Genomic DNA, 139,084 nt, shown 5'->3' with positions numbered 1-139,084 from the left:
AGACATTGAGCAGCTTCCATTTATGGATCTTCCCTTAATTTCCCTCAATGATGGATTGAGTCGCTAAAGAAACCCTTTTCTAGAGTTGCTTTTCGTCAGTGTTTTATCACTACAAAAAGCAAACCAGGAGCAGTATAAAAAAATAAAGGCTTTCCTTGTAAAAGGGTACATTCCTAAAATTCAGGGCGCCATTCTACAGGCAGTGCCATCCTTTAAGTCGGCAAAACTAGGATGTCCTCTGAGCTCAAGTATTATCCTCATAAGCCGAAAACCAGCTGCTCTCCTGTAGTCAGGGTTGCTGTGTTTGGAGATATATGGCCGTTTCTCCAAATGAAGGTGGGAAATTTTATAGAAAAGTTAACGTGTCCTGTTTTGTTGGATTGACAGATTCAAGAAAAATCAATGGTGCAAACATGGCTAACATTCTAAGGACTTCCTGTGGATGTATCATACTTACATTAAGTGTACACCACACAGCTTCACAGCCATCCCAGTCTCGCTTCAACAGAGGCAGGAAGTGATATGCTTAAATACTGGTAGAAAGCACTCTAAACAACCCCCTGCCATCCCCCAGCAATAAAAAGTGTTTTCTATAAGCCTGAACTGTGTCAGAAATAAAATTGTGGTGACTGTAAGTAAAGTAGTGTGTAGCCACTGTAGATTTCCAGAGTGACTCTAGTCTTACTTATGAAGTTGTGAACCAGCTCATACACATTTTAGAAAACACCCATTAAACCCTTGTTTTCTAGTTTAATAAAAATATGAAGGATCAGTCACTTTATGTCCATACAAGTTTTATCTCTTTGAACAATGTACTACTATATCCACCCAGCTAAATGAGTTTTTGGATTTACTCAAAGAATCTGTCATGTGGTACTACCCACTCTGAGAAACTCTATCTTGCCAAATTCTATTTAAAACTGAACTGAAAGGGGAGCTGGAGAAATGGCTCAGTGCAGACCCAAGTTTCAGTTTTCACATTGTGCCTCACTGTCTAGGGCACCTAACACAGATATACATTCACTATCATTAGCTCAGTTTAGAAACTTCCATGTTAAAACAAAGTTTTAACTTATTATAGCAATTTCTAGCCTTACGAAACTCCTAAAGATTTTTAAATAAAAAGTTTTAAATGTGTGTGTGTGTGTGTGCGCGCGCGCGTGCACTCACGTGCATTCACAGAGCAAGTATAGAAGAGATACAGGATATCTGTTTAATGATATTATTTAATACTAATATCATTATTAAAGTGAAAATACTGACTTGCAGATTGTTCTACAGCACTTCTCTCTGATCCATGCTCATGTGTGTGTGCCATGTGTAGGTAAGTAACCATAGAAGCTACCATGGGGCTGGAGTTACAGGAAGTTGTGAGCCACCTAGTGTAGGTGTAGGGAAGCAAACTTGGGTCCTCTGTGAGAACTGCAGTAAATGCTCTTAACCACCTAGCCATCTCTCCAGACTTTTAAAAGGACAATTCTGATTAGCCAATTCAGACCGACTATCTCAAAACTTGAATGTATTATTTTTTCAAAAGTGTAATTTTAAAAAGTATTTTATAACCAAAGTTTACACCTAATATTCATATACAATTTAGCATTCACATCCTAAATTATGCAAGCCCTACTTAAAAAGAATATACCACTCAAATAAATACTGTGTTACATGTAAAGGAAACAATAAATTTCCCACAAAAACCTGACCGTTGGAAATACAATCATAACGCAGGTGTATCTACTAATAATCAGGAATACTTTGTCGGTTTTAAAATTTAGATTTAATGATAAAAAGCGTGCAGATTATTAAGCAAAAATGGCAAATTCCTTTTGGTTTTCATTTGTATGTCTAAAAATGTATGTATCATAGCCAGCAGAATTTTTCAGTAGAATTTTATTTTGAAAATAATACTTTACTTGAAGATTGATCTAAAACACTTTAGGTATGAAAATTTTATACAACTTATCTATTACAAATTAATCAGAATTCTTCAATTAGATACACTGTGTTAGCTCACCTACATAAAAAATATTGCACATTTTGTCTCCAGATGTTACTGATGACTAAATTGTATAGAACTCCAAACTACTTATTCTGTGAAATGGCAACTTTATAAATATTGTAACTAAATGCACTGTAAACAGCCATTTTGGTAAACATGCATTTATTCACAGATTTATTTCCTTTAGATAAATGCGTAACTGCTCAAAATTAAGATGCTATGTCGAGGTACAAGAATGCACAAACAAATCTACTTCTGTCTTCATTTCGAGGAAACACTGATCTTGGCAAAAGCCTGGCATTATTTTAAAAGAACTATTGCTGGTAAGAACGCATAATACTTTGTCGTCTGTGTTCTGCATCTGCACTTCTCTTTTTCAGTTAAAATTTGTAAAGCATTGTTTCCAGAGATTCAACTATCACTGCTTAAGTGTATCATCTTAAAATTCAAACCCTGAAGCGGCCAAACATTTGGCAAAGTGCCTACTACTCATTAAGCTGTGACTCATTGTAGACCAATTTACTGGTCATGGTTTTTGGAAACAGAAAATCAGACCATTTTAATGTTATGTAATTGACACAATCCTACATAACACAGTACTCCTCCAGTAAGCTGAGGTCATGTGATAGTTTTAAAATATAAACTATACTGAATCCTACGTCCTATTTCTTAATGGGTAACCCCAGGTGTTATGCATGTAAAACAGAACTGACTATATAGTTCCAGACTATTAGTGTCAAATAGTCAAACAACTCTACTGCTGTAATGGCCTGACTGTTTCCAGCAATTTCATTTTACAGGAGTGATCAAATTTTTATACAGAGAATATATATTATTTGAGCACCCCCCACCCCCAAAAAAGTTTAGAAAGCTGATCAGATGACTTCAAAGAAAAGTAAGTTCGTTTTCTGGCCTTTCCCTTAAAACTGGAATTTGACAAAAGTCCATGGGCACAATTTACAAACTTAGACAAGCTATTGTTAAAACCATTTTCTTTGGGGAAGATGGGAGTAACTTTTAAAACCTGTTATACAAAACTTCAGCTGCCTTTTTATAAAAGTACGTTCCTCAGATTAAAATCATAAAATTAAGGTGCAAGAGTTTAACAAAAATGAACTAAAGAGCTTTATTGACATCACAGTACATTCAAGAATAAATTTGAGAACATTACAGCTGAAAGAGAATGGCATATTTATAGTCTTATTAAGTACTATTTCTTGAAAAAAATGTAATACAAAGAAATCCTATCAAGTAACTTGGAGCAGCATTTGAAAAAAGACACCTATTTACACAATTAAAAAAAAAAAATCTGGTTTCACCTACACAGCCACAATGTGCCTCTATAATGAGACAAGCCCTTAAACTCATGGAATTTTTAAAAACAGCATCATGGCAGTCTTGCCACGTCATTCCTCAGCGCTTACGACGGGGAGGGGTTGTTGATCTGAAAAAGAAAAAAGGGAAAAGACAAAATTTAAAAATAAAAATGTATTTATACTTAAAATCTGCAATATAAATAAAAACTTTTATACAGGATTTCTAACATTATTTTAAAATGTTTAACAAATACCAAACTGAGTTTATAAAAGAGAGAGAGAGAAAGGACACTTTCAACTTTGAATAACAAAAAACTTAAAAACAAATCAGACAGAATACTTTAAAAAGTATACTACCTTGATCGGGACTTAGACTTGTGTTTGCGGCTTGCCTTCTTACCAGACCTTTGAGATTTCTCCATGGAGCGCGACCGACTATGTTTAGGCTTCTTAGCCTTCTTTTCTTTGCTACTTCCGGGGGATTCAGAACTGCTCCTTCCACTAGAATCAGAACCTGAATGCTTTTTACTGTCTTTGGTAGCATTTTTCTTACTATCCTGTCTAGAGTCGTGTCTTATGACTTTAACAGATATAGAACCACTCCTGCAGAAAGTTCTCTCACTTTCTCGCTTCCTTTTTAACCGATCATCCTGACTACTGAATTTAAAATCTTTTTCTTCCCTTTTCTGTTTCTCTTTTCTTTTATCCTGTTCACGGTCTCTTTCCTTATCTTTCTTTCTCCTGTCTTTATCTATACTTCGACTCCTCTCCTTTTTCCTGTCTTGTTCTTTAGCCTCACCTTTATGCTTATGACTGTTCCCACTAAGATTTCCACGTGGATCCTCAATTTTACGCCTATCTCGACTCCTACTGCGACTGGAACGATTGGTTCGTCTATCCCTTGAGCGACTTCTGCTTCTACGTCTGTCTCGGGAAGGGCTCCGGTTTCTTCTTCTTTCTCTTTCAATACTACTTCTATTAGATCTCCTCCTATCTCTCAGCTTCACCCTAGTCCTGCTGCTATCTATTTTAATTCTGTGAGAGTAGCTCCTGCTCCTGCTCCGTCTAGCTTTCACTGTGGGAGACCTGCTCCTACTGTGTCTCTTTTTCCTTTTAGGAGAGGAGGAACGAGAGGACGTGCAGCTGCTGCCTGAGCTGGAGCTGTATGAAGAGCTGGAGACGGAGCTGCTACTGCTGCTAGTCCTGCTGTTGCTACTGGAGCTGCCGCTACTGCTGCTGCCTGACCTACTCCTCCGCTCCTTCTCTTTCCCTTTATGCTCTCTTTTGGGCTCTAGAGCTGACGGAGCTTCGTTTGGAGTTCTTTTCTTTTCATTAACCGCATCACCGTCTGCTTCACTTGCTTCTAGATGTGATAAACTACTTTGCTCTCTGTGAATAAATTCATTCATCTCTTTTGTAACCCTTTCTGTTTGTTGCTTTTCTTCTGAAACAGAAAAAAGACACAGAAAAAAATAAGAAATGAAAAATTTCCATATTATCATATTATGACAACAGTTTCATCTTTACTAGAATTAGGGTGCAAACCTTGTAAGCAATTAAAAACTTTCTAATGGCTATATTAAAAAGGTAAAAATATCCAAGTAGTTAATTCCCACATTTCATTTACCTAATATATCAAAAGTATTAATATTTCAAACACTGCATCAAAAAGAACTGAAACTTTTTTCACAGCAAGTCTTCAAAGTCTAGCACTGTCTACCTATATCAACATGTCAGCTGAGTACATTTCAAGTAGTCCGCGACAAAATATAGTTAGCTAGTACCATTCTAGACAGGTCAATAAAGTATCCAAACGCAGGAGTCCATATGACAGAAGAAAAGACTTCCCTCTTGTCCAGTACTAGTAAATAAGAGATAAGCAGTGGCCAAGAATGGTGGCTTTAATCCCAGTACTTGGGAGGCAATGGCATGAGAGTTCAGACATGTCTGTATAGTAAGCTCCAGGACAGCAAGGTATCTATCTATCTATCTATCTATCTATCTATCTATCTATCTATCTATCTATCTATCTATCATCTGTCTATCTATCTACACACATACAGCTAGAGAACAAAACCAAATAAACAAAACCCAACACCAAACAAAAACCCCAACAATAACTAACAAAACAAGAGACTAGCAGTGATTCTTAGAAAATTTTTAACAATGCTCAGTCATTTCCTAAGAGCTGTCCAAGTATGTTTTCAAAAATTAAAACCTAACACTCTTTCATTATTCCTTGTATCATCAGAAATACTCAACAAAAACTGTACTTATGCAAGTGTCTTTAATAAAGTGTTTCTATTTCTAATCTTCTATTTTCCCTAAATAGGGTTTTTTCAATAATTGTAAATATATTCCATCATTAAAAAACTCCATTCCCATTTTTTTTTTTCAAAAGTATATTTTCATTGCAACAATTTTAACATGAAATAAATGTATATAAATCCCCTGGTTTATTTATGATCATGGGGACAAGGTAAAAATATAGGAATACAATGTGATTTCAGCTAGAACACATACTTACAATGCAGCCTCCAGTTCTATGCTACACTATTTCTACTTTGGTTTCAAATTAAAACTGTGGTGATACAATATTTTGAAATAATCTCTTACTCTAATGTCTGCTGGGCCTCATAGCCAGAGTTAGTAACACACCTTGAAGTCACTTAAGACAGAAGACTACTATCTTGCTGTGCACTCAGATTATTTGTTTGCCCTGCTTTTAAAAGGAAAATGTAACAATCAGTTTTCCCTGCCTTGGATTTCTCATGGAACCAACTTTAAGCTAATGCAAAGCTGTAATCTTAATTGCTCCTCATCTATCCCCCTGACCTAGACATGGGTGTGTATCATTTGCTGAAAAGCAGGAACTACAAAAGTTAAAAGCAACTTTCTAAAACTGGCCATACAGTTTGGAAGCAACCATTTATGAACACTGGTTGATGTTTGTTATCTGGGTCAGTTGAGATCAGTTACAGCCAGTGACTTAATCCCTTGTCAAACTAAAAGAATTCTGTATAGTTTTCCATTCCTTTTCCCCATAGCATGCTTTCTGTGCTGTTCAATAGACACAGAGCAAAAGCTATTTGTTACGGACAGACAGATACATAAGGATAGATACAGGCAGAGGACACAGTGAACAGTAGAGAATTCAAATGTGAACTTGCTCTTTCTTGCTCATAGTTAAATGACTCTAAGAGAAAGTCTTTTCTACACTCATGTATTACTGGTGACCTGAAGTAAAAAACTAGTAAACAGGTATAATAACACAAAAGCACATATGAAACTAGACAAAAGCCACAGAAATCTAAGATTACCTTCCATCTGTTTATCTTGTAATAGCTGCTGTTCTTTCTCTTTTCTCCAAAAGGCTTCTTGTTTTTGCCGGATTCGGTGTCGTAACTCTTCGTCATCAGTATCAGATGACTCAGAACCTCTGTCACTCCTCTCATCTTCACTGTCTCCTGATCCATAGCCACCCAGTCCACCTGTGTGCACAAAACTCAATCTGTCACATGCAAACATTACAGGAGCCACTAAAACTTCTTAAGATCAGAGAAGAAACTTTATTTTGTTTTTCATTGCCTTTTCCTGAAAAAAATATGCTTATTCAGGGTGGGGAGAGATATAACTTCAAAGTTTAAGTTTTCAGAATCCTCAGACAATGGTGGTATCAAGATTTTATTCCTTGTTCACATATTTCTCACCATCAAGGAATTATAATAATGGCTTTTATTATCTATACTAACCAACAAAAGCATTTAACATGGCAAAAATGAAGTCTTCCTACAGTTAAGCCAATCCAACTACTGTAATAAATTGAGGATGATTTTGAAAATATTTCTCAAGTTAATTATTTTACTGTTCAAAGTTTCCTTGAGTTCAGGAAGGATGTTAGGCAAATTTTCTCCAGTAACTTAAAATAATTCTCACTGGTATAAAAATGATGTGAATTACTCCCCACCCAGAAGTGATCTCAAAAGTATAATACCAAAATTACATGGACATTTTATTTTACCCATTTCTCTTGTTCCTAACACAAATTAACATGAAGATGAGGAAAAGGCAAATTCAAGCTTTAGTCTTAATAGCATGCAAATAGCAAACTATGAACACAACATTACTGTTGTAAGATAAACCCATTTCCTCTCAGTTGAAACTTGATTTGCTCCAACACAATTCATACAAACCATCAAATTAATTACTGTCTAGGTAAATTCCTATGTATGTCTGTCATAATTTTAAAGAGAGTTTAGAAACTACCTAAACTAGGGTAAACCATTACTTATTAAGTACAAACTATGTGTATATAATATATAACATATTATTACACATTATATATCACATACACACTGGAACAATTAATGAGGAAATCCTCCATTCAACTCACCCAAGTGAACTCCATTAACTATCCCATTTATAATCATTCCACTTTGAATGTTTACTCAAAGAAACTAGGTAAGCCTGGCTTCCAAGTTTCATAAACTAAGTAGGAACAGTGCATTTCCCAACAGAACAGTAGAAAGACAAGTCAAGGGTCTCCCTCTAGCCCTCTCACACGCACACTGAGACACTTACCGAGGCCGGTGAGGGAGGCCAGTGCACTGGACTGTGCCAGCTGTTTTGCAGGAGCTTTGTATCACATCAACAACAGGAACAACATGTTAACACAAATAGCCACGATTTCATAGTCATGAGAGTCTATGGTATTGTTAAATCTACTACTATTGCTGCTTTGTGGGGAGAGAAGAAACATTAAAAACATAACATTCATTTTAAAACCAGTAGCATGTCTGGCTTTGAAATTACAATTCTGATGTGAGCTGAAATTGGTTTATGATGAGGAAAAAAGTTAGTAAGTATATTTGTATTTCTTTCTCTGAGATATGGCACATAATTTTTTTTATTTCCTGTATATTTTTAAAGTGTTACTAAAATCATATGGGAAGGTGGTTGTCACTGTTTCAAATGAATTATAACTGAGAAAACTGAAAACTCTGAAGGTTTGTTGTAATTCATAATTCATTTAAAATGTACAGAAGTTACATATCAATACCAAGATATCTACTTTATAAAACACAAACAAAAAAGCCTCTAGTGAAATAAACTGAACATGAGGAATTTTCCACACCATGTTTTAGAGTACCACAGAGGATGAATGCTATCTGGTAGGTCAGAGAAAACAAAGTGCTTCTAAGGTTCCAATATGATATCTACAAGCTGAATCTTTTCCAACGAGTTAACACATGCAAGGAGAAAATATTTAAATATGTTGATAGAAATCCAGAGGACAAAAAAAAAATAGTCCAAAATAACCAATGAATTAAAAATTCCCCTTTAAAAATAAAGCCATGACACCCACAAAATGTACCTTTCGTTGCTTTCCGATGTGCATCTTTAGCTACATAATAAATTTCTTCATCTGTGACATCCAGAAGAATTTCAGTTAGAAGCATTTTTGTCAACAACATCTAAGGAAAAATATTTATATATTTTCCAATTTAATTATAATACATTTGATTATTTTCAAAATAATTAAAATGTAAAGCTCTTTTTAATTAAAATATTTTAAGATCAAACCAGTCAGTCACTAAGGAGTATCTTGAAAAAAGTTCAAAAAAGGTTAAAACTTAAAAAAAAAACAAAAACAAACAAAAAAACTCTTTCAAATCCATAGTATCAAAGAATAAGTGACCTGTGATCTCAGCAGAACAAAAGCTGAGATGTAAAGAAAAAAGAGAAAAAAAGCTATAACCTTATCTGTAGAAACCTTGAATTCTTTTGCCAGAAATAAAAAGTAAAAACTTGTATTGAGAAAATGTCTGGGATGGGAAGACGGCTGAGCGGGCGGCTTAACTACTGTGGAAGCATGAGGCTTGAGTTTGGATCCCCAGCATCCCTAAGGATCCAGGCATGGTGGCCTGCATCTGTAATACCAGCTCGAGAGGAAGAGACAGGCAGGTCTGGGGACTACTTGGCCAAAAAATCTAACCAAATGGCGCTAGGTTCAGTGAGAAACCTTGTCTCAAAAGTAATTAACTACAGAATATCAAGAACATTAGAAATACCTGATGTAAACCTCTGGCCTCCACACAGGCATGCACGGGCACTTGCATACACACATACCACTCCCCCACACACAGACAAAACTTCCATAGTTTTAAGTTGAATGTAGCCTTTTATTTAATAGTATTGGTTAGCATTAAAGTTTCTAAAGTTTCTAGTTTCTTAAGTCATTTTTCAAGGTTAAAATAAAATTCTGTGAGGGGAAAATAACAAAAACAAAACAAACAAAAAACAAAGACAATGGTCTTTTGGTAATTCTGAACTAATATACTCATAAATTATGACAATACCCTAGCATATAATAAAATAGAAACACAAGAGATTTGAGTACGAGATAGACTGTAGCTATGGTTTTAGTATCAAATGTAGACTTTTAGTCCCTTAGACTTTGTGTCCATGATCCTTTTACTTACAGAAATGAGAATAGACTGAATTATGTTCTGGAGACTGTAGGAAAATGACAATCTCACAAGGTGATAATGAACTTCACTGATAAGGCTTTAACAATTCTCACAATAAAAAAAAATTAGTTCTGCTCAGCCCCTGGGTTTTGAATGAGAATGGTCCCCATAGGCTCATATATTGAATGTCTACTCTCCAGTTGGTGAAACTGTCTGCAAAGTATTAGAAGGTATGACCTTGTTGCAGTGTGTCACAGACGGGGTGCTTCTTTAGAGGTTCAAAAACCCCATACTACTCCCAGCTAACTATTTCTGCCTTACGCTTATGAACCCAGATTTAAGGGATCGGCTACTGCTCCAGCACCACATGCCTGCTGTCATGCTTCCCACCATAATAGACTCTAATCCTCTGAAACTCCAAGTCCCCCAAAACTCTTTTTCCTCTAAGCCACCTTGGTCATGATGTCTTATGATAGCAAGAGAAAAATAACCAAGACAATTCCCTATTGCCTCCTAAATCATGTATTCTTTTAATCATTCATAACATTTCCATTAAAAAAAAAAAAAAAAAAGTAGAGGGCTAGAAAGATGGCTCAATGGCTAAGAACACTGACTGTTCTCACAGAGGTCCTGAGTTCAATTCCCAGCAACCACATGGTGGTGCATAACCATCCCTCTTTTGATGTGTCTGAAGATAGCTACAGTGTACTCAGAAATAAAATAAATAAATCTTTAATAACGTGGAAAAAGATGAATAATGTTTTCAAGCCTCACACATGCTAAAACATTTTAATAATTCTTTATTGATATTGTTTGTATGTGTATGTAGGCTCATGTGCAAAGGTAAGAGGACAATTTTTGGAATCAGTCTTCTAAGGACTGAACTCAGATTATCAGGCTTACATGACTGGGTTTTTATCCAGAGCTGTTTACTGGCCCAGTTAAGTATTATTCAGTGATATTACTGTTACAAAGGAATAGATTTGATATTGGACAACCAATGGGGGTGGGAGGGCTTTCATTTCTCCTGTTCCCAACATTTCTTAGTTGTACATAGTTCTTCATTTAAAGTTGAGACCCTTTGAGCTTCCTCATTTCTAGGTTTCAAGTCTATCTGTCCTTGTTCAGGTCTTGTTTAGACAGCCATGTTGGTGAAACTTCATGGATATGGCTTCTCTGACATTTCTATGAGATACAATCTCAGCAAATTTCCTGTCCCTCTGGCTCTTACAATCACTCTGGGCCCCTCCCTCAATGATTCCTGAGCCACAGATGCAGAAATTGTGTTGTCTATCCGTTGTAACTAGGCACCACATAATCTCTTGCTCTCTGTTATTTGATAAGTTTTGGTTTGCATTAATGATCCCTATCTGTTGCAAAGAGGTGTCTTTGATTAGAACTGCACTAATCTGTGGCTATAAGGCTATTTAGAATGTTGTTGGGGTGAACAACCCTGTCTCAAAAAAAGAAAACCAAACAAAACAAAAAACAGGCTATGAATTTGAGAGCAAAGGAAATATGGAAAGGAAGGATTAGAGAGAGGAAAGGGAAGGAGAAAGTGTGTGATTTCCTAAAAGTTTCTAAACAGATTATTATTAAAAGAAAGATAGTTAATAACTACTTCAGACTATGGTTCTGTACTTTGTATACTACAGATTGTTTTAGAGCATGGGAAAGGTCCAGGGGAGTAACATTTGCATTCTTCACACATGCTTTACCTAGCAGATCGCTATCTGAATAAACACTTCCTAACAGCATGCTTACCATTTGATATTCCTTCTCCTCCTCGGTCATCTCTGGCTCACTGTGCTCTTCTTGGGGAGCTGGAGATGGACTTCTAGTGACTTTCCCACTGCTTACAGCCTCTAAGTTCTCAGCATCTTCATCCTCTTCATCACTATCCTATGGCAACAGTATGGGAACACAGAGTTACAATTAAGATATAAAGTTGAGAAAGCTAACATGTAAGAGCAGCTGCTTTCTAAGTTTCAGTTTAGGGGTTTGTTTTTGTTTTGGCTTTTTTTTGTTGTTGGCTATAAAGATATTGAGCATGAGTAAGCATGTGGTAGTCTATTGCTGGTTTATACCTTCAATCTAAAGTTACTTAAGTTCTATTAATTTCTGTTGCTGTTACATATATTTCAGATAACCATTTTCAGTTTTAGACGCATGCCCTGGGAACACTGAGCATACAGAACATTGGCACCACACTCAGCTCTGCATTTATACTATTTTCCTTAGGAATGGAAAGTGTAACCTGAGGAGGAAAACTATGATTACATAAAGGTTTATGAAAAGCAGTTACTTTGTCAATTAATTTTTTTTCCATTATGAATTTTGACCTATTTTGTAAAAACCAAGGAAAGTATCATATGCAGACATGATTCAATAAATACTATTCTTAAACAAATGGCTTGTAAACTTTGAGTACATGAACCAAAGTTTAATTATTACAGTGTTATATAATGAACTAGTTATCAATTTATTTAATATGACAATAAATCACTGGCCAGATCCAAAATCTCAGCTTGCTATACCTAAAACTAAGTTTCCATTTTCTTCTTTTATTACTAAGTTTTCTTAAACCTTCATTTTTATTCTGTGTGTACGGTTGTTTCTGTGTTATCATGTGCTTGCAAAGGCCAGAAGGCACTGGATCTCCTCAGGTTGGCATTACAGATGATTGAGCTGCCACGTGGGTGCTGGGAATCTAACTCATTTCTTGGAAGAGCAGCCAGTGCTCTTAACCACTAAGTCATCATTCCAACCTTCCTAAAGTACTTGTGAGTACACAGTAGACAGATAAGAAATTAAGTTTACTTCAAACTGAGAAATTGTCTTTGTATGATTTTAGTGCCTAGAAACCCTAGACCCTTTTTTAGTCCAAGAAGTATCATATGGTCACTCCTAGCTACTATACTATACCAAGTAAAAAAGCAGATGACTAAATATTCCCATGGACAGAATACTAGAACCAGAGGACAGATATATGCAATACAAGCCCAATATATTTAGGAAGACAGAAGAAAAACAATGTCTAAACAAAACATCACAGAACAAAAAAATTCCTAAACCGCACATGCCACAAACTGTGAGATAAATATTTAAAAAATAAAAAACCCAAACTTTTAATGCTCATGTCAAGAATGAAAACTACTGAAGCCTCAGTAAAATGTGTACATTAAGTGTCTATGGAAGGGCGGACTCGTTTCTCTATGTTATAGCACTTGTGTTGTATATGGTTCACTGCAGAGAGCTGGCTGCACAGTAATGAAAAACAGAATTGTACGTTGTCCTAAAAACTAACCAGAGTTACATGAAGCTTTCTTACAGAATGGGCTTTTTTAAACTCACTGCCGCCCCTCCCCTATTTTTCTTTCACTTCCCCTCAATAACATACACAAAAACGGAAACCCCACTAGGCACAGGCAAGTACATACGTCTTTATCCTTGGGAATCTAAGGGATGGTGAGTCAACACTAGCCTGAGGAAGTATTCTAGGCACCCTGGGGCATTAACTTTATCCCATCTCAGTGGGACATACACAGAACCATGATCCCAAGCCCCAAAAGACTCACTCCAAGACCTCTCAAAAATACGAGGACTTTTCTGTATAGGCTCAGGCTACTTTTCACACAGACAAAATGATTAGTTTCATGTCAGGCTCTACTTACAAATTTACTTCTTTGGGGTAAACGAGGACCATCTCCTCCTTCAGCATCTTCAGTGGCCTTCTTTTCTTTTTTTGACAACTGTGAACGTTGCTGCTCCATTCTTTCTTTCTCTAATTTCTTCTGCTTTTCACGTTCCATCTTCTCAAGGCCCTCACGAATCCAAGCTGGAAGAGTCCTGCGTTTTACTGCATCTGTTTCACAAAAGGGAAAAACATAGTCCCATGTCAATTTAAGTAAAAAATCAGAATAAGCAAATAAAAGTTTTTGAGTTCCTATAGATGCCATGACTAAAAGTCAACTCCTTTATTGCTGTGCTTTGAAAGCCATTCCCATGAAGAGCAGAAGTGAGCACTTTCTAATGTTACAATTAGTCAGGGCACAAAAATGCATTAAAGTGTCATCTCATTTAATGGATACAAGAGCCCTAGGATCACTACTACTCCTCCTATTCCACTTATTTTTGTAGGTGAGGAAACTGATGCTCAAAGAGATAAACCCATGTGCATGCTCAGGGTTAAAAAGCTAGTGAACCATGATATAAACCAACTCAGGCCCAAATTCTCATCCTAAGCTGCTTCCTAAAATACAAAAAAAACCCCAAAAAAACAAACAAACAAACAAACAAAAAAAACAGTCAAACAAAGGCATAGTCCGTTTTGATTCTAAGAATTCATTCAGCTAAACTTAAAAAGCAGTAAGTTAGGATCTTCCTAAGATGTTAAAAGGCATATTTTCCTGTTCTACTAAATGGTAGGTGATTTGAAACTTTGCAGAGATAATATAGAATAAATATATAACTTGTCATTCCTAGCTTTTAATATTTTAAAGTTAAATGTTTTGAATTTTTTGGGATTTATTTTATTTTATCTTATTTTTTGGTAAAGTACACATGGGATGCAAATAATTCAAGGAAACCAATTTGGCAGCAGTCTGTCTCACAGCTAAGGCTGGGAAGAGCCCCTAAGGCAAAGAACACTGAAGATGCAGGAATCTACATCTTATCACAAATTACTGTTTAAGGCAAGTAATCTGAAAAACTATTGAAAAACTTTTACATTTTAGATCAGTATGCCTTTTTTTGTTTAAGAATTATGACTATAAAATGATAGGGTTTTAAAATACCATTATTTCTACCAAACCAAAGAGAAGCTTTAACAACTTAGGAAACCAAAATGATGTTTTCACAGTGATAAAGTCAGTATGCTAATGTGGTTTGTGGAACAGACATAAATAGCTACCAATTTGTGGAGGCTCCTGCTTCACTGGAAGTGCAATAGGTGAACGCTGCCGGTCCCGGAATGATGGTGGCCGCTCTCTTCGATTCTGTGTAGGTGCTGGAGGTCCTGGAGGTCCTGGTTGCCAATAAGGAGGATGAAATCCACCTTGTGGTGGACCAAAAGCAGCCCCATGCTGAAAGAGTATTGCATTTTAATTTTCTTCAATTTATTAATATACCTTCTGGGACACACATGTGTTATGAACTGGGACAGTAGAAATCCATGTGTGTAGCAAAACCAAGAATTCCATAGTTCTAACAACCAACAGTGTTTCTGTAGCCCCAAGAACCCAGGCTTGCTTTTCTTAGGAAAGTTTAAGATTTTCTTATTTATTTATTATTTTATTTATTTATTTATTATCTTATTTATTATTATTTTCTTATGTATTTATTATACAAATAAGAACAAGATACTACAACCTAGCTGATATATTATTTGAGAACTATGGGAAGGCACATACGCATAGTTATATATGTATATGAACCTTTTCATTCTAAATTCACTCGTAATTTGCAATACCACCGAGATATCAACAGTCTCTTCTTTCTCTTTCTAAGAACAGCTCTCATTGTGGAGGCCAGGCTATGAACTTGTTATGTGCCCAGGACTGACAAACTCAAGAGCCTCATGGCTGCTGGGGAAACAGGACTCATCACCACAAGAAGCCAATTTTTATTTAACTAAAAACTACAGAACAATTTATTGTTGTTGTCAGTTTCAACTTCCCATTTCTAGTGAATCCAGGTTGTTGCTAAAGCAGGGCAGGATTTATTTATTTACAAGTCAACACTGACACAGAATTAACTATTTTCTTTTGAAAATCTGCACTTTCAGAGGCCTTTTTTAGGAGAAAGCTGCCAAGAGGTTCTCTGCCTTGTTCACACAGGTTTCACCAGGCCAAGCAAAGGTAAGGAGAGGACTCCTTGTCACTACATCCCTTCATAACAGAAAAACTGTCACATGTGAATCCCAAGTGTTAGAATACAAGAATCTAACCATGTATTAATGATAGGACTATCATCTCAAGTGAACATATCAAATTCAGCTTGTGATTAAAGTTTAAACCTGCAGTTTATGATAGCTTATTACATAAAGCAGCAACTGCAGTCAGTGACATCTAGTATAATTTAAGGGTAGACCCTAGCAAAGCAGGGTCTTAAAGAAAATAAAGCCCATACGATAACATTACGCTCCATAGAGTTCTATGTAATGAATGTTCCTAGCAATGAATGTCACAAAGGAAGTCATAAACAATTCCATTACTATGGTGTATAAAAATGGAAGAAAAAAAAAACACTTAGAAATCAGTAATAACTTTACATAAAAGGGATAACAGTTAAGACAATCTATAGTCGTGCTTTGTCTCACTTATTCTCTATTACTGACATATAATGTATTCAACTATTGTATATTTTCTATACTTTAACATTTAGATATATCACGTTGACCTAAAAACAAGGCATCATATAACTATCTGCACTTATACATTTTCCAATTTATCCAATTTTTTCCTAATGTTCACTGGTACCAATTTCCTAATCAATTAAAAATCTAATGATTTTACTAAACGCTGGTAAATTTTCTGACACTGTATGTGCTTATCTGTACAACCCTGAAAATGACACACATCTTAGGAATTCTTGACAACACATTTCCAAGGAATGGGTTACGTGCACATCTATGATAGTAAGGTAACAAAATATCTTTCACCTGATAGTCAAACTGGTTCACCGGCCCCACTGCAAAATTATCAGGTGGTCCACCAAAGTTGTGATTGTTCTGGTTAAATATATGCCTGTTGTCAGGGGCAAATTCCCCACTGTCCTGACTGTTGCTGTCTTCAGAAGGAGGAACAATGTCCATTGGGCCTGGTGTTGGTGGCATCCATGGTTGATCTGGAGGGGGGTGTGGGGGCTGCTGATGCATTCCCCATTCTATTCAGGATTTAGGCATAAAGACATTCAACAGGGGATTATAACAAAGTCAATACAAATTTTAAGATCTCAAAGCTACAAAAAGTAATGAAACAAAATTTAAAAAGCAATTTATAACATTTTGGCCAAATCTGTTTTCCATTACCTTAAAATAAGAATGAGTTAAAAACTATTCCATATGGAATTCAAATGTTAGCTCTATTCTAACTAACATTTTAAACAAAATGCCTAAAGCTATAATTTTGTTTGGTATGTTGAGACAAGAATCTTGCTATGTAGACCAAGCTAAGCTGGAACTTTCTACAGAGCTAAGACTGGCCTCAACAGAAGCTCCTACTGCCCTAGTTTCCCCAGGGCATGTGAGAACATACTCAGCTCCAAAAAGTGCTTTTAACAAATTTAACAAATTCCAAAACAACTCTTGGATGAACTGTTATTACTGATCAATAGTAACAACATAAAAAGAGGATCTTAAATTTGGTATCATTTTTTTCTGTGAACACATTTATCCTCACAACAGCCCTTTAAGGTAAGGAGAATTCTGGTATCTGCCAATTTCAAAAGGGGAAATTGAGATACACAAAGGTTAACAAGTTCCTTCATGTCACAGAGAAAGCCAACTCGGGGAAGCTAAGGGCAGCAGGAGTGAAAGGAGGACCACTGATGCTGGGTGGGCAAACTTTAACTCAAAACTAAAATACTTCCCAAAGTGGGAAAATCAGCCTTCTAAAAGACAAAAATAAATCATTTCACATTATCAAAGATGAGAACACTTGTTACTTTTAAAAGTAGTATTGAAAATAGACCCTATGTTTTCCATCCTCACCAGTAATAATAGAAATAATAAAAACAGCAAACAGAAGCTATGACTTCTGCAGCAACATATCCAAATGTGCAATCTCTATAAATAGCATAATGGGATTATTAAGAATATTAACACAATCGTGGGAAACTGAGTAAACATTAAAGAATCTAAATCATACCGTGAAGTTTAAAAAAAAGAAAATGAACAGCCAAGTACTTAGAGCAAGTCAGCACTATGTGAAAGGGTGGGGAGGGAAGGTGGAGGAGGGGAAGAGCAGAGCGCATCTGACAGGCTTGTTGTCAGACAGTGGCACAACTTTTCCTTAATTAGAGGCTAGACATGTTTTACTCGGCCAGTGCTGTTCCTGAAAAGGCCAGAGGTTGCAACAGAGAGACAAAGAGTGCTCTCTTTTCCCTAGATGCCAAGTGAGGGTTCCAGAGTGTTCCCAGCCCCTGTCAGCCTAGGAATGAAGAACCAAGAAAAAAATCAAACTGAGTGCCACAACACTAGCAGACTATGTACAAAATAATTTAACCACAAAAAATGTCAAGATCAAATCAAACTGAGACTACCTATTTCTTAAGGAGCATTAATTTCAAGAAGTTACAAAACTAAACAAGTTAAACAATACACTACTAATCCTCATTTTATAATAAGACATTCAAAAATTTGGGAAACATAACAAACCTGGTTGCCACATTCTGTTAAAATTTGAATCCCCTTGAAAATTCCCATGATTATTGGGACCAGACTCCATTGTAGACATATCCTGTCCATTTGGCATCATTCCTGGTGGTTGTTCTACGATGCTTTGCTGTCCTGAGGCTTCTCTTTGTGCAATCCAAGCTTGAGCCAAAGCAGCCCAGTCAATCTGGCCTGAAGTATGTTAGCAGAATTTAGCATTCAGAATGTAGGAGCTAAAAGAATAGCACCTCTAAGTAAAATAAGTATCTCAATTACTCTTATTTGTCTTCTTTTCAGTACAGTACACACATATATGTCTATGTGTTTATGGGCACATGTGCATTTGAAGGCATGACAGTTGCTGTCTCTTCCTCTATCCTGTCTTTACTATTCTTTGAGGAAGCGTTTCTCAATCCCAGGTAAGGCTCGTATCCACAACCAGTTTCCTTAGTGATCAATCTCTTGCTGCCTTCTGAGGCTGGACCATTACACACCCAGCATTTAACATGGGTTCCAGCTCTCCTGCTTGCATATCAAGTGTTTTTACTCCTCGACTATATCCCTGGCTTCTTCTTTTCTTCTTTCTTCTCTCCCTCTTCCCTTTCTTTCTCTTCTCTGTTCTACCTTATCCTCCCCTTTTTAAGTATCCCTCATTAGTTAGATAGGTGTTTAACTACTATACAAAGTTACATCTACAAATATGCTTAGGAAGCATTCCATGTGTAGACCAAACATACATGAGTTTCAGAAAAGGACTCTATAAGAACACTTTCAGCTTGGCACAATAGCACACACCTAAACTCTCAGCACTGCAGAGGCAGAGGTAGGAGAATCTCTGTGAATTCAAGGCCAGCCTGGTCCACAATAGAAGCTCCAGGATAGCCAGAACTACAGAGAGAGAGCCTGTCTCAACAAAGCAAAACAAAACAAAACAAAGCGAACAGCCCACTCTTAACACATTCTAATATTATGTCATAGAAAATTTATGACCTTAGTTTGCTGAGTTTTTGAAAAGACACATGCACCTTTTAAAGCCAGTGTGAAACTAAGCAAACTCAATTGTTTAGTCCTTCAGAATGTTTCCTTCTTCACAGGCTGCCTTTGGGCTTGCAAATGATAAACCAGTGCAACTTTCCATCCCTGTGTCTTCTCACAGCTGTACTTTTACACTCACTGCTGTGGACGAAATGTCTCAACTTCACAATGTCTCCTTTCTACTCTCTTTTAGGATTTTCCTCTCCAAGTCTATACTAAAACTCTAAGACCTTTCATTATTAATAGCAAACAAAGTAATTAATTTATTCAAGTTTTAATAAACATTCTCACACATTTTATTGAAACAGAAAACTGATTAGCCTGGATGGATAGAATTATAACTAGGTCAAATATATTAAACCTCCCAACTGTGATCTAGCAAGCTTAGCACTTTTACTAAGAAAATAAATGAACATGTGACTAATGTTACTTTTGCATGATTACGTTAACTATTTAAGTCTGGAAAGGTATAAACAATCAAATATCCAGAAGTATTACTGTTGCTATCATTGTTGGTTTATAGTAGAATAAAACCATACATTAAAGAGCTATGTAGCTATTTAAAAAGAAATGAGCTAGGTATGGTGGTGCATATATATAACCTAAAACCTAGGAAGTGGAGGTAGGAGCACTGTGGGTTTGAGGCTACCCTGGGCTATATAGAAAACACTTTTGCTAGCCTGGGCTACATTAGAAAAGATTGCCTCTAAACAGAAAAAAAAAAAAAAAAATTTCCCTAAGGAAGGAGCAATGTAAATAATCACAAAAATGAAGCAAAACTAGCCTTATGTAGCTCAGGCTAGCCTAGAACTATATAGACAAGGCTGGTCTCAAACTCAAGAGGTCTGGCTGCCTCTGCCTCCCAAGTGCTGGGATTAAAAACCTGCAACACTAATTAATTCAACACTCTTGAGACAGTCCATAGTAAAAAGAAATCTGAAAATGGCATAGCATAATGGGCCTGAACAGACAGCTCAGTAACAGCTTGGTACGTAAGAATGAGAAGCTACTACACATTTATAACCCAGCACGGTTGAAGCTGAGACAGGTAGGTCCCTACAGCTTTCTGGCCAGCCAGTCTCACTCAGTCAGCGAGCTCCAGGCTCAGTGAGTGGTGGAGAGTGACTGAGGAGGACGTCTGATACTGACCTCTGCCTCCACACACAAATACACACGTTCACCCACTCCTTATGTTGAACATGCACAAACATGTACACTGATATACAAAAATGATATAGCACAAACTGTAATATATACAGCCCAGAATAGAAATATATAATAAATACTTAAGCAAATTTCATGCTTTTTCTTTAGAAAACTTAAGACAGTATCAGTTTTAAAATTCAGTAAGCCAATTTGAATGCTATCAGCTAGATATTATCCATGTCTAAATGTCCACCCTGCATCTGCTTTCAAATGTAGGGTTTCCCTTACTTGGATCTTGCTGGTGCTGAAATGACTGCATCCACTGTTGCTGGTTCAAGGGCCATTGCTGCCAAGGTTGTCCTCCTTGATCCCACATCCTTTAAGTTCCTCTTTACAACAAATTAAAACACAGTTAATACTGGGACTTTTTACATTTTCAAAACTTTTATACGTCAGAGACTGTATGATGCTATATTTTACACAAGGAAAGCTCTGTAATTCTACTCAATGTTGTCAGAGACAACAAGATTTACACTGAAAAGCAAGACTAGAAAGGATTAGGTTAATGCTTGTGTTAGAGTGAAAATACAGTTCTAATTAGCTATGCTAAAATAAGGCATACCTAGAATTATACAATGTGTCTCTACATGTGCCACCACTAACAATAATAAAAATGATTCATTCAGCCTCCAATCAAACCCCTTCTAAAAGAGTAAGAAATAGCTTTAACAGAAGAAAACCTGTTCTTGTAATTATAGTTAATAATAACAATGAGTAATAATAATAAACACATAATACCAAACCTAATACCTTCTAAGAGAACTTTAGAAGGAAAGTTGATAATAAACTAGAAATTCAAACACTGCCAATGTCACCCACATATATATGATTTACAAAAGTATTATATTCCCTGAAGTATGAAACAGTTTCACCACAGATGTCTAAATGAACAACTGCACCTCCAATACTAAAAATTATAGGTGTTAAGAAATGACAACATTAGAAATAGTAATGAGACAAAGCTGAAAAGTGACACAACTTGGAAAACCTTAGCATTTAAATAAAATAAAAAAAACAAAGGCATGGTACTCTGTTAACTGTGAAATCTAAGTTATGGATAATGGGATGGTATATCCTTACACCACTCAATTTTCTGTAAATGAGTCTAAAATGTCATTAAACAAACAAATAAACAAACAAGCAGAGACCCTTCAACAAAAAATGTATTCTGCCTACAAGTTGTGAGGGACAAAGAATGAGGAAATGGCCAACCAATGACTAAACTGCCCTAAACTGAGACCCACCCCACAGACAAGAACCAATTCCTGACACTACTAATGACGCTGTTATGCTTGCAGACAGGAACCTAGCATAACTGCCCTCTGACAGACTCCACCCTGCAGCCAATGGAAAGAGATGCAGAGACTAACACTGAAACATAAAATGTAGCTCAAGGGGTCTTCGGAAGAGTTGGGAGAAGGAATGAGGGACCCAAAGAGGATAGGGACTCCATAGGAAGACTAACAGAGTAACTAACCTGGACTCTTGGGGGCTCCCAGAGACTGAATCACCAAACTAAGAGTGAGCATGGGCTAGACCTAGGCCACCCACATATATGTAGCAGATGAGCAGCTTGGTCTTCATATGGGTCCCCCAACAACTGAAGCAGGGGCTGTTCCCGAACCTGCTGTCTGCCTGCCTATATCCCATGCCCCTAAATGGACTGCCCTGGCTGGATGTACTTAGCAATACTCAGCAGGAGAGGATGTACTTAGTCTTGCAACAAAACTTTAAAAAACAACAACAAAAAAACCCCCAAACTTTGCGAATTTTCTAATTGTAAACAATTTAAATGAAATTTAACTAAAGGTAGTAAGTTGAATAAATTAAATGGACCTCTATTGAGCAGTTAAAATGAGTAAAGTACAGCTTTATACACTTGACATGTATTGATATACAAACTCAGTGGGGAAGAAAAAGTTACAGCACACACACACACACACACACACACACAAAACCATTTCAAGTTTCACAGTCCAGCATGTATATAAACTAAACCCCTTACGTTCAGGGAAGCGGATAATAGTTATCAGGGAATTTTTGGATTCTTTGGATTCTTTAGCAGTGTGTGTACTTTTAGAAATATATGAACTTTTAAAAGATAAAAGGATTCAAGGGAAGCAACAAGTACAATCCATAGTAACTTGTATAGAAGTAAAACTCACACAAAAGTCACCTCAACACAAGACAAACCACCTAATCTCTGTTCATTTTCAAGCACAAGTTAGAGTAAATTTCAAATCCAAAGAAAATAACTCACTGGTCATAAAAACTAAACTTTGATTTTTGTTAAAAGTTTACAAAAAAGAAACAGATAAGCAAAAGGAACAGGATTTAGGCAAAAACTTGATTAGAAAAATAGAATTAATTAAACAAGCCCATAACATGGTTTGCATGTTTCAGGCCAGCACAATAAAAGGGTTTTCCCAATTACTTAACAAGAACAAGACTGATCTGATGGCAAAAGTTTAAACCCTATTCTTTATTTCTTCATGTTCACCATAAAATCTTTATACAGAAGAACTTACCAAGTTCAAAACCTCTAAAACAGACTACTATTTATGACTCCTGACACAGGAATCAAAAGCACCACTTATGGTGCCGGCCAGGGTGGTAGCCAGACTTTCAGTCTACTTTTGAGACCCTATTCCACAACCAAACAAAACATGCATAGTAAGCCCTCAGTATCCATGGATGATTAACCAATCCACAAGGAACCAACATTTTAGGATGCTCAGATCCCTTACGGCATTTCCATTACATACACCAAAATCTGAGTATGCTTACCATAGACCCATTTTACCAAAAATTTCTGATCTGCAATTGGTTGTATCTATAAATATATAACCCACGGACAGACAGGTAAGACTGGATTTATGTTTGTTTTTAAAGACAGGATTTCTCTGTATAGTCCTGGCTGTCTTGGGCCTCACTCTGTAGATCAGACTGGTCTCGAACTCGCAGATCTGTGTACCTCTGCCTCCTGAGGTGCTGAGATTAAAGGCATGTGCCACCACAGCCCAGCCAGAACTTGTTTTTGATTAGTGTAAAGAAAAAACTTAAAGCACCTGCCCCTATTTGGAAGGTATTTTGAAGCTTGTTGTTGAGTTTGGTTCTGTATTTGGACTCTTAATTTGGAAAACATGACAATGTTCAATATCAACAGCTCCATAAACACATTTTTTCCATTCACCTGTTTTGTTCCTTAAGCTAAGCCAAGGCAATCAATCACACTACTGCTGAACTATATCTACAGACCCACAAAGTCTTAATAACAGATTTACACCATGAAAAATGAGTCATAATGTTTGATGAGAAATAATTTGGAAAATGTTAACTATATTATCACACTGTCTGAAAATCTCCATAAGTTAAAAGTAATATGCAGTGGTTCTTGTAGAATGTTTTGAATGCTCATATTTTGTTTGCGTTCAAACAAGAATTTTCTTGAGAACAGAGGAAATATTACTAAGTTCTCCATCACAGTATTTTGTCTACATTAAATGGTTAGGCATTTGACTCATTCATCACTCATATATGTTACCCACTAAAAATGCAACTTTAGCAACAAAAAGTACATTTTAATATTACTATTTTAACACCACAGTTTGATTTCTAGGGCCTAGGGATACACTTAAGTAGTAGAGAACTAGCCCAGCATATGCAAGGCCTATATGTCCCCGGCACCCTCATGTCCCCCAACACAAGGAGAAAAAATTCTGAGAGCCATGAAATGGCTAGGTAAAGGCACTTCCCACCATTCTGCTAACCTGAATGAATTTGATCCCTGGAAGCCACATGGTCATAGATGAGAACCAATTTCTGAAAGTAGTCCCCTGACCTCCACAAACAGGTGATGGCATGTGTGTTCACACATATACTCAAAATAATAAATGTGGCTTTAAAATAAAAAGATTGAACCAACATAATCACCCTTTAGACTTATTTTCAGAGATCATCAACTTTCCAAGTTTGGAGAAGTCTAATTTTGATGATTCATGCAACAAGACTGCTGACAAAATTTTCCTTCACAGGGAAAAGTCAAGTGTGATTTTCTTGAAAAAAACAACTTGAATTTTGAAGAATAGAGAAGCCAATAGCCAAGATTTGCACTTGATCATCAAAATATCAAACTGCTGGAAATAACTAACACCAGAGTTCTGGACTAACCTGTAATCTTCCCAAAGTCCTAAATCCATGTTACCTGTTCTTACTTGGAAACCAGTTCTGTGTGGAAACAGTATTTCAATTTAGGAAGAGGTCATATTTGATTAGAGTAAGATCTAATACATCCCTAGATGAGGACAGACATAGTATCCTTATGGAGAATGTACTATGCAACAGTGCCACAGACTGGACAACTCTACAAGCTAAAGAGCAGAAAGACATGTACCATCAAAAGCCAGAAGCAAGGAGGGCATCTGTCAAACTTTGCTTTCATTCGTTTTGCCTTCAAAACTACCAAGTGTACACTTCAGTTGTTTTAAACCACCTAGTTTGTAGTAATCTGTTAGAGTAACTCCAGATACTAACACTAGGACTATCATATTCAGCCTTTTCTATAAATTATTCTGCATCAGAACTGCAATTGAAAACAAACATAGACCTGCAATCCCAGCATCACATCAAACAACTTATACCTCCTGAAACTCCAGACCCAGGGGACCAGATATCCTCACACTCATGTGCATATATTATATACATTCAAAACAGGCATTCGAGTGCATGCTCACACACACACACACACACACACACACACACACACACACACACACACACACACGCATAGCACAAATAAAAATAAAATAAATCTTTAAAGGAAAACCCTTCAACTGACTTTAAAATGTCTTCTTCAAATGACGACCACTAACATTTAGACTCACTCACAGACTGTGCCAGCAGGGATGAGAACTGAAATGTGATGTCTTCAGTCTCCTCCTACCTGGCAGCTTTGTAATCTTAGCACCAAAGAGGTACAGAAGCAAAGGCAGTCAAGACCTTGAGTTGGTGGCTAGCCTGGGCTCCCTGCCCCCAAACTGAAATAAGACAAAGTTCTATAGTAACCCATTTCTACAATCTCAACAGTAAGAAGCTAGAGCAGGAGAACTGCTGAGTGTTCCAGGCCAGCCTCAGCAACAGAGTAACAAAGAAACAAGACACTGACCAAATTGGTGGCCAACAGTAGACACCTGAAAGACTTAACAATGGTCAAAAGTGGAAGAATCTGGACAACAAAACACAGTACTGACACAGACATAAAATAATAATCTTTCATTTAAAAAAATACAGTAGCTAGATAAATGGCTCAGCAGGTCAGAGCACTGGCTGCTCTAGCAGAGGACCTGCGTTCAGTTCCCAGCACTTACATGTTAACTCAAAACCATGTGTAACCTCAGTTCCAGGGAATCTGACACTTTCTTCAGGCCTCCACAGATATCACAGAAAAACGGTATCTTTTAAAAACTGTTTTAGAAGAGTTTTTGTTAGACTATAGGAGTAAGCCACCAGTTAATAATGTAGCAACATTGTTCCATTAATAATAACAAAAGTGTCAAGCACATATATGCTTCTGAGGAAATAAATAGGAATGATTACACACTATCTGCTTGATTTTTCTACAATTAATTTAGGTTCTAAGGCTTGGTGAGCCAAGGCCATATATATAGTGAGACTCTGTGTCAATCTCTCATCAAAAACAAAGTCCTTAATATAAAGCTTATGTATGTCTTAAATAGTGTGTCTCAAGAATATCCAAGAACTCATTTATTACGTCTACCTTGATGCTTTAAAAAGCCACCACACAAATAAAACCTTTACTGCTCTGGTTTGTTTTTTTAATCCGGATGTTCTAAAAAAAAAAAAAAAATCTAAGACTTTTTGTTTTGTTTTATGTAGGGTCAAGAGGAGAAAAGGTAAATGACGTATTAAAGGCTGCTAATTAAGTCAAGCACAGTCAAAATTTGCTCGGTGCCCCATTTTTTTTTTTTAGATGACAGTATTATCCATAGAAAAACGCAACAATTGAAACATAGGATATTACTTGTTTCCTTTGGGATGCTTAACACATAATATCCATCCCTGGGTAAAAACACAAAAAGTAAGCAACTAAATCATACTTGGATAGGACGCAAAGCGGCTGCGCCTGCGCAGTGCGAGTCGCAGAGGGTAAGTTCCAGGTCCCAGCCCCCGCCTCCTCCGCCCCTAAAGGGTTTCCACTGCGCACGCGCAGTGCTTAACGGCCGGTCAGGAGCCCAACAATTAGTCCCTTGCCTTCTCAAAGAAAACTCTTAGTTCTAAGAATGGGTCGTGAGCTCTCTCCATAACCAAGACAGTTCCTTTTAGGCGAGAGCAGCTCTCTCGTTCACTAGCTCTGGCGGACGCCGGTGCTTTTCGGGAATGAGGTTCTGGCGGTCGCGCCAAGCAGCGTACGCAGCCTAAGTCACACTACCTTCGCCACACAAGCCAAGAGGATTTTAGTACTCCGGCAAGTCCCCCTGTGTGAACTGCTCGTCGCTTACCCGCTCCGATTCCGGAATACCGCTGTCGCCACCGTTCCTGTAATTCTCTCCAACCCTTTCGATGCTTCTACTTCTTCATGGACAAGACAAGATGGCGCCCGGTGGGTCTCACCCGGAAGTGAATAATAATAACATCCGCTTTTCGTCTGAAGTCATATCGACTCTCAGCCAGGCTAACGAGCATGTGATCTTACCGACTGGACGAGTCCGCGCCATTTTTGTTAAGGGCAAACCCAACCCACCTTGAATTATGTAGTTGGACCTTCTTGAATGTGAAGCCTGCATCGTACCCCGCACATTTTTATTTGTACCGCCAGCACCGACACATTTTTTATTTGTACAGCCAGCAGGAAGCCGACCCTAATGTCTTGGTACAATGGACGCTCTGAAGTTCTAAACTTTAGTAAGGAGACCCTCTAAGAGCAAATGTGTTCTAAGGAACACTTCTGCTTTGTGAAAGATGCTGAATCTCTTTGCCACTTTCAGACAACGGAGAGGTCCCTAAGTCAAACCCTGCCAACTTGGAACTTCATTGTGCTAGGCCTATTTCATAGGAGCTGACATCAGGCTGGAGTCTCAGAGTCTGAATTCTAGAAGCAGGGTGTTTGCTAGGTCTTTTTGTTAACCTCATAGCGTCGCGCCCCCTTGTGGGAACATTTTACTCTGTTCAACTTCGCTCCGTTTACACTTAAGAAAAAGTAGCTGGGAAACAGTTTCCACTAGTCCTTCCTTACCTCAGCTACAAGATGGCCTTTCAAACGGAGGTAAAAGGTGTTTAGCGTGAACAATGTTCATATATCTAAAATGTCAGTTTTCCAGACTAGTATTTTAGTTACAAAGGGAAATAAAAATGCTTAGAAATACGATATTTTTACTTTGCGAATTGCCTTTCTAGAAATGTCAGTGTTACTAAAAAGAGTTATGAAGGAGCATTCCAGGAAAGAGTCTGTGTCTGAAAAGATTGTTAGAGCTGCAATGATGTGGACAGGCTGGACTTTTACAACTCCAGAAGCTAATTACCCAGTATGGGCCTAGCTTTACCCACTGAATAGCCAGTCCTTGCCAACCTCTCTATATTAGAGCTAAATCTTGTGACTAATAGATTAAAAACCTTTTGGAACTTTAAAAATGATTTATTTTTATTTTATGTACATTGGTATTTTACCTGGATACATGTTTGTGTAAGGGTGTCAAATCCTTTGGAGCTGAATTACAGATAGTTGTAAGTTGGCATATGGGTGCTTGGAACTGAACTCTGGTGCCAATGCTATTAACCACTGAGCCATTTCTCCATACACACCCCCTCCCGGAACTTTTAAAATTAGCTGACTTCTAGTTTCTACCAACCCAAGAGCTAAGAAAGTTAACACATAGCATCTGCAGCTATGTAAAAAGTGTCCCCATTAGCTGTAACTTCTGTGATGTACACACCAGTGTATTTTCAGCTTGCCTTGATTTATGACTCTTTGTTCTTTAAAACTATAAAATGTCACTAAATTACTTCCATGTTATACAAGGAATTTGGCATAACCGAAACCTGTGTTCCTTGTGCCATGGTCTCTCTTATTCCCTTTACACCCATAGCATGCTCTAAGAATCTTAAGTCCTTGAGTTGGGAACTGTGCACAAGAAACATCAAACAAGTCTAGAAACAAGACTGTAGTAGACTGGATAAAGAAAATATAGGTAGATGTGAAAATAGGGATGCCCTTTGTAAGAAATCCCATAATTCTTAAATGAAGCTTTTGAAAACCAAGTAGCCTGTATTATTAGAATAAAATCCTCCTAGATAAACACCTGATGGCCTCAAGTTTGCCTTCAACATGTAACTTGGGCGCAGGATGGAGAAAACTGCCAGCTGTCTGGCAAGCACTGTAATATGAGTTCATGAGGTTAGTACGAGCAAAAGGAAACCTGTAGTTGATTGTTTCCATCTAGCAACAGTAAGAACTCACCGACATCTACCAGCCCCCGCCACCCTGTGCTGGGATTCAAATCAGATGTCCTCATACCCCACCTCAGTGAGAAGCATTCTAACCAGAAAAACTGTACTTTCCTTGGTGAATCTGCTCCTCATAATCATCTTGTAATTATCTTCTATTTCCCTAGAAAAGCTGAAACCAGTATTTGGTTGACAACTTTTGCCCTCTAAGGTCCTAACATATTACTTAGTGCACAGAAAAGTTTACATTGTCAAGTGATTAAATATTTTGACCAGAGACAACAGTGTAAACTAGTCATTTTGGATATCCAAATGAGAGGGTCTATTAAATGCCTCATTGGGATTACAGGCCTACATCACCACACATTTCTCCCATGTGTAGATTTCACGTTCTATTTTATCAGAATATATGCTGTTGTGTTAAAGATCTGAGCAGCTATCATATATAAGATCTGTACTTTGGCTATCATGTACTGTAATTATCAAATGCCAGCATCTTGTCAGTATTACTTGGCAATCTACTATTAATGATTAACAGAGAACTTTAAATCTAGGTTTTATAAGGCTGGGAAGGTGTCATCACTGGTAAAGCAAGAAGACTTACTTGTGTTTGATCCTCAGAACCCATACCTTAAAAAAAGAAAAAAAAAATCAGGAGCTGTGGTGTTCATTGTGATTCCAGCAGTGGGAGTGGTAAAGATAGCCAGATCCCTAACGCCTATTGGGTTCAGAATTAAAAGGAGACCCTATGTCAAAAACAAAGGTAGAGGGGCACCTGAAGAGTGAATGCTTAAGAATGTCCTCTCCTGGGCTGGAGAGATGGCTCAGGGGTTAAGAGCACTGACTGCTCTTCCAGAGGTCCTGAGTTCAATTCCCAGCAACCACATGGTGGCTCACAACCATCTGTAACGGGATCAGATGCCCTCTTGTGTGTGTCTGAAGATAGCAACGGTGTACTCATATAAATAAAATAAATCATTTAAAAAAAGAAAAAGAATGTCCTCTCCTCTACTTGTGCATATGCTTATGAGACCTGGTGACCAGGCCACATGGTTTCAGCTACTGCAAGTTCAGATAATGCATATGAAGGCTTTACAATGATCACAAAGTAAGTTGCTGAGTCATCTGTTAATAGAACACATAGCTAACCTATCTTGAACAAAAAGCAGTCACTTAAAAAATATGCACTAGATTAGAAGGTGGTTGACAGACAGAGCTACTAATATTAATGTGTAGAAATTTACATTATGGTACAGTACAACATCAGATTTAACTGAAATTCACCATAAACTTCAAAGCAATCATGTCTATGATGAATTCCCATCTAATGGAAAAGTTTGAAAAGCAAAACACTAGACACCAGGTGCTACTGGATGTATCTGACAAGGTCATATAGAGAAGCTTTGTTCTAGTCACTGTTCCCTTGCTGTGCAGAGACCCAGGCAGATTTTACAGAAGAAATCATTTAACTGATTGCAGTTTCAGCAGTTTAGCCCATTATCATCATGATGGTGGCACACAGGCTGACACTGAAGCAGTGGCTGAGAACTACATCACGATCCGTGGCAGGAAGAGAGACTCTGGGCTTGGCACAGGCTTTTGAAACCATAAAGCACATCCCCAGAGACACACTTCCTCCAACAAAGCCACACCTCCAATTTTTTTAATCCTTTCAAATAGTACCACTTTCTGGTGCCTAAGCATTCAAATATAGGAGCCTATGGGACATTATTATTCAAACCACCCTGTGACAATAGTCTGACTTGGTTGGGAGGCTGAGGTCCAAAGATCACTTGAGCCTGGAGGTTAAAGACCAGACTGAGCCATACATTAAAACCTTCTGTGTGTCTGGACAGGAAGAAGGTAGAAATCAGAAAGGATTAAATGGTTTGTGAAAAACAAAACAGGGGAGAATAAAAACAATCTTTTTCTAATCTTCTGATCTTTTCAGGATTGTTTGTTTGCTTGTTTGAGACAGACTATCTCTGTGTAGCCTTGGTTCTTCTTGAACTTGTATTTAGAGCAGGCTGGACTGTGATTCAGAGATTCACCTGCCTCTGCCACCTGAGTGAGTTCTCAAATTTAAGGCATGCACCACCACACCTAGCTGAGGTTGGATTTTTGAACTACACAAAATAAACTTAAAAGCTTTTCAAAAAGATTTCTATTTTACTAAAATGAGTGTTTGTCTGCATGAATTCATACGGATCATGTGTGTGCCTGAAGCAGGCAGAGGCCAGAAGAGTCTGTCAGATCCCCGGAAATGGAGTCCCATTCCATTGTAACACAAGGGAATGATCATTTTAAAAGCAGGGCAGCTTACTAGTATGTCATATTTTGCAACAGCCACTCAAATGTAGCCAAAGGTGTTAATCACAAACAAACTCTCTGGCATCTATACCAGAAAAGTTTAATGAATCTACCCCTCACCTAAAGTAAAAGATCCTGGTACTGTCTACCGCTCTCCCTCCTCCTGCATGAGAATGTTTACTGGTTAGTGTTCCAACACTGTTCATGAAGCACGTGGAAAGTAGAACATAACCATTTGGACTCATTGACCAAACACACTTCTAGAAACCTGGTCTTGGAGACAAAACCACCCAGACTATGATCCTTGAATAGGTGTGTTTTCAAGTGTGAAAGAAACGCTAAGTTAAGTGCCGGTTGACCAGAAGGGTGTGCAGAGACAAACTTCTAGTAAGCTCACTGTTCTCCTTCCTTCTAGTCCACACGATTACATCATTACTAGACAGTGGGCGGGGAAACACACCTGTGGTAAAGAACTATCGCTTCGACATGGGTTTAAGCCAATACAGTCTTTATCCCACCAGAGACTACACTGGGTGTTTAGTATGCCAGTGTAACCCTGAGTCTTTCTCACGGTGAGCTTTTAAGCACAGAAACCATGTTCTGTGCTGACAAATATCAATAGCAAAATAGCCAAAAGCAGGCCTACAGAAGCCAAAAAACACGGTCAGTAACATTTAGAGACTTTCCAAGAATTATGGATTTTAATAGATTAGGCCTTTGTTTTGGGAGATGAGATTGTTTATATGCTGAACTTTATAGCTTGTGTGATACTACTCCACCACAAAGTCAGTTGGGCTAAGGTCATGAGGCCTAGTAAAGTCTGTAGCCCTGTCACAGTTCAGTGGTTAAGGGCACTGGGTGGTCTTCCAGAGGGTTCCAAGTTCAATTCCCAGCACCCACGGGGCAGCTCACAACTAGCTGTAACTCCAGTTCCAGGAGATCCAACACCTTCACACTGACACATATGCAAGCAAAATGCCAAAGTCCATAAAATTAAAATAAATCATTAGAAAACACCTGTTTATTTGCACACATTCTAAGGTTTTTTTTTTTTTTTTTTTTTTTTTTTTTTTGCTTGGGTGTAATCCTTGAAATATATGAAAATGCTTTCAGGAAACCCACAAATTTCAAAAACTGCAAATATTTGGCAAATGACATTTTTCTGGGGACATACAAATGTCATGATTTCACTCTTCTCTCTTCAGCTTTCTCTTTGGTACTATGGGATCTGCTGTGATCCCTATTCACAGCAAGAGAAACGGAAACAAAGACCAGTACACTCACTTAACAGATTTTCTGCTTGAGTGATCTCCTGCATTCACTCCTTTAATTCCCAATGTCAAACAAAGTGCAGCTATTCAACAAACACTTGGTTAAATGATCAAATAAAAATGTTAAGTATTAACTTTCGCTCTCGCGTACTTTCTCCCTCCTGTATTTTTTTCTCTCTCTGAATGCACACACTCTTTCTCATCTACCTCCCTTCTGTCTCATCCCCTTGGCAACTTCCCTGGCCTCATTCTTGGGACCGTGAAACTGCTTTTCAATAAACCTGCTTTTATATACTCTAAAAGTATAAAACTTTCATCATAACCTGTGAAAGTTTCATGACTCCAAAAAAGTTAAAACAAACAGACTTGTACACGACATAGTTCCTAGTGTACAATCCTATCTAAATAACTCAAATCATTCTGGGAAATATCTGACAGGTTTGTTTGTTTTCTGGACTGAGAATGTAGCTCAGTGGGAAAACTACTGGATACAATCTCAGCATTTGGTTGGTGACAATTTAAAAAAAAAAAAAAATTTAAAATAGCGCATTCATGAAACTTGAAGGCTGCTATAACTATATGTTTGTGAATGTCCCATTCACAAACTCCCCATGTGAGAGTTGTGTGAACTGGAGTATTTAGAAAGTGATTAGGTTCGAACATGAAGCCCTCGTAAAGACGACCCTACAGCTCCTTTTCCCTGCGACCAGGTGAACAAACACTGAGAGGGCATTACTAGAATCTCATTTGGACAATGGGTCTGGTTGTCTCTGTCTTGAGCTTCCTGACCTCTAAAAGTATAGAAAATAAACTTTTGTTCTTATAAGCTCCTCAAATTATATTTTGTTTATAGCAAACCAGGGGACTAAAATAGACATGAAGACAATGTTTATTAACAGTCTGTCAATAATGTATAATGCAAAAACTCCAGACCTAATCTGTTAACATAAGAATTCAATATTTATTATGATGTTTGTGTTTACAGCAATGACCAAATAATGCTCAATAAATTACATAGATATTTTTAAAATACTGTAAAATTGGATAAAAGAGAAGGAATGATACCATGAATTTATTATTGACACCTGAAAATAATCATCTTTTAAACACATTTGAATTGATGATTTCTACATGAACCAAACCATTTTAATACAGAAATCATTTCTCCAACAATGCAATGGATGCTATCTGAAAGCTTGATTTTATTGCATATATTTGGTTTAGGTTTATTTGACCAGATGTCATGCAGAAAAATAAGCTGAGTATAAAGTTCATGAAAGTAGGCAGGATGTTATTTTGTACTACAAAAAGCCGATGTGCGGTGACATTGCACAGCTAAATCTTCAGGAAATTTTACTCAACTACTGCATAGAATCACAAATTAATCACACATGCAAGCTAAGAACTATTAGGTATGGTAAAAGAGCTCTGTTGATCTATGACTCTGAGCCGATGCAATAATCATCTCCTTGCAATGACCATCTACATAAACATAAACATCAGACAACAAATCATAAATACAGATGTATATTTGTGTGCGTTACAAATATTCACATAATTGACACATCAACAAAGCTTTCTCGTTTTAAACATGGGGAAGCCAGGGGAGCATTAGGAGTAGAGCTACCCTGTAAACCAGTTTCTAGATAACAGCGTCCCTCTCTTACCTTTGAAACGCGCTGTGCCAAAGCACTAAGTGTTGATCTGTAAACATCCCTGCTTATATGCGCTGCTTCCTGAGGTGCGCTGGAGTCTACTGTTAATACAGTAGCCTCACAATTTAAAATTTCTACAAACACACTTTGGAAAACTTCAAATGAAAACGAAAATTTAAGTGTAGACTTCTGTGATTTTTATCTATTACATAAGCTTGATAAGAAATCCCTAGGTATCAAAATCAAACCATTTTCCTCCATTTTTAGATGGCAAGAAAAGAACAAACACTCAAACTTTAGGTCATTAAAAAAATACATTTCAGAATCTCCTCAGCACTAAGTAATAAATGAACATTTTATTTGCTTGTCACTACTAGAATAATGTATAAAAATCATATAGATTTTTTTTCAAGTTTTTTGAGACAGGTTTCTCTGTGTAGCCTTGGCTGTCCTGGAACTCACTCTGTGGACCAGGCTGCCCTTGAACTCAAATCCACCTGCCTCTGCCTCCCAAGTGTTGAATCTAAAGGCATGCACCACAATTACTTGGCAGGTTTTTCTGTTTTCATGGGTGATAAAATACCGTCATATGCCGGGTATTGGAAACTGCCTAGGTTGTATAACAGTAGCTTTTCTAGGAGAGAGGAAAAAAAAAAGGTTAACTATTTACATTTATTTGGTGGGGCAACTGCTATGACTGAGAGGCCAACTTGAACTCTTCACATGTTAACATTTCTCCATTAGACAAATCAGTTTCAGCCAGCCACATATCAAGAGGTGACGCTGGTGACTTTATGTTAACACGTCAAGATTCAATCCTGGTTAAAGGTCGGTAAAGTTTACAGCCTCTCCGTCACTTGCCCACTGAATCAAACACAGGCACTGATGACCAAGACACCGAACCTGTTCCCTTAGGTTTTGATTCAGTACTGTGTATCAGTGAGTGAGCCACTTCAGTGGTTATATAAAGTCTTGGTAGTCATATTTCTCAGGCTAAGTGTTCACAGTTCAACCCTTTGGATTCTAGAAGAAGAAACTATCCTGTGTTACTACTTATTTAAGGGGAACAGAAGTAGCAGCTCTGTGCCCCATTGGAGTAAAAGCCAGACCCACCTGGATATTTTATTTGTGTTGCTGGGAACGGAGCCAGGACCTTGCACAGGCCAGATAAGTGCTCTGCACTGAACTGCACCCCCAGCTATCCAGCTGAATTGGAAAATAATGCCCATGAAGACAAAACCATGTTTAACATTTATTAATGTATAGAAGTAAAAAAGTATTATATTTGCTGTTAATTATAAGAATATGATTTCTACCACTTATAAATATAATCTGGTAGTTTGCAGTTCAAAGACATCCTTAAACTTTGAAGTACCCTATGTACCTATATGGACCACCAACTTCTATATGCTCTTCAATGTGTTACAATTCTCTGTATTTTTATTTTGGCCTTAACCAGTCCCTTGCAAATTATCTTTAAAAGACTGCAAATGATTAGTTTATGAAATGTTTAAATACCTTCAAATACTCAAAGCAATAAATGAATCAATTCATTACTTGTAAACTCACACTACCAAAATCACAATGGCTCCTTTTTACACTACTGAGTCCCATAAAATATGAAAAAATAATTATGTTACATTAGGCACTAGTTCAGACTGTTCTAGGAACTCTTTTCATAGACTAACGTACACACGCATACCACGGCAAAGCCCTGAGATGATTTTAATTGGGGTGGCGCAAGGATGGGTGATTTTCCTTCACAGTTATAGATGTACATCCGTGCTTACGAGGAAAATGACAGGCACATAGACATGTGAAGAATGGTTCAAAACAGGCCAAGTCGTAAAAGGCTCAAACAAAACGTCAGTGAATTGTAGCACGAGACATAGTGCATCCATTCGGGAAGGTTGTGTTACACATATATACTACATGTATATACTAGGAAATAGTATACTAAAGATCTACCATAACATCATCTCTGACTGTAATGATGACTACCATCAACATTTGATTGATTTACTTTTTTGTGGGGAGTGGCAATCTCCATGGACATGACAATTAACATAAAACATGTTTTTACATTTAAGAATACAAAATTGAAAGCATTAATTATTTTTTTTTGTTTTATTTTTGAAGACAAGGTTTGTCACAGAGATCTGCCTGCCTTAGGCTCCCAGGTGCTGGAATTAACGGCGGGCACCACAGCTGTCTGTCATGTTAGTTAATTTTCCTTACCGGATTCTCCACATGAAAACGTTAAATAACACTGGAAGGATGCAGTACTCCTGAACACTACAAAGGCACAGTGCATATCATGGTTACCATACAGCACTAAAATAAAAACACGTAAACAACAATGGACAGATAATTATAAAATTCTTTCATAAAAAAGGAGATAAGCTTGTGCACTCAGCGCTCTTGACTCTGGAACCACCTGCACGTAAGTGTCGCTGACATGAACCCAGTGGCTTCCCAGCTCACTATCAGCTTCTTTCAAACCTAGCAGAACAAAGAGTACAGTTTTACAGTTAGTGTGCTTATCTCCTCTAAACTGTAAGAGTGACACATTTATTATGAGCTACATTTAATTCTAAGATCCAATATCCCTAATTGTATTCATAATCACTTCCAGTTAATAAAGTTTTAATTTAAATACCTAGTGGAATATTAGCCTTATAATACTTAATTTCCCAGAGAAATATTCATTCTCCCCAAAAAGAAGGGCAGAGAGACTGGAGAGATGGCGAGGCAAGGAAAGGTGCTCACTCCCCAGAACACACACAAAGGTGGAAAGAGAGAACTGAGTATACGGAACTGTTCTGTGCCAGCCAAACACAGGCGCACACGTACATACAGTGCACATGTACGCATGCACGCTCGAGCGCACACACACACACACACACACACACACACAAACACACACACACACACACACACAAACACATACAAACACACACACACACAAACACACACACACACACACACACACACACACTGCTTTTATAAAAACAAAAGCAAAAAAAAAAAAAACAACTAAAAAATCTATCACCCCTCTGAAATAACTTAAAAAAATTACTTGTCCATTTATATTGCCTAAAAGGATATTACTTTGTGATTATTAAGATACTTGAATATTATCTAAGCAGACTTAAGACTAATAAAATGAATCTATCTGGAGCTCCTTTTGTAAAAGTCAGACCCAGTGTTTGACTTTGCAGCTGAGGTGTACTGAGGAGGACAGATGGCGTACCGGGCGCAGTCTTCTTCCCGGTGATGCACTCGGACAGCTTCCTGGAGGGCACTCTCACCTTCACGTACGCAGTGTAGTGGCCTCCTCTCATGGAGCCGCTGTGCTCCACAATGCCGTACAGACCATAAAGAACCTTCTCCCCCACACTTATGTTCTTTCAAATAAAGAAAGAAGGGGACACTTAGTGAAACAGCTCGTGACAGATAGGAAAACACAAGAGAAATTTATTTATTTATATATGTGAGTACACTGTCGCTGTCTTCAGACACACCAGAAGAGGGCATCAGGTCCCATTACAGGTGGTTGTGAGCCACCATGTGGTTGCTGGGATTTGAACTCAGGACCTCCGGAAGAGCAGCCGGTGCTCTAACCACTGAGCCACCTCTCCAGCCCGGAGAAATATATTCTTAAACCTTATTGAGATCTTCTGTGCTTGTGAATAGAAAGTCCTCTGTGGGACGGCATTACAAAAGCACAACGGAGAGGGGACCACCAAACCCAAATGTGCCCAGTCCTCTCTCCTTACAGCTGTCTCACGCAGACAACAATGATGACCAACTACAGCAAAACACAAGAGGGTTCCAAAAGAAGGAAGAGGAACCATACATTAAAATAGCATAAGCATTAGCTATTTACTCGCATATAATCCATTTTAATTACTGTATTGATTTGAAAATGAACTGAATGCTAATTCACTTTAAAATCATATGTGTGAGACTACAGGAAATGTGAACACTAAAGGTATAAAGGAAATATTCAACGGCACTGTGGTTGGGTTAAAATTGGAGAAAGGCCAGGAACGTCCAGCCCGGTGCATGTGCAATGACTTGAGTTCAGTTGCCACCCACACACACCAAGAAAGAAAGGACATGGTGGGTAGAGTCGTACAAGCCGATATCCCAGCACTTGCGTGCCTGAGGTTGAGGGCTCGTGAGTTCAGGACCAGTCTGGGTACCATCTCGTCTCAAAAACACACAGCACAGAAACAGGAAAGGAACACACAGTAATTATTGTATTTTAGACACCTACAACGAAATGATACCTTCTTCAAAATAGTTCCAGAGGACAACATAGACAAGCAGGTGGGTGGGGGAGGGGACAAGACTGGCTGACGATGATGGAAGTTTGCTGCACTGTTCTATTTTTAAGTATGTTGGAAATTCTTCAGAATAGGTACTTTCAAACTAAACACCAAGCTTATAAAACCTCCTTCTTATTTGCTGCATGTTACTCCTAAGAGTAATGAATGTTAGTACTGAATATTAGTAGCTGACAGAGCTGGTATTTCACACCAAATGAATTAGGTTCACCAGAAAGCTGCACCTCTTAGTCAGTGCACTAGATTCAGTTCAGTAACTAACTGACTTATGACACCACAAAACTGACTTCAGGCCAGTAATCCTGTATATGATGCTCATTTCCCTAAATCTACCTTCTTCAATAAAATGTTCATCAGTTTTACCTGCACAAGTCTTGCATGTAAGTACTTACAAGTAATTATGAACCTTATTAGTAAGGCATTAACAATTTAGACCTATTGCATTCAGCTGACAACTACATGACTATCAGTATTTGTGAAATGGCATAAAAAAAAACACAACTCAGTAGTGTGTTTATTTGCAAAAGACACAGACCTTCACAAATGCTAAAACTACAGATCACTATTTGGCTCCTCAGAGGAACAGAAAGGCACAAAGCCAACATATCATCAGTTAATAACTAACTGGCAACTTTGATGGCTGGAATCTAGGCCTAATACCTTACTCATCTTCCAAAGAACAAAAGTCACATCTGATGTGTTAATATGCCACAATTACTCATTCAAGAACAGAAGTTTAAACAGTATGATTTTAAGTATGTCACTTGCAAGTTAATTAAACCTATTAAAATCTCATACCTTACAGGTAGCAGCACAGAACGGTGCTAAGTCAAGGGTAAGTGGAAAGTCCACATGTCTGTTTACTTTACGAAGACTCAAGCCAGCCTTAAAAAGACAAAATAAAGAAAAATTTTAGTACGAATTTAGTTTAAAGTATATGTTAATTAAAACCAAAAGAAGAATTCTAAAAGACATTTTCATAGATCAATTACCTCCTCTGTGGTCTTTACAATAATTAATAAAAAATAAATAAACTTAATGTGCTAATAACTAATTCACTGGCAAATACTGTCATGGAAATGTACTCAACAGAGGGTTAAGGATGGCTGACTCAATGACTTGTTAAAAGTGAACTCGAAAGCAGGCAACCTCATCTACGTCACTGCAGAGAGCGGGCACACAGATCTTACCAGCTATCTCTCATTCCCAAACTTCAGTGGCATTCACTTCTTACGAAAGACTTTGAGGACTTGAAATCTGCCGAATGAACTTTTATGATTTTAAGAAATTTCTACTGATTTTTCTTTTTTTACTTTCCATACCCTTGGGTAATGAAAATTAACTGAGGGCTACGAGATGGTTCAGCAGGGAGCAATGCAAGCCTAAAAACTCAAGCTTGATACCTAAAGTCCATGGTGAAAAGAGAGTGCAAACTCTAAAAAGTTACACACACACACACACACACACACACACACACACACACACACAGTGATAAAAAGAAAGGTTAAAACTTGTAAACAGACCCACTGTTAGTGCAAGCACGCTGATGGAGTGTGAGAAGACACTTAAGTGTGAACTGTGCACACAGACAAATCAGATGCCACCTTTCATGCAGGGCCTTCTTGATATCTCTGCGTACCAGTCACACAATTTCACTGTGTCCCTCACATGTGATTTCTGAGTTTCCTTTAAAAAACCATTTTAGCCACAGTACACCAATTAACTAATATTGTCCACATGATCTGTGTACACGTGTATGTGCTCCTTCATGTGGGTGCTCACGTGTGCAGACGTGTGCATTTACTGGGGATGTTCGTGTATACATGGAGCCTAGGAGACAATGTCTGGTGTCACTGCTTAGGTTCCATTCCGCAGGAACCAGTGCTCTGTTTCCTGAGACGGAGTCTACCCCTGGCCTACAGCTCCACAGTCAGACTCTGCTGGCTGACCAGCGTGTGGCTGCCTCCTTCACATAACATTTAAAGCATAAACCACGACCAGGTTTTTGTTTTGTTTTTAACCTAGAACCAAACTCAAGTGCTTCCACGCCAGGCTCTTTATCAGCTAAGCCATCTCCCCAGGCCCCAGAGGACCATGAAGGTTCACGTGAGAGCTGACATGAGACTACAAGATCACACATGGGAACAACTATCCAACCTACATCCCATTTCTTTGCCTCCTTTTTCATCAGGTGATTTAAGTATCCAGTATGAGCAATGAGATCTCTCAGACTGGTGTGCTCATCCCAGTCACACTGAGAGTGTGTAGAAACTAGTCCACAATAGAAAAGCTTCTACAAAGCCTAGAGGATGAATCCTCCTGTAGAGATAATTCTAAGACAGCATCCAACATGATATATGTAGTCATTTACCATTTATTCTCCCCTAGTCATTAAAATGTAAATCAGATGCCCAATACACTAGATGCTAAATCCTCCATCTGGTTTCATCTGTAAAAGAAATGGCTATGCTGGGTATACCTCTATTACAGTGCAGCGAGTTCTTAGAAGTGAGATTAATTAGGGAACTACATTTCTTAAAAAAATAATGCTTCACTGACAACATCACCTGGTATACATCACCTGACTTCCTAGGTAGTGTTACCAATGCCAACTTCTGCTGTTGGCATATGTACATGTATAGGTCTTCCTTTAGCCTCAAACAGTTCTGTTCTGTAACCGTGCTAAATTGCACAATTACAAAAAAAAATCTCATTTTCATATCGAATTTTCTTGAAAGGATGGGCCTATTTGGTAGGCCTACTTTACACAAATTTGTATTCCCTTTTCTAGAGCACTCCACTATTGTAGCCAACACTTTTCTTACCAGACTTTAAGAGTTGTCTGCATAGTTACAAAATTCAGACATTTGGTTTGTCTATGACAAAGATATCTATTGTGTGTGGTTCTGAAATATAAAGTTACTATAGAAAAGCATAACTTCAGAGTTACTAAGAAATAAAGTTAGGTGTTACTTAGGAACTTGTCTCCATCATTTGCAACCACTGGGAACAAGCCTATGGCTTTGTTGAGGTTACATTAAGCTTCAGAACAAGAAGGGACTGAAGTATTCATAAATAGTTCCCTTAAAGTTCACAACTGTTTTTTTGTTTCCTTGTTTGTTTTGTTATTGTTTTGAGTTGTACATAACAAGGACACAAGTACCAAATACAAAACAAATTAGTTTCTGCATCCGGCATGCCCTTCCATGTTCATAGTTGCTGGAGGTGTGCCTTCACCAGGCATCCAGACGAGGTACCACGTTCCCAAAAAATTGGTTATGAAGAATCATGAACTTTTATGTTTGCTTTGGTTTGGGTTTTTGTTGTTATTTAAGGTCTCACTATATATTTCTGGCTGTACTTGAACTCACAATGCTTTATTAACCACTTTACCAACTAATCTGAGCTATTTTCCTAGCCCTCAATTACTAATTTTATTTTAAAGTACAAAACAAACAAACAAAAAACTCTTTTAAAAGAGATCCATATTTATTTCTTCTTCCGGAGAAATTAAAATGTTATTTTAAAAAAAGAGCAGTCAGGGATGGTGGCACAAGTCTTTAGAAAGGTCTTTAATCCAGCTGCTTAGGAGGCCTGAGCAAGATTATGATGTCAAGACCTTTCCAAGCAACACAGAAAATTTTAGACCAGCTTGGACAACTTCCCAAGACCCTGCCCCAAATCTAAAAAGAAAAAGAAAAACAGGGCAAGAGATGTCAGTGGCAGAGCACCTGCCCAGCAAACAGAAAACCTTAGGTTCAAACCAAAAATCAAACACCAAAAAGAAAAGAAAAAGAAAATTCCATTGAACAAGATACAAGGTTAAAGTCACAAATAGTTACAGAAAGGCCATCTTTTCTTTAACACTAAAAGCATCTGAGTTTCGTCCCATTGAAGTCTTGGATGTCAGGCCTCCCTCCTTCCTTTGCCTAGTCTCTAGTCAGCGCTGCCTGCTCAAACACCGTCAGCCAGGTCATGTGAGCTCGAAAGCTGTGTAGGCTTTGCCTTTTTGCTCCTTGTGATTCTTCCTACTAACATTTAGTTTCCATTGAGACATAGGTGTGACCACACACCACTCAGAGACATCACTTAGGTTCCTAGCACTTAAATTGTTCAGTGTTTGTCAAGCTCTCTCCCTCGCCCACGGCAAGACGTCGCACATCATTTTTCATTTTTTTAATTCCAGGAAACACTTTCTAATGCTTAACAGTTTCTCAAAGACTCTAGAACACATCACGAAACTGATTATAGTGTTGCAAAATGGTCCCTTACCTGGTGGAACCTTTTAAGGTGAAGGATCAGGATCGCTGGAACAGCAGATATGAGCAGTTGCTTCCTGGCATTAGTATAGACTCCCCCTGCTTTCTTTTCTGCATAAAATACAACATGCTCTCTTGGGAAATTTCATTGACTATATTACTTATAAGATAGTAGGCATTTATATAAAAGCGATTTATAAACAACTGCATCATAGTTTTGGGGTGTTTGTAAGGGGATCAAGATTTCTCTGTGTGACCCAGCTGTCCTGAAGGTCACTCTGTAGACCAGGCTGGTCTCAAATTCAGAGATCCACCTGCCTCTGCCTCCATGTTTCATGACTAAAAGTGTGACTCACCACACCTGCTAAACCATGTTTTAAAAAAAGTCAAAGAAACTTTTTAAAATATATGCTTGAGAGGGTGTGTGTGTGTGTGTGTGTGTGTGTGTGGTATATATATGGGGTGTATAGGTGTGTATGGGAGGGGTTAATGCACTTTGTACACATGCATGTAGAGGCCAGAAGTTGACAGTAGGCAGCCAGCTTTCATAATCACTTTTTCACTTGTTTTTTTGTTTGTTTGCTTTGTTTTTTATGATAGGTCCTCACCATGTAGCCCAGGCTGTACTGGAGCTCACTACATAGACCACAAGATGCATCTGCTAGGATTTCAGACATGTCTTGGCTTTTACCTAGGCCTGAGGATCAGAACTTTTATGGCCTCATGTTTGAACACACTTTATATTGGACTTACAAGAAACAGAGGGGACTTGTAGAGACCAGTAATCTCAAATCCTACTAGCAATTCGACCATAAGTTTTCGAGATATTTCAGAAAGGCTTTAAATAGCTAGATCCCTCAAATCTGATTGCACGGGTTTGCAGTTTCAAGACAGAGAAGAGTACTTCTTGCTCTCCGTATACTGCAGTTTCTCCTGGGAATCTACTCGCCCAGCCAGTGTCCTGAATTCAGAGACCCAAGTAAGACAAGGCCTGTGCCAAGAGGCTCAAGGCACCCAGGAACTTGGGGTCACCCATTAAGGAACTATAAACCGCGAGTTAACCTTCAATCTATCAGTAACACAGATGGCGGGCGAGTGAGATGTTTACCTGCAGAACTGGTTTCTTTTTGGCACTTCCGTTTCTTCTCAGTACAGTCCTCGCAGAGCAGCTTATTGTTGCCCATTAACAACTCCATGGATGTGAACTGGTAGAGACAGGACTGGACTGAGCATTCCTTAGAAGTAGTTACATAACTCTGAGAAAGAGTCTGAAAAGCATTTTGGGCACTGTGAAACTTCGTATGATTCCCCTCTGAAAAACACAAATTATTTGGGACATTTAGTGGCTGTTTTTCCCTGTGAAAATCTCTATTTCCAGTTACAGTGCCGCTCAAATGAAGTTCAGCAATCGCTTCTGCCAAATCCTCATCACCACCACGCGTCTCCTTGGTGTGTGGCAATTCACTTGCCAGTGGGAAGTGTGGGTGCTGTTCCACTTGCGCGCGGGAGGCACCACTGGGCCGCAGCGGCGCTGACTGCTTGGAAGCGTCCTCAGGTTCAGAAGCCTCGCTGTCAGCATCCACACTGCTCTCTAGGCTACCATCTCTCTCGCTGCCGTCAGTGGGGCTTTCGTTCAGCGATGCCTCGGTGCTGAGGGTGCCGGCAAACGGGCTGCCTTCCAAGTTTTCATTCTTCGGGGATGGAACAACAGACTTCTCTTCTTCAGATGACCATTTTCTTAAATGTTTTCTGTCATGACTTAGTTGATTCTGTAAGTTGACAATACTTTTCAGAAAAAAGAATCTTGTGATCTTATTGGAAACGTATCTAAAGTCCTACTTAACTGCCCACAATTATTCAATAAATACTTCTCTGATACCCATTTCAAAATCTAAGTAAATGAGAACCAACTTGCTCTGATTTAAAGGTAACTGGGAGTCTAACAACAATGGCTACTCATAAGGATGGAAGCAGGACTTCTGTAGAACAGGACTACCAGGGAGATATAAACCTATCATATACAATAAGATATCCATTTCTATCACTATGTGTTTGGTATAGTAAAGAACACATAATAAATGACTAATAATAAATTATGAACTTCAGGATGACATCCAACAAGCTGAACTGGGCATGGTGGCTCATGCCTTTACTCCCAGCCCTCAAGAGGAAGAGGTGGGATCTCTGAGTTTGAGGCTAACCTGGTACGCATAGTGAGACATAGGACAGCCAGGGCTATGTAAAGGACCTGTCTCAAAAAAACCAAAACAAACAAACAAAGCTCTAACAAGGTCACCTGTGAATTTATGAAACACTATTTTGAACTTCAGGATCTGTTTTAATGAACAGGTGACTAATTAGAATAACCTTTAATCTAGCCAATTTCAGGCCTGCTGATTTTGGCTGCATTTTATAGCTTTAGGGACTAAACCCAAGAGTTTATGCCAGGCAAGAGCTTCACAACTGAGCAATCCTCTCAGCTCTGGCCAGCCTGGAACTTGCTATGTATGTATAAGTTAAGCGGCCTTGAACTCAGAGGCTTGCCTGCCTCTGCTCTTTCATGCCAGGATTAAAGACATGTGCTACCATGCTTAGCCCACACAAATTTAACTCCTTAAAAACATTCATGTTAAGCCTATAACATAAATTAGGACCAAACACCACTAAGATCATCTTGAAAGAATAATCCAAACTGCATAGAGGAAATCTTTATTGTCCTGGAAGTAGTTTAGGATAAAAGGCAGGGGCCATGCTCCCAATACTCGGCTGCTTGGGCTCCGGTCCTGTCACTAACTAGACAGTGTCACTAGAGAAATTAGTCGACTTCTCGGTCTGACTTCCTCATTACCAAGACAGAAGTGCCCGCCACAGTGAGGTGTCCTGATAGCGAAGTGAGACAGAGCACACAGCAGCCCAGTTAGCAGCTTTATTGCCTATTATTTAGTGGTAACCATGGGAATGATCACAGGGGTCTCCCTAAGCACCATCCAGGCACAATACTAAGCAAGGTTTTAGAGAGAGAGAGAGCAGCCAGGAAAACATCTCCAGTTCCTGTTTTCTGACTGAAGCAAGTATAAGAAGCAGATGTCATAATTTAATATGTCAGCACCCACATGGCAGCTCACAACCCTCTATAACCCCAGTTCCAGGTAACGTGATATCCTCTTCTGGCCTCCACAGGTACCAGGTACACAAGTGTGTGGTGCACAGACATGTGTAGAGGCAAAACACCCAAACACATAAAATAAAAGACACAGATGCCAATGGTAATAGATATACACAGATAAGACCACATTCTTGACCTATGCAATAGTGTATACCCTTAATCCCAGGGGTTGGAAGGCAGAGTCAGGTAGACCTCTGTGATCAACAGAGAGTTCCAGGCTAGCCAGGGAGACATAGTGAGGCTTTGCCTCAAACAAGCAAACAATAAACAAAGCGTAAAAAGAACCACATTACTTACTTAACCTACTTAAGTCTCTCTTTCTGCAGCTGTAATCTGTAAAATCTTAGGCATATCTCTTCTCTTGTTTTTTGTTTTGTTTTTTGAGACAGGGTTTCTCTGTTTAGCCCTGGCTGGTCTTGTACCTAGAGTTCTACCTGGTGGGCACATTTCTTAGTTTATATCTTTACTCAATATAATTGGTGTAAAGAACTGAAAATAGTGAATGCAACATGGCCAAGAACCCAAATGTTGGTAAGAGTTCCTGTTGTTACAGGGAAAATACAAGTGCTACAGAAATATAATAGCTGAGCTAATCTGGGTTAGGGACTGGAGGAATCCAGACACTGATCGGAACAGGATATTCCCAGTAGAGGGCACACCCCGGGTCAAAGGCCCATAAGTGAAGAGGGAACAGAAACTCTCAAAGTCCTGCTGGGAAAGACAGTGTGGGGAGAAGGTACACACACTGGAGATCAATATGGTAGATTTTGTGTCTCAGAGCCATCAGGCTGACTAAGTACCACACAGTGTTGGACAATGGAGAGGAGTGGGAATAAGAAAGACCGTGGGCAGGCACAGTACACTCCTCTCTGACACTGTAGTAATGCCTCTTGATCCCATGCAACTCTCCAGGCAAAATTTCAGTTTACTGTGTGCTTTCACTGTTTGTGTTTTAAACTGGTCTCAACAGGCCAATCTTCTGAAGCCTCACCAAGGACAGCCCTCTGCTTACTGCAGTGGGTTTATTTCTCTTCTTAACCTGAGACTTCATCAAGTTCCCTCTGAAACTCTGTACTATTATAATGAGATAACTGTAGGACAATACAGTAAAAAGGTCAACAATTAACTATCAGACCAGTACTTAAGCTTCATATATTCTAAGAAATTCAATGAGTTTCTGCTAAGCACACTAAGTGTTAGGGGGAAGTCCATTTTAAATGTTAAAAACATGGAGCAAATTAAAATGGCTAAAAAGGAAATGTATTTCTTCCTTGAATTTTCTCAAAACTCTCAATGAGAGGCAGCCAAGGTGGTGATATGGAAGAGGAGAAAAATTCTGAGTTCAGTCTGACCTACACAGTGAAAGCCTGCTCAAACAAACAAACAAACAGATAAAAAACACTAAAGGCTGTGGTAAAAGAAACAGATCAGCAGTTTAGAACACTTGTTCACACAGAGGACCTGGGTTCAGTTCTCAGCATCCCCATGGTGGCTCACAACCATCTATCTCCAGGGTATCCGATGCTTTTTTCTGGCCTCCAAGGGCACCAGGCATGCATGTGGTACACAAACATACATGCAGACAAAACAAAATAAAGGTTGCTATGAGAATGGTGAATGAGAATGAGAAGAAAGAGAAGAGTGTGTTCAAACATGAGGCCAAGTTATAGCACTATGGAATCCATGTCTACATATCTAATTAAAGTACTGAAGATCAGCATACTCAAATACTCTCAGTGTCCAACTAGTACTGTGCCGACACAGTTTCTCTCAGATATTTAAGCAACATATTAAAATTCTTGTGGCCAACCCACAAAATTACCCATTATCACTTTCAAGTTAAATAAAAGTAGGTTGGGTTTAGTGGCCCGTGCCTTTAATCCCAGCATTTGGGAGACAGAGAAGAAGGAGGTTCTCAGTGAATTTAAGGCCAGCCTGAACAACATAGCGAGTTCCAGGACAGCCAGGACATTACAGAAAGCTACCTTGTCTTAAGAAAGCAAACCAAACCAAACTAAAACCTACAAGCCAAAAGAAAGTTATTACACTGTCATGTTTTACTAGCCAGTACGTTAGAGAAGCACATCAAAGCCTGAAGGACCCTCACTGCCTCCAGTCCACAGGAGGTTCCCACCAAGGCACATCTAGTCTCCACTGATGGAAAACGCAAACCTTACACCTGTGACCCTAGCACTCGGGAGGTAGAAGCTTGAAGACTGCTGTGAGTTCCTGGCCAGCCCAAGCTACGCAGTGAGTTCAGGCTAGAATTATAATACAACAAGACTCTGACTCAACAACAACATCAAACAAATAAAACCCTAAATAACCAAACATACCCAGATGGACAGATTAAATATTAAGCTAGAGAGAGAGAAAAAAAAAGTCCTTTGTAGTTTTGCCACTTACAACACAGTAGCTTCAATGTCATGAGTCTGTTTGCTGAATTATTATTACTTCATATCAAAGGCATTCTTTTTACAATAAATCACAAATTCAGATTGATTTTTCTATTTTAATAGAATAACAACCAGATATGTCTCTAGAAAAATAATGTATCTATAAAATTCTTCAATAGCTAGCAATATGGAGAAACACTAAAAATTACATGTTCCTACTTAATATATACTACCACTTAAAAGGCAGTAACCCCCCACCTGCTGCCCCGGCACCACGTCCCTCATTTTGTAGTTTCAAAGACAGATCTTGCTACTGTGGTCAGCCTGGACCAGAAGTGCTGTGAGGCTTCCCTTGGGATCCTTCTGCTCCACCCCTCGAGCGCTAGAAATGCAGGCCTGTGCCGCCGTACCTAGCTACAAATTGTCTTGCTGAAAATTAAATAAATAGTCAAAGCTAAACTTTGCCCTCTAGCTTTCATTAGAGTAATGGAGAGAGAACTTCCAAGAGCCATGGAAACTCAAGAGCAAAATGAACTCTGTTTCAATGCAGGAAAGAAACCATTGCCAAAAGGACCACATTTCCTCAGAAAATAGAGGAAATCTGAAGGTACGAGATTTAAAAAGTGTGCTAATCAACAGTGGTCTGTTGACCTTTTTCTTAGGTCAGAAACCCAAACTTTAAAATCCGTTCAATGCTACTAATGAGTTACTGGTCATTTCGAGCACTACGCTGTGCTGTGGTTGTGTTTGTACAGAGTATCTTCATTGCTCATTTCTTTGCTGTGGTGGGGATTGAACGTTTGGAGCAAGTGCTCCACCACAGGCTCTACCCCTGCAGCTTTTAGAGATGTACTTTGAAGGATATGATATATTTGAGATTTCCTTCTGAGTAACCTGGACTGGGTTAGGAGGAAGTGATGTGACACGTATGGTGGAAACATGACCAGCCATGAACTGGGCACTGTGAAGCTGAGAAACAGGAGGGTTGGTGTTCTTAGACTGGTGAACATGCTTGCGATCTTTCACAATAAAAGTCTTAAAGACATACCCGACCTCCCACAATCTGACTTGCCTTATCTTTAGGTGAGGAATGCTTCTTGGCAGCTCTGGGTTGATGGGCATTTTCTACAGTAACGGTGCCCTTGTTATGATCTTGATCTGTTTCCTGTAAACTTCTGCATTTATTCATTTTCCCCAAAAGTACAGGTTTTGAAACCTATGCCACATGTAACATAAAACATTTTCAGCACTTAAATTTTACACAACATAAATTCTTTTCAACACTTGTAATATAAAAAGATAATTCTTTACTTAAAAACATTTTAAAAATTCTATTATTAGTATGGTTTTTGATGACATGGATGTCTGAGTGCCACTTGCATGCAGTGCCCATGGAGGCCAGAAGAGGGTACTGGGTACCCTGAAACTGGAACTGGGGTTACAGACAGTTGTGAACTCACAAGCCATGAGGGGGGCTGTGAATTAAACCAAGGTTCCCTGGAAAAGCAGCCAGTACTCTTAACTGCTGACCCACATCTCCATCCCAGTTAAAAGGGTAATTTTCTTAACAATTTCAAAATACAAAGCCAAAAGATTTAATCCTGGAGAATAGGAAAATATATGTACTTGATGTACTACTACTGCACACATACACAAACCTGATATCAAACATAGCACACAAACCTAATTCTGTGCAAACCATGACTCTGTGACAGATAAGCCCAAAACCCAACATGTTTAAACAATGGAGTGAATGCATGCTCTTTACAGGAGTGCTGTGCTTTCTTCCTCTTACCCTTTCTTCTATGATAGGAAGAGAAATGTCAATGAAGGGGTCCCTCATGGTAGAGATCTGAAAAGGAAAATCAGATCAGGAAGTTCAGTTAGAATGCTAACATAGACACACACCATTGTGAAAGAACAAAATAAATCAAATGTCTCAGGTAACATAAAATCTCAAGTTAAAACACTGTATGAAGTATTAAGAATAAACAGTCTGACACGTGCGTGTTTGATGGATTTCTTAGGATAATCTGTTTTAGAAGATACTGGTATAAGAGAAATGAGTGTCTGTGCCTAGTGTTGTATAAATTTTAGTAATAGTTATATTTTTTTGTTCAATGTCATAAGCAAGAGGAGATACGATAATTCTTATTTTCTAAAACTAGAGATGACAAAAATACTGGACATTTTAAAAAGATTTCCTTATTTTATGTATATGAGTATACTGTAGCTGAAGTGGGCATCAGATCCCATTACAGATGGTTGTGAACCACCGTGTGGCTGCTGGGAATTGAACTCAGGACCTCTGGAAGAGCTACCAGTGTTCTTAACCTCTGAGCCATCTCTCCAGCCCCAGGAAAATTTTAATTCTTTATTAAAAATCTGATAAAAGTTTAACTTATTGTACTTAACCACATTTTCAGAAATGTTTCTTAACAAGCAGTTGAAAAATCTATAAAAGTTCATGGTTGTTTTATGTTGTAAAAGAAGGCATTAAAGCAAGAAGTACTACATTAAGATTAACAGTACTAAATCAGAGATTAAGTCAAGAGCTTATACTCACATGTGCACACCCCTTTTGTACATCATTTTTTGTAACCACAAAGAGGACCAAACACCTGAATCAAATGTGATTGTCTTCTTCTGTTCTCTCATTTTAGGACATGGCACTAGGACTGTTAACTAGTTTCTCAGACTCTCTCTCTTCTCAGTCTAAACTGGAAGCTAATCTGTTCGATCCTAGTCAAAAGACAGGCGTATCTGACAGGCGGCGGGTAGCCTGTACCTGTCTCCTACCACTGTATTTACACTCAGGAGGCTGACACAGGAGAGCTCCATACACACAGCAATATGGAGAGAGGAGAAGCCTCGTAACCTCACAAGGAAGTCAAGAGGAAAAACAGTCACATAGAAGGTGCATAGCCATTTGTCAAGGTTTTTCTCTTAATGACATGTAGAAGAAGAAAGCTCTTTGCCGCCATTATCGCTGGCTACTTAAATCAGAAAAGCAGAAGAGCCAGCTGAGTACAGTGGAAAGACACTCTACTCAGAATACCCGAGTTTCTGTGATCTTTATCCGTAGGACTTCTACAGGAAAGGCAAGTGACTGTTGCCGTGACAGTCTATACTTTCCTCAGCAGCTGGTTTCATGTTTTATCCTCCTGGAGCCTGAGCAAGCAAAGCATATGAATCTTTATAAAGGAAAAGCAGTTCACTTACACGAAACTGGTGACTTCTGAGACAGCACTAATGTCTTTTAAGGTGTGTGTGTGAAGCAAATATTAGGAATCTGAATTGGTGCTTCCTGTTACTGAAATTAAATCTATGAATTCACCTAATTACATTTCTGTATTGTTATCTCCCGATAACCTCTGTGATACCTGGAAAATAAGGCCACACAACAGAAACACTGTGATCGTAGTGAACTCAATGAGTGAATTCTAGGTACGTACATTCGCACATTCTTCACACATGACTGTGCTAGTTAATTCACCAATAAAGATCCGATCTATGAAGTTCATCTTCACACCCTCTTTTCCATAGGCTGTTAAAAGAACACATTTCTTCTAAATTAAAAAATTCACAGAACAATCACTGATTCAGCAATCACATGCTACTATTCAAGTCATTTAGGTAAAATATAGCTTCTGCATTACATCCAACAGTGAATTTCAATGTTACGTTACAGTTTTATAGAGGAATTATGGACATCGAGCTTCATGATCTTTAAGAATTAACATCATGTAGGTCCCCGGGATTGAACTCAGGTTGTTAGGGTTAGCAGCATACACCTTTACTTGCTGAGTCTTCTTGCCAGTCAAATTATTTTTAAGAGGTAAAGTAAATATAGCCAACTCATACCACACCCGAGCCGTGCCTATTAATTTCTTTGACCTCTCTGTATCTAATTTAAAGGTGGACAGAACAGAGAAAATACTGTTTTAGAGCCTAAAGATTCTAGAACCGCAGCTATGAAAGGAGGTGTAAAAGACTGTGTGAAACACACAGTAAGAACTTACCCCGGGCAATTAGTGTAAGCATATACACATGTGATTGGTGATTACTTTAAAAGTTGATATAATTTGATTTATGAAATGGTTACAGATCAAAGGAAACTGTGCTAATGGTTAGCCTTAAAATACCTGGTGTTGGAGAAAATTTGACCAAACAACACACTATATGTGTAGTTAAGTTGATGTACACACAGGCTGGTCTCAAACACACAGAGATATGCCAGCTTCTTCCTCCCAAGTGCTGGAATTAAAGGGATATGCCATGACTGTTCAGCTAACAGAAAGTATATTAACCAAACTGTTTTTCTGGCTTTTAAAATCTATCTTTTGAAAACCTCTACCTTTGTTGAAAACTATTAAAATGCATTATCCAAAGCACTGAATAACAGAGAAGACATACTTTAATACCAATAGACATTTTTTGGAACTATTAAGAAAGACGGACTGTAGTTCCTTAGAAAAAAAATGTACAGGAAAGACACAAATGGAAAGAAAACCAGCGTTGTTGCTCTAAGAATGCACTAGATGGCAGCATTGCAACACAGAGTAACAAGGACACAAGGGAGAAATTAGGCCCCGCCCACTTCCTTGTAACCCTGGCTGTCCTGGAACACACTATGTAGATAAGGCTGGCCTCAAACTCCTGATCCACCTGATCCACCTGCCTTTGCCTTCCAAGTGCTGCAATTAAAGGTGTACACCACCATGCCCAACTGTAACTACAATAGAGTGTTAGAGCATTTATTAATAAATTAGTCATGTACTATAAACAGTAAAATACTACTAAAATAAAAGTTAGAAATAAAGTACAAACGACATCTTAAAGAGTCCTTTACAATGATGACCTCATACTAGCAGTATTTCAAGACAAAATGGACACTAAGAGTGAGAATTGGATGTCACAGGATATTAAACTCAAACAACAATATCTAAACAAGCCTTGCTTAATCACTGGCTCGTCTCATGTTGGCCGACTGTAGCAAAAGGCTGAAGGAGGCAAGACGTGCTGCTATTAACAGTCTCTTAACAGTGGGTCTGCAACGCCTTTGGAGCTTATAGGTATTTATCTACATAAAGCTAGGTAACAGAACTGCCCTCTGAAGTGGGCTTAAGCCTTCTCCAGAGACGGAGAACCAGTGCATGATACTGTAAGCCTGCCAAACAGTGTAGGTCTGGGGAGGAGGGGGGGAGAGGGAGTAGACTCATGTGGGAAACACATTTCTGATGGCGAACTAGACATAACAGCAAACTTCTTTCTATAGTCAGGTGTCCCGCGCCTTAAATAAAACAAGCCCCTCCTTACAATAAACAGTGGTGAGCTCACTTATAGCTGTTCCATGATGCAGAAAATAAAGAGATAGTGTGGGCCCATCCCCACACAAGTCACTTTCACAACTCCTCTAAGGCAGGGAGCACTGCAGAAGGGACAGGAACTAGTTAAGAGCCAGGAGATGGGGGAAGTGCTACCAAATGCTATTCTCTGGGTGTGATACAGCTATTGTAATCATTAATTCATCAACTGTAGCTACTGCGTCAGGCCCACATAGGACCAGCACTAACAGTAAGTCACGGAGCTCACACCTTTGAACTACTCGATTCTCAAAGAGGAGAAATAGCTGTTTGGGGAGTGTGGAGAAGGGGATCAGGCAGAGACGATAAGGAAGTGGGAGGTGACGACGGTCAATATGAAAAGTATATGTGTGAAGTTGTAAAAGTAATTAATTTAATCTAAAACCCTTTAAGAAGAAAACCTTTAGGTATATCAGCAAGCCTACCCATCTAACATGAAAATGCTAGAGTTCAATTCCCAGAAGAGGTCACTACGTCAACAATTCCTGAAGTCTCCCTTAGATGATCCATGTACATGAGTGTCAGTCTAGACATGGGATATTAGTTCAATTAAGGAAAAAACATGCAGCCAGGTGGTGGTGGGTCACTCCCTTAATCCCAGCACTTGGGAGGCAAAGGCAAATGGATCTCTGCATTAGAGGCCAGCCTGATCTACAGAGTTCCAGGACAGCCAAGACTACACAGAGAAACCCTGTCTTGAAAAACACAACAGCGCAAACTCAGTCAAAGGGAAACAAGCACACGTATGCTGTCACACATTCTTTATCACAGTGAATTCCTTCTTATAGACAGACCCCGAGTCAGCGTTTTCAAATTTCCAAGTATGGTTTCACAGGAAAATTGTTGATACCCCTTTCTATAGTGACATGATGTCAGCTATCAAACATCCTCAAACACAAAGCATTAAAGTAGCACCTTCCGGAAGAAACACTTTGAGTCCTGTCTCCTCACCTGGTCTTAGGCACGACTCATCATTTTCCTCCCTGTAAAGCCACTCACTGTTGCTGAGTTAGTCAAGGCCTTCACAGGCCCGGACAGGTACCCAGCAAACATCTCTGGCTTCTAGTCTAGTTTATCTTAACACTGAGCAAGAACCTCCCACCTCCCCGAGCTTTTCCTTTACAGAGAATTCCCCTTTTGGTTTTTAGTTTTAGATGGATGTATTTAATGCATGAGTGTTCTACTTGCATGCACATAAATACCATCTATGTGACCATCAAAAGGTGTTAGGTCCTCTGGACCTGGGATTACAGATGGCTATGAGTCACCTCTGTGGACACTGGGGACTGGATGCAGGTCCTCTGTAAGAACAAGTGCTCTTAAGCTCTGAACATTTCCAGACCCTTAGTTTGGGGTAGTCAGGTTCTCAACTGGGTAGCCTTGTCACTCAAAAGAGGCTGTGCCTCTGTGCCCAGCCCTAGAGATCTCTTGCCTCCCTTTAACAGAGAGGGGTTCTGACCCTTTCAACTGTATCCAAGTACCTGCCCACACTCCCCACACTGCCCAGTAATGAACTAATTAAAGCTGTCCTCCACCCTGAGCACAGCACAGGGCTCTAGTCACAAATCCATTCTTGAGGAACTGTCTGTGAAGCCACACCCACATGACTCTTACTGCAACATTAAAACTGAGATACTCTTGCTGGAATGTTGAAGTCTCTCAAAAGCTGGCATGAACTGAATCCTAGTCACATGTAACAAAATGTTAGTCTTCTCAACATAAGAAATATGCTTTTTTTTTACATGTTTCTAATTCTTGTAACTGAGAGACTCAAGTTAGCAAGGATTCTTAAGACCTTGATTATGAAGCCTGTACAAGGACTAGGGCTCAAAGAAAAATCAAGGTATTTGGCAGTTGACACATTTTTTTTTCAATAAGTAAAACAGATACTACAATCTCATCTTCAACACACAGCACTGCCTGACGATGTAGGACTATTTCCTGTACGATTTGTCTCCTCAGTCACTGACCATAAGACTCAAACACTATACAGTAGTATCTTTACAAGACACACACACACACACACACACACGCCTTAAAACACTACACAACACTGTATTTGTAAAAACCAATGTAATGATTTAATATATTCTAATGTGCATTTACAACCACCCAGACAAGTTCACTCTACAGCTCTGATATCAGCAGCCCATGCATTCCCGACTAGAATGGAGGAGTTGTGGGGATATTGGAGATACAATCACAAAGCCCAGCTTCATCTCTAAGATTGTGGAAAGGGAAGATACATCACTGGGCAGTGCCTCTGCTCCCCAGTACCACCAGGTCAGAGCCTGGGGAGATGCACTCTCCTCTTAAGGTTACTACTTTAGAGACTTGTCCACGTGCTCAATTGCTCCTCTGTAAAGAGCCTGTTTTAGGTCATTAGCATATATTCCTGTTATATAACAACAGGGTCTCGTCATATTTATTCCCATAACACTTTTATATCGCTCACTCCTACTGATCCCTTCCTCCTCTCTACAGGAGAATGGGTTCAGAAAGGTTATGTGTAGACACATGACCATCTAACCAGTGGCTACACCACTGAGGAAAACAGTCTCCTTCCCATAGCAACCACTAATGCATGAATATGCTGGGGGGGGGATGAGCTTTATGATCCCTTCCCTCTTCAGGACAGTTTTGTTTAGCTGAGAGCTCATGAGTTTGAGGCAGGCCATGTGCAGAGGAAGGTATTCTCTAGCCCTCTACCCTTCCCCTGGTTCTTAGATTCCCCCACTCCCTACTCTGTAATGTTCCCTGAGCCTTGAAGAAAAGAAGAAACTTTAATAAATTGCTCTATAATGTAATTTTTAACAGGGTCAACATACCTTTGACTTTTTTTCTAGTTTCATCGTCAGCAGTCTTGGTAGTTGGGTTGTTGAATGCTTTTAGAATGCTAGCTTGTATCCTCTGTAAAACGAAGATATTAGAACCTAGTGAGGGTTCAGCAAGATCTCATTCACAACAAAAAACCTTCAAATAGCAAGGTATACTGCGGATCGTACCCTTAAAGGAAAATACTTAAATCTTAAATAGGTAGTTATTGCTAGGCTTTGTGGTTTTATTGTTTTGAATGTTTTGTAAGATTGAGACTTGCCTAACATATACACATTTAAAAATATTACGTGTAATTTATCTTTCAGCTGTACAATTTCAGAAAGGAACCAACCTCCTACCTAAATACGGCACACATGCCTGTAACCTCAGCATTTGGAGGCAGGGGCAGGACTATGAGGTAGTCTGGATTCACCAACAGAGAAAGACCTTGCTTCTAAAATAAATTTAAAAGTAAAAGCAATGGGGGGAAAAAAACAAACAAATTAAGGTTCCCTAATTACACATTTTCGTAGATCAGAGTTGACTTTCTGTTTAGGTTCCCTCTCACATTTAAAGCATTTTACAAAAACAAGTAGTCCAGATCAGCTTTTCCTCAGATTTAGGTGTGTGTCTCTCTCTCCCCAACTCCCTCTCTCTAAACTGCCATTCCTTGTCAAGACAAGACAAGAAAGAGAAAGAGAGAGAGAGAGAGAGAGAGAGAGAGAGAGAGAGAGAGAGAGAGAGAGAGAGAGAGAGGAGAAAAAAAACCAAAAGATTAGATTTTATGAAATTTTTTGTTCATGAAGAAACATTAACATATAAGAAGCTATTGGATTAGTCACTGCAGGCTCTCCAAAAAAAGTACATACACAAAGGAACCCTAAAAGCCAGACTATCAACTAACATAAGTTGATTTATTTCCCAGCTCACAATTATGATGATCGTTACACTTAGTGTTGTCAATGACTGTGTCCTCAGTTGCTTATAGTTAAGTACAAGGTTTCTAGTCTAACACACATGTGTGTGTGTTTGTGTGTGCATGCGTGTGCCCATGTACTGCTGAGCTCTGAAGATGGGGCTCACACATGCTACCACTGAGCCACACACTCATAGCCTTATTCTTCCATCTTCTGTCTATGTTAGGCAAGTCTCAATCTCCCCCATAACTTTCAAAACAGAAATACTATACACTCCAACAATAAATACCTATTTAAATCAACCAATTATTAGCCTTCACATTAGTTGTATCTCTAAGATATATTTTGTCAAGTGTAACATTGTCACATAAGGTGAGAGAAAAGTTGTAATGTTTGAAAACATATTTTCTATGTATTGGTTACAGGTTTTACTATATGAAACTACTGTCTGAGAGGCAGACGGCTTGGGAGACAGCTCAGTAGGAAACATACTTGCTATGTAAGCAGGAGGACCAGAAAATTGAGTCTCCAGAAGCCCTGCCTTCAATAAAGCCAGCGTGGGTTTGGGGGCCTGGCTGTGATCCCAGTGTACAGACAGGAATCTAGTGAGCAGAAAGGATGGACAGAGGGTCATCTGAGTAAGCTGGCTAGCTACACTAGACGAGAGGAAGACTTCTGGGTTCAGCAAGAGACACTGTTTTATAGCATGAGGAACAAGATGCCAAAGCCAACCCTGGTCCTCCACGCAAAAACATACAATACACACATGAAAAACAAAATACAACAAAACACGCCTCTACTACCTGAGATAAACTTTTAAAAAATATTTATTGTTTATTTATGTGTCTGTGTATAAGATGTATGTGTATGAAGCAGGCACTTAAGAAATAAAAAGAGGGCATTGGATCCCCTGGAGCTGAAGTTACAGATCTTTGTAAACAGGCCAATGTGTGAGCTGGGAACTGAACTCTGGTCCTGCAAGAGCAGCCACTACTCTTAAATGCTGAACCATCTCTCCAGCCCCAAAATAGGTCTTATACTGTGAAAATGACACAGAATTTTCTGTTAAAAAGACAAATGCCAAAGACACACTACATGGTATACTTCAACAGAAAATAAAACCTACATATCAGAATTTAGGATACATCCCAATATTCAGAAGCAATTTCATACCTAAATATTTAATTAAATTGAAAACAATAAAAGCAAATAGATTAAAAAGCCAAATTATGAATTTGGAGAAAAAAATGCCAAAACCAAATAACAATAGAAGGCAAAATTTCAAAGGAAATGAAAAGAGAAACAGAAGAGAAATAATATATAAACCCAAAAGTAATTATTTGGATTTGAAATTTGTTTGGCACTTGGGTATAATTATCTGTTTGAAAGCACTAGATATCTTAATATAATAAGGGGAAGCCTAATATCATACTTTCATATTTTTTAAATTAATTCTATAAAAGACAGAAAATCATCTATCATGCCAGGAGGAGGAGGAAGGGAGAAAGAAAGAGGAAGGAAGGAAAGAGGGAGGGAGGAACGGAGAAAGAGAAGGAAGAAAGGAAAGACAGAAGAAGAAAGAGAAAGGGAGGAAAGGAGGGAGGGAAAAAGGAAGGAAAACAAAACCCTAATGATTTCACAGATTACTACCAAATCTGTTTTAAACAATAGAACAGTCATTTTTAAGATGGTTCAAAACTAGATGGTAGTAATGCATGCCTTTAGTCTCGCACTTGGAAGGCAGAGGAAGGTGGGTCTCTGTAAGTCTGAGGCCAGCCTAGTCTACAGAGTGGGTTCCAGGACAGCCAGGGCTGCATACAGAATAAAAACTCGTGTCTCAAAACAATGACGACAACAACAAAAACTCCAGATCACCTTTAGGAAGTATAATGAAGGCCTGAAAGTGACTGGAGCTGAGGGGATGATTCAGTGGATAGGGCGTGGTGTGACAAACACAAGGCCTGATGTTTCACTGCAGTCTCGGGTGTGAAAAGGACCACCTGGCAGACACTGCTCACACCCAAGCCCATTCAATTAGCATGGCTCTTAAGCACCCAGCATCTATAATAAACTCGTAAACCAAAAATCAACAACAACAAAAAAAATCCGCCTTCACATTCATGTTACAAGAAAAGGAAATGCCAGGCATGAAGCTGTTTAAACACATGTCAGGGTGCAGCTAGCTGAGACATTCTGCCTTTAACATACCTGACTCAACAATGGATTAAAAGGATGCATCTTAAATAACAATAATAATAGCTTATTCTTAGTGACAGCTCAAATAAGGTGGTAAGACCACAAAGAACACTTGAATTTGAAGGGGGAAAAGGAGACCCTTAAAAGAACTGTTTACAGTAAACATAACACGGCATTCAATTTAGCAATAGTATATTCCTCAACTTTATAGTCACAAGAAAGCCTTTATGGAGAGAATGTAAAAGGTCCGTAGTTTTAAGTCATTTCTACATGGTTCTGGTGGCAGACGTAAGACTGAAGTCTTTCTTCCACCAAAAAGCCCAGGGCAGTGACACGTGTCCACCACAGCACACTTAGCATCTGTTCATTCCCAGGCGAGACAATGCAGCTCCCGCCTGCGGATGCACGGTGACTGACCAGCAGGGCCGTTCTGCTTGTGAGGCTGAATCTATACACAGACGTGACATTTTCATTTGATCACATTAGCTGTGGTCATCAAGTATAAGAATAAGAACAACGTGTTTTGGGCGAGTTTTAATGGTACTTGTACTACAGAGAAAGACAATGCAAAGAGAAATTTTAATTAATACGCAATGATGTATGACTATCGTAATAAACTACTTCTGCAGAAAAAAAAACTATAAAACTATAAGAAAATGTGAGCAAAATTTAGCTCAGGGGAATGTTAATTTCTCCAAAACTTAATTGTAAATTTCTTACTTTATCTTTTAAAAAAGTCTAACATGATGTAGTAACTACCCATCAACTTACTCAGATGAGAACATATTCAAAACAGTTGCAAGTTGCCAGGAAAACAGCAGAATAACCTGTGTAACAGGTGACTCTGCTTTCTTTCCAGCTCAGGTTCTCACTAAGTTGTAATAAATGTGTCCAACAGTATCCACAGAACCCCACCCAGGTATAAAAGAAGGAGACAAAAACTGTGCCGTTCTCTTAGGAAGAGCGATGGAACAAAAGAGCAATCTTTCTTTTGGATTCCTCTGGTTTTGAGACGGGATCTCACTATGTGGCCTAGGCTGGCCCAGAACACCACCGTCCATCCTCCTGCCCCCAGAGTACAGCAGTTAACTGGAATGTGACACTGTCAGGTCATGACGCAAGTACCACTTTAAGAAAAATGATTTATCTATTTTCATTTCGTGTGCATTGGTGTCTAATGTCTGCATGTTGTTATGTAATGTCTTATCAGTGTTGAGAGTGTTGGGTCCCTTGGAACTGGAGTTACAGACAGCTGTGAGCTACCACATGGATGCTGGGAATTGAACCTGGGTACTCTGGACGAGTGGCCAGTGCTCTTAAGAGCTGAGCCATCTTCCCAGCCAGAAGGGCAAAGATCTTAACAGAAGGTAGTCGGGTTCAAAATCAAAGTATACATAAAAGTGGTGGAGCAGACAGAAGGGAGGGAAGGATCCAAACGCTGAACCCAACTGAGCAGGAGCATCAGGGAAGGGCATTATTACAGCAACACTGTTTTGGAGGACAGAGGAATCAACACATTCTTTGTTTTGCTGAGATAATTTTTAAGAAAACATCAGAAAAGCCTGACTCTCTCCACTGAAACTAGCTATTAAAACAATTAATTAATAAATCTAATACAATTCAAACAAGGCAGGCTTTTAAGCGGACTTGCAGGGCTTCTGTAAGGTCCTGATGAGTGAAGGAAGGTGGGTGGGGGGTCTGGGGGGAACTTACCATACCCAGGAAGCACTCTGTTTGTAGTTGACTGATATATTTCATATTACCACACAGATTAAGAGGTGGATTTGCTTTGATAAGAGGCTTTACCTTATTATCTAATTGTAACTAACAAAGTAGCCCACAGCATATGTTTAGATAATAATTCTGAAGCTGCAGGTAGGCTTACAACTGCTGTAAGCCCTTAGTAATGCCTGCTGTGAGAAAGGTAGAAAATCAGTGTTGGTCTATTTTTCTTTCTGTAACATGAAACAAGCCTCAGGTTCAAGGCCAGCCTGGGCTATATAGCAAGACCTGCTTTGAAAAACTCAGGAAAAAAGAAAATAGCATCTTAGAGGGTCTTGGTGTTTGATACAGAGGAGGCTTCTGAGGTGTGACAGTGAAAATGCCTGCTGTGTCCCTTCTCCTCATTCTCACACCTTAGCTAAATAAACCCAATTACCCACCAAAGACCCCATTTCCAAATAACATTAACATGTGACCTTAGGAATTCTTTTTCTTTTAAAGATTTATTTAATGTTTATGACTACACTGTGGCTGTCTTCAGACAAAGCAGAAGAGTTCATCGGATTCCATTGCAGATAGTTGTGAGCCACCATATGACTGCTGGGAATTGAACTCAGGACCTTTGGAAGAGCAGTCAGTGCTCTTAACCACCGAGCCATCTCTCCACCCCAGGAATTAGGTTTCTAATGTGGGTGCTTTTAGGGAACACATCAGAAATACAACAATGTAGATATGTGCTGAATATCTGACATCTTAAACATTTTCCCTCACTGATAAATTACATACTATCTACATGTAATCCCCCAGAAGCTAAACTGCACCAACATCATATTAAAGCCAACAAACAACCAGTAAGTTAGGGTGCAGGACTGGAACAAGCACTGTCTCGGGAGCCCGCTTTCACAGCTACTCTTTTGGAAAAATGCTTCTGATTCTCCACATCGGCCTGAAGTTCTGCTTCCCTGGCCATGGGTGGAACCTAACCCAGCAGGAGGCAATGACACAAGTCAGTCTAGGCTTTGCACATGTGAAACTGAAGTGTGCAAATTACCACGGTCATGAGCCGACTTGTAGCAGAAGCAAACACTGCTCAGTCTTCTGACAGAGATAAAAAATTCTAAGAGCCGAAGCAGTCAGAGGAAAGGAGAACAGGGGGATAAGGAGGCCATGTTCATTTTACAGAATTTAGATCCCTTGGCTTTATCACCTTGGGCTCAATATTCAAAATATTTCTACACTTCTGCTTTGTCTTTTTTTTTTTTTTTCTCTCCTGTTCCTTCTTCCTTCCTCCCTCCCTCCCTCCCTCCCTTCCTCCCTTCCTTCGACAGGGTTTTATATGGACCAGGCCGGTCTCAGCTCACAGAGGTCTGACTGACTTGGCCTCCGGTGCACTGGGATTAAAAGCATGCACCACCACTGCTGGCTTTTTCTTCACGGGGATCTCACTAATAAAAACTCCTGGGTCTAAGCAATCCTTCGTCAGTCTCCTGAGTATCTGGGACTCTAAACGTGCAACACAGTGAGGTTTGTCTCTAACCTACTTTGAATTATTTTGTTTGACTTATTTTAAAAGCTAAGCGACATTAAGAAAAAACATGGCTTCATACTTTTATACAAAAGTATAAAAGGAATAAACTTACTGAAGGCAAAATATAGATTAAAACTACTTCTCAGTATACTTTAATATTAGAGGAATTATTCTAGATTCATACCCTTGCCTTAAAGAGAACATGTGACAAACAGTAAGAATCTGACCTTTGTCTCCTCTGTCCTCACTGCATCCAACAAATGGTGCAGAAGCTCCTGACTGTCCTGTTGCTGGAAACCTTTAAACCGAGGAGCCCTGGGATTTGAAAACAAAGCAGAAAAAAGGGACAATCATTCCGTGGATCATCAGCAACCTGTCAGTATTACCTACGGTTATTTTGAAATAAATTAACAGTCAGTTTGCTATTTTTCAATTAAACAGACAAAATGCTATCCCTCTTGCAGTGAAAGTGAGCCCACGAGGTATACATTATATATATGTATATGTTCATATACACTATGAACAAATACACAGCAGTTTTAACTCCTTTATCACCAATCTCACTGAATGAGGGACAAAAAAAGTTAATATAATAAGTCATACAGCCAGCAAAAAAAATAGCACTCAGATCCAAACCTCCTTAACTTAGCTTTTTATCTCAAAGAATAAACCGATTAAGATACATTCTGTATCTTCATTTTTAGATTTACTTATCTTATGTATGTGAGTACGCTGTAACTATCTTCAGACATACCAGAATAGGGCATTGGATCCCATTACAGATGGTAGTGAGCCACCATGTGGTTGCTGGAAATTGAACTCAGGACCTCTGGAAGAACAGTCAGTGCTCTTAACCTCTGAGCCATCTCTCCAGCCCCAGAATGAATCTTAATATGACTGTATATTGCTAAGTATGTGATATACGCCTCCTAAAGATCTAACAATTAGATTTCCTGAATGAGACAGTAAAGTGCTATGCCTAGAGATACCAACAGCCAATATTTAGTAGATTTTAATAATGTTTAAAGTCTCGCAAAGAACAGCCCTGGGGGTATCACAATGTCTGACTTCAATGTATTGTAAGAGCCATAATGACCAAGCCAGAATGGCAGTGGCACAGAGTCATGTATGCCGACAGAGTAAACAGACAATACAGCACAAACACACACTTCACTGAAGGTGTCAGAGGCAGACGGTGAAGGAAACACAGCAGCTTCAGTAAATGGTGCTGAGAAAACTTTGTATCCACACACAGAAGACCAAAACTAAATGCTATCCATTACTCCATAAAAATCAACACAAAATAAGACCTTAATGTAATAGCGGAAATGTTGAAACTACTAAAAGAAAACAGGGGAAATGCTCCAAGATATAGGCATAGGCAAAGACCTTCTAACAGCTTCCAATAGATTATTAAATAATAGCAAAAACTAACAAGCGAGCTTGCATCAAATTAAACTTTTCTAGAAAAGCAAACAATGACCAGCACGAAGAGATTGCCTTTGGATTGAGGAAAAACCCCTTGCCATAAATGGCTAGATTAGTATCTAGAATATCTATGTAAGGAGCTAAAAAAGAGAGAGAGAAGGAAGGAAGGAAGGAAGGAAGGAAGGAAGGAAGGAGGGAGGGAGGGAGGGAGGGAAGGAAGGAAGGAAGGAAGGAAAGAAAGAAAGAAAGAAAGAAAGAAAGAAAGAAAGAAAGAAAGAAAGAAGGAAGGAAAAGAAAAAAGACCTACAACCACACCACAGACACACAGTCACACACACACAGCCACAGGAAACAACCCAACAACAAATGGAGAAATGAGCATTGAAGAGACTGTGCTCAGATGGCCACAAAATATAGGGGGAAAGGTTCATACCACAGGGAAATTCAAATCAAAGCTGGACACTGAGGTCACACCCCAGTCAGATAATTAACATCAAGAAGCCAACAAATGTTGGCAAAGATGCCGGAGCAGAACAACCTTTCCACTGCTGTTGGGAGTATGTGGGCGTGGGCACTAAGAAAAGCCTCAGTGTGTAGCTCTGGCTGTCCTGGAGCTCATTCTGTACATACCCCTGCCTCTGTCTCCCCAGGGCTGGGATCAAGGGTGTGGACTGCCAATCCTGTCTTGCTATATAATACTTTATAGTGTGGGCTACTGTATGTACCATCTGATACAATTCCTGCAGATACACATAATCTGGGGCTGTTACCCAACAATGTTTAAATATTCATGTATTCCTTTTTCTGAAACACTGAGATGATCATGTGTGAGGCTGTTGTGTGTAACATTAAAACTGGGCAACTATAAACTAGTTCAGTTCAGTTCTGAGCTGTGGAGGAAGACAGTTCTTTAAGCAGGAACTTGCCGTTTATCGTATCTACAGATGGTAAAAGTTTGTTTAAACTTAAAACTGGTCCCAAATATAGAGGGTTTGGCGCGCTTCATTTATTCAGCACATAACATGTCTTCAATTCCTGAAAGCCAGTAAAGTCTGTAAGAAGCTCAGGGATCAAACTGCCCCATAATGGTAAGTAGTTTCAGGGCATTGTATGCTTTATAAATTTGTTTTAACTCTGACCAAAATAACTTCATTTGTTTTCATGTTTCCTTCTTTCATTAAGATTTATAAAAATTTAAAATGTTAAAATAGCTGAGTGCTCCTAAATTAAAAATTCTGATTCCTATCTATCCCGTTCTTCAGGATCCATTAATACAGGTTTAGCACCTCTCACCTGACATGCTTAGGGGAAAAGGCTTAGACTCTGGGTTTGTTCAGATTTTGGAACATGTTCATACATTAGGAGTCATCTAGAAGAAACAGTTCACATGAAAACACAAAGTCCACTTATGTTTCATATATACTTTATGAGCATAGCCTGACAGCAATTTTATTTTTTTAAGATCTTTGTTTATATGTGTATGAGTGTCTGCCTGGGTGTATACATGTGTACCACATGTGCCTGGTATCCTCGGAGGCCGGAGGGAGCGCCAAATCCTCTACAACTCCTGTTAGAGATGGTTGTGATCTTTGGGATGTGGGTGCTGAGAGCCAAACTCTTAACTGCTGAGCTTCTATTGGGCATTCTCAGAATATGGACCTTTTGGACAGTTCTATACAATGTGTTTGAAATAAAGCAAATTCATACTCTTGCTGTCTTGTAGACTTCTTAGGCTTAATTTCTCGGTTTGCAGGCTTATTTGGTGTGGATTCTGCAGATTCGGTTTTTTTACCCTGTCTTTCCTACCTCCTTGCTCATCTGTCACTCCTTCCTCATACTTCTCTGTTCTCTGCTGATTAACTCTAAATCAATCTTAAGTTGCTCTCACATAGCCCTTTTGGCCAGCCTTGGAGAGCAAATGTCCCAATATGTCATTTACTTTGTCGTCATAATCTGGGCATCTAGTGCCCTGCAAAAGACTCAGCTTTAGGTACTCAGGGTGCCTGGGTGGCCTTTGGAAACACTGTGCAGGGACTTTCTTCAAGCCTTAAGATACTACCCACTATCCTTAAATAGGAAGCTTTGTTCTGGTCCTTGGGAAATACATGTCTTTGGTGTTTTGCCTGCATATGTTTATGTGAGGCTATCAAACCTCTAGAACTGCAGTTACAGGGAGTTTGTGAGTTGCCATATGGACGCCAGGAATTGAACCTGGATCCTCTGGAAGAGCATCCAGTACTCTTAACTGCTCCAGCCCACGTATGTCTTTTTGGTTTCTCAAAGCTGAACGCTTTCAGGCCCAACATGGCTGTGTTTTGCTTTGCCCATTTTATACTTTTATGTGTTCTCTGGAATTCACTGCAAAGTGAATACACTTGGAACTTGTGTTTTGTCTCCCCTCTATTATATTATTGTTGTTATTATTGTGTATGAGTGTGTGTGTGTGTTGCCTCTGACACAGCATGCATGGGAAGGTTAAGAGGACACCTTAGTGAAGATAGTTCCTTCCTCCCACCTCTAAGTGGAAGAACAGGGTGCAACAGGTCGGCAGAACGACATGCTGGGTGGTGAGTACCTTCACCTGCTGAGCTGTTCTGCAGACCCTTGTTTCCTCTATATTTTGGGGGTATGTTTGTAGGAGAGGAAGACTTTAGACTATGAACTGACTAATGCATCATTACCCAGAAGACAGCTTGTTTAATCTGTTTCCTTTTTGGGGGGGCAGGGTCTATGTGGTATGTAGCCCTGACTGTTCTGGAACCCACTATGTAGACCATACTGGCCTCAACCTTACACAGATCCACCTATCTGTGGCTCCCGAATGCTGGGATTAAAGACACGAGCCATCATCCCCAACTTGTTTTCTTTTTCTTGACAGTCACCTATTTTATCCTTATATAGTTTTCCTTTAGTATCCTGAGCAATTTTGTTTTTGAGACTTTCTTTTTATATGTATGGGTGTTTTGCTACATGTGTCTGTGAACATATGCATGCAGTACCCAGGAGGCCTGAAGAGGGTTAACATCAGCAGGAAATAGTGATAATGATTATGTAGCCTCTTATTCATTTATTATCAAGAAAAGGCAGAGGTGTTGGGTTTTAGACCAGGGACAAAAAGCGGAGATACATATATTACATACCAAAGCACACCTCTTGGTTCTCCCAGCATCCCTCAGTCCCTACCTGGCATACCCAGCCCCAACCTTGAACTTTCCAGTACACTGGCTGGGCTGCCCTTCCCCAGAGGCTCTTTGATATATAATCTAGACATTTTGTTCTCGCCCACTTCTCCTTCTCTCCTCTCTCTCTCTGCATGCACTTTTTCTTTCTCATCCCTCTCTGTTCTTTCTCCCTCCCCAATGTAATGGACTTCCCTGATCTCTGTCTTTGAGGTTAGTGAACTCACAGCTTTCCAATAAACCTGTGTTTATATATTCCAATTTGGCTTAAACTGGCTCACATCGCTGGGTGAGAAAAAACTTATCACATACAAGGCACCAACAAAAGAAACTTCTCTCTTATGCTGCTTTTCAGATTTCACAGGTGGGTGATGGTTTCAAGTCATGAAGAATTGCTTAGCCCCAGCCTGACCATTCAGTCCCACCCCCAGAAACAAATGTCCAGGTAGCACAAGCAACTCACAAAACACAAAACCAGCTGGTATCCTAGTAGATACACACACACACACACACACACACACACACACACACACACACACACACACACACAAACACTGCATCACAGACTTGAGTCAGGACAGATTCCCTTTGGTTCTCAGTGTGTAGCCCATGTACTACGTGAGCTACCTAATTTCTGTGCCTGTTTCCTAACATATAAAATGAAATGAACAATCACTTCTTCACAGGATGGTGACAATTCCCATAAAGCACACAGATGTGGCTGGCAGATCCTGGCTCTTTGTCTTGGCAGTCTAGGCAGCAACCAGGCCAAAGTAAAACCCTTGCTGTGGGAATGTCGCATTAGTATTTTGGGACCTCATTGTTCATATTAAGAACACAGACACACTCACTTCTGACAAAGCTGATTAAAAAGAACTTTAGGAGAAAGTGGTCCTTTTTCAGCCTCCTTCATGCTGTGAAGAAACAGGAACAAGGCTGAAGTCAATGGTCCAGGGCTCGAAAGTTCCACCACTAACGGCTCCTTTGAAAACATGATCAATGCTATGTCAGAATTGCATAATTTCAAACAAACCATTGCCAAGAATCTAAGAGCTATACTTTATTTAAATGACAGTAACTAAACTATCTCAAGTATATTAACTTTTAGTCCTTCATCTATAAAATACTGAAAAATAATAAATTGGATTAAATGCTGTACCTGAATACAATTTCAGAAATGTAGGTGTTCTAAAGAGACTCCTATCACTCAATCTGAAACCATGGACCCCAAAGAAGGGAATTTCCTCAGGAATCTCAGACTGGGAGACAGGAAAGGTCCCAACCAGAGGAGAGGTTGACTTTACACATGCTAACGCGTTGTCAAAACCACTTTGTTCTCTTTTGTTCTGGGCTCAGAGCCCTAGCCTGAGGTTGTCTTACTGTAAGATGAGTAACACAGCCTCACCATGGGCGTTAGCTAGGTCAGCTTCTGAGTGCCAGTGGCTGCTTTCTGTTATTTTCTTTCTTTCTCATTATCTTAAAATCCCATGATCAGACTAGACTCTAAGATCCTCTATGAAGAGCCCATGAGACGGCTGCTAGAGAGCCGAAGACAACGGCCCTCAAGCCCAGACCTTGGAGTTCAATCCGCAGGAGCCACATTGGAGAGAAATGAGTCCCACAAGCTGCCCTCTGACCCCAATTTGCATCATGCCATGCATATATGCACCAAGTAAATAAACTGTTAATAAAAATATTTAAACCTTCAGATGTTAAACATTTCAATCTAAGTTTAAGGAACAACAACAAAATTTGAGTACATCTTACCATTTACTACGGAAACAAGGGTCCTGAACACTTTGCTCAATAAAAATTTGTCTCTAGTTTTTTCCAGTAAGTGCACATAAAAATTGCCTCAATATTTTTGTACTTTTTCAACCTTGATATGCCTGAATTACAGCAAATCTTAAAGTTATAATTTATGAAAAAGTTATCTGATTATTTATTTTTATGAGACACTTAAATTGTGTTTTATGAGAGCCTTCTGACTACAGTCACATGTGGCAGTTTAGAGAAACAGAAAATAAGTGTTTTGGAAACGGGTACCATGTGGTCTTGTACTTCTTACTCACCAGCTGTGGAGCTGACGAAAGAGAAATCTTGAATTTGGTGCCATCTTCTTTTATCTCGTTCATCAGTTCAAAAAGAATGTAAGTCTGAGCCAAGTTCTAAACAACAGAAAAGACCAAGCCTCCTGATTCAGTTATGGTGCGTACGTCTCTGATCGGATGAAAGGAATACTCTAACAGTTTCACATCTCACATAGCAAAGCACGTCCATTTGAAAAGTAAAGGCTTAGCTGAATGCACTTTACGTCTGTCAGCATGACTAAGGAAGCAATAGAAGACAACAGACTTCCAAGTAGCACTGCTGAATGCACACACAGTCACAACCAACAACTGCCTCCCAAAAAAACAGAAGGAACTTGGTAGAGTAACAACGAACAGTCCCTGGACAGTCTACACTACAGGTGTGTGTGTGTGTGCGCGCGCGCGCGTGCGCTCATATTAACTAGTTCAAATACTGTTTACAGTTTACAAATCATTCTGATGGCTCTTACCTGAATGACAGCGTTAAAAAAGCAAGTATTCCCTAGGTTTGTAATTCCTTTGACAGATGGCACAGCGCAGCCTTTCCTGCCCTTCTTTACTTCCCCTGCTTCACGTTTTTCTTCACAGAGTTTTATGATTCTAGAAAATGCACCTAGGAATACAGAAAACATAACAGGTATGAAGTAGAAGACTCAATTTGAGTCACTTGGCAATTTGAATGTATCATTTAAAACCAAACAAGAAGACCACAAACAAAAGTATCTGTTTTACACTTCAATGCTATTGAACTGAACTTGAACTCACTCTAATATAGGTATCTGGATCTGACATCCCATTACAGAATAATTTCTTGATGAACATACAAATTTAAAGAGAGGAAGGTAAAAAGACCTTCCTTCTAAATGCCATTCCCCAAAACCAAAAGAATAAGTGCTAAAGATAAGCCTCCCAGAGCAAAGACGGCAAATGAGCATAAAAAACTGCTGTTATGTCAAAGAATAAGGAAGGGCTCAAAATAGCAAGGAACACTTGCACTTGGGGACACTCTCATAATTAGACAGCACATGAAGGAGAAAGCAGAATGACCAGAAATCCAAGGTCATCTTCAGCTACAAATAGTTTGAAGTCCACCAGGGCTACATGAGATCTTGCTCAGAACAAACAAACCACTAGCCCTAAGATTTGGACATCAAGGTATTAAAATAGATGATTACAGAATGAATGCAGATTGATTTTTTTAAAATGGGATGACATGGTAAGGGGAAATTCTGTTGTGTTTTCCCTAACTTAAACATATGTTAATGTATAGATATTGTCGACTACGTGTTTACCTCTATACTACTTAGCATGCCTAATGCCCACAAAGGCCAAAGAGGGCACTGGATACCCTGGGAATAGAGTTATTGATGATTTTGAGTCACCATGTAGGTGCTAAGAATCAAACCCAGATCCTCTGAAGATGCAGCCAGTGCTCTTAACCACTGTGCCATTTCTTCGGCTCCAAAGGGGAAAACTTTCTCCGTCTCTGCATCTTTTTTCAGACAGGGTCTCACTATGTAGCTTGGGCTGTACCAGAACTCATTTTGGAGACTAGGCTGTCCTCAGACTTGATGCATCTGCTGCTGCCTCTGCCTCCTAAGTGTCGGGGGTCAAGTCAGGCTCAGAGGGGAAACTCTTGATGAAAAGATGACAACTAGCAAGCAGGAGAAAGGTCAGGGTCAGGAAAACTTCCTTCTAGCAGTGATGATGTCCTTTGGTAAGTCTGGCAACTTTCCTGTGAGTCTGAAATCTGAAGAGCTAAAACAGTTAATGGGATCACAGCATACCACAAAAAGAGTAAACCATCTAAGGAATAAAGGAGACCATGTTTTGTACTAGACAATTTAGATAACTAGTAAAGATATGAAAATTGCATCATTATTTTTTTTTTATTTTTGAAACAGGGTTTATGTAACTCTGGTTGACCTAAAACTTGTCGTGTAGATCAATTTGGTTTTGAACTTGCCCCAGTCTCCCTAATTCTGGGGTTAAAGGCATAAAAGACCATGCCCAGTTGAAAACTGCTTTATTAGTTTTTTAATGACAACGGCTAACATTTATAAACTGACATGCTGATCTATGTAATTGCAACCCAGTTATAACTATGTAAATATAACTCAAAACCACCATACAGGGGACCCGTGAACATAGCTTATTTCAGAGACTAGCATGCATGAAGCCCAGGCTGGTGGCATGTGCATATAATCCCAGCACAGGGAAGATGGAAGCAGGAAAATCGGAAATTCAGGATCAACCTCAGCAACAAAGAGAGTTTGAGGCCAACCTGGGATACTTAAAACCCTGTCTTGAAAAACAAACAAACAAACAAACAAACAAAACAAAACAAACGTTTATAGTCACTCCCTGATGTACCTACCCACAGCAGACTGTGATTCCAGGACTTCCAAATCACAGATCAAGTCCTTCACACCCACCTTAGGATTATTAGGCACAGAAAGTCTGAATTTCTACCAGAGTTACTACCTGATCTTGTGGATGTTCACTGATACCGGCTTCTCGTCGTTCATGCACATATATAACTTTACATACTAATGGCTTTCATTGTTGACATGGTCACCCTCATTACTATTCTCTTGATCTCCTCCTACACTTACTGATCCCTGCTTCCCAGCTAATCCCACTTCTATGTCCCATGGTTGTTTTGGTGGTGGTGCTGTTCTGGTGACCCATTTTTAGTGTTTCTTCTAAGAGCACAGTCGAGGGACCATGTACAAGGGCAATGGCTCCTTAGTAGTGGCTATGCCACTAAAGAGAACGTCTGTATGTCAGGTATGGTGGCACATGCCTCTAATTCCAGCACTGTCTCAGACAACTTTGGTGAATTACTTAAGGTCATAACAGTAATATTCCAATTATAAACCAATCACTTTGCAACCTAAATTCCCATCAATGACTTATGTTCAACGATTATAAAATAATTATAAAACACCAGTCGGCTATGATTTGGATGTGTGTAGCTCTGAACAAGACCTTCCTGTCTTTAACAGCCTTAGTCAGTGCTGTTCTGATATGCACCATATTTGATACAAGGGTTCACATAGCCTTACCCAGGGCTGATCTTCCTGCTTCCTACTCCTGCTTCAGGATTACAGAAAACTATCAACAGGCCCAGTTTTATGCAGTGTTGGGGACCGAACCTAGGACTCTCACATTCTAGTCAAGCACTCTATCAATTAAACTACCAGTCTGATTCTTTTAACTTTTTACACAAAAAAACAACAGTTGAAAGAAATAAACTACAGAAAGTACAAATTAATAAAAGTACAAAAAAAAATAAAACAAAACAAATTTTAAAAATAGTCCCAGAAATAAATAGCATCTTATTTTTTATTTTTTTAAACTTAAATTTATACAACTTATGTATCTGTGTACCTCATTAACCCATCACTCTTTAAAACATCTGGGATGACATCCCAAAGTAAACAATGTTCATAAGACCATCTGGACAAAACTGCAGGCAAAAAAAAAAAGCATAAACATATGGAAAAACAGATTTCCCCCTTCCCCTCAGCAGTAAGGAACGGCAAATGTCAAAGCCGGGGATAACCACGCTTCACTGTGCGATGCTTTGCAGCACCACCTGGCTCTCCCAGCACAGCCACCAAATATGGACAGCACTGCCAGAAAGAACATGCCCACGGGGCAGCGGCAATAAACACAGTTGATTTCATGGTTAAATAGCCACTTCACACAAGTGGCAAGGGTCTGTTTGTTCACTTTTACAATTCTATGAGAAAATATCCAAGATCAACAATGGTATTAGGCTGATTAAATAGATCAGTATTGTAACGAGAAAACACAGCAACATTTTCTAAAAGCTACTTTTTATTTAAAGAAATAAGGGAAGTTTTAGAAAGTGTAACAGTTGAAGCTCAGTTGGCTTATGGAATGTCCAGGTATTATAGGAACCACTATTTGTGACACAGAAGACTTATGATGAATGACCAGAATGTATACAGTTTGTAAACAAAGCCTTCAATTTTATGGTATTACCTTAGCAAAAACTAAGCATATATTTTGAACATTTATTCACAAGAGAATTATCTGCTGTAAGCCAAGGTTCTATTTTTAAAAGGAGGGTGTATGAACTAGTCAATTATCTTATACCTAAAGATTTTTGCTATCAAGTCCAGTTTATGTGCTAATTAGTCTCGAACCCCAGGTTTGAACTCCCAGGCCAATCTACGTAAGTGTGCTAGAAAAGGAGCTATTCCACAGCCTCTCCACTTCCAAAGTCACAGAATCCGACAACCTAAAGACTGAATCCGATATGCTACAATAAAACATGTTAAAAAGAGAACATAAAATATTTCTCTTACCATTCATTTTTTACATCAAGTTTTACCCATAACTTAAAAAAAGGAAAACAGACAAACAAGACTTGGAGGCTGAAGAGATGGCACAGCATTAAAGAATATGTATGGTTCTTGCAGAGGACCTGACCCAGTCAGTGCTCGGTTCCAGAGAGTTGGATGGCGTACTGGCTGGTTTTGTGTCAACTTGACACAAGCTGGAGTCATTACAGAGAAAGGAACCTCAGTTGAGGAAATGCCTCCATGAGATCCAGCCATAAGGCATTTTCTCAACTAGTGATCAAGGGGGGAGGGCCCAGCCCATTGTGGGTGGAGCCATCCCTGGGCTGGTGGACCTGGGTTCTATAAGAAAGCAAGCTGAGCAAGCCAAGGGAAGCAATTCAGTAAGTGACATCCCTCCATGGCCTCAGCATCAGTTCCTGCTTCCTGACCTGCTTGAGTTCCAGTCCTGACTTCCTCTGGTGATGAACAGCAATATGGAAGTGTAAGCTGAATAAACCCTTCTTGGTCATGATGTCTGTGCAGGATTAGAAACCCTGACTAAGACAGATGTCTTCTTCTGGATTCCACAGGCAACTCCACTCTCACACACACACACACACACACACACACACACACACACACACACACACACACAGTTTGTGTGTGTAAAAATAAAATGTTAAGTCATCAGTGTTGGAAATACGGCTTGATGGTAGAATGCTTGCTCAGCATTCACTGCACCACATAACACATGCATTCGAAGTACCTAAAAAATTTAGTGAGTAGTTTTATAATAGTAATTTTACAGTGCCAAAAGACTCTCAGAGAACAACCTGGAGGGCTAAAACACATCACAGGACAGATTTATGGATCTAGCAAGAGTAACATGAAAAACTTCATTAGATAAAATTACAGTTAAATGAGGAAAAATGGCACTGTTGTCAACTGTCTACTCTGTACAATCTTGTCAAAGTGCAGTTTAAAAAAGTAATCAGGGGCTGGAGAGATGGCTCAGTGGTTAGAGCACTGACTGCTCTTCCAGAGGTCCTGAGTTCAATTCCCAGCAACCACATGGTGGCTCACCATCCGTAATGGGATCTAATACCCTCTTCTGGTGTCTGAGGATAGCAACAGTGTGTGCACATATATAAAATAAATAAATAAATCTTTAAAAAAGGTAACAGTCTGAGATAATCACCACCTATAACAACCTCTCATTTAGGGATAACAATAATAAGGGCTGAAGATGCGGTTTGGTGGTTAAGAGCACTTGCTGCTAAAGTGGAGTTCAGTTCCCAGGACCCACATGATACACAACCATTTGTATCTTCAGTTGCAGGGGACCTAATTTCCTCTTCTGACCTCCAGAAGCACCAGGCAGCTTGTGGTGCACAGACAGACAGACAGACACATACATGCAGGCAAACACAGTTCAAAATAAAATGAACATATCTACAACAACAACAAAAAAAACAAAGCAAAACAACAACAACAAAACACTTAGGAACAATGATAAAACTGACATATAAGGTGATTAGTTTTAGACAGAAAATTTGAAGCAAAGTAGTCAGCTTTACAAGTTTCATAGGAGCATCACGATTCCTGCCTATCTGCACGATGAAGGTAAGTAAGGCTCTAGATTTCTAAGAATCCAACAAATCTGCATGCTGATAGAGAAGGGAAGGCCATTCCTCCCAGGCATGTGCTGAATGTAATTTCTGAATATCTTTGGTGTTGGACTTAACACCTTTACAGTTAGTTTACAACGGCCCTGCTCACAGGGTTCCTCAAAAGAACTAAGTCCAGGGGTGGTGATGCAGGCCTTTAATGCCAGCGCTCAGGAGGCAGAGGCAGGCAGGTATCAGTGAGTTCAAAGCCAGTCTGACATACAGAGTGAATTCCAAGACAGCCAAGGCTGCATAAAGAAACCATGTCTTGGAAAAAAAAAAGTCCTTGGGCTAGAAAAGTGGGTTAAGAGCACTTCCAGACATCAGGTTTAATTCCTGCCATTTGTAACTCCAGTCCATGGGATCCAGGGGTTGTTTTTTAGCCTCCTTGGGTACCGCACAGTGGTGGTACAAAGACATAAATTTTTTTAAAACTAAAAATACTTAAAAAGTAATCATGTCATAATGCCTTTATCACCCAGTGTATACCACTAACTTCTCTCATGTGTTTAGTTTTATATCAGGTTTGGGAGAATCGCTTAAATAAAAGTTCAAGTAATTTCCTGTGATCTGTGGTTCATATAAAAACTGAATTAACTGATTCAGGTAAAAATGAGTTGGCTTTTGATTGACTGTCTTTGTTTGTTTGTTTGTTTGTTTGTTTATAGGTGTGGGTGTTTGCACTGTTCCTTCCTCCCAAAGGCCTGGCTTACAGATGTTCACCATGTTAGTCTCTTGATTTTTCTAATAACTGGTATCTTTTCTTCCCAATGCCTTGTTATACGTAGATATCACTAAATTTTTTTAGAGTTGACAATCCAAATATTTCCAATATCTGGTATACTCTTGGAAGATATCATGTCTAACCACTCCCCTAGTTCCTTGCTCTCAACAATCTTAATGTGCTGGCTAGTTTTATGTCAACTTGCCACAAGCTAGACTCATCAGAGAGATGACTCTTATTTTCTCGGTTAGGAAATACATCCTTATGATGGGGCTGCAGGCAGGCCTGTAAAGCACTTTCCTAATTAGTGATTGATGTGTGAGGGCCTAGCCTCTTGTAGGCTGCATCTGGGCTGGTGGTCCTGGGTCTACAAGAAAGCGGCTGAGTAAGCCATGAGGAGCATGCCAGTAAGCAGCATCCCTTAATGGCCTCTCCATCATCTCCTGTCTCCTGGATCTTGTTCTGCTTGAGTTTGTGCCCTCACTACTTTTGATGATGAACTGCTATTATGAGGATCTGTGGGTGAAATAAACCCTCTCTTACCCAAGCTGCATTTAGTCATGGTGTTTCCTCACAGCAACCATAACCCGAAGACAAACTGGGACCAGGATCACGGGGTATGGCTGTAACTGAACAGACCATGTTCTTTTGTCAAGAATTGTGGAAGGACTTTGCAACTGTGCGAGTGTTGAAAGGCACACAGAAGCTTCTTATAGGTCCAGCTTCTGTAAGCAAGCAGCACCCCTCCATGATTTCTGCATCAGTTCCTGCCTCCAGGTTCCTGCCCTACCTGAGTTCCCGATATGGAACTGTGAAGGAAATAAACCCTTTTCTTTCCCAAGTCGATTTTAATCATGGTGTTTTCATCATAGCAGTATTAAGTTGATTTGATGCTCAGCACATAGGGCGGCCATCAACAAAATTCCTCACAAGCACACAGGCTCAACAGTTTCACAGATCCCATGCTGGGCCTTCCTGGACAAGGGCAGTCTGCAGCAGGAGTGATATCCAGTCGCCCTCTGGCAGCTAAGCCTTCCTCTGTCATGGCTTACAGCTGAAGCAAACCCTGAATACACCTACGCCTCGGCCTCACAGGACTTGGCAGGGACAGGGAAAGAGCGTGTTCATCTCGTGAAGTAAGATCTCGGCTTTCACTGTGGCAGAAGAAGCTGCGTTTATCTTTTAAAAAGGTATTAAACCACTTTGTAACTTTTACTAAATAAGGTCACAATATTATCCTCAGCTTCAGAACCTAACCAAACCATTTAATACTGTATTACTTTAAAATCAAACAAAAAATACGGCTGAGGGAGCAGTACATACATACTTTCTAAAAACACTCTTCGGGTTGTCAGTACCCTAGGAAGCTTTAGCATAATGAACTCAACAGTGTAGATTTTATTTTCTTTAGCTCTGATTAAAAATAACATCCTGCCAGCACTGACATTCTGAGCCAATTAGATGCTCTAGGAAGAGCATAGAATTTTCAATTTCCTGTGTGGTTCACAAAAAGAAACCAATATTCACAGGTATCCTCTCAGGAACTGCTGCACTTGGTATTTGCGTAACTAAAGAAACTTCGCTTCATGACCCTTTCATAGTACATGGGTCAGTTTAGAAAAACTGTAAGCAGATGTTAGGGTCAAAGCAAAACGGAGCCCCACGCCCTGGTCCCCACACTTCCGCCACCAGAACGGTTTGTTTGTTAGAGGTGATGAGCCCACACTGACACGTGGTTATCAGCCAGCACCCACAGCTTACATTAGCTTTCCTCTCTGTGGTGTATGCGCCTTTCAGATGGACAAACACAGAATGACAGGTATCCACCCTTACATGGGATGGTCTCTTGACCCTAAAAGCCCTCTGCACTTTGCTTGTTTTTCCCTTACCACAAGCTCTGCCAACCTTATTCACTCCTGTACTGACTCTAGGTCGTTGGCTTACTTCTTAATTATATATCGTTCTGGCTGGGTCTTTGCAAGGATATTTGCTGCCTTTTTCTATCTTGTGTCATATCTGACCTTTTCATTACAGATGACAAGGGTGAGTGTTCCCCCTACCCCCATCGAAAATTCTAACATCAGATGTGAACTCGGCACAGCTGTAAGCATTCTTCTGGGAACCTGCACTGGATTCATCTCAATTGCTTAATGCAATTACCTAAACCAGTCATGTAGTATTAATGCTAATTTGCCCATTTCTACAGCTGAAAGAAGTTTTAAGAAAAACTATTTCACCACAATTCCTCTAGTTAGAAAATGAATAGGAATTAATGTGCCTATTTATTTTCAAAGTCCAATTCCTAGTTAATCATCATCCTTAGAAACATTTACTTATTTAGTCATGTGATAAATGGTACTAGGCTAATAGCTATGGTATATATAGTATATATAGTATACATCCATTTCTATGTCTTACATTCCAAGTCAAATAAGCGATCTGAAATACAACACTGACCATTCACTTCTTGACTGAAAACCTAACAGTGGTTCTTCTCTGTCCAGAGAACAAATCCTACAAACAGCAGGCCCTAGAGCACAGAGTTGTTCTGTCATGTGCCTGTGCGTTTGGTTTTCTCTTTATTCCCTTGCTGCTCCAGTCAGTCTGCAGTCCAATGCCTGGAGCCATGCTGGATGCTGTAGTAGAGCACAGGTTCTCTAGTGTTACAGCGCAAGTGTATACATGCCCCGTCTCTGCTTCTGCAGACACAGGATTACAGCTATTTTTGCTCGGCAGCGTTGGAACGCATCTTTAATGCCAGCGCTTTCTAGGCAGAGGCAGATATGTGAGGTTGAGGCCAGCCTGGTCTACAGAGTGAGTTACAGGACAGAGAAACCTGAGAGAAACCCTGTCTTGAAAAACCAAAAAAAAAAAAAAAAAGAAGAGAGACAGAGACAGAAAAAGACTACAGCTATTTACTACTGAGCAAATCAGTAAAGACATTTATAAAAATGTAAAACAATACTACTTATTCCACTCAGCCTTATTTTGAAAAGTATTTGCCATTCCTAAAAAAATAGTACTTACGTTAACATGTCATGGAATTACTGATATTTTTCAGTGAACACTCAAACTTTTTAGATTTCACTTCTAACAAAGACAGATATAGCTACATAACCAAAGTTCCTTGGATCTAAAATATTTTTTTTTTAAGTGCAGAGAAGCCGGTGACATCAAAACCTTGAGACTCAAAGAGCTCCTTATTTTAAGAGGTGCACAGGGAACTAGCCTAGATTCTCTATTAGCAACATTAAACGTGCTAGAAGGAAGGCCTTGGATAACCTGAAGCATTCTTAGAGAACAGGTACTGGCTTCCTTCTCAGTGGTTATTTTAACTTAGTGCAAAATCATAAAAAGAATTTTTAGTACCATTCTTCCCTAGACAAAGTACTACAGGAGTCTGAGGAAATCTGGGAGTGAGAGAGGTACCTTCCCCAGGGAGGAATACACCAACTGACTGTCCAGTGGCAAATGACCAGCCCTGAAAACATACATACAAGTAACATTACATGGACTCAATAGGTTATATTTGGAAATATATATTTATATAAAAATACATATATGCATTCAATAACAACTCATGAAATAAAAGATGCCATGATTTTGAAGGAGAACAGGGGGTGGGTTGGAGGGAGGAAAGCAAGTGGAGAAATTATAATCCTGGGAAGTAGAGAGATGACTCAGGAGCACTGGCTACTCTCAGAGGACCCGGGTTCAATCCCCAGTACCCACATGGCAGCTCACAGTTGTCTGTGATGATCTGAATACCTCATTGATTTGAATGAGAATGTCCCCCATAGGCTCACATATTTGAACACGTGTTTGAATTCTATGTTGGTGAGAGTAGGCTTTGAGAGTTCACAGTCCCACCCTTCTCTCAGTTCACTCTCTAGTTTGTGTCTGTAGTTGAAGGTGACCTGTCTCCTGGTCTTATCATTTGCAGAGGATGCTCCCTCTGTGATGGACTCTTAGCTCTCTGAAACTATTAGTCAAGACAAACTCTTCCCTAAGCTGCTTTTGGACACAGTATTCTACCAGAGCATTAGAAAAGTAAGTAATACAATACGACATTCTCACAAAAGCTCACACACTTGGCCTGGACGTGCTAGTAACTGAAACTTTGGTAGGAGAGGGAGTAGGTCACTGTGAGCATGTCCTTGGGGGTTGCATCCCTCCTGGCCCCTACCTAATTTACTCCCTCTTCCTTCCTAATTCTCTCTGCTTCCTAGCCGTCATGAGGCAGGCAACTCTCCTGTTGCTACAATGATGTCCTACAATAATGTTCTGACTTGCTCTAAGTCCACAGTGATAGAGTAAGATGACCATAGTTAGAAACCTCTGACACCATTAAGGCATAAGGGAGCAAAGTAGATTCTGCTTACAAGTTTCTTTCAGGTTTTTGTCACAGCAGTGAAAAACTAACACATTCCTTTCCTAATACTCTCCTACAATTAAGTGTTCAAGAATTCTGAAAGACTGAATGCCTGGCACACTGGCTTTATTCTGAACCTTAAGGAACCCAACCCAAGGTAAGAAATGTAGAAAAACAGTCTCTCCATCATCGCTGACTTCAAATGACTGTGTGTGTCCTTATGGCCAAGAAAGAGAACGCACTTCGCAGTTGTCCAGAGGCAGCACTAAGATTACATGCAGCTGCTGAAGCACTCAAAGTCTTGCAGCACATCTCCCCAGGTCCTCATTTCAGCAGAACATGGCATACCTGAGACAAAGTCAGAATCCCCCAAATGCCTCTTGAAGACGTTTAGTATACACTTAAAGTAATGATGTCTCCTATTCTCCACAAGTCTGGGCTTATCGCCCTTCCTCCTCTGGCTTCTTAAGACTGCTCTTCAGAGTGACAAGTCGCTAACAAAGCACTACATACTGGACTACAGGAATACGATTTGAACTATGTTTTCTGTTTGTTGTCTGTCAAGACAACTAAAAGACGGAGCTGTAGCTTAGTGGGAGAGTGTGTACCTATCTTACACAAGGCCCTGGGATCAAAGCACACAAACTCGACAAATCCTTTGATCACAACTAGATTTTTATCAAACCTTTCAGTTGCTGGTGCTACATTCTAAGCACGTACTCTCCTCAAAGGCATTTTAAGGGCCAACAAGGTAGCTCAGGGGTGAGAGAACACACCATCAAACCTGATAACGAAAATCTGATCCTCGGGACCCACACGGCGCAAAGAAGGAACCAATTCTCAGTTTGTCCTCTGTCCTCTACACGGGTGCCCCGGAATGTGCGACCACACACACAACGGTTCTCCTTCCACCATGTGGGTTCCAGGAACTGAAGTGAAAACTATCAGGCAAAGTATGAGACATTTTAATACAAACTGCTTTAGCAAACTGCTTAAGTTACCTGTTTGCGTTTTAAAAACGTGTTTCTGGAGAAAATCAACTATCTGAGCCAAAACTTTCTTGTTGCAATGTGTCGATAATTTTTCATTACATTCATAACACCTGAAAAATAGAAAATACAAGCAGATGTTACGGAAGCAGCTTCAATAGTTACAGTAAGGTATGCACGTGACAACTTGTGTCTTTAAATTACACAGGAACTCAAAGGGGAAGGTATGCGCTAAGCCTGGACAAGTAAGGAAGAAACCATTTATACGGCTTCTCCCCATTCAAATCAAATCTTGCAGTTTGTCTTAAACGTAATAAAATGTCACACTGTCATGCAGAGCAATGATATGGTTCGACATACACACATACCAAATTCATGGGAGTGGGTATCTTCCTTCCTTCCTTCCTGTCATGGTTAAAATATGCTTGGTCCGTGGAGTGGCACTATTTGGTGGTGTGGCTTTGTTGGGGTAGGCGTGTCACTGTGGGGGTGGGCTTTAAGACCCTCATCCTAGATGCCTGGAAGTCAGTCTTCCACTAGAAGCCTTCAAATGAAGATGTAGCTTTGCCTGCCTGGATGATAATGGACTGAACCTCTGAGCCTGTAAGCCAGTCCCAATTAAATGTTGTCCTTTATTAGACTTGCCTCAGTCATGGTAAAACCAGCATGTAAAACCCTAATTAAGATACTTCCATTGTTGGCAGTATCCAGTGCACAGGAGGCAAAGGCAGGCAGCTCTGTGTAAGTTCAGGACCCTCTGGTTGAGTTCCAGAACAGCCAGGGCTACGTAGATCATCACCCTGTTTCAAGACAAAACAACAAGCCCAACAACAGAACAAAGTCAGGGTCTCTCTAGATAGCACTGGCTGTCCTAGCACTTGCAGTGCAGACTAGGCTAGCCTACAAGTCCCCTGCCTCTGCCTCCCAAATGCTGGAATTAAATGTCATCATGCCTATTTTCATTGTTGTTTAAGCCTTATTGTTTTATTTTATGGGACTTCGTATGGCTGAATATCTGTGTATCATGTGCTTGCCACACCCAAAGATGCCAGAAGTGGGCGCTAGATCCCCTGAGAGTGAAGTTACAGACCACTGTGGGTGCTAGGAACTGAACCTAGATCCTCTGGAAAAACAGCCAGTGCTTCTAACTGGTGAATCATTACTCCACCCACTGCAGTAGATACTTTTAACCTCTAAGCTATTTCTTTAGCCTAAGTTTTTGGTCATTCTGAGACAAGGTATATAGCCCAGTCTGGCCTAGAACTCACAATCATCTGCCTGTTTCTTCCCAGTGCTATGATTACAAATGTACTACACCATACTTGACTCCAATGAGATTTTTAAACACTACTGTGTGGGTTAGAGAATCTCTGAACTACCTAAGTGTTTACAGCACCGTCCTCCTCTTAGAACACTGGGATTCGGCATTAGTTCACCAAAAGAATTCAACTGGGGGGATGGGATTGGGGGAAGTGGATAACATCTGAAATGTAAATGCAGAGAAATCCAATAAAAAAATAATAATAATAAATAATTCAACTAGACAGAATTTTTCTTTATAGTACCAAAAAAAAGTCAGAGATAAGTATGTTTTTTTTTCATTTTAAAATGTATGTTCACAAGAAAAATTATTTTTCTTAAAGTATCCCATATTGTGTACAAGATAAAAGTGTATGCAGTGGTATTTTATCTTCATTTTACTTGTATTGTTCAAAGGGGTTTTTTTTAAGCAGATACAGTACTAAGAAGAGTTAACTTACCATATGACCCAGGTACTCAGGCTAATGACAACACAGTGGGACTCCGTCCCCGAGCTCTTGTAGTGTCTCAGTGAATGCTGGCTTTCTGAGTTTTTACCACATCCCTGGAGATGAGCACAGTGGCATTTGTATGAGTCACATACAAGTTTCTTTCAAACTTGTCAAACCTTAAATTACACTTAAGCACAGTTTTGATTTCAAGCAGGAAGGAACAGTTCGGTTTTCCCCAAATTTAAATATTTGTAAAGTAGATGGCTTACTGTTCGTCGTATATGTATGTCTAATAACCACAGCTGATTGGTTTCCTGTCATTAGCAATGCTTACACCATTGCCCTGGGTACTGTCTACTGTGAGACACTGAGCACAACTGGGCCAGTGGTGGGCTCCACCTTCCAACCTCACTGAGAATGGAAGCAAGGCCAGAGTAACTTCCCTCACGAGGTAAGTAAGAGAAGGAGTAAGTACTTCATGGGATATCACAGATCTGTAAAAAGAAAGGGATGTACTTTTCCTTCCTTATGGCTTTGGAAGTCACTGTGTGACACATAATGCCTAAAGCATCTCCAGTCTCTGAAACCATGAAGCTGGACATGACAGCTTAAAACAAAGTATTGATTTTCAGAGTTTTTTTTTTCCTCTTGAATTAATCACAAGCTCTGAAGTGCTCGATTTCAGTATTTTAATTAATTAATTAATTTTTGCTTTTTGAGACAGGGTTTCTCTGTGTGGCCCTGGCTATTCTAGAACTCATTCTGTTGACCAGGCTGGCCTTGAACTCAGAGATCCACCTGCCTCTGCCTCCAGAGTACAGGGATTAAAGATATGGGCCACAACTTGTTGTTGGGGCTGGTGAGGTGGCTCCGTGAGTAGAGGTACCTGCTGCTAATACTGCCAACCCTGGGCATACAAACAGAGAACCAACTCCAGGAAGCTGATATCCACAAACGTGTTGTGGCATCCACACACACAAACTAGGTTTAAAAAAAAAAATGAAGAGAGAAAGGTTAAAACAGGAATAAAGGGACCTAAAAGGTTACATCCACTTCCTAACTTAAAAAGGCAAACACAGGTCATAAAAATATGAGAACAAATGTGTTAGATCCCTTGCAAACTATTTAGCCACACATATCGCTTTCTAAACATTGCCTGTATTTATTTACTCCTAAACATTCCTAAGTCCATCTTGGAGTACCAATCTAAATGTGAAATGAATCTATATTAAGGCCTATAGGTAACCCAAAGTCCCAGTCAAAGGCATTTCAAAGCTAACAGAAGACGTTCATATAAACACCTTTCTTACCTGAAAACCACACTTGAGACACAACCAAACATCGGAAGGAAGTGCTGGCTGTCCATCACAGAATCTTCTCTCCTTCAAACACTCCGAACAAACTGACCACAAAGTCTCAGCTACCGCCTTCTTCACATGGTTCACACTGACAGCGTAACTGATGTGCTGGCACGTTAAACCTACTGAACGATTCGACAAAAATGAAAACATTTTCTCTCTAGGTACAAGAACTATCATTAGCAAGTGTGCTGGTTAATTTGACACAGGCTGGAGTCGTCTGGAAAGTGGAGCCTCAGTTGAGAATGGCCTCCATCAGACTGGCCCATAGGCAAGTCTGTGGGCATTTTCTTGATTAACGATTGATGTGAGGGCTCAGCCCACATGGGCAGTGCCACCTCTGGCCAGGTGGCCCTAGCGTGTATAAGAAAGCAAGCTGATGCCTCACCTGGGGATCCACCCCATGTGCAGCCACCGGGCCCAAGCACTATAGCTGATGCTGAGAGGTGCTTGCTGGCAGGAACCAGATAGGGGTGCTTCCTCAGGGGCTCTGCCAGAGTCATGCAGCTGAGCATGCATGCAGATAACCATCAGACTGAGCACAGGGACCCCAGTGGGGGTGCTGGGGGGGGGATAAAGAAGGGGGTGTGGCCTCATGGGAAGAACAACATTGTCGAACAACCAAATCTTCCACAGCTCCCATGGACTAGAACACCAACCACTGAGCACACACTGGGAGGCCACGGCTCCAGCTGCGTATGCATCGGAGAATAGCAGTGTGTAGCATCAATGCAAGAAGAGGCATTTGGTCCAGGGAGGGCACATTTTCCCAATATAGGGGAAGCCAAGGCACTGAGGTGGAGAGGGGGACTGGGAGCTAGTCACCTTTGTGAAGACAAGTAGAGGGGGAGGAGGGATGGGAGCTGGGTGGGCAAAGGGGATAACATTTCACATGTCAACACAGAGAGTATATAATAAAAAATTTTAAAAAAAGAAATAAATTAGTGAATAAATAACTAAGTTGAGCTTCAAAAAGAAAAAGATAGAAAAAGAAAAGAAAAAAGAGAAAAGAGAAAGAAAGCTGAGCAAGTCACAGGTAACAGGCCAGTGTGCAATGTTTCTCCATGGCCTTTTGTGTGAGTTCCTGCCTCTCTGTTCCTGCTCTGACTTTCTTCATGGCAGACTATATAAACTGAAACAACCCCACTTCTCCCCAAGTTGATTTTGGTTGTCGTACCTATCAAAGAACAGAAAGCCACCCACACAGTAAGCAAAAGTCCGTATGACTGACTAAAAAGCACACGTTCAAAACCAAAGCAACTCATAAGGACATATAATTGCATGAATGCGCTACATAACATTCTTGAAGTAATTACAGAAGAGATTAGTGGTTGCTGGGAGCTCTTGGCTGAGGACAAAGTACAGATATAAATAGGTAACTGACAAAATGGCCAAGGGAAGGTTCGCTATAAAACTATAAACAAAACAAAACTGCACGCACACACCAACCACATACAAGGTGCATGTAACTCTGCTGATGTCTCAGTAAGCTAAGGATGGTTCCGTCAGGTCTGACGCAGGATGTTAACATCAGGAAAGGGCAACTGGTGGCTACATAAGGTATTTCCTTATGCACTCATGTTCATCTAAAATTAGTTCAAAATAAGGAACAGAATTAAGGTTAATGTTTACAAAACCAGGCATAGTGGTACATGTCTTTAATCCCAGCACTTGAGAGGCAGAAGCAGGGGGACCGCTGTGACTTCCAGGCCAGCCTGGTCTACATAGTGAGTTCTAGGACAGCCAAAGATACACAGTGAGACCCTGTCTGGAAAATAAACAAAAAGAAGATAGATTACTATTTCCTGAACACCTATAATGTATCAAACACTTTGAATGCCTTTTCGGTTCCTTAAGCAGTTCCTTGTTCTTCTGGAGGACTGGAGTTTGGTCCCCAGCACCCACATTAGGAAGCTCACAACATTCAGTAATTCCAGTTCTCAGAGAGCCAACACTTTCCTCTGGCCTCCTCAGGCACCCCTATGCACATGACACTCACTGACACACACAGATATATGCATCACACAAGCCCTAGAGAGAGCAAACCACAAGGTTCACCATCTGAACACCTCTGCTGGCGGAGAGGCAATTTAAAAAAAAACCAACAAATTAAATAATTAAATAAGACAGGGGGATGGGGAGGAGGTATGAAATGTGGAACAATCGGCGGGTGGACCAGGAGGGGAATAAAATCTGGAGTGTTAAAAACAAAGATTAAATAAAGAGAAGAAAAAAGATTAAAAAGAAAAAAAATGAAATGATACATTCAGAAGATAATAAATTTTCTGAAAGAGATATCATATGGCCCTCAGTCAGCACTGAGGAGATAGCAGGGGGACGCATATCCAGACTAGGAGTGCAGCACGTAGACAAAGTTGGTGCTTAGCATACACCAGCCCAGTGCTCCTTTGCTGGTACCACTAAGTCGGTAAACAAACAAAGATCTTTTTACCTATCCTAGCTTTGCTATGCAATTTTCACCATGGTTAGGATAAAGAAAAACCAACGGCCTAACTTAAACCAGAATTTTCAGAATCCTTAGGACCCTCACCTACACGGTGAGTTTGAGGCTAGACCACGGCTCAAAAAAACAAAAGCAAAACAAAACAAAAGAGTAATTCTTATGCATATTTAATTATCAAGGACCCCTGTCGCTGAAGAGAGGGACATTCAGGGAAAGCTGATGAACTGGCCAGCCAGTCCAGAGCAACAGTTTACAAACTGTCATTACTTCGTATGAACTTTATAATTTAAAATTCTGACGTGAAAAGCCGTTCTATGCTATTATCTTCGCCATAATCCATGGGCTGGGCTCTGAAGTACTCCATGCTACCACTCAGACTTCTAAAACTGAAATCACTGCTAACCTTAAGAATAAGTGAGTGGACTCAAGATCACATATATTTTAAGGGAAAATGCAAACAACTTATTGTATGTCATAAAGTAAATTTCCTTCACGTTTTCTATAAATTCTATAGTTATCTAAATTTCATATAAGTGGGTTATATATATATTCTTGAATATAAAATTGTTATAATCCACAGTGTCCATTAAGCTAAAAAAAAACCAGTAACACAACTCTGGCTACCTCAAATTCAGAGATCCATCTGCATTTGCTTCCTGAGTGTTGGGACTCAGGGTGTATACCACCAATTTCAGTCTGGTATATTAATATTTTAAATATTAATAAAATTCTACATGGAAACCTTCTAATTTGCAGCTGGTGATATAAAACCAACATTTCCTCTCTTTGCTCCAAATTATTAAGTTGGAGTTGAAAACAAAGATTCTAAGTTCACTGTTAAAACACAAGTCCTGTCAGCTACAGTGATATATACCTTTAGACCCAGTGCTCAGGAGGCAGGGTCGGAGGAATCTCCTGAATTCAAGGCCACCCCAGTCCACAGAGTGAGTTCTAGGCCAGCATAGGCTACACAGTGAGACTATCTCAAAGAGAGAGGGGGATTGTGGGCATGTGGCTTAGTTATACAGTGCTCAGCTAACATGAGCAAAGCCCCAGGAACTAGGATTATAGCCCTGTTTCAAACCTAGCACCACAGAAATGAGTGGAGAAAAAGAAGGGGGAAGAAGGAAGTGGGGCAGGGAGAAGAGTGGAGCCCTACAGTTTCCAAACTAAAAGGTTCGACATCTGGCGGATGAGAGACTTAATTTTAATGGGCCATGAAAAAGACAAACAAGGAACAATATGACAACTTTAATATACTTATAACTTAAATAAAACCCGAATATGAACACCAAGAATGGCTTTGTAGGTGGAACTAGACAAGGATGTTCTCAGACTTATGCAGAAAATGGTGAAAATAAAGAACTGAACTTATTAATCGAAAAGCATCTATTGTTACTTCTTTAACCCACCGCCGTCTGAGGTGCCAGATACCACAACTTACCAGCAATGTCATCTGAAGAGTCTTCATCATGAGGCAGCAGTGGTCTTTTATTTCGTTTGCCTTTCTCAGGTAGGTCTTTTGATGGATCTTTCACCCGCATCTGTCATCCACTGAAAAGTTTCAGGAAAAATAATAATAACTTTAATCTTCAAAAGTAAACTATGTTTAATGCACATTCAAACGAGACCGGTCAACTCAACGGAGGAAAACTAAGGAAGAGAAAGAGCAATCAGCTAAAATAAACCATGATAGAGATGCACAGGCTAAGCAAGAAGCCACAGAACACGCACTGGACCTAGCCCCACAACTACCTGCCTCTGTCTCCAGAGTGGCAAGATCAAAGGTGTGTGTGGCATCATGTCCAGGCAGAAACATATTGTAAAGTATGTATATGCCTTTGGGTATGTGCATGTTAATACAGGTGCCTGTAGAGGACAGAAGAGGGCATCAGCTCCCTGCAGATGGAGTTACAGGGGCATGCAATCTTCCTCAAGAGCAGAGCATGCTCTTAGGCACTGTGTCATCTCTTCAGCCCAATATATATGATTATTTTTGGTAGCATCTGAAAATAAGTTGTAGAAATAATGAAGTTTTATCCCTAAATATGTAAGCATAGTGCTTTTTAAAACAAATGAATAATTCTCCTACATAATATCATTATCATATCTAAGAAAAGTATGCCTTGATACCTTATATCCTAACATATTCTAATTTCCAGATCTGATTTGTGTATTCTATACAGATTTCTCTCCGGATGGAGACTCGGATGCTGTTTTTACTTCGTCTGTTACAGTTCTTCATTCTCTTCTTTTTTTAATACAGCTTTCCCACATTATTTTTGTAAGTATGTGTATAGGGAGGTACAAGTATCCTCACTAACAGCAAATGCTTCAATTCCTAGAGCAGAGCAGAGAAAGACTCTAATATAGAGCTACTATGTAGTTCTACCTGGAGGCTCATATTAACTAGCTAAAAAAAAAAAAAAAAAAAAAAAACAATCATGTGGTCACATTTTAAGTTCAGGTAAGTAAACATCAACCATTTAGCAGAAGCCAATTCTAGATGAGCCCAAGTCATCATTTCCTCATGTGTTCAGAAAGTCTTGTAAGAAAACACACTGGTACCCTTATCACCCACACCTCTCCCTGACAGATACTCAGCCACTTCAAACCCTTTTCAGTCTACTGTGTCTGGAAATCTCCAAGACTCTCCTGGCACTGAGGCGTCAACAGGATTCACAGGACTCAGCACACGGTTGTACATTTCATGAACATTCTATGAACACACAACCATGGGGAAGGGTACTTTCCATAGCTTCCAGAAGCTCTCTTCCTCTCAGGTGAGTGACATAAGGAATCTGAGTCCAGGGGAACCCATGAGAGACTTGGAGCACAGAAACTGTATGGTAACTGGTCATTTTGGCATGAAACACAATGTTGGGTATACAACAATCACAACTACATCAGAACACCCCCAAACTCCAACAGAGCCATCAAAGGACAGGAGTTTCAGGCCTGATTTGTTAACTTCACCACAAATATGTTCTTGTGTGTGGGTGTGTGTGGTTTCCCAAACATCAAACGTTACAGCTTTCTTTAAAAAAAAAAAAAAAAAAAACAAAACTGTATTTTATGTGTATGGCTGTGCACGTGTTTAGTTTTTGATTTGCATTAGTGAGGCCAGAGTAGCTTCTCTCACGGCTTCGGTCCAGGAGCCCATCAACTTGGCTTTTAATTTAAATATTATCTAGCACCTGCGTTTTCTCTAACATGGAATGCACGGCTTTTCAACTGGCTACAAGCATCCCGTGTCAAAATAGGGTTTTTTTTTTTTGTTTGTTTTGAATTTATTTTTTTAAGTTTTGGGCTGCTTATTCTTCAGCGTGAGAAGTGGAAATGCAAACATCTTCCTTTTAGATACCCGGGCTGGGAACACTCAATTCTAAGAACCTTCTCACAAGCACTTTGAGATACGTCACTATCATCATCCTCATTTTACACTTGGAACTGGATAGAGGTAAAGTGACTTGCAGAAGTCCTGGAGGCGAACGTGAACTCAGGTGGGATCGACCCCTAACCTTAAATTTGGTGTTGCCAGAAAGCTGTGGTTTGGCTCTCTTCCTCAGGCCACGTATGCACCCCAAGTGAGCGGAGTGGAAAGTGCTGCCAGGAGAGACCCCGAGGGGACCGGCTGACGGTGCACGCCCGGGTCACCAGGGCACTCGGCCCGGCTCCCTCCCCGACCCCGGCTCTTCCCGCTGTCGCCAGCACTCGGCCCGGGAGGCCGCCCGGTGCCTCTGTGAATCTGAACGCGAGGGTACGCAAGGAAACCTCTCTTACTAGGCTGCTTCACCTACAAGAAGGCCTCGCCGCCCAAGCGAAGATACAGGGGTTGCAGTGACCCCAAAGCCCGGGCCCCAACTCACCCCGCCCGCCGGGCCGCAGCTTCCACACGCAGGAGCTTCTGCGCCTGTGCAGAGGGGAACCGGGAGAAGGCGGGGCCTGGCTCCTGGGCGGGACGAGGGCGGGGTCTTGGGTTCTGGGCGGGCCAGGGGCGGGACTTTGAGTCTAGACGGGTTCCGGCTTTTCCTTTGGCAGTGTGGAGGTTGGAGCGAGGTAGGGAGGTGTAGGTTGAATGAGGGGGTGAGCCCCTGCGATCAGCTGGTACCCTGCCAGCCACAGGGCCTGGATTCGCCTCCCTTGTTCCATCACCCATCTCAGAACTCTAAAGTCACATCTGAGATTTACTCTGTATGATTTTAACATTTTGTTTTTTTCATGTGGTTCTCACTTTTGAACTAGAAGGTACATCACACCTGTAATTCTGCAGAGTCCGACAACAATGTACACCTTGCTTTTGAGTAAAAATAGTTGGTTTGAATTTTTGTTGTGGGGCTGGAGAGATGGCTCAGTGGTTAAGAACACTGGCTGCTCTTGCAGCCGTACTGAGACAGAACGAGCCAGAGAATGAGGAGTCAGAAGGTTAGAACATATTGCCGAAGTTACTATGAGAGAGAGAGAGAGAGAGAGAGAGAGAGAGAGAGAGAGAGAGAGAGAGAGAGAGAGAGAGAGAGAGAGAGAGAGAGAGAGAGAGAAGCCAAACTGATTCAGTCAGCTTGGAGAGGAGTTTAAGTAAGAACAGCAGAGTTGAACCCGCCAGCCAGAGTTCAGAAAGAACTAGAAAGGGTGAGCTTACTTGGTAGTAAGTCTCAGAGTCTGAAAACATTCTAGGCCTAGATAAGGTTTGAAAGGAGACTAAAGCCTCCAGGACTAGGCCTAGGTTAGCAGATAGAGGTAGTAAGCTTCCAAGATGACAGTCATGTCAGACAAGTAAAAGCTACGCTTACAAGGTAGTTCCCCAAAGACATACCTCTGGTCCAACCTAACGTAAACATTCTAACACTAAGATTTTCCCCAGATGATTCTAAGTTGCATTAAATTGACAATTAAACCTAACAACCACACATACGGGAGAAAGAATATATATATATATATATATATATCAGAGTCTAACCCCCCCAGAACCCAAATAAATTTTTAAGGATTACGATGATCTTCATATGCTTAGCCCACAGGAAGTGGCACTATTAGGAGGTGTGGCTTTATTGAAGGAGGTGTGGCCTTGTTGGAGGAAGTGTATCACTGTGGAGGCAGGGCTTTGAGGTAATAAATATGTTCAAGCTCTGACCAGGGTGAGACAGACTGTCTCTCATTGGCTTACTTCAAATCAAGATGTAGAACTCTCAGCTCCTTCTCCAGCATTATGCCTGTCTGGACACTGCCATGCTTCCTATCATGATGATAATGGACTGAAAGTCTGAATCTGTAAGCCAGTCCCAATTAAATGTTGTCACTTATAAGAGTTGCCTTGGTCATGGTGTCTCTTCATATCCATAAAACCTTAAAACAGAATTTGGTACCAGGGACTGGGGTTTTACTCTAAAAGATCATGCTTTTGTTTAGAGGGATGTATATTTTGGGACTACTTTGAAAAGTAGTGGAGTGCTTTATGTGGGGCTTAATGGACCATCTTAGTAGAAATATGAAAGACAATGGTGCTAAGGGTGATTTGAAGTATGCAGCCCTTGCTCTAGAGGTTTCAGAGAAGTGGAATTTTAATATGTTGCCTAGAGATTATTCTTATGTTTTGGAGAAGAATGTGGAAAATTTTTGCCCTTAGCTGAAGAGTCTGCCTGAATCTTTGCTGAAGAGATTCATATTAATTGCATTAACAATGGAAGCCTCAGTAAAGCCCAGCATAGGCATTGTCCTCAGGTGTACACTCATGAGGATCATCTTGATCAAGTGTAGCAAGCTTAGAAAGGAAAAATACAAATTCCAGGAAGTCAAACATAGCTAAATCCTGTGTCCAAGTATATTAAATGAAATTAAGGGAGTGGTGACCTGAGGCAAGATCTCACCTGAATAAGCTTATGGTTTGTGTTTGTGTTAGGTATTATTATTACCAGGTTATTGTTTTCATTTGGAAACTTTAAATCTGGAGTGAACTACAATCCAGAAGTGGAGGGCATACCCGTGATCCAGATCTTGAGGCTGGAAGACACAGGTTTTGGATCTGGATATTGACATGGAATAACACTAGCTTTGGGTCTGGATCTTGAGGCATAGTAGTCACGAAAAGCTTAGGTCCAGCCGTGGTGGTACATGCCTTTAATCCCAGGAAGTAGATACAGGCAGATCTGAGTTCAGAGTCAGCCTGGTAGACCCTGTCCCTACAGTTCCAAGTAGAGAAAAGCTTAAGTGCAGACATGGTGGACCATGCCTCCAATTCAGCACTCAGCAGCGCTCTGGAGACAGGCATACAGATCTCTGAGTTCTAAGTTAGTCTACAGAGCAAGTTTTAGGATAGCCAAGTGTGGTGGTTTATATATGCTCCGCCCAGGGAGTGGCACTATTAGAAGGTGCGGCCTTGTTGGAGTAGGTGTGTCACTGTGAGTGTGGGCTTTAAGACCCTCATCCTAGTTGCCTGGAAGCCAATATTCTGCTAGCATCCTTCAGATGAAGATGTAGAACTCTCAGCTTGTCCTGCACCATGCCTGTCTGGAGATTGCCATGCTCCTGCTTTGGTGATGAGGACTGAACCTCTGAACCTGTAAGCCAGCCCCAATTAGATGTCGTCCTTGTAAGAGTCACCTTGGTTCATGGTGGCTGTAATAGCAATAAAACCTTAAGACACCAAGCTTAGGCAAAGAATAAATTCACTGAAAACAGAAAGCTGGTGATAAGTCAATAGAACAAGGCAGGCATATTCCAGCCCCAGCAAGCAGCAGAACTCAGCTGCTTCAGTCATGTGGCTCTGGCTTTAGAATCAAGAATAGGAGTTACTAGATGGAAGTAAGAAATTAGTGGTGATTGAGGAGAGATCAGCATCACTGAGGGGAAATTTTCCGGCAAGTGTTTCCTGAGAGCACAAAGGAGCCGTGTTCCAGAGAGAAACAATACGCTGACAGCGCCACTTGGTATTATGTCAAGAGTCACCTAGGTCATAGTAGTTTTAAAGGTGTGACAGGGTTATGGAGAGCAACTGAGGGTTGATACTGTGAGAGGCCAAGAAAGGCCATTGGTGAAGGTATAGCTTCAGTTGCAGTTAATGGCTCTGGACTGAAGGGACCATGCACAGAAGTGGAGCTTGGCATCAAGAGAGGCTATTGGTGAAGCCTAGTTGCATCAGAAGACCCCAGCATATTGGAGATGCCAGTACTGTGGGATGACCACCAGGAACAGCAGCAGCAATGGAGTGGAGTCAACCAGAGCCTAGAGTGCTACAGAGGGCAGAGCTAGAGAAGTGACCCAAGCCCTTTGAAGGAGCCCAGAAGATCATGTGTTGATCCCAGACACTGGAACAAGAAACTGTGAAGCTGAAGTTGCATTGGATACTCCAAGATGTTAGAGATTCCAGAGCTGTGGGATGTCTGCCCAGGAAAGGTTCTAACAAGGAGTGGAACCAGCCCAACAGAATGAAGCTTGTTACAGTCAACAAGAATGAAAAAAGTTGGAGATCTGAAGAGTGCTTGTTTTGACACTGGACACAGAGACTTGGAGTTTGCCCAGCTGGCTTTTGGTCATACTTTGGTCCAGTACTTCCTCACTGTGACATTTTGGAACAGTAATGTAGATGCTGTGCCATGATATGTTGAAAGTATGTGATCTGCTTTTTGATCTTGATATTATAGAAGATTACACGAGTCTCGAAAGAGACTTTGAACTTTGAAACATTGCTGATATGGTGTAGACTATAGAACTTTTGGAGTTGTACTAAATATATTTTGCATTATGCTATGGTCAGATATGGCCCCCATAGGCTCATATGTTTGAACAAGCGTATGGGGACCAGGAAGTAGGATCTGGTGGTTTAAATATGCTTGGCCCATAGGAAGTGGAACTTACTGAAGGAGGTGTGGCCTTGCTAGAGAAAGTGTGTCACTGTGGAGGCAGGGCTTTGAGGTAAAATATGTGCTCAAGCTCTGCTCAGTGTGAGGCACAGTCTCCTCTGGCTTCCTTCAGATCAAGATGCAGAACTCTCAGCATCTTCTCCAGCATCATGTTTTACTGGACACTGCCATGCTTCCTGTCATGATGATAATGCACTGAACTTCTGAAACTGTAAGCCAGCCCCAATTAAATGTTGTCCCTTGGGTTGGAGAGATGGCTCAGTGGTTAAGAGCACCAATTGCTCTTCCAGACAGAGGTCCTGAGTTCAATTCCCAGCAACCACATGGTGGCTCACAACCACCTGTAATGGGATCCTTTGCCCTCTTCTGGTGTGTCTGAAGACAGCTACAGTGTACTCATATATGTAAAATAAATAAATATTTAAAAATCAAAATTGACTGTATAACTTTAAAAAAGGAGTAATTAAAAAAAATGTTCCTTATAAGAGTTGCCTTGGTCATGGTGTCTCTTTGTAGCAGTAAAATTCTAAGACAAGAGGATAACTGACTCTGCAAAGTTGTCTACTGAGCTCCAGCACACATGCTGTGGAATACATGTGCCCCCTACACACACCAAAATTCTAAAAAGTAAAGTATAAATGATTAGGAAAAACACAGTAGTAGATAATGTCACTGGCATGGAAATCTGATGTGGTTTATTAAATACTGAGTTATTGGATCCAGGGATGGCTCAGTTGAGGTGCTTTCTACACAAGCATGAGGACTTGAGTTCAGAAACTCAGAACAGGATGTGCTGCAACTCCATTGCTGAGGGAGACCTGGTATGAGTGCAGAGACAGGCTGATCCTTGAAGCACAGTGGCCAGACAGCCTACCTGACCTGACCTGTCTGTCATATATATATATATGACACATATATTTATATATATATCTGTCACATATATTTATATATAAAATAAAAATAAATTATATATATAAAACAAAATATATTAAATTATATATATAATAAAATATATATTAAATTATATATATAATAAAATATATATTAAATTATATATATATATATGAGTATTCTGTTTTTGTATATGTCTATGTGTCTGTGCCACATGATTGTCTGGTACCTTCAGAGATCAGAAGAGAGAGTTGGATTTCCTGTATATGGAAATATAGATTGTTGTGAGCCACCATATAAATGTTAGAAATTGAACCTGTGTCCTCTGCAAGAATAACAAATAGTCTTTACCATGAAGCCATCTCTCTATTGATTTGATCATATTCATGTCCGTGAGAGACCATGTCTCAAAAAAAAAAAAAAAGTGTAGTGTGACTGAGAAAAGACATCCAGTATCAACTTCTGACCTCCATACACACGTGTGCACCCTCTCTAACAAGTACTTATATTACATATACATACAGATAATGTACTACACACACCTAACTTTTATTAAAACATACTGATTTATTAAAATAGGCTGGTTTCAAAGTGTGTATTTAATGGAATTATTCCTTGAGCATACATTTTAATACCAGTTGGACTTAACATGTTAATTTTAAAAATGTTATTAGATACTCTGATTTACATTTGAGATGTTATCCCTTTCCCCAGTCCCATCCCCTATCCCCCCTCCACCTGTCTTCACAAAGGTGCACTGCCTCCTAATCACCCTCTCCACCCCAGTGCCTTGGCATTCTCCTACACTGAGAAAACATGCCCTCCCTGGACCAAAGGCCTCTTCTCACACTGATGCCAGACACTGTTTCTTAACAGACTAAATTCCAGCTGAATGCAACTTTTATTATGTTTGGAGATGTAAACTCAGGAGAAAGTTAAGGTAATGTAGGGGAGGGGGATGCCCCAACACTCCCAGCCCCACACACGCCCTGATCACTAGAACCTGTAATGTGTTATCTTATCTGGTATCTTAGTCAAGGTTCTATTGCTATGAAGAGACACCGTGACCACAGCAACTCCTATGAAGGAAAACATTTAATTGGGGCTGGCTTACAGTTTCAGAGGTTAAGTTCCTTATTGTTTTGACAGAAAGCATGGTGGTATGCAGGCAGGTATGGTGTAGGAGAGGTAATTGACAGTTCTACTTCAGATCCTACAGGTAGACGGAAGAGAGAGACTCACTGAACCTGGCTTAAGCATTTGAAACACCAAAGCCTGCTCTGTTACACATTTTTCTGAACGAGGCCACAAGTCCTATTGCCTCTCTCTAGGCATTCAAATATATGAACATGTGGTGACCATTATTTTTTAAAATATTAATATAAATAGCTTTGTTTCCATTTTATTTATATCATTTTCAACTTAAATTTAAGGAACAATGTCATTACTAATAAAAATAGTAGCATCATTTTTATCAACAGTGTGATTTTTTTATTGTATATATTTTATTTACATTCAAATGTTATCCCCTTTCCTGGTTTTCCCTCTGAAAACCCCCATTCCATTTCTTCTCCCCCCACCCACCGGCCCACTCCCTCCCACCTCCCTGTCCTGGCATTCCCGTACACTGGGGCATTGAGCCTTCATAGGACCAAAGGCCTCTCCTCCCATTGATGCCAGACAAATCCATCCTCTGCTACATGTGCAGCTGGAGCCATGGGGTGTCTCCATGTGTACTCATTGGTTGGTCGTTTAGTCCCTGAGAACTCGGGGGGGGGGTGTCTGTTGGTTGATATTGTTCTTCCTAAGGGGTTGCAATCCCCTTCAGCTGTGGGGACCATTCTTACTCAAACCACTACGCCTGGTAAAAGGGACTTTGCAGATATTATTACATATAAAATATCCGGAAGTGGGGAGACTGACTTGGATTATTTCAGTGATCTTAATATAAAGGTCCTGAAGAAGGAGGGTAAATGAAAGGGCTTACAGTATATGCAAGGGTCAGCCAGAGAGATTCGAAGATGCTTAGATAGTGGTTTTGAAGGTAGATAAAGACCAGGAGCCAAGAAATGAGAAAGTAAAAATAAAAGAAAGTAAAATCTTCCCATAAGTTTTTTAAAAAGACACACGTATTTCCCAGATACATTGATTGATTTTAGTTAAGTATTATAACTTCAAAATGGTGAATAATTTCTGTTGTTTTAATCCAGCAAATATGTGGTGGTTTGTTAATGTAGTGATGGGACGCTAACACAGTTGAATTTAACCCTGCCAAGAACCTTGTCAAATAAATAGTAGCTGCGGCAGTACCCCTTTCTGCCGGTGCTGGCTGCGGGGCGCTCAAGAGCTTGGACAGCGCCTGTGGGAAGCAGAGCAGGAAGGAGCCGAGGAAAGGAAGTGGTCAGCAGTCCCCGGTCTCAGAGAGCCCATTGTGATGCTGGCCAGGCTGGTGCTTGAGACCTCATACAGGGCGGCCCTAGGATCAGTGGAGCCTGCGCTTGGCGGTGAGCTTGCCAATCCCTGGGAAAGGAAAGGCGCTTGATTTCGGGTGCCGGGGAGGGGATGACATTGACCAAACACTCTTTAGACTTCTAGTTATTAATACGAGTGAATCCTGCTGCGACGTAGCTATGAGTTTTGCTCCCTTTGCCCCTCCGGGATTCCATGCTATCGCAGACGAGAGATCCGCGAATGAACACAGCGACAGAGTAAATATGGCACCAAGGTTATTTATAATGGGAACGAATTGTGCAAGTTTAAGTGATGAAGGTCAACTCATCCTTCAAAGGAGCTAGCAAGGAGGCTCCGGAGAGGCTAACCTACAAACCTTCCCTTTTAAACGTACTGTTGTGATCCACCAGGGACAGTTCATCGCTTCGTGAAACAGACACAACCCCCCCCCCCCCACCCGAATTAAAAACGCATTAGAACTAGAAAAGTACCTCCTATTCGTTTCGCAAATTCGGAAGCAGAAGGCAGAGAAGTGAAAATGGCTGTTGGTTTAGCTGGATCTAAAGTTCAATCCAGGGCATCGGTACCTTCCCTGTATTTTACTTTTAAATACCGTCTTTTCCTTCGCGTCTGTTTTCTTCCAAAGAAGCAGCTGCACCGGCCCAGCAAGCTAGCCTCCTTTGCCCCGCTCTTAACGCCTTACGTTACTAAAGATGGGCTTTTTCTGTGCAAATGGTTTTCTTTCACCTTTCGATAGCAATTATTTATTAGGCAACCAACCTTTCAGGCCTCCTGCAGGGGATACAGCTCCCAAGGAGTTCACCATTTGTGCCTGGATGGATGGGAAGAACACGGATACCAGCCCATAGCCCTACCCAATATGACTGCAACGGAAAACCCAAAGATCTTGCATTGATCAAAATGCCAGAGGCATTTTAAAATTACATAAATAATTCATGGTTATATTTTAACTGACATAAAGCAAAAACCAAACAAACAAACAAAAAACCAGCCCCAGATCTCTGTTGAATACCTTGCACCCCACTCTTCTAAGATATCCATGGTAAAGACTCTTTTAAACTTTTCTATGGTTATCCATAAATAAGTTATTATATGTGTGAATCATGCATATATGTCTATGTTTGGAGTCACTTATATATTTAGCTTTTTTAAATTGTATATACTCCATATTTGGGGATATACTATAGTTTACTGGTCAGTCATTTATAGAAAATTTTAGTTCCAGGTTTTTATTATAAAATTATTTGATAATCATCATGCAGTCTACCCTGTGCACATAAACAACTATCTTTACTAGAATGAATGCTTAGAACTAGAATTGTTTAAGGGAAGTGGCCAGCAGTGTTAAACAGATACGAACCAGAGTTCAGTGTGCTGCGTAGAACTGAAGAGAGAGATTTCCTTCAGATGGAGCAGTATGGTATAATTCATGACAACTGGAATAATTATCGATTTCACTGTATCTGCATTAATTTTATTTAAACCCAAAGGCATGCATTTATTAGTTTTCTCGGTGCTATAACAGAATACCTGACAGTGTGTGTGTGTGTGTGTATGTGTCTATTCACCTATATATTCTATAATACTTAGCTATTTTTTTTCTTCAGTGTAAGAACTGGTGAGTGTTTCTTTGGCTGGACTCTAAGTGGTCAATTTACAAGAAGATTATAGTATATAAAACAGCTATAGCTTGGTGCAAATAAATAGCACACAGAAAAAGCCCATCTTCAGTAGCTTAAGCTGTTGAGAAAGGAGCAAGGAGGCCAGCTTGCTGGGCCGCTGCAGCTGCTTCTTTGAAAGAAGAGATGGTACTTACAAATAAAAGAAACTAAAATGTTTTTAAAAACTAAAATTTTCTATAGGTGACTGGTTAGTAAACTATATACATAGGACATCCCTACTATGGAATATATGTAATCTTAAAAAGCTAAATACGTATGTGACTCCACTTTGAGAGTCTTGGGGAAGGTGAGACCAAAGGAAAAATACATGGTTGCTTCAGGCTTTGATCACTGAGTGGAAAGGTAAGAAAGGCCATCTTCATAGCCACTGTCTCACAAGAGAGTAAAGCTGAATCATATGGGAAGCTGAGACTCAGTCTGATGACTACAGGGAGAAGAAACTAGCTTGGATCCAGTCTCCAGAGGTTGGAGGGTTGTGGGTACATTTTCCAGGAATGGTAAACAGGGCTAGAATCAGGCTTAACATGATTTATGAAATTATGTAGTTTTCCAGTTTCTAGCTGTGCCACATAGAAAAAGTGTGAATTCAGCTTACTGTCTCTAATTTGAATAGATTAATTCTGTGTGTGTGTGTGTGTGTAAACCACCATCAAATGTTGTTATCAAACCCAGGTCTACTGGAAGAGCAGTAAGTGCTTTTAACCACTGAGGCATCTTTCTAGTCCCCCTTTAAGAGTTCTTAATGATAATGCCTGAGAGAATCCATTTCCCCATGCCTTCACCAATATTTGGCATGGCCTTTATTTGGGTTTTACTACTGTGAATGGACACCATGACTGAGGCAACTCTTAGTAGGACAACACTTAGTAGGGCTGGTTTACAGGTTAAGAGTGTCAGTCAATTATTATCAATGCAGGAGCATGGTAGCTTCCAGGAAGCCATGGCACAAGCTGAGCTGAGAGTTCCCCCATTTCGATCCAGATCTGACTGAATCCAGGAGAAAACAATTATTCTGCACTGGGCAGGGGTTCAAAGTCATCTCCACTTCCTCCAACAAGGTGTAACCTCCTAATAGTGCCAAGCATATTTAAACCACCACAGGCATTATCAATAATTTTAAGCTTTACAGGCCTGAAACAACGTTTTAACTCTTGTATCTATTCTTCTGTTTTGTTTTTTGTTTGTTTGTTTGTTGTTGTTTGAGACAGGGTTTCTCTGTGTAGCCCTGGCTGTCTAGAGCTCACTCTGTAGAACAGGCTGGTCTCGAACTCAATCCACCTGCCTCTGCTTCCCAAGAGCTGGAATTAAAAGGCATGTGCCACCACTGCCCGGCTAACACTTAAATTTTTTAAATTGTAATGAGATTGATCACTTCTCTCATTTTATTGCTCATCTTCATTTTGCCAGTTAATATTCTGTTCCTAGATTTTCACCACTTTTCTGTTGGGATTTTGGCCTTATCATGGTATTCCTATGAGCTCTATTTTAGTAATGTTACCTCCAACCTTTTCAGGCCTTCTTGCCTGCCACCTGAAGTCAAATTGTTGATGGTACATTTCTCATATTTAAGGACAATCCTTTAAGAACAAACCTTTTATGACTTTTATCCCCAAATGTCTTAGTTAGGGTTTTACTGCTGTGAGCAGACACCATGACCAAGGCAACTCTTCTAAGAACAACATTTAACTTGGTCTGGCTGACAGGTTCAGAGGTTCAGACCAGTATCAGCAAGGTGAGAACATGGCAGCATCCAAGCAGGCATGGTGCAGGAGGAGCTGAAAGTTCTACATCTTCATCTGAAGGCTGCTAGCGGGATACTGGTTTCCAGGCAGCTAGGGTGAGAGTCTTAAAGCCCAGACCCACAGAGACACACCCACCCCAACAAGGCCACACCTCCACATAGTTTCACTCCCTGGGCAGAGTGTATTAAAATCATGATACCAAATTTCAACTATCTACACATTATCTTAGCATCTTTTAAGGCACTAGCTTTACATTTAGAATTTGTTTAAGAATCAGGACTCAAGAGCCTGCTTACATTCTTCTAATTAGTTGACTGAACATTTTATTGGATATCTTTCCCAACTAATTTAAGAGATTGTTGCATGCAGGCTTCCCTTTGACCAGAGTCCAGGGTCCAGATGAACCTTTGGCATGGGTACTAACAAACGTGTGCGCTCTTCTCATCGAATTGAAGCGGATTGGCCAGTGGGCATGTCTGGGGCGTTTTTTTGATTAAAGACTTATGTGAAAGGGGCTAACCCACTGTAGGTGTGTGACCCCTGCACAAGTGACCCTGGGATGTGTGAAAAAGGTTGGGCAAGCCATGAAGAACTAGCAAATATGCAGCATCTGTCCATGGTCTATGCATCGGTTTCTACCCTGGACTCCTGTCCCTTGCTGATGGACTTATGAGCTATAAAGCAAAATAAACCCTTTCTTACCTGTTTACTTTTAGTCATGGTACTTTGATCACAGCAACAGGTGCTCTAAGATATACAGGTACTATCTTTAATTACAAAGGGAAATGAAGTTAAAATTTTCTTCATACTGTCCCAAGTTAGAGTGGTCTTAATAAATTTTGCATATAACTCAACTATTAAATGTTTGATAGGTTTCTAAGCTCTTGCCAACTAAAGGGTCGGGAGAGAATATGGAACTGGAAGAAGGCCAGCTGTCAAGCATTCAAAGCAAAATGGCCGGCTGCATCCAAAATGGCCGGCTGCGTCCTATTGTTCAGTCAGAATGTGTGCATATTGGAAAACATTTTTGTGCTGTGCTCACAACTCCTTTATCTTTTCAGGCATAGATATAAGATGGAGCCCGGGGCCTCACACATTAAAATGAAGCACTTCACTACTGACCTATCTTTCCATATAGCTTCTGACACCAAATGTGTAGTTCTCCTACACCAAGCTATTTCTCTAATAATCCGAGTCATAAATTTTACTTCTGAGCCACCTGCCCAGAGTTACTAAAAACACCGAAAGACTTTCTAACAAAATGGTCCCCAATATAGGCACCAAGCCCAAGGCCCGGATTCTCTTATTTCTGACCAGATGACCATGACTTTTTCCTCAAGGTCGTTAATTTGCTAACAACTCTGGTAAGCAAATTATTAGCTTATTTTAAATTATTTATTAAAGAATACAAATGAATAACCTGCGGAAGAAGTCATGGTATGTTATGTGGAGGAAATCATGGTACGGGATCTAGAGGAGTCTTACATGCATGCGTTTCTATCCTCCTGGCCTGGGGTGTGCCTTGTTCCCAGCACATGGATGTGTCAACCCAACAGATCTCTAGTTTCATAGATTTTAATGGAAGCATCTTAATATAAGCACTGTGTATTGCTAATTCAATCTTCTAGCCTTGTTCCACTGCACAGAAGACCATGCCTGAAAGTTCCACATTCTATTCATGGCTTGGTGTTTTTTTTTTAAAAAAACAAAAGCCCAAACATTGGATTTCACCAAATGAAGACTGGGGAGCCAGCTGCTGTGGTGAAAGCCTGCTAGAAGCTCAGAAAGGCAAAAACCAAACCAAAACAAACAAACAAAAAAACAAACAAAAACAAAAAACAAAAAAACCCAAACCACCCACCCAATCTTCCTCCTCAACCCATATCCCAGAACAAAAATAAAACAAAAAAACCCAGCCTCCCCCCCCCCAAGAAAAAAACAGTTCTCCTTCTTCACACCATCTCAAATAACAGGCCAACTGTGTGTCCCTTCTTTCTACTTCCTGTGCATCTCTTTATCTGTCCTCCTCACTTCCTCTCACTCTCTGATTTTTTTTTTCTCTCTGTTTACTTCCTGTATACTGGTTGCTTGCTCCTCCTCTTGACCAATAGTTGGCTTTATTCAATCTTGTTTACAATAAGCAAAGGGCTCAGATTAAAGGTGTGTGCTGGGGCTGAGACACACCCCAACTAGAGAGAGGTTTCTCCAGTCTACAGTCTCACAGTGTGAACAAACAACCCGAAACAGCTTAGTTTTTCAGGCAAACAGTGCAACCCTGAAGTTGTCTAGGTCAAAGTCAATCTCATTAAAACACAGAAGTCATGTATCACCCTCGGAAGTTCTGTGTCAGGGGTCAGGGACCAGGAGCAGAGTATGTTTCCAGACTTTATGAAAGGAAAATGGTAAACCCAGCTATGTCATCTAACTATAACCAACTATAGCTGTTAACACCCGGGTCTCTTTAAAGTTGTCTAAACTTATTTCTTTCAGGTTTGAAGTCAGTATGGGGAAGCAGCCACCATTTTTGTTCTACTCTTTCTAAGGGCGTGACGTACAGGGAGCTAAAAGAACTATTGAACTCCAAAGACATCATGTTAATTGATGTTAGAAATACATGGGAAATTCTTGAGCATGGGAAAATACCTGGATCCATCAACATACCATGTAAGCGATATGTGTTTTGAAAGGATTCGTTTGTATGCTTAATAACTAACTACCTCCAAAACTTACTTAAATGCCTTGACATGTTCTCCCAGTGGATGAGGTAGGGGAAGCTCTACAGATGAGCCCAGGGGAGTTCAAAGAGAAGTATCGTGAAGTGAAGCCATCCAGATCTGACCGTCTAGTATTTTCCTGCTTAGCTGGAGTGAGAAGTAAGAAGGCTCTGGACACAGCAATATCACTGGGCTTTAGCAGGTGTGTGGATGAAGGAAAAAGTAGGCTGAGCACTGGGTATTGCAATAGGATAATGACATTTGGGAGGCTGGGCCATAGCTCAGTGGTAGTGTAATTGCTTAATATGTGAAAAGCCCTGGATTCAATCCCCAGGGTAGCAAAAATAAAACTAAGTATGTCTTAGTTCATTTAAGAATGTCTTGGGGGAAAGGGGCAGGACTGGAGGAATTGCACAATGGTCAAGAGCACTGTCTGCAGTTCTGGAGGACCCAGGTTTGATTCCCAGCACCTACATAGCACTTCATAGCTGTCTGTAACTTCACTTCCAGGAAATCTGATGCCCTTTTCTGAACTTTTTGAGCATGCGTGTACATGGTACACACATGCAAACAAAACACTTATACAGTCAGTACACATATGACAGTACTACATTGATATTTTGTCTCCAAAAAAAAGCTTCTTGGGGCTAGAAATACAATTCAGTGGCAAACCATGTTCTTTATATGCATAAGTCCCTGGATTTAAGCTCTACTACTACAGAGGTAAAAGAAAAAAAATTACTGCTAATAAAAGCAGTATAGCTGGGCAGTGGAGGTATATGGCTGTAATCCCAATGCTTGGGAAGCAGAGATTGGCGGATCTCTGAGTTTGAGATCGTCTGGTATACAGAGTTCCAGGACAGCCAGGGCTATACAGAAAAACCCTGTCTTGAAAAGTTAGCTAGCTAGCTAGCTAGCTAGATAAATGTAACATGGGGACCAAGGGCCTGTATCTTTCCAGCATACTCAAAGTGTTTAGAAGATGTAGAATCTGAATTATATGATGGGTGGTTATTGCAAAGCTCTTCTGATACGAAGCGACACTAATGACGTATCTTTTCAGTGCTCAACATTATGTTGGAGGATGGAAGGAGTGGGTAACCTATGAAATTCCAGAGAAGAAACAAGAAAGTTAACTTTTGGAATAACAGACTCGGTGTTCATATGTACAAGGACGGTGGATTAAGAAAAGGATAAACCCAGCCTTGGCACCGTTTTCCTCATCTGAGAACTGAGGGTTCTGCTCCCCTGAACATCTTCAAAGTCTACTGCACACTGAGATAATATGAATCACCATTGAAATAAATTCCACGGTTTATATTTTTATTCTTCTCTCATGCATTACACCCCAAACCAGTTTCCCTTCCCTCTACAGTTAATTTTGAAGTCTTTTAGTATTCCAAAGAGATCAGATACCTCGTATTATCTAACTATGTGCGATCATGGCTGTAAGTGTGTTAACAAACAGTTCCAATTTTAAACAATAACTTAGCTTCTGGTGTTAGCCTCATATTTGTAGGTCCACTACTTGAAAGATGGAGATAGGAAGATGGGTCCAGCTGGGACTACAGACACCCTGTTTCAAAAGGAAAGAATCTGAGGTCTGGAGAATTCAACTCTACTCAGGAAAACCCATTCACAGCATCTGAAGACTCATGGCAACGTGAGGTCAGAAGAGTAACAAGGCAAACTCATTGTAAGAAGTATAACTAATGTGAGGATAAAAATCACAGTGGGTTATGACTGTGGAGACCAAAGTCACCTAGAAGAGGCCAGGAAGTTTTATGGGATACTAGAGAAATACTTCTGCGGAAGTCAGAAATGTCAGGAGTGTGCGTCAAACCTCATCAAACATAAAAATAATGTGCTTTTTCAAGTCGTATCCCTCAATTTCAAAGCTAATATTATCCCAGTGTGACTCCCTCTAGCACTTGTGCATTTCTTTAAAATGTTGAGTTATATGATTGTTAGTGTGCTGACATGTTAGGAACAAGGTAAACTTGTGTTTTCCTACCTGCTCCTTCTGACCATTTGTTTCTTACTCCCATTTGTGGAGTTATTTCGATCATGTAGCACCTACCCAGCAAAGCTCTCCAGGCATGTCCTTGTCCAAAATGAGTGGAAGCCATTGAAAAATGTGCAAATACAAACATCTCCCTCCTCAGTGGCAGTCTGATTTTTTGATTGTTCCTCCTACTAGGACTACGAATGCCACAACACGTACACACACTCACTCATGCACACGCACATGGACACACATACATGGACACACAGGCACACAAAGGCGCAGGTTAGTACACTTAAAGGCATTACTGGGGCAGGAAGGCCTTGGAAGATCTATAATCTTAAGGACAAAGAAATCTGTAGGGATGAACCTAAATTGTAGTACTGGGCCCATCGACTAAAAGCCTGGAAAATAGTGCTTTTAGTTTTAATTAATGGTGTAGATAAACCACAAATTGACCAGTCCCCACAAGAACTAAATGTCAACTAAACCCCGAATGCAGGTGTCTTCCTGATCCTCTGATAGATGAATACATAAATCTGACTGCATTCCAGTTAAGCTTCACATGGACACAAAAGTATGAAGTCTATATTTCATGTGTCACCCAATGTTCTTTCAATTACTTAGAAATATAGCAAACATTCAAAGCAGGTGACAAACCAGATTTTGCTTATAGCACACAGTTTGTGGCTGTCCAAATGAGAGCCAAAGGCAGTCTCAAGTTTTGTATATAATGTTCAGACTTTTATCAAAACTTGCCAGGCACAAGAGTAGTCAGGATTTTTTTTTTTTTTTTGGTTTGTTTTTATTTTGAGACACCTTACTGTGTAGCTCTAGCTGGCCTAGAACTCAATGTGTAGACCAGGCTGGCCTCAGATCATAGAGATTGCAAGCCTCTGCTTCCCAAAGGCTGGGATTCAAGATGTGGGCCACCAGCAGTAAACTGTATCTTATAATTGAAAAGTAACAGGAAAAAACAAGAGCTGGGTGTGGTGGTATGTGTTTATAACCCCAATACTGGGGAGGTACAGGCAGCAGGATTCAAGATCCTCAGCCACACAGAGAGGAAAGGGCCAGCTTGAGTTATCTGAGGCCCTGTCTCAGAGGGGAAAAAAATAGAAACATGACTATAGGGGATTTACATATTGGACTTTCAGACACAAGGTGTAAAGTAACTGTCTTAGTAGGGTTTCTATTGCTGTGAAGAAACACCATGACCACAATTCTTATAAAGGGAAACGGTTAACTGGGGCTGGCTTACAGTTTCAGAGGCTTAGTCCATTATTGTCATGAAAGGAAACATGGTGGCATGCAGGAAGTCATGCTGCTGGATAAGAAGCTGAGAGTTCTACACCTTGATCTGAAGACAGTCAGTGTAATGGTTTGTATATGCTTGGCCCAGGGAATGGCACTATTAAGAGGTGTGGCCTTGTTGGAGGAAGTGTGCCATTGTGGTCATGGGTTTTAAAACCCTCATCCTAGCTGCCTGGAAGCCAGTCTTCTCCTAGCTGCCTTCTGAACAAGAGGAGACACTCTCAGCTCTCCCAGCCCCACATCTTCCTGAATGCTGCCATGAGAGTTCTGTGTCTTGATCCCCAGAAGAAAAGACTGTGAGCCACAGAGCCACATTAGCTTCTGAGACCTCAAAGCCTATCTTCACATTGACAAGCTTTCTCCAACAAGGCCACACCTCCTAATAAAGTAACTAAAATACATTCAGGAATTTAATGACTTAAGGAAGGGGAACTATATCAAAAGACAGGAAGTATCAAATAGAGATTCTAGGATTGAAAACACAGTAACTCATTGGAACAGGCCTGTAATCTCAGCTCCTCTAGAAGCTGGGACAAAAAACATTTGAGTTCAAAGGCAACCTAGGCAAATTAATGAGAACCTGTCTCAAAAACTAAAAAGGGGTAGTTATGTAGATTAGTGATAGCGCATTTAGCTAGGATACACAAGGCCTTGGTTTGGTTTGATTTTTGGTAACCAAATACAACAAAAGATAGCAAACATCCAACATATGTTAAACAATTTTAACTAGACACAGCTAAGATTAATGTCAATGAAAAAGTTGAAGTTTACATATTAATACTGTAATGATTTTGAAAAGAACAAACAAAATCAGAAACTATGTAGTCTTTTTTTTTTAAAGATTTATTTATTTATGTGAGTACACTGTCGATGTCTTCAGACACACCAGAAGAGAGCATCAGATCCCATTACAGATGGTTGCGAGCTACCATGTGGTTGCTGGGAATTGAACTCATGACCTCTGAAAAGCAACAAATGTCTTTAACCACTGAGGCATCTCTTCAGCCCAGCAGTCTAGTTTAAACCATGAAATAACATAACTTATTAGCAATTTCAACATAGCCATGGAAGTAACAAGTGCCAATTTCAGAATAGTTTTCATTACAGGAACAGAAAAGCACAGGATTGTGTAAAACTCTTATCTAGTAGTTGTTAATTATTACTGCCACCTTCTCTAGATAGGGGATAGGGATTATTGTTGAGTTAGAGAAACATACAGAGAGGAAAAGTGAGAATGGGCTACTTAAGAAGGTCTCTTGTTCCCAGAAAACATTATGAGGAAATGGCCAGGAAATCTTGGGGTTGGGAATCTAAATAGGACCAACAGGGAAAATGCGAGGCTCCAGAGTTCATTTAGCAAACTCCAGGCACTTGGATGCCTCCCATCCCAAAGGAAGCTGCTTGCTTGCTTGAGTAGATGTGTGGCAATCATCTTTCTGGGGAGGGCAGGTTTCTTGCTTACCACATCTGGTGCTCCTCTTCGTCCCAGTACTGGTTGGGGTATATGCCTGTGTCTTATGGTATCTATCGCTGTGGAGAGTCACCTTGACCACAGCAACACTTATAAAGAAAGCACTGGGGCTTGCTTACAGTTTAGAGATAGATAGGGTCCATTATCAGAACGGCAGGAAGCATGGTGGCATGCAGGCAGACATGGTACTGGAGGAGCTTAGAGTTCTACATCTGGATCTGCAGGCATCAGGAAGAGGGAGAGCGGAGAGAGGGAGTGAGAGAGAGAGACAGGAGGAAGGGGAGAAGGGAGGAGGAGGGGAAGAGAGAGATAGACAGACACTGGGCCTGTCTTGGGCTTCTGTAACTTCAAAAAACCCACCTCAGTGTTACACTTCCAACAAGGCCACATCTCCTAATGCTTTCCAAACGTAGCATTCAACCCGATGATTAAGCATTCAAATATACAAGCCTAAGGGGGGCATTCTGCAGAAAATATTAAAAATAAAAAACGGTTTATCTCTTTATCGGCCCCAACGTCTCACTCCTCATGCCAAATTTTAATATGGAGCCGCACACCTCTGTCACCCGGTCTGTGAGACTCCCTTCCCTTGGTGGTTTTCCACCACCTATTTTCTGCCTCCATCCAGGGGTGTTCGTTCATTCCAAAATCCATGCAAACACAACTGTACAGCCCAACAGCTTTTCATACAGGTTTGTGTATTTAATTTTCAATCCACAAACCCTCTATTCAAGATTACATCAATTAGACAAAGATACAAACTATCCTTCTATATGAGATATTAGACCTGTAAAATCCTTACTGTTCATAATGTTCATACCTGTTTAATGCCAATTAAGCCCACCTGGATCTAGCTGGTCTTTGTGGACTTCCAAGTCGGGACCCCCTCTCATCCTCTGACCTCTCCTCTTCTCACTCTACCTCCTCCCCCACCCCCAGTCACTGGCTTTCCTTTATTTTACTAATTAAAATGGGAAGGTTCCAATGAAGTCACCTCTTGAGTACTGATTGGGTAACCCTTCTTGGGGAAGTGGAATTAACATTAAATAGGAACAGCTTCGCTTCAGGACCTTCTATACCATTCTTTTTCAAATCAGCACCGCCAGGGAAAGGACTCTGGGGAAGATCCTGCCTTCGCTCTACCATTTCCTAACCCCACACTAGGGTATTCTGATGCCTTTTTATAGTTACACGGGGTTGGTCCTTCAAGTGAAGCCTTGCAAGACTAACTTTATGTGTCATGTTTTTAGAAGATGCCAATCAGTGGAAAACATCTGTGCTAGGGGTAACTGACAAAAACCTAGACATGTGTGGGAAAAGGAAATTTCAACTGAAGAACTACCTCCATTAGACTGTCCTCCAGAAATGTCTGTGGGGGAATTTTCTCCATTGATGTGGGAGGCCTCCCCTTATTGTGGGCAGTGCCATCCCTGAACAGGTGGTCCTAGGTAATGTTAAGAGTCACGGGGCACCAATATTGTTAAAAGATGACGTCCCTGGTTTCAGCACCAATGTCAGGAAAAGGATGAAGGGGGGGGGGATTTGGACCATGGAGGTGCAATGAGGGAGATGCCTCTGGGAGGCCCTTGTTGGGAATCCCTTCCCCGTGAGGGACCAGCCACACAACGGTATAGTATAGAGTTTATTCAAGTCATGGGAGAGTTAAAAGGGTGGTAGAGGCAGAGAGAGAGAGAGAGAGAGAGAGAGAGAGAGAGAGAGAGAGAGAGAGAGGGAGGGAGGGAGGGAGGGAGGGAGGGAGGGAGGGAGGGAGGGAGGGAGGGAGGGAGGGAAGGAGAGAGAGAGAGAGAGAGAGAGAGAGAGAGAGAGAGAGAGAGAGAGAGAGAGAGAGAGAGAGAGAGAGAGAGAAGAGGAATAGAGGAGTAGAGGCCAGTCAAAAGCACTGGAGGGAGAGGGGGGAAGGGGAGGGGAAGAGGAGGGGTAAGGAGGGAGCAAGAGAGAGGCAGGAGAACAGAGAGAGGAGGGGGAAAACAGCCCCTTTTATAGTGTCAGGTCACTGGGGTGGAGCATAACTGGCAATAGCCAGGGGTGGGGTATAGGTAACTGAGGGGTGGCTGTTGCTAGGTAACTGAGGGGTGGGGCTTATGGAATCCCAACAGGTAATATAAGAAAGCAGGTTTGGGCTGGAGAGATGGCTCAGAGGTTAGGAGCCCCGACTGCTCTTCAAGAGATTCTGAGTTCAATTCCAAGCAACTACATGGTGGCTCACAATATTCTGTAATGGGATCTGATGCCCTCTTGTGGTGGTTCTGAAAACAGCTACAGTGTACTCACACACATAAAATAATCAATAAATCTTACCAACAACACGCAGGTTCGGCCTGCCCCAGGGAGCGAGTCAGTAAGTAGGTGGTGTCCCTCCAGACTACCCCAGTTCTGGCCTCCAGGTTCCTGCTTTGAGCCCCTGCTCTGATTTTCCTCAGTGATGCCCTGTGAAGTACAAGTGTGGGCCAAGATAAACCCTTTCTTCTCCCTGACAACAAAGGAGCAGTCTAAGAGTTCAGGCAGCTTTAAAAATGACAAAGGATAGCAATAAAGTCCCTCATGGTCCCAAGGCATATTCCTCTCAATACCCTTTAGGTTGGCCTGTGTCTGACATAGGAAGTTTGGGGGTATGAGTATTCCTTGAGCAGAAAGGGATAAGCACCAATCTTTTTAAAGATCTGTTCTGTCTTTAACCCATCATTTTTCAGCTGTGTGTAGAGGGTGGGAGGACTCTAATGCTAATTCTGGGTAGTCTGGTCCTGCCTTGTTGCTACTGCCACTGAATACCCAGCGGTTGGAGGATGCTGCCTGTCATCCTAGTGGCCATAGTATTCCTGTAGATGTCCACTGGTTGTACTATGGTCCCTTCTAATATTTTGTTTGTCTGGTTTGTTTGTTTGCTTTTTGGGGGGGGACAGAGTCTCTCTCTGTATAGCTTAGGCTTTCCTGGAACTCACTCTGTCCACCAGACAACCACACCCGGCTCACCAAGGACCCTTCTATCTGATGGCATGGCCGCTCACCATTAAGGGTCCATCCGATTACTGATATGCTTTTGTTAACCCTTTCTTGCAAGGAAACAGATGGTAAATCAAGTGTGTTGAGAAATGGTAGCATCAAAAGTATGCATACAAGCAGATCTGGGCAGGCAGCCACCCAGCTGACATGGCTCTGCCAAATAAGACTAATGGAGGAAACAGAGATGGCAGGGGACTGATCCATGGTAGGGGAATCACAAACTACTCCGTTCTACAAACAGCAGTGATACTTGCTTGGCCTTCAGAGTAGTCATCCTAGCCATTAGGATGGACTCAGCTAAGTCTCCCTAAGTGCGATTTTAGAAAACAAATAACAATCCTTGGATGACTTAACAAAAACCACAAAGCAATTTAAGCAAATTATAACTAAGGTAACTGTCAATTATAAAGAGATAAAATATTTTAAAGAAGTTATTGGACTACGGACTATTATCTATGTATCTAAATATGAATTTTAAAAACACTGTACAATTTGCTGCTATTTAGAGATACTGTCTTATGTAGTTCAGGCTGGCCTCCAACTGTTCATGTTATGAGGCTACATACTTGAACTTGTGATCCTCCTGACTCAATCGATGCCCCAAGTACTGTGGGCCTGCTCAAACCGTGTACTTAATGATAGACGTGAGTCCCATTGTAGGGCTGAAGAGGGGATGTATGATAGAACAAGATCTCCCATCTTCCAAAGCAGGGTATTACTTACAATTGACAATAAAAAGGGAGGAATAAGCAGAAGAGGCAACATGGTAAAGTGTTTGGAGTTCAGATGTCCCCATTTTATCAATTAGAACATGCGTCTAAGCTGTCACATCATCTGCGACCGAATGAGTGAGTTGTCATCTCTGCAGTAAGCCTAGCTCAAATTCCCACAGCACACGGCCCACATCTGGCATACAGTAAGTAATTAATGGTAATATTAAGAGTCTGCCAACTGGAAATGCTGAAGCAAATAGCAGACAAATGACAAAGTTAAAAGGAAAAGCAGGAAATGCAAATGAAGGTAGAAATCTAATATTTTCTTTATTATCTAGCAACAGCACTGTCCAATGCAAGCCACTGTGATTTTAAATGTTCCTATATTTAAAAAATTAAAAAGAAACGAGAAAGATTTTAATAATGTTTTATTTAATTCTATGTATCCAAAATATTATTATTTAAAACACAAAATGGTTATAAACAAATCGAGATTTTTAACATTATTTTGTTTTGTATTATTAAGTACCTGAAATCCAACATGTTTGCACATTTACAGCATATCTGCTTTCAGACAAGCCACATAGTAACTGTTCAGCCGTAAGTGGCTGGTGGCCATGAGACTGGACAGTGTGCCTAAGACTGACTGACTGACTCTAAAGCAGTACTTGTCATAGTGAGGACGATACAGCAGCAACCAGTGTGCGGTGACTAATGCAAGAGACGGCCACCCTACAGTCGTCTAGCCAAACCAAAGAATCTCAATATTCAGTATCAGTTTAGAGAAATACAAAGGAGAAAGAGAATCCTCACTAAATGCATGCTGAAGATGCTCACAGTAAAGCTCAGGCTATGGGAAGCTTAATACACCAACAAATGAAAACTGGGAATGTCTTTTATAGCACGGAGGAAGAATCCATGAATCTAAAACAAAAAGATTTATAAATGAATACTAAAAATGCTCTGCATCATTCAGAGAACTGAGAATTTTAATAGTAAATAATTATTTTACCTATCTAGAATTTTCTTCAGAATAATATAAGAACTGGAGACTGTTGTGGAAGTTTAAGGTGAAACTGGCTATGAATCAGTAACAGCTGAGGCTAGATCATACACAAATGGAGATTTATTTCACCGCCTTGTCTGCTCTTGCAAAATCTTAATTTTACACAATAGCTTTTGCAAAAAAAACTATGAAGCACAAAGATAAATCTGAGAAAAGAAACTGGATTAAAACAAATGTGAAGATAAAAGTATAGTTGCTGGCTGTGATCAGCAATCACCAAGCATCCACGCTAAGTTCAGGTCACCCTCAGGCCTGGGGAAAGCCTGCTTGCTTGTTTCTTATCCTGGTACAACCTTAGGAGAGCCCATATTTTCCCAGTCAATGTGAAGTCTCCTTCCCAGCACATCTGCCTTTGATATTTTCCATAAGGAAGCAGAAGTTTCCTTACAGTCTATTCATAAACTATACAAAAGCACCCCTTTACAAAGTTTAGGATTCTAATTTAACACACACAAAGATTCTCAGAAAACCTAAGTCAAACTTAGCAACAGGAATTCAAGACATTAGTGACTATAGCTGAAAAACTTAACATTTATTCTTTCAATTTTAACCAGGAAGGCAACACTTAGTCATTTTTTCATGATTTATTTTTTTTTAAAAGTGCAAAACTACACAATAATATCTCATTACTCCAAGTTTTATTTCTTCTTCTTCCTTTGAGTCTGAAGAAAATGAGTTCATTTATAAAGTCCCACAAATGTACCATTTGCTCTTAAGTTATACCCATGAGAATTAAGAACCTCACTGGTCTGAAAGCTGACTAGGTTCCTTCCAGATTCAGAATACCTGCTGTACATATGTTGGCTCACACTAAAACACAAAATTAAACTGAGTGTATATGCCTCATAAAAAATTTTCAGGACAGATTAAACATTAAAAACGCCTATTAACTATAAATTGGTTACAAATAACCTTTTCTTTCAGGCTTCCCAGCATTTCAAAATAGCTAGTAAGTCAGTACAACCTTTAAAATGTCAAAGTATGCTATATATATATTGCACTCTTTTGATAGGCTGGGCCAGTATCTTTTGTGATGATACAAAAAGTATTGAATACAACATATTTTTGAAATCAGTAAGTTCTTGTTCATCCCCCTCAAATTGTAATTATCATTTCTAAGTCCTTATAGGATTTTCTAAGATTCAACTTCTTAAATCCAGTTTTAAGATTTAACTGGGCTGGGGGGAGTTTTATTGACTTCTTATTGTCCTTTTTTGGTCCCTCAAAGCCCAAAGAAAAATTTGAACAAACGACAGTTTATACTTTCTGACTTAATAAAAAAAAAAGCTATTATTAATAAAAAAAAACCCTTCAATTTCCTAATCAAAAACCAGTATTAGTATATGTCTATATACATATGTGTATATAAGAGAGAAGTTAGCCCTGAAATGTCTGTGTATGGCTATATGTTCCTTTAGAGCCTTTTTATTTTGTAATTAAGATTTAATAAATTATACACTAGAATCAAGTTAGGAGAAAAAACTTATTTTCTAAAAAATTAAGTCAATTCCCAGTATGCTTGACAGAAACAAGCTATTCATTTGCATCTGTTTTCCAATGAAGACATTACTCAAACTGTCCAATGCTTTACTTCCAAGTGGTCCACTACAGGATTCTTCAGGGTGTTTTAAGATTGGCTGTAGCTAGAGTTCTGACTTCCATTTGGACCCTGCTCTCCTTCACTGTTCAAATGAGGAAGAAAGAAATTTTATGCCAATTAAAAGATTCATTTCTCAATACTCTGATAGTAGTATTAATTTCTGAAGTTCATTATTCTGTGGAGCAATTCTATAAAACAGACAATCCTGATTATAAAACAACACAAATGTAGAAAAATTAAAATCCAGAAAACTAAGAGTTGGTTTTATGTTTTTATTCTTCTGTAACTTGAGGCCCTCATACATATCAAGCAGTCTGGAAGTTAGTGTCCATATACATTCAAAGATTTAAGTTAGAGTTTAGAATTTCACTATTATTACAGGTATCACTCAACATAGAGATTACAACTTATTCTGAACAAATTTCCTACAAAATTAAATCTGACATAAAATTCTATTTCTACTCTTTACGAAAATCCAAAGTGTCTTTCAAAAACAAAAACAAAAAAAAAAAAAAAAAAAAAAAAAGAAAAAGAAAAAGAAAAAGAAAAAGAAAAAGAAAAACCCGTTGTTCAATGATGGCATAAAATCATATGGTAATGATAACAAATCTTTATACATCAAAAAATATGGTAATTTCTTGGGAAAATGCTGAATATTAAAATAAAAATAACTAAAGCTGAAAATACCAGTAACTGTGACAATAGGAGACTGCCTTATCTTGTCCACCATCATCTTGCAGCTTCAGGCCCTGCCATTAGTGGAGAATCACTCAGGGAGCTTCTGTAAAAAATGCATCCAAAGGTAGCCGTTTCAATGACTGCCTTAAGCAGCTCCTAGTAACAGTAAATCATCACTTTCTTTTCTTTCGTTCTTTTTCTTTTTTAAAATATTTACTTATTTATTTATGAGTACACTGTCACTGTCTTCAGACACACCAGAAGAGGGCATCTGATCCCATTACACATGGTAGTGAGCCACCATGTGGTTGCTGGGAATTGAACTCAGGACCTCTGGAAGAGCAGTCAGTGCTCTTAACTAGGAGCCATCTCTCCAGCCCTAATCATCATTTTCTTCTCAACTGTAACATCACTGTAACCATCAGCGGTCTAAAAATGCATCTTAGCGTTACATAAGTAACAACTCAGTTTACAGCATTTATTTTCCTTCTTGCCTTTCTCACTCTGAATGATCTAATCTATAGAGAGGGCAGAGAGCCACTCAACTAAGTGAACAGATACAGTGAAAACAACAAAAACATCTTATCTATAACTGTGTGCTATGGATCATAGGATCACCCAGAGCCAAAATTTATAATCTTTAGCATATCAGGTCATCAAAAAATTTCAAAATGCTTACTGAAAGGCAGGAAATAGGAGAATAGTCATTACTGAAGGGAGAGGAATGACAGGCAAACGGAAAGAATTCCTTTCAGGCTTTGTGTCTGAATTTGAAATGTGTGTCTAACTCGGCTCAGTCTAACTACAGAACAGCGCTGTATGTTGAGGGACACCTGTAATGACCTCCATTGCATTAGGAAGTTACTCGACAGAAGAATTCACCTTAAAACTGACATTAGCAATTTATCAAGTCAGAAATCAAATAAACAGAAATAAAGCAATTTTAGTATAGGTTTTAGAAAAAGATAAGATATAGCACAATCTAAGGAAAATATGATAAATGGCTACATTTTACAATGAAATGAAATCAGTAACTAAGTCTAAAATGTACCTGTTTGGAGGTGGTTTTGGTTTCGGCATCTTACTAAGAATAGTTGCCATCTCTTTTCTCTCATCAAAATTCTTCCACTGCTCATACAGTTTTAAAATAACCCTGATTATTTCCAAAATCTAGAAAAAAATATTTGAAAAGTTCTTAGCAAAAACTAGCAACATACATTAGTATGTAAAGCACACATACCAGGCTGGGCAAGGGGACTCATGCCTCAGTCCTAGCATTTGGGACAGAGGCAGGTGGATGTCTGTGTGTTGGAGGACAGCGTGATCTACATAGCAAGTTCCAGGGAAGAAAGAGCTATACAGTGAGACCATGTCTTCAAAAAGAAAATACCTTCTCCATATCCACGGAAAGTTCTGCAAACCACTGTCTAGCATCTTTCTGCTGTACAACACAGGCTACATGTAGGCAAGCTAGAAAGAAAACCAGAGACAACTGTTCAAATTTAACTATAAACATAAGTCTTAGAACTAAAGATTTTCATAGATTGCCTCATTTTCCAATACTAATTTTTAAAAGTGTAGCAACAACATTCACACATGCTTATCTCTCTCTCTCTCTCTCTCTGTGTGTGTAAAAGCCACCGATCTCAGTAACACACTACCGGAGAGGAACACAGACCACACAAGTGGCAAAACCATGCCATACTTCCTGCTATTTCTTCCAATCTATACAAACCCAGCATATTTTCTCACTGAATATAGATATTACATTAGAGTCCTACCAAGTCCAGCAATTTACAAGAGTCACCAGTGAGGGGCCAGAGAGATGTTCAGAGGTTAAGAGCACTGGTGCTCTTCCAGAGGGCCTGAGTTCAATTCCCAGCACCCACATCATGGCTTACAACTATCTCTAATTCCAGGGAATCTAGTGCCCTCTTCTAGCCTCCATGGGTTCAAGCATGTGCATGTTACATATATACACATACAGGTAACAATATTCATACATATAAAACAAGTAATTTAAAAGAAAAAACTAAAAAGACATAACTGAAAAAAAGAGAATGAAAAAGAAGGAAGAGAAGAGGAAGAAGGAAAAGAAAAAAAGAGGAGGAAGGGGAAGAGGTTGAAGAAGAGGAAGATGATGAGGAAGAAAGAGAAGGGTTTTTAGAAAGGACTCATAAAAATCAACAGGAGGAGGAGAGAGAAAAGGAGCAGAACCTACTAACTCTTTGGACATAGCAGACACCTGGTGTTCTATAGGATATAACTCTTGAAGCAACTGTTTATAAAGCTATTATTGGGATGGAGAGATGGATCAGGGGTTAGAGCACCTACTGCTCTTCCAGAGGTCCTGAGTTCAAATCCCAGCAACCATAAGGTGGCTCACAACCATCTGTAATGAGATCTGATGCCCTCTTCTGGTGTGTCTGAAGACAGCTACAGTGTACTTATATGTAATAAATAAATAAATCTTTAAAAGTTATTATCCCTCCTATGATTTTTACAAACTCAGAAAAAAATAGGCAACTAGTATCAGATTTACTCCTGAATTTCCCCCCTAAACAAATAAAAATTTTGCTTAGATACCATTTAAAATTGTTTTAAATGGATTAACGGGGAAAAAAACTTACCAAAAAAGCAGAAGGAGGAAAATAATGCTAATCTGGGATGGCTATAGTGTATATTATTGAAAGTTCACATTCAAGATTAGTCAACTACTACAAAAACCATAAAATCAGGTAAACTTATTCTAGAATGACCTAAATAGGCAAAACCAGTTAAACAATAAAGGCACACCGAATTTACATACCTAAGGCTATCATGAAAGGCGGGTACAGCAGACAGAGATCCGTCCTGTAGGTATCATTCACTATCCTCCTGTAGAAACATAAATCTTATCACTACTAACAGCACAACTACTTCATCAACTGTAACTTCTTCCAAGGAGAACCAGACTTCCCATCTTTGTACACTCAGCCACAGAAATGGCACACAGAGGCCAAGCAATGGATGCATGAGCGTGACAACGAAGGGACACATGTTACTGAATATACAACTCATGCAGTAGTCAGTATATTTTCCATTTTGAGACCCCACAACAAATAATGTAAAAAGGTTGTTCACATTTTGAAAAGTTAAAAGTAAACTTTAAAAGCCATGATTTAAAATGGGTTTATATTAAATCCAAACAAAAAGAATTATTTTAAAAATAAATTTACTTTTAATGTTCATGTAAAGTCTGTTTTTTTCATATAAAACATTAATAGATACCCTTATCAAATAGGTACTTCAAGATATGTTTGACTTCATAACTTACACCACTATAGCATCTCAAATTTAACAAGCAGATATCTTGGGACACTTTACTGCATTAAGCCATGTATTTAGTTGTGAGCCCTCCTGCCCAGTAACGGGTGAGTAATTTCTCCTCTGGTTACCATGCCAGGGGAAGCAGCACGTCCTCTTGGCCCATGTCCTGCACATACTGGAGCAACGGTCTATAAGGATGATACACTATCAAGCAACAGTCCTAAAAACAGTTTAAAAATATGTATGTGTAAAAACATCTATTACAACATAAAACAATAAATGGTATTATTTTCCAACAAGTTGTTCTGTTTTAAATTACATTCTCTCTCTCATACTAGATGACTTTTATTTTCATGCTCTATTCACATATGGCCTAAGCTACTGTGACATGAAGTCGCATGTCTCTGGAATGGACCTTTGTCAGTCAGCCTCCGTTCCTTCCCTCAGAGACTCTGTGTGCCACATCTGCAACATGCTAGAGCCCCTCGTTAGCCTGTGAATCCGTAATTCTCACCCGGAGGAGCAGGATTCTGCCAAAGACAGAATCTATCTTTAATTCTACACACAAGCACAAATTGTGCACAGAATCTACAATGTTCTTGTTTATTTGGTTGTAATCCTTATTAAAGTTACAAGAAAAACAATTTTTGCAGCCCAAGTAAGATAAATTACTTTACAGCCTTCAGAAAGGAAATAGGTGGTGATGCTCTTACACTCCTACGACCGTGCCATAGTCTGTCAGTCGGGTATATTCAGTGTTAACTCCCTTCACTACAAGCATTGATTTTTACTGTATTATGGAAAATATACATACCATTAATTCTAAGAGGTAAAATTCACATTCTAGTATCTGTTTAAAAAAAAAAACACCAAGCAAAAATAAGCATAATTACATACTCTATTAAAAATAACAACTTACAAATACAGATAAATTAAATAATTTATCAATATTATATAAAGTTTCTAAATAAAAAAATAAACACAGTAGTTTATATTAGCATTAACATTTACAATAAAAATTACTAATTTTCTTTGTTTTCTGAGATCGGGTCTGATGGATGTAAGACCAGGCTTGCCTCAAAGTCATGGAGCTCTGCCCAACTCTGCCTCCTGAGAACTGGGAGTAAAGGCTTAAGCTATTATGCTTGGCAAAAATTGCTTTTTACTCTTATATAATACATTTTCAATTCTTATAAGGAAAAGAATGTAAGTATCATATCTTTTTTTGTAGGGGTTACTTGGAATTGAAGCCAAAGTTTCAAATATGCTAAGCACTTATTTTGCTACTGAGCTACAACCAGAATTCTTATAAATAAATAAATAAATAAATAAATAAATAAATAAATAAATAAAAAGCTATAAATGTTAGAATCTTCAAATCTAAGCCAGGCATGGTGGCACATGCCTTTAATCTCTGAGTTTGAGGTCAGCCTGGTCTACAGAGCAAGTCTGAGCAAGTCTGAGAGTTCCCTGACAGCTAGAGCTAAACAGAAAATTCCTGTCTTGAAGAAAACAAAATGAAACCAAAAAGAAACTTCAAATTTTCATATGTACTTTTTATTTGACAAATGCACAATACAACTATTTACTAATGGAATAAACAAATTCCTTGTAAGGTGGGAAAAGATAAATCTATTAAAATGTTAACAGAAACCCAACAGGTAATTTTCCAAAAACAGTTTTCAAATTGTTCCAAAGGAGAAACATTAGTGTAACCTGGAAACATTGATGCAAGACTACCACCATTCCAGGCCTGAAAATTCTGCTTTAATTTGGAGAAGTCCTAGCTTCAATATTATTAAAAGCTTTCTAAGATGATTTAATTGGGATCCAAGGTTAATAATGAGTACTGTTAAATATCATCAGAAAAATAGAGAAGCTGCTCAGACTTAATATAAAAATAATACATATATATATATATATTCTATAGTACATGAAACTCCCATTTCTAAGAGATTCTGAAGTTTATTCTAATATAAACATACAGAGTTTTATATAATGTACTTACATGATTCATCCTATAAGGAAATTCCTTTGGAAAGGCATATGAGAATCTCGTTTTTACTATAGGAAACAAAACAAAATAATTAAAACCAAGAAAATGCTAACATGAATTTCTCCAAGATTCCTTTAACATAGCTCTAAATATTAGAAAGTGTGCTATATTACCCTCAGTAGGTGCTCTCAGAAATATTTAAAGCTTTTTTTCCAGGGACAACAGAGAGTGGTAGGAATCATCCTTGTCTATACAATTGAACAGCTTAAAATTTATATATCTATATCTATCTATCTATACATACATGCATACATACATACACACATATATATGTGTGTGTGTGTGTGTGTGTGTGTGTGTGTATAAAGAGGTTCATGTTGGTCAGGTGTGGTGGCATATGCCTTTAATTCCAGCACTCTGGAGGCAGAGACATGCAGATCTCTGTGAATCCGAGGCTAGCTTCATCTACAGAGTTCCAGGAGAGCCAGTGCTGCATAGAGAAACCCTATCTTAAAAACACACACACACACACACACACACAAAAAATCATGGAATGGTGCCATGCTGGCACTCCCGACACCTGTGAGTATAGTATAGGCAAGAGTTTGGAAAGGTAAAGGAAATGGTCAGAGATCTGCTGGCCTCTGCCTTATCTGCTCGTATTAAAGGTGTGCACAGCCACATCTCACCAAAGCATTTTAATAAAAGTATCAGTATACATGCAAAGTCCTAGGTAATTTTATTACACTACATAGTTACTATCTGTATTCACTAATAAACTACAAATGAAAAGCCATTGTTACTATCTCAAGAAGTCCTAAGTTATATACTTTTAAGTACTATTATATACATTTAAGTACTATTGAGAAAACTATATCCAAGTCATTAGGTAACAATACTTAAACCCACTAGGATATCAACTGGCAGCTCCAGCAGCTGTTTTATAATTCCTTCCTCTGGCTCCTCGGGCTCCCAACTACTCACATGCGAACATCTACACATAGGTAAATCTTTAAAACACACAAGAGTTGCTAGACATGATGATAAAAGCTTTTAATCTCAGCATTCAGGAGGCAGGTATCTGAGTTCTAGGATAGCCAGGGCTACACAGTGACACCCTGGCTCACAAGGGCAAGACAAATAAAAATGACCTCGATTGACTAACTACAGTCAGTACTCCTTTCTGTACCATACTTTTCACCTTGAAGGTCTGAAAATACATAATTCCGATCAATACAACTCATTTTTTTTTTAACCCCTGAAAAGTATTGTCTTAATCCAGGCATGCTGGTCCATACTTGCAATCTAAACTAGAAATTAACAATCCTTGGTAAGCAGAACATTAGAGAAACCCAAGTTTCAGATGAGACTTGGTCTCAAAGGGGGAAAAAAAAAGAAAAAGAGAAAACTAAACCATCATCAACAACAAAAAATCCAAACAAAAAGGTAATGTCGTAACGAATCTAACGACTCCTGAGATGGTCTCATACAGTCCAGGCTCGTGCAAATGCACTATGTAAGCATGGCTTGTTCCTTACCTCCACCTCCCACACACCGACAATATAGGGTACCACTACACATCAGTAAAAACAACTTCTTTTCAAACATTTTTTTCCTGTGAAATATGCTAGTGATAAGGGTATTCGGTGGAGTTGTAATAAATTCACCTACATGTGGTTCGTTAAAAACAAAATGAATCTGTACATTACAGAGCTTTCTTTAGATTTCATCCCTAAAGCAGAAAACACTTTTTGTACTTACATACTGAAGTAGTAGCAGCAATCAATCTTGTATTTGAGACGACACCAAATTCCTAGAGAAAAGTGAATGAGATCAAGTACTTAGTAATCCAAAAAAACATTAAAGATATCTGAAATCTATTCCAAACACATTTCCAAGCTCTTCTCACATTTACAGTCTTATTACCTTTTCTTAAATTTTCAGTAATTTGGGTTGGCAATATTGCTCAATGGTATATTGCTTGCCTGCCAAGAACATACAAGGCCCTGTGTTCAAGGCTTTGTACAATTAATCAATCAATCAGCTAAGTAGTATATACAAACACTGATATTACTCAAAGACCACATACACCAACCTTTCTGAAAGAATGAAATAGTTATAATGGAATATAAGGGCTGCTTAGGTAACTTATCATTTTCCTTTCAACCTTATATACTACCAGTATAAAATAACTAGAATTTATCATGTAATGTAATTTAAATATACTCTCATTTAATTTCAGATAAACCACTTAAGATTTCCAAGCCATTTACTTCCTTTTAAAGCAGAAAAAAATCTTAGTTAGCAAATTAAAACTACTTAAATACCTTCTATTAAAAAATATGCAATCTATAACTTTATCTATGAGTGTACATATATTTATATTTAAACTTAAACTTCAAAACCTAATAATTAAAACTAAAAGCTCAAAACTGGAGACAGTATGTTAAACATGATTATGTACCCAATTTCTATTCAATTCAGACAAAACAAAGATTTGGTTATAGTTAGAGTTAAAATGTAATGCAACACACTGAGAGGATAAATGAAAAAGCTACCTGGAATTGATACCGGCTGGCAAAGGAAAAATCAGTTTTTCCAGTGGACTGACACTGGTCACATCAACACATTCTAAAGCAGCCCCTAAGGCCCAGGAGTAGTTGGACAACACAAAATTAACTCCATGGCTTTTGTCTTTGCTTGATTTTTTTTTTTTTTTTTTTTTTTTTTTGCCGCCTTTTTGTTTGTTTGTTTCTTACTGGCTTTGTTTTGATATTTGTCTCATGTTTTTCGTTTTAGGTTTTGCTTTGTTTGAGACACAGAAAACGAACACTACATTGGGTGGGTAGGGAAGAGGATCTGAGAGAAGCCGGGGGAGGAAAGAAAACACGCTCAAAACACATTGAAAAAAAAATTAAGAAGAAAAAAAATTCAACAACCGCAACTAAAAATATACCTCACATACAAGACCTCTTTATTAAAAAAGACATTCTACACACATCTGGTCCTAAGGACTGAAACCAGGTTTCATGGGAACTATGTAAACACTATAACTGACTTATTTATAGCCTGACTTAAAACTAGATTTAATCAAACTTATCTCAAGAAGAGTTAACTCTTATGAACAGAGTTAACTTAGGTTCCTAGAAAGGTTTTAGTATTTCTAATATAGTCAATTCTGTTTACTCAGGAGATAATAAAAATGTTATGGATGCTTCTAAAATAAAAATGAACACAAAAGAAATAAAAACTTACTGGTCATATTCAATTCACATGAATACAGTTATTCTAAAGATATTACTTAAGAACAGAAACAACAGACTAGGGATTACATAGATTAGCTAAGAAAAAAGCCAGTTCTCAGAATCTGCTACTATTTGGGTTTTAGCTGAAAGTTAAGCTTTCTCAATAATATTGACAACAGAAAGTTGAGCAGAAATGTAGTTCCTGGTCCAAGTCCTTCTCTGTCTTCTCTTACCTACCTTTCCTGCTCCCACTGTCCACACTTCCTTGCTAGAGCCTACAAAGTCTTTCTGACACACAAGAGATCCACCTGCCTCTGCCTCCCAGGTGCTAGGATTAAAGGTGTGCACCACCACACTCAGCCAGTCTTTTAAAGACAGCAAAGCAAGTAAGTTATAGGATGAAGATCCTGACTACTGGGACCACTGACATGGTGCATGAACACTGCTCTCTCTATGCTTCCCAATTATACAATGAGGATTCTAAGTGTTACAGCTCTGAGGGGAACGGTTTCCCCAGTGTTGCCTCTCTGAAGGAAAGGCATCCATCCTCCCAGTCAGGAGCCAAGGAATACCACAAAGTCACCACAAGAGATTTATTGGGAAGGACAAGAGAAGGTGTTTGCCTGAACTCTGCCTGAACTCTGCCTGGGCGAAAAGGAGAAGCAGCAGAAAACTGAGAAGGCTGGTGGGGGGGGTGTTTTCTAGGGTAGCATAGGCCTCATTTTGGAGCAAGCTCAGGGACTGGCAGGAATTCTTTTTTTTTGGCCTTGGTTTCTTGGGCTCAAGGCAAGGTCAGGGTGTTCTTTCCTTGGTCCTTTTACCCTAAATGGATACTACTGCTGTACACTCCACAGTTTTAGAACTTATAAAGGGTCTAATTAAATCATCTGATACATAGTGACATATTTATTAAAAAATAAAAATATTTGCAAGATGTGTGTATCAGTTTGTATAAACTATTATAGGATAACTATGATTATCCAAACAAAGGCAATATATATACAACAATTAACCAGACATGGTGATACTTTGATAAAGAACAGAAAATTGTTTTATACCTCTACTTTGGATGCCAGAAACACACATGTAGGAGCCATTAATACAGGATCTATACTCTTCAGAGAATACCTAAAATATGATTAGACAAGAGATAAATGATGCCTGTTTAGAAAACGCATTGGGGGTGGGGAATCAATGATATAGTAAACAACTGATTTATTTATATATTGTACATGGAAATTAGAAAAGAATTTCAACCAAGTATTAATAATAAATGAACAAAACAACCATACCTAGCATAGAATCTCTTGAAATAGACTGTAGCAGTAGCAATAACTTGTTGTCTTAGTTTAAGATGTTCACCTAATGCTTGGATAACTGAAAAAGAGTAGAGTTTAAATGTATCATCTGCCATCAGTATAGTAACACTAATAACATGAACTTGTACCAGCAGTTTCTACATGTTGGAATCATGCCTATTCACATCTAGGCATACTCTGACACTCCTGAACCTCAGGAGTCTAAGACTTGAAATGCAGCAATAGTCATACAAGAAACTGCCTACAATTTATCCTGCAACAGAGTATCAAATATTCTTTCTTTACTACATATTTTAATGCTCTTCATAATATCTATGAAAACAGCTTTAAAAAGGAAGATGGATATTGTTATTTATGAAGAAATCCATAGTTAATCTTTGATATAAGAAAAAATAGGTTGCAGAGAGTAAGAGTTAAGGATAGGTGACGGGATGGGGAGACGGCTCAGGAGTTGACACACCAGCTACTCTTGCATAAGACCTGAGCTTCATTCCCAACACCCACATGGTGGCTCATAACCATCTGTAACTCCAGTCTCAGGGATCCAAACCTCCTTAGCATCAGGCACAGCATGTAATGCACATATACAGACAAAATACCCATATACATAATATAAATAAATGAAACTAAACCACACACACACACACACACACACACACACACACACACACAACAGGCAAAAGGCAACAAAAGCTATACCAGACATAGTAAAGGTCTCCTGACTAAATTTCCTTGCTAATGCAAAGTTATAAAGTAAAATGGCAACTACAGGATGTTAATTTAAAGAATCATTTATTCTTAAAGTATTTTGCTTAGGCCAACCTTAAAATGGGCATCACTAGAAATGCCTGAGATTAGTCAACACTGTTTATGATAAATAAGGAACAAAAAGTGTTGCCCAGAACAATGAAATGATAAATGTATAAATAAAAGCATTAACTATAGGCTATAACAATTCATTGAAATTACCATACAAAATAGAAGCCAGCTATACTATACTATACTACTTCAACCAATGAAAAGTTTACCATTTGTAAAAAATATTTGTAATTTCCAATACTCCTCTTCTGAGAGAAACTTTAGGTCCTTCTGGCGCTCTTTCAACAGATCTTGTTTATCTAAAATCCACTGCAAACTAGAAAAAGTAAAGATGTCAAAATGTGGTATAGAAAGCCAACAATCGGGAATGGGGGGAGAAGCTTCTAGAGGTGGGCATCTAAAACACTAACATTTAATAGGGTGATTATATTCTAAGAGTTATATCTCTTCCTTTCTTCTTTTCTTCCTTCCTTTCGTGTTTGTTTCTTTGTTTCTCTGTTTAGCTCCAGCTATTCTGGAACTCCTGTAGATCAGACAAACCTTAATCTTGCAGAGATTGGCTCTTCCCCATCGCCACCAAGTTCTGGGATTAAAGGCATGCAGCACTGCACCTAGCTTTTCTTTTTGGAGGTATATCCTTACAAAAGTGATAAAAGACAGTATCTGGCTGGGAATGCAGCTGAGGTAGATAGAGCACCAGTCTACCTCTAAAACTTAATTCAAGAACAGGTCCCTAAAAAACTGAGTAAATTATGTTCAATGATGAAATACTTGAGTTCACCTATTTCAAGTAAATTCAGCCTTGGAGCAAATTTTACATTTTTCTAATTTAATCTCTTTTTTAATCAGTGTTTTCATCATCACCCCAAAGTTTTTCAGTCTTGTTGGACCAACGGAATCCCTTTGGTTTTTTATGCTATTTGTGAGTGCTTCGCTGACTACCTTCAAATAATTCTATGTCAATCAGTTTGACTCCCATTCTGTCTGGTCAATAAACAGGGAGCTGTGGATGCCATTTTAAACTCTCAGGTAAGTTATTCATCTGATGTCTCTAGCTTCTCAGCAGCCCACTGGCAGCCCTGACAAGACTGTTTGACCAAGAAACAGGAGAACTTGAGGGTGAAGAATCTCTTGATGGTTTCAAAGATTCTCTACCTCTTTCTCGATTTCCTTCATAGGGCCATGTGTACAAAGCACCAGCACACAGGTTCTCAGACCCTCTAGAGTAAGGTCCGTCCTCAAAGACAGACTCTTGCTATATCCAAAGACTTGCTACTGTCTGTCTTAGTTTTACATCATTGCGACAGATAATCAAGGCTTTATCTGAGTACCAGAATTAAGTATAGGCCCAAGCTTAATCCCACCGTTTTGGGTCATCCCCTTCTGTATTTTAATTTTTTTTTTTTTAACTAAAACATCTCAGTGAGTGAAAATAATGTCCCTCAGTGATGCCTCACTAGCATTTCATCTTCCCAGAAACACTTTGTAGCAAGGGAAGACATGCTTTCCAGAAACAGGTTTCTAAATTCAGTCCTCTTTTTTTTTTTCCTTTTTACTCTCAGGCAAAGAGGAAAAAAAAACAACCCAATTCATAGAGCTAAAATTTTGTTATTTTCTTCCCACTAAAATTTAATTAAACTAAAGGTCTTTATCTAGTCCTAGTCAGTTTTTAATGTATTTAATGGAAAGCCTGCTCAGTGCTTAGCCCAATCACACAACTTCCTGCATTTTTAACCAAATGTATTGAAGACAGATGTCCTTAACATTACTTTAGCCCTTTCATAGTCACTGAAAGACACTAAAATTTAGTCATTTAAATGGTTAAAGAAGAGGACAAAATCTGGAAAACACACCTTTAAAGTAACATATAAGACACTGGCTAGTGAATGAAATAAATGTATTTTAAAAGTTCCATGTGTTCTCAAATTCTAGGGGCATAAAAAGTCAATCTAGGAGCCAGCTGGTGGTGGTTCATGCCTTTAATTCCAGCGTTCAGAAGCAGAGGCAGGCGGATCTCAGGAAATTGGAGGCCAGCCTGGTTTATAGCGTGAGTTTTGGACAGCCACCCTTAACTCAGAGAAACACTGCCTCCGGGATGGGGGTAAGGTTGTTTGTGTGTGTGTGTGTGTGTGTGTGTGTGTGTGTGTGTGTGTGTGTGTGTATCCAGGCATAAAACTGAGCCAGGAAGCAGAAGGTAGAAACAAGCACGACTCAAGTCACCCTTAACCCAGAGAAACACTGCCTCCGGGATGGGGGTAAGGTTGTTTGTGTGTGTGTGTGTGTGTGTGTGAAGGTTGTTTGTGTGTGTGTGTGTGTGTGTGTGTATCCAGGCATAAAACTGAGCCAGGAAGCAGAAGGTAGAAACAAGCACGACTCAATCCTCTCCTCTAAGTAATATTAAATCTACATCATGATGGGGGTAAGGTTGTGTGTGTGTGTGTGTGTGTGTATCCAGGCATAAAACTGAGCCAGGAAGCAGAAGGTAGAAACAAGCACGACTCAATCCTCTCCTCTAAGTAATATTAAATCTACATCACTGCTATGAACAAAACTAGCAAAAGCAAACCATGTCCGTACGAAACAGGTAACCTCACAACCTCACTTTCCCTTGCCTGTGCCTACATCATCCCACCAACCAAAGCTCCAAATTTGAAACGAAACCGCCTCAGTCTCCCTTCCCAGAGACCGGACCCCTTACCTCTTACCCATCCTTCAAGCTCACCTCCCCCTCCGCCCCCGAAATCCCGCTGGACGAAGAGGGGAGATCCGCAAACCAGCGAATTACGCTTCGGATCCTCCTCTTCGCAGGGAGGGCTTAGCCCCAGCGGCCAGGATGGAAGCACAGAGGGGAATGGCAGGCCCAATCCTCCCGTGCCCCAGACCCGGTCCCACGCGAGAAAAATGGAAGCTCACTTACTAGTGGGAGCTCTGCCAGAAGTTCCCTGCCATGGAATACTGCTTGCCCTGATACAAAAGCACCAGCCGGCAAAGCGGCCCGCGGAGCGACCATAGACACAGTCCAAACGACCGTGTTCCTCAATCAGACTGCTGGACTGAACTCCACAGCAACCGCAGGCAGAGGAAGAGAACAGCACCCTCGTCGCCTTGACGCCGGTCGACAACACTGTGCAGCGTACACCGGTTCCGGCTGACAAAAGTTCCGGCCCGCCCTAGCAGCGGAGGAAGTAAGCAAACAAGACTGCCAATGGGCTTGTCGAGGCGTGTCCCGGAAGTCGAGTAAACACAGGCGGAGGCTCCAGGTGGCAAGAGGCGCTTCCCTAGGATTCCTGCGAGTTCATCTCTAGAGCATCCACACTCTGGTTTTCTGGTCTAGTGCGGTTTTCTTTTGGGTCCATTTGGGGATCTAGTTAATCCACCTTGTAGGCCTTCAAAAATACCACAATGGCGTTGAAAGAAAGCATGGCATTATATGCCTGCTCTTTTCCTAGAATTGAAAGAAATAAATGAAAGTATTTATGGCCTTAAGATTTAACGAGTTGGGGGATTTTAGTATGAAGACTTTTTAAGAGTAGCAATCTTTTTTTATGTCAGAGCCGGCTCTGATTATACAGCTAAAATCATATGAGCATATGAATGTACATCTAGCGACATTTATGCTCCAAATTGATATGCAGCAGAAATGCAATAATTTCATTTTACAAAATGAAATCATACTTAAGTGTTTCTGTTTTCATTGTAACACTGCATTTAGTACTGTACTTCGGTGGCTGGAATTGGAACATTAGGAGTTTCAGGCCAGTCCTTGCTTCCTGCTGAGACCCTGTCTTCCTGCTGAGACCCTGTCTGTGGGATGAGGGGGAAGGGGTAAAGCTCACTCACTGGGTAAAGTGCTTTCCAGTGCCCCAGAAGCTCTGGGTGATGAGCAGCACTGTATACACCTGCAAGGTAAAAGAGTTCTCCCATCTCAGCCACACTGTTTTGGGCCAGCCTAGGATAGGTGAGAAGCTGACTAAACCTTTCAAGTTTTAATTTACATTAAAAACATCTCTAAATGATTGGATACACCTGAAAATTACTCAAGAATTTCAAAGCAGATTACACACTCGTTCTTCCTCTGTGAGTGGAGTCCAATTGAGGTGTGGACTGAAACTATTTCTATAAGTGAAACTAGTATGCTTGCCACAGAAAAGATTTTTTTTCTTTTTTCTTTTTCTCTTTCAACTTTATTTTTAAAAAAGACAGATACATCTACAGATTTTTAAAGGCATTTTGGCATAACACTATATGAACATATTTTTGTCAGTACTTAATTCTTTTAGAAGTTTGATAGTATGCATTGAAATCTTACTAGTTACCATAAGCATAAAGTACACGTAGAACAGAACGTAACATGGAAACAGTCAGAGTGTGCTCGCTTTGGCAGCACATATACCAAAATTGGAACAATACAGAGAAGATTAGCATGGCCCCTGCGCAAGGAAACAGAGTTTTCTTGGTGTGTATAGATTAAACATAATGATCTTTGAATACCAAAAATTGCCACAAGGCTATACTCTTAGCTCTTGGATTATTAATGATTTAAGGGCCAGATGTACCACACTCTGAGAGGGTGCTATACATTTATTTTTTCCTAAGAAGGACAGAGGCTTTCACTTTTTGGCCTTTGTTTTTCTTGAGCTTCATATAGCCTGTGAGTTGTTTCTGGGATATTCAGAGCTTTTTGGGGCTAGTATCCAATTATCAGTGACTGCATATTTTGTGACTGGGTTACCTCACTCAGGATGTTTTCTAGATGCATCCATTTTCCTAGGAATTTCATAAAGTCATTGTTTCTAATAGCTGAGTAGTACTCTATTGTGTAAATATATCACAATTTTTGTATCCATTCATCTACAGAGGGACATCTGGGTTCTTTCCAGCTTCTGGCTATTATAAATAGGGCTGTTATGAACATTGTGGTGCATGTGTCCTTATTGTATGTTGGAGCTTCTCTAAAAAAGATGTTTTTAAATTCCACCCACGTAGGCTCACACACAACCTGTGAAATGCATTTATTATTGAATTTGGATGAGCTAGATATTATTGTTAGAACATCTTCGAACTCTCGCCCCAAATATCCCCAACTTAGCTTGAAATTTTGTCTCATTCTCATGGTGTTCCCTAAAGCTGGCTAGTTCTTCCTGGTTACCCTCTAGATCTTCAGAGAACTAGAGGGTTTCTGTGTTTCAACTATTCATTTCAAGATTCCTTGCTTCCAAGATCAACATCTTTCTGGATAGAGCATATAGGACTCAAGCTAGCTCCTTATTAACTAGTATTAAGAGTCTTGAAATAGAAACAACACAATTTTCATGACCTACTTACCGGAATACCTCCAAGTGACTCCAACTTAATCGCCAAGGTACCCGGAAAATGTTGAGGAGCATGCAATAATACATTTGTGAACTTTACTGTCTGTTTCGCTGCAGATTATATTTTTCAAAAAGTGTTTTAAAGACATAGTCATCACCCAAGCCATGGGCTGCATCATAGAAATCTGGAATTTCTTTAATTCTCTCTGCTTTTTTCATTTTGTTTTGTCGACCTTGCATAAAGATTCTGTAACATACTCCTATATCAATGTTTTATGTGCTTCTGTAACACCTTTTGTCTTTGTTTTTACTGTATTTAGACAAGATTCCACTATGTAGCTCTGGGCTGTCCTCAAACTCACCAAGATATGCCTGCCTCTTTCTCCTGAGTGCTGGGATTAAAAGTGTGAACCACTACACCCAGCTCCTACAACACTTTAAAAATGGGGCAGTATTAGCACACATCTTTAATCCTAGCACTTCAGGAGGCAGAGGCAGGCAGATCTCTTGAGTCTGAGGCTAGTCTGGTCTACAGAATGAGTTCGAGGCTAGCCACAGCTACCTAGAGAAACTTTTGTTTTGGGGGAGGGGGTTGCAGTATCCTGGGCTGGCCTGGAACTCACCATGAACTCAAATGTTCTGATTTGCTTCTCTGTTGCTGTCTGTGATAAATCACTTGGGGAAGTAAAGGTTTTGCTTCACCTTACTGATCCGTCATTGAGGGAGGCCAAGGTGGGAATCTGCTTCAAAACTGAAGCAGAGACCATGAAGAAAAGCTTCTCAATGCACTCTGGCTTCCTAGCTTCCTTTCTTATGTATCATGGGCCCACCTGCTCAGAGATGGCACTGCCCACAGTGAGCTGGGCTCTCCTGTATCAATTAGCAATCATGAAAATGCCTCACAGACATGCCCACAGGCCAGTCTGATGGCGGTAATTACTCAATTGAGAGTTCTCTTTGAAGGGACATCTAGGTTTGTGCCAAGTTGACAACTATAATACCATTAATACCTTCTGACCTCCCTGCCTGCACCTACTAAATGCTGAGAATGCAGGTGTGTACTGCCGCCCCTGGCCTCTTCTACATACTCCTATTAATTTACACATCATACATGTCTACCATCCTGGCACCTAACATCTACTTTATGTCTGTGCCTATATGCTTTCCCACAAACCAGTTTCTTCATCTTTGTAACACGTAGTAATGGGCACAGCGACTCTGATATTTGTGGGATTTGGGGACCTTTTTAAGGTATGTGACAAGAAGAGGTTATTAGATCCCCTGGAGCTGGAGTTAGAAGCATTCGTGAACTTCTCAAGCTGAGATCGTAATGAGATCGTAATCACACCCAGGCCTTCTGGAAGACCAGCGAGTGCTCTTAACCAGAGCCTTGTCTTCTGCCCATACACTGATATTTGTATCTAACTCTCACATAATTGGGGGGGAGGGTGATTTAATATAACATGGATACAAAATCAGGCTGAATTATGAATGCAGAAACAAACTGTAATACGTTATTAGAGCCACTGTATTAACACCACCCAGGTGGCTTTCTTCTGTGAACACTTTTGCACAGCTTACCAAAAAACCACATAGAATTTGTGCGTCTACATTCTGATTTCTGTTTCCTGTCCACAACACCAAACATACAGCACTTTCCAGTGCTCATAGAGGGGCCATGTAAGTTAAGGGCCTAAAGCTGAGGCCTCCTGAGCTCTGCAGGAAATTATGAGTGTTCTCTCTCTCACTCCCTACCTCCCTCTTAGAGTTTCAAGCTGGCCTCAAATTCACAGAGAGCCTGCCTTTGCCCTCCTGGAATACTGGAAGTTAAAGCACGTGCAACCCCCTGCCCAGGTCATTCACCCCACTTCATTTCTCCATTTTTAGAGGATTTATTTCATTTTAGTGACCAGTATGTTTTGCTTTGCTTTTGTTCTAGATAGAGTTTCTCTGTGTATCCCCTGCTGTTCTGGAATTTAAAGGTGGTTTGATGGGAACAACATGCCCAGTTAAGCTTATTTTACTTAAGGACACCTGTGTTGGAACAGTGATATACAGATGCTTTTTAAATCCCTAGACAGAGAATGAAAAAAAAAAGCATAATGCTGTTAAGTTTCAAGCCTCAAATAGCCAAGGTGCCTATTCAACAGGCTTTCTCAGCATCCCTTAGTTCCTACTTGATACAGGATTTGGCTGACATACTCCAGCCTCCACCCCGAGCTCTCAAGCTGAGGGACTGGGCTGCCTTTCCCCACAACAGTCTTTTATCCATAAAATCCAGACATCTTGGTTTCCCCACCCCCACCTCTTTTCTGTCCAGTGTTCGTTTTGCTTTGCAATGCCAGGCTGGGCCAAGCCACCAGGGGACTGGCTAGGTGTCCAGGGGTGTAGGAGAGCGATTTCAGGAGGGCAGATCTCTACTTATCTTGACTGAGAATCAGGGTACCCTTTACCGCCAATTACCCCACAAGTTGGAGTTCTTTGAGTAAAATCCCCAGAGTGGTACAGTTGGATCATATGGTAAATCTCTACTATTATATGTGCCTGGGGCCTTGAACCAGCCCGTGTATGCTCCTGGTTAGTGGCTCAGTCTCTGGGGGCTCCCTGGGGTCTGGGTGAGTTGAGTCCGCTGGTCTTCCTATGGGGTCCCTTTCAGCTTCTTCAATCTTTCCCTAATTCAACCTTAGGGGTCCCCAACTACAGGCCAGTGGTTGGGTATAAGTTTCTGCCTCTGTCTCAGTCCGCTGCTGGTAGGGCCTCTCAGAGGACAGTCATGCTAGGCTCCCGTCTATAAGCATATCATAGCATACTAGTGCCAGGCCTTAGTGCCCCTCCCCTGTGAAATGGATGCCAAGTTGGGCTGGTCACTGGACTGCCTTTCCTTCAGTCTCTTCTCCATATTTGTCCCTGAAGTTCTTTCAAACAGGAACAATTCTGGATCAGAAGTTTTGACTGTGGGTTAGCAGCCTCCCACTTGAGGCCCTGTCTATTTACTGGAGGTGAACTTTTCCAGTTCCCTCTCCCTAATTTTGGGCATTTTGGCTAAGGTCACCTCCAGTGAGTCCTGAGAGTCTCTCAACTCCTAGGTCTTTGGTACTTTCTAAAGGATTCCCCCACCCCCTTAGAGGCTGCTTATTCTCATTCATTCCCTTGCCCCCCTGGGCTTCTTTCCTGACCCCCCCCCCCCAATATCTGGTCTTGTTCCCCTTCCCTCCCCTCACCCAGGTCCCTCCCTCTCTCTGCCTCCTGTGGTTATTTCCTCTCCCACTAAGTGGATTCGAAGCCTCCTCACTTGCGTCTTTCTTTCATGCTTTACTTTTAATGATGGTTTTAAAATGCTTTAACCTCCCTTTTATCCCACTGCCCACCAGAGGTAGTGGACAAAGAAAGAATATGGGGGAAGTGGACCTGCTGACAAATGGTTCTTTGGAGCAACTCCCATCTGTGGTGTCTGGAAAATGGCAGTCCAGTTCACAGGTCAACAGTGGCAGCTCGATCTATTCATAAACACTTCATGGATACACCAGCAGTCCAGTCCAGAGTTGGGATAGCAAACACAAATCAGCAGCAGTGGCACTACCTAGCAGGAACAGCCAGGCCTCAGCTGAATCTCCATAAGTCAGCAGGGCCAACAGGAACACCGGGAAAAGTTCTCGGCTGTGCCTCTCTCAGCAAGGTGAAGATACGACACCAAAAAGCATTGTACAGCTAGCTCTATAAGCCTCTGTCACAGTCTGTTGAGTCCTTTCTACACTCCCTTCAAGCATTAAGTGTCCTCCATGGGTTTTGCCTTAGCACATGCAACTGTCTCCGCTGACATGACTCTACCAATCAGCCTGAGTCCCACGGAAGCCCCAAGAAACTGCTGCATACCATCAGATACATGTGTGGTTAGCAAAGAATCCTTTATCACATGTCTTTCAAGTGCTTGCTTTCACAGAAAGAACATCCTTTTACTTGTGTCTGCTTCAGCCAAAGATTTCTTCATGAGCTTGCCTTAGTTAACACTTAGAAGACACTCTTTCATGTGTTTGCTCCAGCAAAACACCATCCAACTCAACTGATTTTTCCAAAGTACCCTTGTGTTTCTGTTTCATTCTTTTCTAAACCCTCTTGAGCTGGGCCCCCACAGTTCAAATCATCCTCAGCAATCCTGTCTTCCATGCTCTTAGAATGGCTCACAGAGCCCCACTTAAAACACTCAACAGCCTTTCTATTCCAAAGTCCACACTCATTCAAACAAAACCACAGTCAGGCCTATCACAGCAATACCCCACTTCTGTCATAGTTGGAGTTTCTATTACTGTGAAGAGACACTGCAACCACAAAAATTCTTATAAAGAAGAATGTTTCATTGGGGCTAGGTTACAGTTCAGAGGTTTAGTCTATTATCACGGTGGGAAGCAAGGTGGCCTGCAGACAGACATGCTGGCTGGAGAAAAAGCTGAGAGCTCTACATTATAGACCTCTGCAGGCAACAGGAAAAGGGCCACTGTCCCTGGGCATGAGCTCAATCCAGATTAAGGACTGAGCCCTCTCTCCAGCCTCCAAAGTTGGGCTTTCTTAGCTGACTTTCTGTAACCCAAGGTCTGTAACTATTGCAGCTGTCCCTCGGTAACCCTTTTATAAACTATTTTAGTTTTAGAGGCTAGAAGGGGGTCAATTACATGTTTTAAGAATATGGTCCTGGGAAAACCTTTGAAGGAAGGGCAAAACTCCAAATCTTGCTGGTCATTTGTAAGTCTAACTTCATCTCATCATCAGAGACAGTGACAGTGGCTTTTGGTTTATGCAAAATCATTTCTCTGTTGTTAGATACCCTTTGAGGTACCACCAGCAACTGGAAGCTATTTATCTAGAAACCTTTCTAACTTTCAAAACGTTTTTAAATAATGTCTGAGGTTAACTAGGTGACAGAGAAAACCATTTTAGCAACTGTCTTTAATCCTCAAAAGGGCCACCCCCCCCCAAAAAAAAGTTTACAGCCTTTTTGGTCCGTCTTGGACAAGAAGGGAAGATCCATTTTATCCAGGAGAGACCCCCATAGTGCAGGGTGAGCACCTATCTCTGGGTGTTTTTTCTACATTTTTTTCTGAGAGTGGTGGGTTTTGAGTTTTTCAATTAATGGAACATTGGTTGAAAACAAGACATAAATTAAGGAAAGAGGATGTAGTGGTATTTCCTCCTTTCCCCTTCTAGACTTGCTTAGATCAGGTATGGGAGCCGAGAGAATATTCACTGTCTTGGGGAACTATTTCCCTCTCTCTGCATGCATTTCTCTGAGATGGAGCCGATGGATGACAGCCTCATCCCCTTCCTACCTCCACATAGACATTGACACCTATTGAGCCCTTGAGTAGTTGTAAAGAGAGTGACCCAGGCATAGGACAGTCAGAAATTTTAGTTTCTTTTTCTGGGTGACCTGGTAGAGCCTGAAGGATTTTGCATCCCCAGCAAGAAGGGATAGTTCTTAAGCTGAGGCAGGGGGTTATAGGGGATGTCTCACACTAGACAAAACAGGTGTTAGAACTGACAGAAACACAAAGAAGGACACACAAACACACACAGTAAAGACAACCAGGGATGTCTACCATATAGTCATGTACCTGAAAATATGTGATGGGTGGTTGTGGTTGGTGAAGCCTCACATGAACCTGTACATTGGATCAGTGGCTACATACAGCCTCTCTTTTGTGTCCTAAATGGAAGCCACCTGTCTTAGTTAGGGTCTACATTGTTGTGAAGAGACACCATGACCAAGGCAACTCTTCTGAAGGAAAACATTTAACTAGGGCTGGATCACAAATTTAGAATTTCATTCCATTATCATCATGGTGGGACGCATGGCATCATGCAGGCAGACTTGGTACTAGAATAGCCAAAGTTCTACAGGAGGAGACTGTGTCACACTGGCAAGACTTGAGCATATGAATAAGACCTCTAAGTCCCACCTCCATGTTGACACTCTTCCTCAAACAAGACCACACCTCCTTCAATAAGGCTACACTTCCTAACAGTGCCACTTTCCGGTGCCAAGCACACTCAAACCACCACAGCACCTTAACCAGACTTATCTCTGAAGGTGTTAGACCAGGAAACTTTCCAATTTGTTTTCCTTTGGAGTGTAGGTGTCAGACTCCCCCAAAACATTAGACAGCAATTAGTCAAAGGGATTCCTGAGGCCCTGGTCAGTTTCTAGGCTTCTACTGACCTCTACATTCTTCCTCTCTTCCATCTACTCTTTCCCCATCTCTTCTCTCATGGCCCAGCTGAATCTGCTGGGTATTTTCAGTGTACTACATTCTCTTCCTGCTTCGGACTCTCGATGTCTCTGGCTGTGCTCTCCCTCATATCTGCAGTAACAACCTTCTCCCCAGACATAGCTTGGAGCAGCTATGTTCTCACATCATCCACAGATCACAAACACTATGGTTAGTCCAGGGCACTAATTGCAACTGAGCTGCATCTTTTCCAATGGCCTTCCATGGCCTCTCACAGTGCTAAGCCTCAGCTTCATGGCCCCTCCATTCCTTCAAAACAAGTACCACATGGGTGACTCTTACACATGACCAAGTCCAGCCACAACACGAGGTACAACCTTGACTATCTCTGGAACACAGCTTCTTTGTACTCTCAGGAAACACTTCCCAGAAGATTTCACCTCAATGATGCTGGTCTCTTCTTAATCACCACTAATTTCTTAGCT

General features: G+C 40.0%; 4 protein-coding genes across 11 annotated transcripts; 1 reads left to right on the top strand and 3 right to left on the bottom strand.

The window, feature by feature from the left end:
- Positions 1–3,100: 3,100 nt before the first annotated feature.
- On the bottom strand, positions 3,101–27,009 carry PNISR (PNN interacting serine and arginine rich protein). 3 transcript variants are annotated; one of them, XM_080938606.1, is made up of 12 exons: positions 26,919–27,009; positions 20,629–20,729; positions 18,163–18,351; positions 16,447–16,670; positions 14,698–14,869; positions 13,460–13,650; positions 11,550–11,687; positions 8,690–8,789; positions 7,897–7,950; positions 6,636–6,806; positions 3,673–4,759; positions 3,101–3,443 (listed from the first exon to the last, which is right to left on the bottom strand). In XM_080938606.1, exons 2-12 carry the CDS (start codon positions 20,714–20,716, stop codon positions 3,413–3,415), a joined length of 2,445 nt encoding a protein of 814 aa, XP_080794732.1. In that variant the 5' UTR covers positions 20,717–20,729; positions 26,919–27,009; the 3' UTR covers positions 3,101–3,412. The 3 variants fall into 3 exon arrangements, with proteins under 3 accessions (XP_080794732.1, XP_080794733.1, XP_080794734.1); XM_080938607.1 differs by having other exon boundaries at positions 4,115–4,759; XM_080938608.1 differs by lacking the exons at positions 3,101–3,443; positions 3,673–4,759; positions 6,636–6,806; ... (1 more) ...; positions 8,690–8,789; positions 11,550–11,687 and having other exon boundaries at positions 13,514–13,650; positions 14,698–14,811.
- A 6,417-nt stretch (positions 27,010–33,426) lies between these two features.
- On the bottom strand, positions 33,427–91,063 carry USP45 (ubiquitin specific peptidase 45). 3 transcript variants are annotated; one of them, XM_080938807.1, is made up of 18 exons: positions 91,023–91,063; positions 88,598–88,707; positions 84,642–84,814; positions 83,341–83,444; positions 81,593–81,693; positions 69,983–70,125; positions 69,495–69,590; positions 68,274–68,404; positions 63,043–63,130; positions 56,464–56,545; positions 51,725–51,816; positions 50,065–50,121; positions 49,342–49,485; positions 43,816–44,476; positions 42,721–42,818; positions 39,247–39,333; positions 37,350–37,503; positions 33,427–36,598 (listed from the first exon to the last, which is right to left on the bottom strand). In XM_080938807.1, the coding sequence occupies exons 2-18, from the start codon at positions 88,695–88,697 to the stop codon at positions 36,468–36,470; spliced, it is 2,442 nt and encodes an 813-aa protein (XP_080794933.1). In that variant the 5' UTR covers positions 88,698–88,707; positions 91,023–91,063; the 3' UTR covers positions 33,427–36,467. The 3 variants fall into 3 exon arrangements, with proteins under 3 accessions (XP_080794933.1, XP_080794934.1, XP_080794935.1); XM_080938808.1 differs by lacking the exon at positions 49,342–49,485; XM_080938809.1 differs by lacking the exons at positions 83,341–83,444; positions 91,023–91,063 and having other exon boundaries at positions 88,598–88,706.
- A 7,201-nt stretch (positions 91,064–98,264) lies between these two features.
- LOC308437686 (thiosulfate sulfurtransferase/rhodanese-like domain-containing protein 3) lies at positions 98,265–105,836 on the top strand. The gene is made up of 4 exons (XM_080938795.1): positions 98,265–98,404; positions 104,287–104,460; positions 104,553–104,712; positions 105,574–105,836. The coding sequence occupies exons 1-4, from the start codon at positions 98,335–98,337 to the stop codon at positions 105,644–105,646; spliced, it is 477 nt and encodes a 158-aa protein (XP_080794921.1). The 5' UTR covers positions 98,265–98,334; the 3' UTR covers positions 105,647–105,836.
- Positions 105,837–109,066: 3,230 nt separating this feature from the next.
- Positions 109,067–130,119, bottom strand: CCNC (cyclin C). Of its 4 annotated transcripts, XR_013975563.1 has the most exons (14): positions 129,984–130,119; positions 127,276–127,382; positions 126,221–126,305; positions 125,987–126,056; positions 123,445–123,496; positions 121,696–121,751; positions 120,502–120,537; positions 119,816–119,907; positions 119,188–119,255; positions 117,769–117,848; positions 117,430–117,548; positions 111,620–111,748; positions 109,661–109,764; positions 109,067–109,518 (listed from the first exon to the last, which is right to left on the bottom strand). XR_013975563.1 is itself a non-coding variant. In XM_080938623.1 (13 exons), the coding sequence occupies exons 1-12, from the start codon at positions 130,013–130,015 to the stop codon at positions 116,430–116,432; spliced, it is 849 nt and encodes a 282-aa protein (XP_080794749.1). In that variant the 5' UTR covers positions 130,016–130,119; the 3' UTR covers positions 113,564–115,782; positions 116,388–116,429. The 4 variants fall into 4 exon arrangements, 3 of the variants coding, with proteins under 3 accessions (XP_080794749.1, XP_080794747.1, XP_080794748.1); XM_080938623.1 differs by lacking the exons at positions 109,067–109,518; positions 109,661–109,764; positions 111,620–111,748 and adding exons at positions 113,564–115,782; positions 116,388–116,481; XM_080938621.1 differs by lacking the exons at positions 109,067–109,518; positions 109,661–109,764; positions 111,620–111,748 and adding an exon at positions 113,564–115,782.
- Between the last annotated feature and the right edge of the window lie 8,965 nt (positions 130,120–139,084).

This window comes from Micromys minutus (genome assembly GCF_963924665.1).
Source record: "Micromys minutus genome assembly, chromosome: 26".
Taxonomy (NCBI): domain Eukaryota; kingdom Metazoa; phylum Chordata; class Mammalia; order Rodentia; family Muridae; genus Micromys; species Micromys minutus.
The sequence above is the reverse complement of the archived record's forward strand: the minus strand, read 5'-3'. Positions and strand labels throughout refer to the sequence as shown.

Excerpts from the sequence above, each read along its gene's own strand:
- PNISR (XM_080938606.1), bottom strand. The coding sequence starts at position 20,716 with ATGTGGGATCAAGGAGGACAACCTTGGCAGCAATGGCCCTTGAACCAG. Across the intron at positions 4,760-6,635 it reads ACAAGATAAACAGATGGAAG|AAGAAAAGCAACAAACAGAA; the intron begins GTAATCTTAGAT and ends TTTCTGTTTCAG. Across the intron at positions 3,444-3,672 it reads AAGTCTAAGTCCCGATCAAG|ATCAACAACCCCTCCCCGTC; the intron begins GTAGTATACTTT and ends TTTCTTTTTCAG.
- USP45 (XM_080938807.1), bottom strand. The coding sequence starts at position 88,697 with ATGCGGGTGAAAGATCCATCAAAAGACCTACCTGAGAAAGGCAAACGA. Across the intron at positions 68,405-69,494 it reads TTTCGTCAGCTCCACAGCTG|GAGCCGTTAGTGGTGGAACT; the intron begins GTGAGTAAGAAG and ends ATGTTTTCAAAG. Across the intron at positions 51,817-56,463 it reads AACTAGAAAAAAAGTCAAAG|CCTATGGAAAAGAGGGTGTG; the intron begins GTATGTTGACCC and ends TTCTTTTAACAG.
- LOC308437686 (XM_080938795.1), top strand. The coding sequence starts at position 98,335 with ATGCTGGCCAGGCTGGTGCTTGAGACCTCATACAGGGCGGCCCTAGGA. Across the intron at positions 98,405-104,286 it reads AGTGGAGCCTGCGCTTGGCG|GTTTGAAGTCAGTATGGGGA; the intron begins GTGAGCTTGCCA and ends TATTTCTTTCAG. Across the intron at positions 104,461-104,552 it reads TGGATCCATCAACATACCAT|TGGATGAGGTAGGGGAAGCT; the intron begins GTAAGCGATATG and ends ATGTTCTCCCAG.
- CCNC (XM_080938621.1), bottom strand. The coding sequence starts at position 130,015 with ATGGCAGGGAACTTCTGGCAGAGCTCCCACTA. Across the intron at positions 119,256-119,815 it reads GTGCTGCTTCCCCTGGCATG|GAGGATAGTGAATGATACCT; the intron begins GTAACCAGAGGA and ends ATGTTTCTACAG. Across the intron at positions 117,549-117,768 it reads TTTCCGTGGATATGGAGAAG|ATTTTGGAAATAATCAGGGT; the intron begins GTATTTTCTTTT and ends ATTTTTTTCTAG.